This window comes from Oncorhynchus mykiss, chromosome 25, assembly GCF_057628025.1.
Source record: "Oncorhynchus mykiss isolate SJ-2025 chromosome 25, ASM5762802v1, whole genome shotgun sequence".
In the NCBI taxonomy this organism is placed as follows: Eukaryota; Metazoa; Chordata; class Actinopteri; order Salmoniformes; family Salmonidae; genus Oncorhynchus; species Oncorhynchus mykiss.
The window spans coordinates 55,391,356-55,535,534 of NC_143046.1; the positions used below are offsets into that span (position 1 = coordinate 55,391,356).

Genomic DNA, 144,179 nt, shown 5'->3' on the forward strand with positions numbered 1-144,179 from the left:
AACCCACACTTAACTCAAAGGTTCTTTATCGGGGAAGAGTTCTCCAAGGAACCTTCAGAGCTGAGGAAGAACCATTTAAGAATCATCATTTTTTTCCAGTGTAGTAACACATAAGTGGCTAATAACTTCACCAACTTCTAAAAACCTTGGGCTCTGCTTTTCCTTCTCAGGTAATTGTACACACTCACACACCAATCTGATTCCCCTTTCTCTTTCTCTAACACAACAATGAACCATCCCAGCCTGATATAGTAGTACAGCTCCTATAATATAAACATGATGCTGCATTATGCATTATTTCACAGTAAGATTAATCAGTGGGCTTGGCATGGGATAGCTCTGCCAGGAGACATCAGACAAACCCTGCCTGCCTGACTGGCATTATACCCTGGAGAGCCAGCCGGTGATCGAGGAAACGACTTGCCTCTGGTACACAATCTCCCACCGGAATCCATATTGATTACACCTGCCACGGGCGCGTGCAGTATCTCTGTAACTCTGACAGGGCACTGGTGAGGCGATGTGGATAAACGCTCTATCACTGATGTTAGAGGATGTTTGGAAGGCAAGTTGGGGAGTTTTTTTTTTATTTTTTACGGGTGAACACTGTAGCAGGTGTTATTGAAGTCCATGTGTTGGCTGTTGCATGAAAAGCTACTGTGTTTATGAGATTTACAGTGTAATACCAGGTTGATAGCTCTTGTTTGTTATTCTAGGTTGTTTTGGGCTACAGGCTTATCTGAGAAATTAATGTATTGACAGGACTCATCGCAATGCACAGAGGGAGTTAGAGTCGGGGAGGTATATTTTTCGAGAACACCTAGAACACCTCTACGAGCTGTTCACTTCTTGACTGTTGCTTCTGAAAACCCGATGACTTGTGAGTCAGGAAGAGTAGGGGGAAACTGATTATTTTGACGAAGCTCCCAGATGTAAAGGCTAGCGGGTACATAGAGCTGTTGATTATTGAGATTAACCACTATCAACTCAATATTTTTATAGCAAAGGTGAGAGGACTCTGAAGTAGGAAAACAGCTGCTTTCTTGCGCCGGAGAGCCACAGAGCAGTGGTGTGAAGTACTTAGATGAAAATAGTCGTTTTTTGGGGTATATGTACTTTACTATTTGTACTTTAGTATTTACTATTTATATTTTTTTCAACTTTTACTCCACTACATTCCGAAAGAAAAGAATGTACTTTTTACTCCATACATTTACCCTGACACCCAAAAGTACTTGTTACATTTTAAATGCTCAGGCATAACAGGAAATGTTCCAATACAAGTGTTACATTGATAGGTGCGTGTATTGGAACATTTCCTGTTATGCCTGAGCATTTAAAATGTAACGAGTACTTGTGGGTGTCAGGGGAAATGTATGGAGTAAAAAGTACATTATTTTCTTTCGGAATGTAGTGGAGTTGTGAAAAATGTAACTCGTTATATTGTGTACCTATCAATACAACGTGTAGTCATTCCTACTGCCTCTGATCTGGCAGACTCACTAAACAAAAATACTGCGTTTGTAAATTGTGAATTGTGTCTGAGTGTGGGAGTGTGTCCCTATCTGTCCGTAATTTAAAAAAAATAATAATACAAATTGTGGCATCTGGTTTGCTTAAAGCAGCAATTTATAACTTTTGGGGTGACACGACCAAATTCACATAGAAATGTGTTTTCGATCTGTCATTCTCATTAAAAGCAAGTCTAAGATCTAGTAGATCTATTCTATGTGTGCTATTCATCAGCTTCCCGTTCTTAAATGTCATCTTCGCATCTTTTACTTTTGTTTTTGTACACCAGCTTCAAACAGCTGAAAATACAATATTTTTGTTTATAGAAAATATATTTCATAGCGGTTTAGATGGTACAATTATTGTCTACATTGTACTTGCTTGTTTTGTCACATAATCTGAAATTAGGAAATGGCAGAGGGATTTCTGCCTTGTGAATCTGTTGTATATCTGTGATGTATAGCATTTACTTTTACTTTTTTCTTTTACTCTAGTATGACAATTAAGTACTTTTTTCACTCTCTGCCAGGCGGTACTTAAGTACCTTTCAAACCAGATACTTTTAGACTTTTCAAGTAATATTCTACTGGGTGACTTTCACTTTTACTTGTCCTTTTCTGTTAAGGTAATCCCCTTTTGAATACTTTTTCCACCACTGCCACAGAGCGAGCCAGTCAAATGGGTGTAGTGGATTCATATGGGTTAGTTAGGTTAAGGAACTAGGATCTAGCAGTCAAGTTTTTCTTCACTCCACAACCCTGGGGCTTCTCTCTCTCTCTCTCTCTCTCTCTCTCTCTCTCTCTCTCTCCCTCCCTCCCTCCCTCCCTCCCTCCGTCCCTCCCTCCCTCTCAATTCAATTAAATTCAAGGAGCTTTACTGGCATGGGAAACATGTGTTAACATTGCCAAAGCAAGTGAGGTATATAATATACAAAAGTGAAATAAACAATAAAAATGAACAGTAAACATTACACATACAGAAGTTTCACAACAATAAAGACATTACAAATGTCATATATATATATATACAGTGTTGTAACAATGTACAAATGGTTAAAGTACACAAGGGAAAATAAATAAGCATAAATATGGGTTGTATTTACAATGGTGTTTGTTCTTCACTCGTTGCCCTTTTCTTGTGGCAACAGGTCACAAATCTTGCTGCTGTGATGGCACACTGTGGAATTTCACCCAGTAGATATGGGAGTTTATCAAAATTGGATTTGTTTTCAAATTCTTTGTGGATCTGTGTAATCTGAGGGAAATATGTCTCTCTAATATGGTCATACATTAGGCAGGAGGTTAGGAAGTGCAGCTCAGTTTCCACCTCATTTTGTGGGCAGTGAGCACATAGCCTGTCTTCTCTTGAGAGCCATGTCTGCCTACAGCGGCCTTTCTCAATAGCAAGGCTATGCTCACTAAGTCTGTACATAGTCAAAGCTTTCCTTAAGTTTGGGTCAGTCACAGTGGTCAGGTATTCTGTACTGTGCACTCTCTGTTTAAGGCCAAATAGCATTCTAGTTTGCTCTGTTTTTTTGTTAATTCTTTCCAATGTGTCAAGTTATTATCTTGTTGTTTTCTCATGATTTGGTTGGGTCTAATTGTGCTGTTGTCCTGGACCAGCTTGCTTAGGGGACTCTTCTCCAGGTTCATCTCTCTGTAGGTGATGGCTTTGTTATGGAAGGTTTGGGAATCCCTTCCTTTTAAGTGGTTGTAGAATTTAAAGGCTCTTTTCTGGATTTTGATAATTAGTGGGTATCGGCCTAATTCTGCTCTGCATGCATTATTTGGTGTTCTACGTTGTACACAGAGGATATTTTTGCAGAATTCTGCATGCAGAGTCTCAATTTGGTGTTTGTCCCATTTTGTGAAGTCTTGGTTGGTGAGCGGACCCCAGACCTCACAACCATAAAGGGCAATGGGCTCTATGACTGATTCAAGTATTTTTAGCCAGATCCTAATTGGTATGTTGAAATTTATGTTCCTTTTGATGGCATAGAATGCCCTTCTTGCCTTGTCTCTCAGATTGTTCACAGCTTTGTGGAAGTTACCTGTGGCGCTGATGTTTGTAACTCATTCAAGGTAATTGGAGAATCCAGTGGGTTCTGGTAGTCTTTAATAGTTGATTCTAAGATTTGTATTTGATCATGTATATGTTTTTGCTCTTTATTCTTTGTTATAGAGCCAAAAAGATTGGAGAAGTGGTTTACTCATACATCTCCATTTTGGATAGATAATTCTTCGTGTTGTTGTTTGTTTAGTGTTTTCCAATTTTCCCAGAAGTGGTTAGTCTATGGATTCTTCAATTACATTGAGCTGATTTCTGACGTGCTGTTCCTTCTTCTTTCTGTATTGTTTTAGTGATTCACCATAGTGAAGGCGTAGACTCAGGTTTTCCGGGTCTCTATGTTTTTGGTTGGACAGGTTTCTAAATTTCTTTCTTAGATTTTTGCATTCTTCATCAAACCATTTGTCATTGTTGTTCATTTTCTTCAGTTTTCTATTTGAGACTCTCGCGCTCACTCTCTCTCTCTCTCTCTCTCTCTCTCTCTCTCTCTCTCTTGTGCTCACTCTCTCTCTCTCTCGCAGTTTCCACATTCCACAAATAAAGGTGGTGAGAGAGCGAGATGGAAATGTGATCTATACGCACAATCCCAGGTCATTTGGAATGAGGAATTGTACTCATGAAACATTGACACGCAGCTCAGCACCTCGGCAGCCAGTAAACATGCTGCCTCACCGTATGGAAGTAACAGTGTAATAATTAAGATGAGTTTGATTATGTAGTGAAGTTTTGCTGTGTGGTCTTCGTGAAGTCGAGCAAACATTAGCTCTAGTCAATGATTCATATTCTGCACTATTCTCTGGATCTTTGACACACTGTGCATTCTAATTTCTTCTCCTCTCTTCCTGAAATCAGAGTCTGGCCCCCCTACCACTGTGGTAGTATCAGCGTCTCTCTTTGGTAGTGTTCATCAAAGACAAGTCTCTCCCCTGACACTGTTACACGAATATGGGATGAAGTTGCTCAACTTTTATTTGTGTAGCAATGGATGTTTAAATATTTTCGCTATCTGAGACCTTAGTTTGTTTTGACCTCGCCATCAGTTCTGTGACAGGGAGCACGAAACTAAAAGCAGCGTGGCTTGTCTCACAGACACACACAGAGAGAGAGAGAGAGAGAGAGAGAGAGAGAAGTGGAAAAGAAACCTCTCTTTTTTTTTTTTTTTTTTTAAGAGAATGAAAAGGATGAACACTATCCAAACAAGTAGCGAGCTCCTCTGCTTCCTGGTGACGGGTGACACTGATGAAGTTGCCTAAGCATTAATGGCACTGAAACAAAAATAAACCATCTCCAAGTATAAATCGAGACACACACACACACACAGCTGCGGAGGAAAGAAGTCAGCAGCGTTGTCTTTGATTTATCCCTCAGGGACAGGCAGTATGGTATGCATGTGTGGAAAGGAGAAAAAAAAAGTCCACAGCACACAAGGAACATTCTAAGCTCACCACAGGAAATCAATTTATTTGAGAGGGCAGCCCGGAATAAAAATAGGGAGTCCCTAACTATACACAGAATTAATTGCCCAGATTTTGTAGAGAGAGTGAGAGAAGACCCCAGAGAGCCAAAGTTTGTTCTACCGTCTTGTTTTTGTGTCGGTGTTATGGAAATATTAGTCTAGTCGGCCTGTCATGTTTTGGGCTTGTGTTTTTCTTATTGTCTGCCACTGTCAGAGCTCCGCTGAAGCTCAATCATCTCGCAGATATGATGACGAACAGTTGAAGACTGCCTTATTTGACAGGAAATGAGGATTTATCACGAGCAAGAGACGGCAATAGGCAATAAGTGTTTTGTCACACTCCACTGAGTTATGACTGGGTTTCAGTGTGTGTTTGTGTGTGTGTGTGCACGTGTGTGTGCGGGTGTGTGTCTATGTCTGTGTGTTTGGGTGTTTATGTCTTCCTGTCTATCTGTGTGTGTGTGTATGTGTGTGAGCCGTGTGTGCATGTCTATATTTATTTTATATATTTTTATTGAACCTTTATTGAACTAGGCACTAGGATGCATGTATATGTGTGTGTGTGAGGGAACGCTGTGTGTGTCGGGCTTAACGTGGGCCGTTGTGCCGCTTTTAATGAGATCTCACAGCGTGTTTAAATATTTAACAATGCCTGGTGTAGCCTTTCTGACAGCCGCCAGGGAAGCCAACCGGGGAGGTTTCATTCCATCACCCCGCATCATCCATCCCCCCCGAAATATCAAAACTAGACTAGACTACGTCTGGAAATGAGATTGGTATTTATCATATGCACCAACCCTCTACCTGAGAAATGATATGTACACAGAGCTTTAAGTAAAGTGATGAATTATGCATTCAGAAATATCAAATTAGCTTTTTAAATTGAAAGGTATTCAAATGTTGATGAAGAGGGGTTTAATAAATGCATTCTACAGAAGATAATGGTATAGGAAACCTACAAAATAACAGCAAGAACCCCATCTGCAGTTTAGAAAATGCTGTCATAATGCTGTGCTGATAAACATTTACAATACATGTTTAGTGGCCTACTTAATGTCCTACTCTTCACAGAAGATGTCCCTAAAAACTATCTACAGTGTCATAAAGATTCTGTATTGTAAAGTTCACTGAATATTCCCCCTTAGTAGACTGTAAAGATTTGGCCCGGGTCCAAAAGGCTTCTTCACAGCTTCTACTCCTGAACAGCTAATCAAATGGCTACCCCACCCCTCCCCCCACGCACACACATTTTTACGCTGCTGCTACTCTCTGTTTATTATCTATTCATAGTCACTTTACCTCTCTCTACCTATATGTACATATTACCTCAATTACCTTAACTAGCCTGTGCATTAACTAGCCACATTGACTCTGTATATACTGTAGCCTCGCTACTGTTATTTTATTGTTGCTCTTTAGTTATGTCATTTTTCTATTTTCTTATTTTCTATTTTATTTTTTAATTATTTTATTTCTGTTTATTTTAGTAAATACCTTCCTAACACTTATTTTTCTTAAAACTGTTTTGTTGGTTAAGGGCTTGTAAGTAAGCATTTCACTGTAAGGTACCTGTTGTATTCGGTGCATGTGACAAATACAATTTGATTTGATTTGAAAAGGACAGTTCACTGAATATTACCCTAAATATTGACTATCTACAGTGTTAGTACAATGTCATAAAGAGTCTATGAATGTAAAGTGTGACCAGAATCTAGAAAATCAAGATAATTCTGTCATTTACAGTACAATATCAAGACGCACTTATTTTAATCCTTCTATCCCCTGTATACATCAATGTCAAAACACTGTCCCTTGATCAAATTAAACCCGTTCCTCACTGTTGTCTTCTCCAGATCGAAAACTGAAGTTTCTCCCCCACTAATCCTCCTCCGAGATGATGATGGTGCTGGGCCAGTGGGGGGCTGCTGCCACCCTCCCACTGTGTCTAGAGGGCAGAGCGGAGGAGGAAGGGGGAGGCAGGGCCTACCTGCCAGCTGGAGGATTCTGAGGAGGGCTGAAGGATTGTGCAGCCACTGAAGGGCCATGATGGGGCCCAAGGAATCTCCCCCTCCTTGTCCCAGCCTCCCCTTACCCAGACAGACAGAACCCATCCCTGCCTGTCTGCACGGGCCAACTCGGCCCCACCACCACCACCAAATGAGTCAGTCCCCATACTGCTATATCTGGCAGCCAAGCCCGGTGGAAGGGTCCATGCCAGGGCACCAGACTCCCCCCTCTCCCTCCCCTACTACCATCCCCACCCCCACCCCCCATGCCCTCACCACTCCCCTCACATCACGGTCCCCATCCCTCCTCTCCACACCACGCTCATTATTCATGTTCTGAGGGACAGCTTTCATTTGATCTATTACTTATAACGGGACCGGGGTTGCTTTGCTGCTGCCTGGATCTTTCGTCATTTGAATGGAGTTTTTTTCTACGGCTGGGTCTCTGTTGTGCTGATGAGATGTTGACGGGAGTAGTGTAGTGGAAAGGGTCCCCATTGCTGGACTATACCTGTTCTTCTCAGACAGACCACTCCTTCCTTTATCCAGCAGGGCACTGGGTTTGACTCTTTTTTTCCCCTGAACCTTCAGTGTGCTACACTCTTGGAAGTAAGGGTACGGTGTCGTCCCCTGGGGTACAAAATAATCACAATGCACAAAGTACACTCAGAGGTACAACGTAATACACTCACATGGCACTATCTTTTAGGGTACATGTGTGGATAAAGAGAATGATCCTAGATCTTTGCACTCCATATTTTTAATATATACTGTAAGGGAAAGGAAAGGGAAGGTGGACACCTAGTCAGTTGTCCAACTGAATGCGTTCAACTGAAATGTGTCTTGCGCATTTAACCCAGCCCGTCTGAGTCAGAGAGGTGCAGGGGGGGGGGGCCTGCCTTAATCGACATCCACGTCCGTAGGTACAATCATCACACTCTCACTCTCAAGAAAAGGGGTACAATGTGAAGGTATATTTCTGTTTCCCAGGGTACCAATGCATTTAGTGTATCCTCAATATCCTTAATTTCAACAATTATTCATATTTGTCACCTAAAACGAATGGCTTCATCACTGGGGCGGTACCCTAAAAAGGCAAATTTGTACCATAATTATTATCATCATCATCATATTTCCCAGTATCCTCTAACAGGTAGATTTTTTTTTGTTGTTGAGTTTTTAATATGTGTTTTTTGCATGTAGACCTACTGTCACGATCGTCGTAAGAAGCGGACCAAAATGCAGTGTGGTATGTGTTCATGATGATATTTTAATTAAAGAAAGCACTGAACACTGAATACAAAACAATAAACGACCGTGACGCCATAAGAACTGTGCTGACACAAGCAACTAACACAGACATAGATAATCACCCACCAAGTACCCACAGAATATGGCTGCCTAAATATGGTTCCCAATCAGAGACAACGATAGACAGCTGCCTCTAATTGAGAACCAATCTAGGCAACCGTAGACATACAGTTTACCTAGAACGGAAACAGCCCCATAAACATACAAAACCCCTAGATAAGACAAAAAACACATACATCACCCTTGTCACACCCTGACCTAACCAAAATAACAAGGAAAACAAAGAATACTAAGGTCAGGGTGTGACACCTACATTGATTGATTGATTTATCTTATGCTACACAAAGATAAATAACATACGTTTTTCTAAACAAATACCAATTGGTTAGTTAGATTTTTTTGTACCCATTATGGAAATGGTTGTTCCACTTTAAATGGCTTAGGTAGTCTCCACACAATGTTTCTAGCCCTGACAGTCATTATGAATGCAGGTTGCGGTTGAATAAAAATTCAGACTGTTGGATATGCTAACTCTGGCTGTATTCCAATAGGAATTACAAATCACTTAGCAAGCCAGCATAATGTGACTTGCAGTTAGTTTTTTTTTCTCCCATCTTTATTTAACCAGGTAGGCTAGTTGAGAACAAGTTCTCATTTACAACTGCGACCTGGCCAAGATAAAGCATAGCAGTGCGACAAAAACAACAACACAGTGTTACACATGGGATAAACAAACGTACAGTCAATAACACAATAGAAAAATCTGTATACAGTGTGTGCAAATTAAGTAAGGAGGTAAGGCAATAAAATAGGCCATAGTGGCGAAGTAATTACAATTTAGCAATTACCACTGGAGTGATAGATGTGCGGATGAGGATGTGCAAGTAGAAATACTGGTGTGCAAAAGAGCAGAAAAACAAAAACAAATATGGGGATGAGGTAGGTAGTTGGTTGGATGGGCTATTTACAGATGGGCTGTGTACACCTGCAGCGATCAGTAAGCTGCTCTGATGCTTGAAGTTAGTCGGGGAGATACAAGTCTCCAACTTCAGTGATTTTGGCATTTCGTTCCAGTCATTGGCAGCACAGACCTGGTTAGGGTTAGGGTTGTTAGGGTTGTTTTGCAAGCCTAAGCAGTAAGGGTTGCAAAATCCTAGTTGGGAAATTCCTGGAAACGGGAGGGGTAAGCAGTGTTTTACCAATTTAAGTGGTCCACGGTAGATGTTTGCCACTTACAAGGAACAAATGGCTTTGTTACTGTGGTGGTACTATATAAAAGCAAAAATTATGCTTTTGTACCTGTGGAGAAAGGTACTATCTGAGGTATGACCTGGGGTACAATCATGTACCTATAACTAAAAGTAAAAAGAAGGACCTTACAGTGTAGCACGCTAATGACAAGCAGTTGTACCCCGTTTTGGAACAAAACTAAACCTATATTTCCAAAAGTGTACGTTTATGGACTGAAATGTTCCCTTGAATTTAGTTATTCGCTTTTTTTTCTTCACGAAAACAAAAGTTGGATCTTTGTGTGATAGCGCCATCTTGTTTGGATGTAACGTACATTGCTCAGGACTACATTAAGCCTTGGGGTGGAACATTCAGTAACATCACTGTTGAATGTTCTGCAGCCAAGAATGACGAGAAATGAACAACATCTACGAAATGTGTTCGACATCATGCTACTACCACATAACTATACAGTTCTGCCTTGAGCCTATGACACACGACGCCAAAGTCGATTGGCCTGTGGCATTACTGGCTCCAGCTGTTCTGCTCTCCCACCGCAGAACTTTAGTGAACTCTTGAGACAGAAGCTGTGCTACTCAGTTTTACATTTTAGATTTGAAAGGAATATCTATAAACATGAGCAGAGCTTTTTCTCTGAGTAACTGCTGAAATCCAATACATTTTTAGTCAGACTTGCAGTAAACAATTGGAAACGCCGCCCTGGAAACGTATAAAATGCCTGGAGGCTGATACAATTTTCACTCCTTGTAACACCAATTGTTTCGGACTATACTGCACAGACTTGCCCTACCTGAATAATTTCAACAAACATAATATAATTCCCAGGAATATATGTTACAAAAATAATTCTGGATGTTAGTATTCAAAATGATAGCATCTCTCCGGCCATTGAAAACACTGAGCGCGGTAATTGGAAGAAGAGGTTGCCTCTGCTGATGCATCACTGTAAAAGAGATGGGTCACTCTGTCTTCTCCGGCCCACAGTCTTGCCAAGATCATATGAACTAAAACCTCTTAATTAATCTTCCCATCACTGACCAAATACAGCTTCCTACAGCATAAATTAGTTACTGTATATGTTCAAGTGTGGGTGTGTGTGTGCATTGGTGATAGAGGGAAGGGAGAGATACAGAGAGCGAAGAGGGAGAGGAGAGAAAGAGTGTTTGTGTGCATATGTTTTTGTGTACATTGTGTGTGTGTGTGCACGTGTGTGTATGTGCATGAGTGCACAGTTTGCATTTTCATAAGCACATAATGTACACTGCTTTCACTGCCTCATATGCAGTCATTCTCAGTGGCGCAATACATGGCATCTGTCACAGAGGTGAGGTGTGCTTTTCAAATGCACAGCTCACTCACTTACATTGTAGTTGACAACGACCTGCATCAAAGCATCAGAGTACCTGTGCATAAAGAAAACACTGACATTGCACTGTATAATACTCCTTATATAAGACACTCGGACAAGAACAGCTCAGAGCCAGATGCCTGGTATATTCAATATGTTTCCTTTAATTTGAAATAGTACTCAAACAAATGAGCAGTGTTATTGTAATGTGAAATGTATCATATTGCTCTGTGTGTGCGTTTTAATCCCTGGGTCCATATAGCTACTTCAAAAGGAAAATGTAGAGTTAGCTGCTGGCCCATACGTTTCAATGAAATAGAAGTGACTGATGGCTATACAAACCCTCCCTTTCATTTCCTGAATCTCAGGCCTAATAAAAATGGTTGTCACCGCGGGCTGTCTGGCTGCATATCCCTAAGTATCACTACTGACAGAACACAATGGCATTCATAATAACGTTTCTCCTCATCTCACTGATGGCAGTCATACAGAATAGGGCATGTTGTGACATGCACTGGTCGGGGTCTTGGTTCTATCTGTGTGCGTGTGTGTGTGAAGGAGAGAGACTGTGTGCTACTGTGTGCAGGCATGATTGTGTGTGTGTGAGTGTGTAGTACTGGCCCTTTGCCATATGAGGCTTATCCACAGTCCAGATCCTCTACTACACCCTGCCCTCTTCTCACTAGCCCTGCCTCTGTCAAATCAATGGCACTCTACTACCACCTAGTGGACCACAACAGAATATTAGCCATCTGGGGCAAGACTGGGAGAGGAGGAGAGGAGCTGTTTACAAGTGGCATTTTTCCCTAATTAAAAGTAGCACTTGTTGGAGCACTTGGTCTGGAGAAGGACTGGCATCCACAGTGATGCAGGCCGGGCCCTCAATCCGCTGGTAAGCCTCCTCCACTCTGCAGACAAAGAGAATAAGTAATTATGTCCCACAAATTAACAAAGCACTTAAAATCTGGGTCAGCAGTACCTTTGAGATGGTATACCAAATTAATTGCTTTTCCTGATCACATGAACTAACCAGGAAAAAGCTAAGGGCCATAAGGATGAGTAAAGCTATAAAATAATGATCACAATGGTTTTTGATAGTTGTATGTCAATTTTAGACTGCAAATTGCTATGCCTTTGCCTGGTTCATCCATATACCGTAATATATTTCACATAATAAGTACCAAAACATATGGCCATAGTGGACATTGAGCAATAGTAAGAACAATGTTCTAGAAGATTATAAAACAACAACTGACAGCACACAATCATCATGCCAGAGGTTTGGACAGGTGATGGACTGAGAGCCAGAGTCCAGACTGTCAACAGTGATCAACAGCTGTCTTCCTTGAGGATAATGACTGCTCATTGAATATCTGGTGAGTCCATGTGAAAAGCATTCATCCCAAATGGCACCCTATTCCCTATATGGGGCACTACTTTTGACCAGAGCCCAAAAGGCCGAGGTCAAAGGTAGTGCACTATGTAGGGAATAGGGTGCCATTTGGGACAAAGCCCAGGATGTCAGCGGGTAGAATGAACGAAAGTTGCCATCGACCAGTCTGACTACTAGCAGTGCGTAATGGAGCAGACCAACTCAGCAACAAATCACTTGTTCTTTCCTCATCAGATGGTTCCCCTCGGGATGGGAACTGATTGTTAAGTGTTTGATGGGTCAGACTAAGACGGAGTAGGACCTGATGTCCACTCAATTAGGTACAGTAGTGTGTGTGTGTGTGTGTGTGTGTGTGTGTGTGTCTGTGTGTGTGTATAGGGTGTGTATAGGGTGTGGACATGTTTAACTAAACTTGTGGGAACCAGAATAGTAAACAAACCAAAATTTAACCAACTGGGGACATTTTGTCAGTCCCCACAAGGAAAAGGGTTCATTCTAGGGGGTTTATGGTTAGAATTAGAAGTTAGGTTCAGGAAAGTAGGATTTTCAATGGGAATCAATTGTATGTGCCCCCTAGGTTGGTTAAACAAGACTGTGTGTGTGTGTGTGTGCGTGCAGATCACAGTTAGTGATGCTCATCTGACCACTTCAATTCAGCAGTGTGTAAGGTCTGTTAATAAACCGCTGCAAAGTGTGTGCGTTCCCCACATCTTTATACATACACCGAAACAGTAGGTGCTGTCAATATGTTGGAGTAGAACATGTAATATGTACTACTATATATCTACTCACTTCAGTATTGTGAGCTGTATCACATTCTAATACAGTGGTAAACTTGAAGTATAGTTTCGTCTGAATTTCAGTCATCTTACTTTTTTGGTTAAAGTAGAGGGGGGATAGATGAAGGGGAGACACTGTAGGAAGGTTGGACACAGAGATCAAACCTCGGCCTCTGCGGTCGACATGTGCGCTTGAGACAGGTGTGTTCCCACTAGACCACAGGCTCTGCACAAGAAATCTTACTTCTGTCTGAACAGGTGATTGGCCTCCAGCTCCTCCTCCTCCATGGTCTTGTCCTGACCTCTGACCTGTAGCCTCCTCATCCTCTCCTGTGAGCTGAGGCTGAGCATCAGCACCAGGCTGGGCCTCAGGAGGTCCCCTGGCCAGCCATACACCTCACTGCCAGCCTGGGGCAGGTTACCCAGCTTACCACCCACCGCCGTGGCAATGGCGTAGGCTGCTGTGCTGTGCCAGTACCTGGGAGGAATGGAGAGTATAGGGAGATAGTGGGTTGTTGTGAGCCTCAAAGACCAGAGACTATGTCTGGTCTACTGGTGTTGTTTGGTGGTTCATTCACAGCTATGTTGAAAATTGGAACCTTTGCTGTGCTTTTTTTTTTATGACATTAAAGTGGCATAGCCTACTAAGGCAGTTACACATACGATTTTCACCATACAATGCCGTGTCCGAATACCTCTACTTGCTTTCTAAACAGTAGGCTGTTTGGGTATGTGAAAATAGAACGTTTTATAGCATGGGATATTTATTTTGGACCGAAGCTTGTCGCCTGCCTCCCCGTCTTTGGGACAACGACTCCCATTGTTAGGGCGGAGGCGTGCATCTCATCATTATATACAGATCTCTGGTGTAAGCATACGGTAAACGCTCATAAAAATGAAAAATAACAATTATGAACTTTCATTCGTAGGCTAGGTTGCAGTCCCCTCATGATTGGTATAGGGAGAAGTTGAGTATCATGTAGCAGCCTAAACCTATGGATGTTACAGTGAGCTGGGTGAATGGAATATGAATCATCCAATATGCTGTAATAAAAACAAGTTCATGCTCCTAAAAAAAATACGATTTTCCTCCCTCATCTTAAACGGCACCGACAGCCACTGAGGGTTAGTACACGATGTGTCGTTTTAGTAAGAAGTAGGCAAAACAGATTTCAGACACAGCCATACATTCAGAAGAGATGACATATCCCAACTCATCAAACTTGCTACAACACCAAAGCTATTTCATCCTGCCCTTACCTGTCTACAATGACAGGTGCTTGTCTGGCCTCCTGGCCTATCTGTCCTGCTGTCAGGTAATTCCCAAGGGCGTAGAAGGCCCTGCGGATGAGGGGGGGCTCAGTGTCGAAGCGGGCCCTCCATGGGGACAGACACTGCGGAGGGGACTTCAGGAGAGTGGCCCCCAGTGCCTCCGTCAGGGACTCAGTCAGAGTGGTTTTCCCTGAGCAGTAGTGGGAATAGAGAGAAATTAGAGAAGGAAAAAAAGCATTGTAACTGACTGAAAGAGCATTCAGTTTTGTATGACCTGAGTTTTTCCTGATCGAAAGGAAAGGAAAACTCCTGGCCGTATACAATCGGCCACATTGAATTGGCAAGGACAATAGTGAAGTAGTAATGGTGTTAACCTGTAGCATCCAATCCCTCTATGACAATAACAGGAAAGTCCGTTTTCTCCTTAGACTCGAGTCGCTGGTCCACAAGCTCCAGCACTGCCTTGGACTCCGGGATGATGTCAACACACTACAGATGAGGAGCAAAGTAGATGGAGATGAGATAAGGTTGTAGTTGGCCTGTGTGAATATCATGTTATTCCTTTCTCCACCACTGGAGTGTGACATTGCTAGGTTTTTATTTTGTCCCTGACTGCACACAGTATTACGCAGGCTTATATAGTTTACCACAGCATGAGTCATAATACCCATACTCAAACACGGAAATGGTTCCAATAGTTTTTCCACCATTCATTTTATCCATTGTGGATTTTAGAAACACTTCAAATAAGCTGTGTTTCGTGTAGGTTTACCCTGGCGCGACATTTTGATAACCGTGTAAATCCATCTCGGACAAGGTGACATTTTGATAACCGTGTAAATCCCTCTCGGACAAGGTGACAAGACATTTTGATAACCGTGTAAATCCCTCTCGGACAAGGTGACATTTTGATAACCGTGTAAATCCCTCTCAGACAAGGTGACATTTTGATAACCGTGTAAATCCCTCTCGGACAAGGTGACATTTTGATAACCGTGTAAATCCCTCTCGGACAAGGTGACATTTTGATAACCGTGTAAATCCATCTCGGACAAGGTGACATTTTGATAACCGTGTAAATCCCTCTCGGACAAGGTGACAAGACATTTTGATAACCGTGTAAATCCCTCTCGGACAAGGTGACATTTTGATAACCGTGTAAATCCCTCTCAGACAAGGTGACATTTTGATAACCGTGTAAATCCCTCTCGGACAAGGTGACATTTTGATAACCGTGTAAATCCCTCTCGGACAAGGTGACATTTTGATAACCGTGTAAATCCCTCTCAGACAAGGTGACATTTTGATTACCGTGTAAATCCCTATCGGACAAGGTGACATTTTTACCCCCTTTTTCGTGATAATGATCTTGTCTCGTCGCTGGAACTCCACCACGGGCTGCCGAGAGGAGAAGGTCGAGTCATGCCTCCTCCGAAACATGACCCGCCAAGCCACGCTCCTTAACACCCGCTTGCTTAACCTGGAAGCCAGCCGCACCAATGTGTCGGAGGATACACCGTTTAACTAACAACCGATGTCAGCCTGCAGGCCACTCTAGGCGGGCCACGAAATAAATAAATGCTGAAACTAATGTTGGACAATCAAATTCGAGATGTAAACAAACAAAATGAGTTAAGCCTGGGTCAATAACACAGGCCTTATTTAACACTGCTCCAATGAAACGAGGCCCGCCACGCATTTATCAAAGCTCAAATGATCTCACTCTTTTTACAGTTCTACAGGAATATTAAACTATACGTTGAATAAAAGTGTTATTTTTATTGTAATTGTAACAATTGTGGGATGGTACCATGTGTGATAGATAACAGCTGGCATATTATTAGTAAGAAACTCTGTTTCCTACTATAGGCAGCTGGCTGCATAGTTATTGCAACATTGTAACTCTCCACTGCAGATGTTAAAGTAAAATTTCCCTTCTGCCCGGTAAGGGACCTCCTATATGTGCACGCGCGCACCCACATTTTCTACCAGGCTAATCATAGAATTACATAGATAATTGGAGCCTATGTCTTTCTATTAAAAAAAATACGTGGTGGGCCTACCTTTTTAACAGACACAGTTATGATATCCATAGATGTCGGTATAGCCAAATCCTCCAATACTGTCACATGCAATCCTTAAAAACCAGGGCTCGAATTGAGTGAGGGTATCCCATACCCTTTGTTAAGGAAAAGAGCAAAAAGGATATCTATTGTTTGCTTTATATTTTGAAATAAATACATAAAAAGTATCCAGATTAAATAAAGCGTTCTATAACAATGCTTAACTCGATGATGCCTTATGGTAGAAACGAGTTTTAAAATGGCCGCGAAGGACGTGACTCCGATGCAAAAAGGGATATATTGATGACTCTCTATGACATTCTGAGGCTGAGCTGCAGCTTATAATATTCGAGGAGATTTTTTGTTTTAAATGACTTTGCTATTCTGTCCCTATTAATTGAGCTTTTCACTTTCTGAAAAGAGAAGATGTTTGCTTAAACCCAGGAAGCTTTTAGGGAAGCACTTCTGTTGCTGGGTTATGCAATAGACAAGTAGCCAGCAGTTGAAGCTTCCATTTTTCTGCATCGATAGAGCCTCTGTCTGGGTGGAGAGGTAACTTTTGAAAGTGCCATGCTTAGATTCATAAGGATGTCTAAGAATTAATTATTTGAAAAACAGCATTGCAAACAAGACACTCTGGTTTGACATGGGAAATATATGGTAAGAATGCCTATTTCTCTGTCCGTTCTTCCCCATTTTCACTATCCACCTTTCTTTTGAGACTTTTTCAGCGCAGCATTTTCTCTTGATTGCAAGCAGGTTTTTCCCTAATCAACACACAAAGAAATATACAAAATGATTTTAATAGAGTCATTGGTGATTTCATCAACGTAATCTATATTAGGCTATGTCATTGACATTTAACTGGTTACATAGCCTATTAATCAGATGTGTTAAAAATCTTATTTAATTTGCAGCATACGCCTATGAATTGGGACGCTATTATGCTCAGTTCCTGAGACTTTCAGCTGAGAAAAAAGTTGGGCCAAAGCAAAACCTATTGCCGACCCCTGCTGTACACAGTTTAGCTGGGATAGGAGAGGGGGCTGCAGTGCGGCAGAATGTCCAGTGCTGGCCCTGTCTGTAAATTCAGAGCGTTGTCAGATTGTCAGTTCATAAATTCAGAGCATTTCTCTCTTGGAGCCTTCAGAGCACACACTGGACTCTGGTCGAGGAGTAGGGTTGATCCGAGCGTTCTGACCTCACAACAGCAGTCAAGCACCAAAGCTAACTGGTTAAAGTTGGCAAGCTTGCTAGTTACTTCCAGACACAAATGAGAGAAAACCTCACTCTGACTATTTTACTCACTCTGACTATTTTACTCAAACTAGCAGAGCTGGTTAAGACTGTTTTCATAGTAGCGTGTTAGTGACTGTAACTGTGCTGCTAGTGTAACTAGTGATGTACTGACATTAAACTTTTGGCCAATACTGATATCTGATATTCAACATTTTTGCTGCCTTTTTAGCATTCTAGTACAGTTAAATAGTTAACATGCACACATGGATGCAGCAGTCTAAGGCACTGCATCTCAGTGCAAGAGGCGTCACTATAGTCCCTGATTCGAATCCAGGCTGTATCACCTCCGGCCGTGATTGGGAGTCCCATAGGGCGGCGCACAATTGGCCCAGCGTCGTCCGGGCCGTCATTGTAAATAAGAATTTGTTCTTAACTGACTTGCTTAGTTAAATAAAGGTTACACACACACACACACACTGACCCAAAAAATATTTTGGTGGCATTTACGTATGTCCCCATTACCAGTAAAACATAATCAAAACCTATTTCTTTCACTTACTTGCTGTGCTGTTTCATTGTTCATTTCAGTCGTTTCCTTCTCAACCAGGATTTCTATTAGAGGTCGACCGATTATGATTTTTCAATGCCGATACTGATACCGATTATTGGAGTACCAAAAAAATCTGATACCGATTAATCAGCCGATTTTTATACATATATTTGTAATAATGACAATTACAACAATACTGAATGAACACTTTTATTTTAACTTAATATAAAACATAAATAAAATCTATTTAGTTGCAAATAAATAATGAACATGGTCAATTTGGTTTAAATAATGCAAAAACACAGTGTTGGAGAAGAAAGTAAAAGTGCAATACGTGCCATGTAAAAAAGCTAACGTTTAAGTTCCTTGCTCAGAACATGAGCAACATGAGTCTTCAATATTCCCAGTTAAGAAGTTTTAGGTTGTAGTTATTATAGGAATTATAGGACTATTTCTCTCTACATCATTTGTATTTCATATACCTTTGACCATTGGATGTTCTTATAGGCACTATAGTATTGCCAGCCTAATCTCAGGAGTTGATAGGCTTGAAGTCATAAACAACGCAATGCTTGAAGTACAGCGAAGAGCTGCTGGCAAACGCAGGTGGCAAAAGTGCTGTTTGAATGAATGCTTACGAGCCTGCTGCTGCCTACCACCACTCAGTCAGACTGCTCTATCAAATATGAAATCAAAGACTTAATTATAGTATAATAAACACACATAAATACGAGGAAACTATCTGGAAACTATAATTTAGAAAACAAAACGTTTATTCTTTCAGTGAAATACATTGCTAAGAATAAGGAAAATGACTAAAGTTTCAACTGGTTATTGTTTTCAGGCTGGTTGTATTGGTGCTAGCTAGGTAGCAAGCTAAAGCTAGTTACCCCAGAAGTTGCGGTCGAATAAATTATGCTTTATTACCAATGCAGTATTGTAAACATACCATTCGTGGCCGGTGTTTGCTTGTTTGCAGACGTTTTTGTACAGCTTTGACAGTGCTACTATATATTTTTTGACATGCAAAGACCCAATTGGCGTTCCATAGTATGTATGTCTTGAAGCTAATTGCAGTGATGGTATTACTGTGTAACTCCAGTAGTAACTCCAGTAGGGCAACATCTGAAAAATAACGGACTTGGTAGTGTTAACCGGTGCTCGACCAGTCGGCGAAAGCCAACATCACCAACAACAGAGAATGATTGATTGTCAAGGGCAATGAATTCCAGTATCTTCACTTTGATTGATTTTGCCTTTAAGTTGACTCTCTGAAATGTTCTTACTCTTTCAAATGACTGCTCGACCTGTTGACTGCTCGATCCACACAGCAGACATTGTGTGGGCTAGGTTAGAAATGCTGTGTTGCACGTCTAGCGCAACATTTTACATGGCGTTATTATGTCATGTACCTACGTTATATAGGTATGCACGGTAGCTTTGACATCGGTTTTTGACATCGGCTTTAAACTAGACATCCGATATGTTCACGGATATATAAGTGTAACAGTGTTGCTTCCGTCCCTCTTCTCGCCCCTTCCCGGGCTTGAACCAGGGACCCTCTGCACACATCGACAACAGTCACCCTCGAAGCACCATTATCCACCGCTCCACAAAAAAAGCGGCCTTGCAGAGCTAGGGAAACAACTACTTCAAGGTCTCAGAGCGAGTGACGTCACCGATTGAAACGCTATTAGTACACACCCCGCTAACTAGCTAGCCATTTCACAAGGGTTACGCATGTAACTCAACCCCCTTTTGACCTCCTTTTCTGCAGCAACCAGTGATCCGGGTCACGGCACCAATGTAACAGTGTTGCTTCAATCTCTCTCCTCGCCCCTACCCGGGCTCAAACCAGGGACCCTCTGCATACATCGACAACAGTCATCCTCGAAGCACCGTTACCCATTGCTGCACAAAAAACACGGCCCTTGCAGAGCAAGAGAAACAACTACTTCAAGGTCTCAGTGCGAGTAACGTCGCAGATTGAAACGCTATTAGTGCGCACCCCACTAACTAGCTAGCCATTTCACACCGGTTACACTAGCAACAACTGAATTATTTTATTTTGTTGTCAACCTTTACTGACACCTGTCATATTCAACGGGTGTTGCACATTCATTCATTAATCAGTTATTCTGAGCTCCGGCACACTCAAACGAGAGACTGCTCTGAAACTGGTACATAGCCAAACTGAATTTACTTTTGTAAATTCACTCTGGTGTTTTTTTGGAGATGTTTACTGACACAGTTCGTTGTGCGTTCGTATAGTCATCAGTTATTCTGTGCTCTGGCACACTCATTCGAGAGTGCTCTGAAATCGGAGTAGATACCCAGAGAGAATTTACGAAAGCACATATTTTCAGCATTTATCCCAAAACTAGGGATGCACGATATATCGGTGAACATATCGGAATTGGACGATATTAGCTAAAAATGCCACCATCGGTATGTCTAGGTTAATGCAGATGTGCAAAACCCGATGTCAAAGCTGACGGGCGTACCTATATAACGTAGATACATGCCGTAATGACGCCACGTATAATTTTGAGCTACACGTGCAACACAACATTCATAGCCCAGCCCACAATGTCTGCTGTATGGATCAAGCAGTCAACAAGTCGAGCAGTCATTTGAAAGAGTAAGAAAATTTCAGCGAGACAACTCAAAATACAAAATCCATTAAAGCCGAGATAATGGGATTCACTGCCCAATCGTTCTCTGTCATGGGTGATGTTGGCTTTGTCCAACTGGTCGGCACCGGTACATACTACCAAATGTGCAATTTTTCAGATGTTACCCTACCGAAGTTACACAGTAATAGCGTCACTGCTATTAGCTTCAAGACATACATACTATGGAACGCCATTTGGATCTTCGCATGTCAAAAAGATACAGTAGAAAGCTGTACAAAAAGCTGTACAAAAAAGTGTGCAAACAAGCAAACACCGGCCACGAACGATGTGTTTACAATACTGCATTGGTAATAAAGCCTAATTTGCTCAACAGCAACTTCTGGGGTAGCTAGCTTTAGCTTGGTACCTAGCTAGAACCAATACAACCAGCCTGTAAACAAAGACCAGTAGAAACTGCAGTCATTATTCTTAGGAATCCTTGTGAGTAAGTATTAGCTAGGTTGCCACTTGTTGTTCGCCTATTGAAATTGAGCTTCAGTTCATGAAAATAAATAGCTAGCCAGCTACTTAACCCTGTTGCCCAAAGCTAACGTTATGAACAGCCAGCTAGCTTCATCTGGCTAATGAGGCTCGACCGGAGTTGGTTATGTGTTGTGAAGCTAGCCACAATAAAGATTAGGCACAATAGTAGAATTTGGAGTTTGCCTTCAAAATAAAAGTGTCATTGACAGCGATGCAATTTAATACAATTAGTATAATTATGCCATACTTAAAAAAAAAAAAGACTAACCGTTAAGTCCACTATTGTGGCTAATCCTTATTGTGGCTAGCTTCACATAGATGGGTCCGACCCCCATCATTCAAATACAAACTGTTTTATAAATTAGGGTTATTTTAGATGACACCTAGCTATATAGTTAGCTAGCTAACTATAGCTACTGAAACAGCACTGTAGGTGAGCAAGACAACTTTACCAGCATCATAGCATTCGTATCGATGAATCGTAGTGTAATCAATGTGTAATAACTATGTAAAAAATTTATGAATGCGTTAAATTATTATGTGACGTGCAGTCATATTCAGGTCCTGATTGGTCAACAAGCTTATTTGACATGTCAAATAGTGTTATCGCCTGGTCATTGTTTTATTTTTGACACGCAAAGACCTAAACAGAGTTCCTTAGCAAAGACCCAAACGGCATCCCATAGAAATCCTGGTTGAGAAAAAAAAAGACTGAATACGAAACAGGGACTGTAGTGACGCCTCTTGCACTGAGATGCAGTGCCTTAGACTGCTGCGTCCATGTGTGTGTGTTAACTATTTAACTGTACTAGAATGCTTAAAAAGCCGCTAAAATTGTAAATACCGGTTATTGGTGTCTATTTTTATACAAGGAAAATAACGGATAACAGTATTGGCCAAAAATGTCAAATTGGTGCATCACTACCCAAAATCCTACGCAAACCAGATGTAACTAATTTCGAGGGTTTTAGGATTACAAACCGGCCAGCTCTATACACATAATGACAACTGCACAAATACACGGCAACATGTGTCAACTGATTTGACACATAAAAGTGTCACTATTCAAACCTGTTGCAGAACTTTGTAGGCATCCTCAAAACTATAGAATACGTCATAGTTGATAATGTTGAGAGTTGAAGGATGATGCACTGGCTTTTCAGCAGGTACCACGCAGTATTTCTCCAACACCTCCACCCAACCGTCTTCTGTATTGGACCACAGGTGTTGCGACCACTGTCTGTCCTCTCCCCCGCACAAGTAGGAGCATACATAGACTGGGTCATTGCGAAGCAACTCGCCTAATACTCGTTCAGTCGCTGAGGACTTAGATGCGTCTTTTAGAAAATATCCTTTGATGACAGAATCTTTGACATTGGGCTGAAATATGGACATTTCCAAAATCGTACATTCTGGAGGTAACTCTTTTGAAAGTTTTTTTTTCAGTCCTCCATAAAACTTTGCTCTTTCAATTTTGTCATCGCTCTGCACATGGAGCGAGTAGCACATTTCATCAGCGAGGACATCTCTGAACACTTGTGGCCGCTCGCTCTGCTTGCTTGCTAGGGCGAAGTAGATTGGGTCAGAGTTCGTATCGAAGTCCACTGCAAAAACAGAAGAAGACCACTGGCCCAACCGGGACATCATGCGTCTTGCCATCTTGTATCAAACCACGAACGAAATGCACTTTCAGCTGAATCACAACTGACAGGCACGCATGATTTGGGAAACGAAACTTATGGCGCTTGACAAGCAAATCGAAACTCGAGCCACTTGATAATACCAAAAACGAAAGTGATAAGGTGTGCCTATCATAATATGGCTGTTACTTACTGTCCCATGGCCTCACCTAAATGACACAAATGAGTCAGCAAATTTGCTTAGCACTATTACGGTATGAAGGCCTATTCAAAGCGCAGGCTTTTTATTATAAGCACTAACGAATGTTGGCATGTAATAGGACTGCATTTGAATAAATACATTATTGTTCATTTTATTTTCAAGTTTTTAGAGCGCTGCAGTGGTGGTCATTTAGCCGAGTGCACCACTACTCATACAGTAGGTAGCCCACTGGGCACAGACGTCAGTCAACGTCTAGTTTTGATTTAACCTACATTTGGTTGAGTCGTCAAAGGTGAATTAAAAGTGAAATCGACAACAAAAAATGACCATGACATTGGATTTAGGTTCAAAGCAATTTTTGAAAATCCAACCAGTTATCCACGTTGATTCAACATGATCACATTTAATTGTTTGGTTGAAATGGCGTGGATTCAACCCGTTTTTGTGGGAGGCCTATTCAATTTTGGAATAGAAACTGCTCAGGTGACGTTATGAAGATCAGTTACATTACAACGCTAGGAGACGCTTCATTTATTGCGGAGTTGTGTTAGCCCTACATCAGAAGTTTCTACAGGACAGGACAGCTTGAAGACTAGTAATATTGTTCTCTACTCAAGTCGTGTTTGTGAAGATGTTCCTACTGTTCTGCATAAGTTTCCTCCAGTGCATCTTTGCAATTGTCCTGGCCTGGCATGGATCAATGTGCGAGGACAGCAGGTGCACGTCGTATCACAGTTCTCTTCTACAGGGAAAATCAACCCAAGTGTCAATTATATTTGGTCCTACTCATTGAGGAAGCAAAGATAGTTTTACAGCTTCTCAATGAATCTGGTAAATTTGCCCCAAGATTATATTTATGCATTTTAAAATTCCCTATTTCAATTCACATTATATGTTATTAGATTAGTATTACAGCCTATTTCTATCTAATTGAATATTATATTCAGTGTTTATTAATGTCATACACGATAGAGATGATTTCTTGGGGAAATTAGTCCAATAGTGCAAACATGAACTCCAGCTCCCAAGTGTCAGTATTGTCAGCAATGGCAGCATGATCACAAAGAAGTGGTTCCAAACGATGGTTTTCATTTTAGGTTCTGTGTTAAAATAAAACATGGTAGGCCAACCAACGTTACCCCGGTGATCTTCATTATATCATAAAGCACCCATCATAAACAAACAAACCACGTTATCCTCAGGGAAAAAAACAAGTTAATGTTATTTACACTAGATGTCAGCACTGGGTTAGTTTTGATATGAGGTCACAAAAAGCGAACTCAGAGAAGCATTTCACACTTTTTATTTGAAAGGCCTCGCAGTTGACCATCAAAGTGTTTTTAAAAACGACTTGTTGATATTTTCACTTCAATAAATATAAACAATCACATGGATGTCTGGATATGAATACATTTTGAATTCATTGGTGTTTCAAAATAACATTCTTTGAGAGATGATGTCAGTTTTATCACCAAAACTCTCCTTGGCGAATACCAGGACATTCTGGCCAATTCCTGTGACAGCTTTGACAAGGACACCATCCAGACATTTGGCAGAGCCCAGGGCAGGAAGAGCCACCTGGACAACCTCTTCAAGGTCTGTGAGTGGTGCCAGAAGTACAAAGTGGCGTTGAAAATCAACTCTGTGATCAACACCTTCAATGTGGATGAAGACATGAGAGAAAACATCACAGAACTCAACCCTGTAAGCTGGAAGGTTAGGGTGTTCCAATGCATTAACATTACACACCAGTAATGCTGTATCTGTGAATAGAGGTGTCTTCTCATACCATAGATGTAACAAATGAGTTGTATGGCCTTGACTTCACTGTGTGTGCTGTATAGGTGTTCCAGTGTCTGCTGATCGATGGCAAGAACAGTCTGAGGGAAGCAGAGAGGTTTCTCATCAGCGACCAGCATTTTCAGGTCTTCCTGGAAAGGCACAGCAGCATTAGCTGCCTGGTACCAGAGGCCAATCAGAAGGTATGGGACTGGACTTAAGACAATATTATATTTTTTTATTGTCATTTATTGATATTATGATGGTTCAACAACTACTACTCCATTAAATTTGTTTCCAAATGCTACTAAGGTTTAAAGTACACTATTAGAAAAAAGGGTTCCAAAAGGGTTCTTCTGCTGTCCCTATAGGAGAACCATTTTTGGTTCCAGGTAGAACCTTCTTTAGGTTGCATGTAGTACCCTCAATGGACAACATTGTAATACAACATAGTTGTGACATTAAAACGTTTCCTTTTTGTCCTGTCTTGTCAGATGAGAGCTTCCTACCTCATTCTGGATGAATATGTCAGGCCTTTTTATTAATCTGTTATTTTACATGATACTCACTCTACATTCAGTCTTAGCATGCCCTTTAAAGGAGACAGTCCTCGTCCATCAGAACTATTGAACAGCTGTCTAAATGCTTTGAGTTGTATAGACATGTACCTTGATCAGAGTGGATTTACAGGCTCTAAGAAGGGTGAAATAAGATGCCGTTTTGCATATATTTTATATTTATGTATTAGGTATGAGGTTTTATAGCAGTGATATTTTGATAATGGACTAGATTGTCAAGAAGCTCTTCTATGACCAGTTGGTGACCCTTTATAATAACTTTCAGGATTAAGCCTTTCTAAATGCTTATACAATTCTTTATAAATGATTCTTCATGTTCTAAATGCTTATGCGTTTCCTGGATTGCCGAGAGGGGAGGAAAGATCCATCCAAGTCCATCCTTGATGTTGGCGTGGAAGAGGCCTTTCAGTTCAGTGGCTTTGACGAGAAGATGTTCCTAAAGAGAGGAGGGAAATATGTGTGGAGCAAAGCTGACATGCGGCTCGAGTGGTGATCCACACATTATAATCAGTTATTGCTACACTTCTGTATGTATTTTCTGTATGTTTTTTTTATTAAAAAAATAGTTTCCGCCTGTATAACTGCACTTTACACTTAAATATTTATGATATTGTAAAAGTTATGTTGGAATCTTTTACTGCTATAGTGGCGCAAAAAAGTATTTAGTCATCCACCAATTGTGCAAGTTCTCCCACTTAAAAAGATGAGAGAGGCCTGTAATTTTCATCATAGGTACACTTCAACTATGACAGACAAAATGTGGAAAAAGTATTTGGTCAATAACAAAAGTTTATCTCAATACTTTGTTATATACCCTTTGTTGGCAATGACAGAGGTCAAACGTTTTCTGTTAGTCTTCACAAGGTTTTCACACACTATTGCTGGTATTTTGGCCCATTCCTCCATGCAGATCTCCTCTAGAGCAGTGATGTTTTCGGGCTGTTGCTGGGCAACACAGACTTTCAACTCCCTCCAAAGATTTTCTATAGGGTTGAGATCTGGAGACTGGCTAGGCCACTCCAGGACCTTGAAATGCTTCTTATGAAGCCACTCCTTCGTTGCCCGGGCGGTGTGTTTGGGATCATTGTCATGCTGAAAGACCCAGCCACGTTTCATCTTCAATTCCATTGCTGATAGAAGGAGGTTTTCACTCAAAATCTCACGATACATGGCCCCATTCATTTTTTCCTTTACACGGATCAGTCTTCCTGGTCCCTTTGCAGAAAAACAGCCCCAAAGCATGATGTTTCCACCCCCATGCTTCACAGTAGGTATGATGTTCTTTGGATGCAACTCAGCATTCTTTGTCCTCAAGTTGACAAGTTGAGTTTTTACCAAAACGTTCTATTTTAGTTTCATCTGACCATATGACATTCTCCCAATCTTCTTCTCGATCATCCAAATGCTCTCCAGCAAACTTCAGACGGGCCTGGACATGTACTGGCTTAAGCAGGGGGACATGTCTGGCACTGCAGGATTTGAGTCCCTGGCGGCAAGGTGTGTTACTGATGGTAGGCTTTGTTACTTTGGTCCCAGCTCTCAGCAGGTCATTCACTAGGTCCCCCTGTGTGGTTCTGGGATTTTTGCTCACCGTTCTTGTGATCATTTTGACCCCACGGGGTGAGATCTTGCGTGGAGCCCCAGATCGAGAGAGATTATCAGTGGTCTTGTATGTCTTCCATTTCCTAATAATTGCTCCCACAGTTGATTTCTTCAAACCAAGCTGCTTACCTATTGCAGATTCAGTCTTCCCAGCCTGGTGCAGGTCCACAATTTTATTTCTGGTGTCCTTTGACAGCTCTTTGGTCTTGGCCATAGTGGAGTTTGGAGTGTGACTGTTTGAGGTTGTGGACAGGTGTATTTTATACTGATAACAAGTTCAAACAGGTGCCATTAATACAGGTAACGAGTGGAGGACAGAGGAGCCTCTTAAAGAAGAATTTACAGGTCTGTGAGAGCCAGAAATCCTGCTTGTTTGTAGGTGACCAAATACTTATTTTCCACCATAATTTGCAAATAAATTCATAAAAAAATCCTACAATGTGATTTTCTGGATTTTTTTTACTCATTTTGTCTGTCATAGTTGAAGTGTACCTATGATGAAAATTACAGGCCTCTCTCATCTTTTTAAGTGGGGGAACTTTCACAATTCGTGGCTGACTAAATACTTTTTTCCCCACTGTATACCTTGAGGCGTTTGTGTACTGTACCTTTAATTAGTAGTAAAATTACACAACACAGCTACTCTACAGGGACAACTATTTAATCACTCACCGGATAATAATAACTTGCTTTTTGTATGTCCAGATTTGTTAGTTTTTCCTTATATGTCCTGTTATCCAATTTTTTACATGTTCTGTTCACCATCCAAGAGGCTTATTTGCACTTTCGTGTAGTATTTGGAATTTAGCACTTTGAGTGAAATGTGGGGAATTTATGAATACAGTTACTACTATTTGCAGTGTGTTACATCTGTCTCTGTATGTAATGTATCGCAAAAAAAAAAAAAAAAATAAAGATGACATTGCATGATAAAGAATGATATTTGTTAATCACAATCAATTTACAGGAAGCACATTTATTCAGTATCTGGATCAGGTTTGTTGCCATACAACCATTCCAATTTTAAGACGCAACTACTGTAGCTTAAAGTTATATGCTATTGTTCTCCATCCATTTCAGTGGTTGTAGTTCTACTGTAGCCTAAATGTGCAGTACATGTCTATTGGGATAACTCAAATCCCCACCCCTGATAAGATTGCTCACTGGATCACTATGAGGATGGGTTCCCTTGGGACTGACATAATGTCTCTGTTTACTACAGTATGTTGTAATCAGGTCTTGATCTTTGTCTCATCATATCTGGAGATTCTTAATGGGACAATAGTCAGTGCCCCTTATATTAATAAGCAGGCCTATAAGCCTTCATCTATTGCTACTGAAGCTGAATACATGCATCAAGTAAAGCTTCATTTTCTTTCCTTGTTTTCCTTCATGTTCTTCTGTCTGTTCTAACCCTGAGATATTTCCTTCCTGTAAGAACCAACGCTGATGATGAGAAGCAGGTAAGGAGAGTGAACATTTAATCTTGCACAGACATGGAGCAGGACAGGAAAAGCGTCAGAACCGGGGGAACAAAACGAGATACGACAACCAATGCGGAAGCGGGGAACAGAGCTGGGGAACAGACAGATATAGGGGAAGTAATGACACAGGTGATTAAGTCCAGGTGAGTGCAATGACTCACAGATGCACGGGACGAGGGAAGCAGGTGTGCGCAATGATGGTGGCAGGAGTGCGTAGTACTGGGCAGCCAGGGAGGGTGAGTGGGAGCAGGCATGACAGTCCCCCCCCCCTCTAGGGGTGCCACCTGGCATCCCACTTGGACGAGCATGACGGGCCGGCCGAGGCAGGGCGCTGGACCAGCTGGCTGAAAGCATAGAAGTGTGGCAGCCTGACGATCTGGTTGAGGTGTGACAGCCTGATGATCCCGCTGGGACGTGGGAGCCTGATGAACCAGCTGAGAAGTGGGAGCCTGATGATTCGGCGGAGGCCTGACGTGGGATGGGTGCCTGCCGAGCCAACCGGGCAAGAAAACCTCTCGAGCCAGCTAGGGTGTGGAAGCCCAACGAGCCAACTAAGGCACCGAAAAGCCAACACTCCCCGATGCTTCATTTGGTGGCTTCCGCATTCTGTAAGAACCGACGCTGATGATGAGAAGCAAGTACGGAGAGTGAACATTTTAATCTTGCACAGGACAGGAATAGTTCCAGAACCGGGGGAACAAAACGACATACGACAATCAATGCGGAAGTGCGGAACAGAGATGGGGAACAGACAAATATAGGGGAGGTAATGACACAGGTGTTGAAGTCCAGGTGAGTGCAACGAATCGCTGAGAAAAAAGAAAGAAAACAAAAGTCTGAAATGAATCTCCTGACCACAATGGAATTAGACATCAAAATGTAATTTGCTTCAAAATGTAATAGGCCAATCACTAGGAAATGTAATTCAGAAATTGCATTATACAATAAGTTAATTTCCGACCAGGCCGATGACGAGTGAACATTTGATAGTGAAATTTGCTCAGTTGGGTAATCCTCTCCATAATGCACCATCGACATTGAAAGCAAAATGCCAGTGACGCCTTTCGTCATTTAGATAAAGTTAAACACAGTAGCTATTGATAAACTGGGTAGTTTGGGTCCTGGATGCTGGTTGGCTGAAAGTTGTGGTGTATCAGACACGCGGATATGATGCAACATTACTTGTTTACTGTTTCAATTGCATTGATAACCAGTTTTCTTTAAGTGAAAATGCCCGCAAAGTCGGAGTTTGGAGGATATATTGGCACGGGTGTTTGAGGGCTGGCAAACCGTTCCAATATATCCTCCAAACATCGGCTTTGAGGGCATTATCACTTTTATACAACGGGTCACCAACATATTCAAATAACGATTGACACATTTTCATAAAAAAACATTATTTTGTTGAATTTATTCATACTATTTCATCCTTTCATGAGATATAGACCCAACACAAATCTAAGGGTGCTACCCAAACTGGCTGGTCGTTCGTTCTATCAGTTTGATTGCCAGAGACGCGACCTAGTCATTAGGTATTTTTGTTCAGTATCAGCTTTTCATTCTAAATGTTCCATTGCCCATGCTGGCTGGCAACGTTCTTATCCCTTGCTTGCTAACTAGCCAACTACAGCTAACATACAGTTACGTCAAACAGTGCAGCCAGAATAACAGCAAATTAGCTGCATTTGCGTTTGTTTAAGCTGTTTTCTATTGACATTTCTTTATGTATATCCATAAAAATGATGCCAGCTGATTCATGATTTCGACTGGCTGAGAAAAGTTGTCTGCCTGCCTGTATTGTCCCGACACGTTCATTACTATGGGACAGCTGGAGATCGAATTTCCATATTGAAACGATGTTACAAATATCGGAGAGACAGGCAGAAAGGTTAAATACAAATCTCCGCTGTTGAAAACCAAATGCAAGTAAAAAAGAAATGGGAAATAATGTCTAGATGCTTTTTATAGTGGAGATCAAGTTCATACATTGGATTGAGCAGTTAGATGGAACAGAGTAAATAGGCATGTCAATGTCATAGTTTGTGGAATAGAGACTGGCTGGAATGCAGTTTTAACCAATCAGCATCCAGGATTAGACCCAACCATTATATTAAATAGCAATAAGGCACCTCTGGGGTTTGTTGTATATAGCCAATATACCACTGCTAAGGGCTGTATCCAGGGACTTCATGTTGCGTTGTGCATAAGGACAACCCTTAGCCTTGGTATATTGGCGATATACCACAACTCCTTGGGCCTTATTGCTTAAATATAATCAAATTAAGTTAGACCTATACACTTGGTGTCCAAACTTTTAACTGTCACTGAATATATATATATATTATACTGTATATATATATATATATATATATATATATAAGGGGAGCCTACACCCTAAAAGTAGTGGGATGAGGTGGTGGGTTTTGGGAAATAATGTATAGGTGCAGGGTTAGATGGTGCAATTTAAGTTTTTCACATTCCCCTTGTCCCTTTTTTCGGTGGGTCCCAAAATGTGCAATTCGCATGATCTGCGAAAGGCAGCAATACGCCACACAGTGTCTAGTCTGCCGGAAAGACACATGAAGAAGAAGTAGAAGAAGTCAACAGAGGCTGCATTTCAAAGTCATAAAAAACACACCCTCGTCTTCTTACCCTTGCAGTATGTCCTTGGGGGAATCCCCGCAGTCATATTTGTCGTCGGTCCAAATGATTAGCCAAGCAACGTAAGCCCCTCAGTCCTCGTTTTTAATGGAGTTTGCAAGTGTACAGTTATGTTCAGTTCGGAGCCTGAAACGCCCCATAATTCAATTAGCAATGATTGTGCATCCGCTAAGAAAAGTCTGCCAAAACTTCAAACCTCAACATCAATATGGATAAGTCAACATACAAGTGTAAGTAAAAACAACTGTAAAAAGATTAGAAATTGTGCTTCTAACGCAAATGACAGCACAAACACGTCTCATAAAAGTAATGTTTTTGTTTGGTTAGCTTTTGGAAATTGTAGAAATAAAAAAAAATATTTATTCAGAAGTTCCAGCTAGGCAGGCTAACGTTAATTAGCTAATTAATTTGCTAGCTATCAGACAGTAGGCATATATTAATAATATATATATATTATATAGTTAATATAAGTATATATGCAATCATAATTGACTGTAGAGCATATAAGGCACAAGCTACCGGTGGCTGAAAACACAATCATCGAGGGATGAACGAGTGACGAATTTCCGGGCAAGGGCAGTCCATTTAAAAATCATTCCTTCCTCTGTCGCCCCTTGTCCTGCAAGTGTATACTCGTCAGACGTCATGATACGTCATCAGAAGTGTCCACTTAATTTGAGGGCTGAGGGGATAAGGTGTGTATTTTAAGTGTTTGGAAAGCAGCCAGAGACATTCACCGACAAATTAGGTCATTCCAATGTGTCACTGCGTATTTTATTAGGATCGCTTTTAGTCCTCATTTGGACTAATCTTCCAAGAGTCCTTAAACATTAAAATACAATTTATAACAATTAGCTTTTTGGTCAGAATGTAAATAAAATAGGCATAAGGTTAGCAGTGTGGTTCAATGTAGGTTTAAAATCACAAAATAGCACGCCTGATTTGGGAAACTGAGGAGAAAACGAAACTTATGGCGCACTTGACAAGCAAACCAAAACTTTAGCCATATTACCAAAAACGAAAGTGATGCAATGTGCACCTGACTGTCTGAGATAAGGGCTGCGTTTCAATCTCTATAAGACACACCCTCGTCCCCTTACCCTCGCCTTATGCCCTTGGGGGAATCCCTGTCACCATCTTGGACATCGGTCCAAACGATTAGCCAAACAAGGGAAGTTCGCAATGTAAGCTCCTCAGCCCTCGTTTTTGATTGAGTTTGCGAGTGTACAATTATGTTAACTTCGGGCCTGAAACAGCACATAATTCAACTCATGATGATTGTACATCTACTAAGAAAAGTCAGCCGAAACATAAAACCTTAACATCAATATGTATAAGTCAATATGCAAGTGTAAGTAAAAATAACGACCGTAAAAAGTTTAGAAATTGTGCTACTAATGCAAACGATGGCACAAACAGTCTTGTAAAAGTAATTATGTTTTTGTTTGGTTAGCTTTTGGAAATTGTAGAAATAAAAATGTTCCTTCTTCAGAAGTTCCAGCCAGACAGGCTAACGTTAGGTAGCTAATTAATTTGCTAGCTATCACACAGTAGGCGTATATTAATCATTATATAGTTAATATAAGTAGACATGCAATCATAATTGACTGTAGCGCATATAAAGCACGCACAAGCTACCTGTGGCTGAAAACACAATCATCGCGGGATGAATAAGTGACGAATTTCCATGCAAGGGCGGTCCATTTCACAATATTTACTTCCTTCCTCCCTCGCCCTGCAAGTGTACTGTATTCTCGTCAGACGTCATGAGACGTCATGAGACGTCATCAGAAGTGTTCACTTAATTTGAGGGCTGCGGGGATAGGGTGTCTTTTAAGCGTTTGGAATGCAGAAGGTGGGCCTATCATAATATGGCTGTTACTACCTGTCCCATGTCCTCACCTAAATTACGCCAGCTAATTTGCATGGCACTATTAGGGTATGAAGGCCTATTCAAAGCGCTTAAGCATGTAGGCGTGTAATAGGACTGCATTTGAATCAAGGCATACTTTTATTTTCAAGTTTTTAGAGCACTGCAATGATGGCCATTAAGCGTAATTGCACCACTACTCATACCATTGCCATCATAGCCATTGGGCACAGATGTCAGTTCAATGTTTAGTTTGGTTTAGCCTACATTTGGTTGAGTTGTCAACAAACGTGAATTACATGTGAAATCGACAACAACAAAAAACGTTTTACAAATCCAATCAGTTATCCACGTTGATTCAACATAATCACGTTACATTTCGGGGGGTTGAAACAACGTTGATTCAACCTGTTTTCGATCTGTTCAAATGTGGACATTTCGGTTTCCTTATTAGCAAATAGAAACCCAGATGATGTTTTGATGAAACGTAAGTTACTTTACAACGCCAGGCGACGCGTCGTGTATCGCGGTATACATAGAGTCAAGTGAGCCCTGCATCAGACGTTTCAACTCGACAGGCCAGGTGAAGACTAGTAATATTGTTCTCTACCCAAATCGTGTTTGTGAAGATGTTCCTACAGCGCTGCATGAGTTTCCTCCAGCGCATCTTTGCAGCTGTTCTGGCCTGGATCGGTGTGCGAGGACAGCAGGTGCACGGCGCATCACAGTTCTCTTCTACAGGAAAAGTCAATCCAGCTACAATCAAGGTGGTGAACAATGTTATTTCTCAAGCTTCGGCAACTCCAAGCAGTGTCAATTATCATTTTACCCGACAGTGCAATTATAAGTGCGGTTTTTGTTTCCACACTGCAAAAACGTCTTTTGTCCTACCTATTGAGGAAGCAAAGAGAGGTTTACAGCTTCTGAAGGAATCAGGTAAGTTTGCCCAAATATTATATTTATGCTATTTCAAATCCATATTTAAATTCACATGGTATGTTATGACAGTATTATTATAGCCTATTGCTATGTCATTTAATGTTATATTCAGTGTTTACAATTCAGAATTTCATTATTTTTTGCAGGACTGGAAAAAATAAACTTTTCTGGCGGAGAGCCTTTCATACACGACAGAGGAGATTTCTTGGGGAAATTAGTCCAATACTGCAAACACGACCTCCAGCTCCCAAGTGTCAGTATTGTCAGCAATGGCAGCATGATCAGAGAAAAGTGGTTCCAAACATATGGTAAGATGGTTTTCATTTTCATTTCTGTGTTAAAATAAAATAAAGCACCCATCATAAACAAACAATCCTCATTATTCTCAATGCGGTCAGAAAAAAAAGGTCATTTGATTGACACTAGATGTCAGCACTGAGTAAGTTTTTGATATAAGGTCACAAAATGTAAACTCAGAGAAGCATTTCACACGTTTTATTTGAAAAGCTTCACAGTTGACTCCTTACAAAATGTAGGACTCATCATAAAAGGCATCCTTTGATCATCAAATTGTTTAAAAAAAGACTTGTTGATATTTTATCTCAATAAATCTAAACTGTCACGTGAATGTGTGGATACATTTACAATACATTGGGGTTTCAAAATACAATTGTTTGAGATGATGTCAAAAACTCTCCTTGTCCTCACAGGCGAATACCTGGACATTCTGGCCATTTCTTGTGACAGCTTTGACGAGGACACCAACCAGACTATTGGCAGAGCCCAGGGCATGAAGAGCCACCTGGACAACCTCTTCAAGGTCCGTGACTGGTGCCGGAAGTACAAAGTGGCGTTCAAAATCAACTCTGTGATCAACACCTTCAATGTGGATGAAGACATGAGAGAAAACATCACAGAACTCAACCCTGTACGCTGGAAGGTTAGGGTGTTCCAAAGCATTAACATTACACACCAGTAATGCTGTATCTGTGAATAGAGGTGTCTTCTCATACCATAGATGTAACAAATGAGTTGTATGGCCTTGACTTCACTGTGTGTGCTGTATAGGTGTTCCAGTGTCTGCTGATCGATGGCGAGAACGCTGGGGAGAACAGTCTGAGGGAGGCAGAGAGGTTTCTCATCAGTGATCAGCAGTTTCAGGACTTCCTGGAAAGGCACAGCAGCATCAGCTGCCTGGTACCAGAGTCCAATCAGAAGGTATGGGACTGGACTTAAGACAAAGAGAACACAATATTATATTTTTTATTGTCCGTTATATACAGTATATTATGATGATTCAACAACTACTACTCTATTTAAGTTGTTTCCAAATGCTACTAAGGTTTAAAGTACACTATTAGAAAAAAGGGTTCCAAAAGGGTTCTTCTGCTGTCCCTATAGGAGAAGCCATTTTGGTTCCAGGTAGAACAATATTTTGGGTTGCATGTAGAACCCTCTGTGGACAATATTGTAATACAAAATAGTTTTGACATTAACATGTTTCCTTGTTGTCTTCTCTTGTCAGATGAGAGATTCCTACCTCATTCTTGATGAATATGTAAGACCTTTTTTTCAATCCGTTATTTTACATGATACTCACTCTACATTCCAAGTCTTAGCATGCCCTTTAAAGGAGACAGTCCTCATCCATCAGAACTATTGAACAGCTGTCTAAATGCTTCTCATCGATTGAGATTTATAGACATGTACCTTCACATAGTAAGTCCCAGAGTAATGTGTGGCTTCAATCTTGATCAGAGGGGATTTACAGGCTTTGAGAAGGATGAAATGAGATGCTGTTTTGTCGATATTTTATTTTTATTAGAATTAGGTATGAGGTTTCATAGCATTGATATTTCGATAATGGACTAGATTGTCAAAAGGCTCTTCTATGACCAGTTGTGACCAACTTTCATGATTAAGCCTTTATAAATGCTTATACAATTCTTTATAAATGATTCCTCGTGTTCTAAATGCTTATGAATTAGATTTTTTTTTTAATGCTTTTTTAGATGCGTTTCCTGGATTGCCGAGAGGGGAGGAAAGATCCATCCAAGTCCATCCTTGATGTTGGCGTGGAAGAGGCCATTCAGTTCAGTGGCTTTGACGAGAAGATGTTCCTAAAGAGAGGAGGGAAATATGTGTGGAGCAAAGCTGACATGCGGCTCGATTGGTGATCCACACATTATAATCAGTTATTGCTACACTTCTGTATGTATTTTCTGTATGTTTTTTTATAAAAAAATTGTTTCCGCCTGTATAACTGCACTTTACACTTAAATATTTATGATATTGTAAAAGTTATGTTGGACTCTTTTACTGCCATACCTTGAGGCGTTTGTGTACTGTACCTTTAATTAGTAGTAAAATTACACAACACAGCTACTCTACACGGACAACTATTTAATCACTCACTATCCCACAAGATAATAACTTTGTGTGCCCCGTTTTTGTTTGAATTTTCTTATATACCCTGTTATCCAAATTTGTTTCTATTTTCTATTCACCAACCAAGAGGCTTATTTGCACTTTCATGTAGCATTTGGAATTTAGCACTTTGATTGAAGTGTAGGAAATGTATGAATTGCAGTGTGTTACATCTCTCTGTGTTTGTAATGTATCTCAAATAAATACAAAACGATGACTTTGTATGATACAGAATGATGTTTGTTAATCACAATCTATTTACAGGAAGCACATTTATTCAGTATCTGGATCAGGTTTGTTGTCATTCAACCATTCCAATTTTAAGAGGCAACTACTGTAGCTTAAAGTTATATGCTATTGTTCTCCATGCATTTCAGTTTGCTGTAAATGTTATTTTTGGAGGGTTTTACCCTTATTTAACTAGGCAAGTCAGTTAAGAACAAATTCTTATTTACAATGACGGCCTAGAAACAGTGGCCTTGTTCAGAATTACAGAATTTTACCTTGTCAGCTCGGGGATTCAATCTAGCAACCTTTCGGTTACTGGCCCAATGCTCTAACCACTAGGCTACCTGCTGCCCCAGTGGTTGTAGTTCTACTGTAGCCTAAATGTGCAGTAAATGTGTATTGGGATAACTCAAATCCCCACCCCTGATAAGATTGCTCACTGGATCACTATGAGGATGGGTTCCCTTGGGACTGACATGATGTCTCTGTTTACTACAGTATGTTGCAATCATTTATTGATTTTTGTCTCATCAGATCTGGAGACTCTTAATGGGACAATAGTTAGTCCCTTGATAAAAACCTATTATATTAAGCAGACCTATAGGCTTACCTCTGTTGCTACTGAAGCTGAATACCTGCATCAAGTAAAGCTTCATTTTCTTTCCTTGTTTTCCTTTCTTCATATTCTTCTTTCTGTTCTAAAACATTAGATATTTCCTTCCTTACGAGTGCTATGCTGATCAATGTTAGTGCTCTCCTACAATAAACACATTTTTTTTTCCATTTATTGATATTGGTCCATAATATAGCAAAACAAAATAAAAATACAATTCTGAAATAAATCGCCTGACCAGAATGGAATTTGACACAGTCACTGATTCAATTTTATAATAGGCCAATCAATATGAACTGTAATTCAGAAATTGCAATATAAAATGATTTAATCTCCAACCAGGCAGTTGATGAGTGAACATTTTACAGTGAAATGTACTCAGTTGGGTAATCCTACGTATTCATAATGCGCCATCGACACTGAAAGCAAAATTCCATCCGTCATTTAAAAACAATTTAAACACAGTAGCTATTGATTAACCAGGGCGTTTGGGTCCTGGATGCTGGTTGGCTGAAAGCTGTGGTATATCAGACAATATAACACGGGTATGATGCAAAATTACTTGTTTACTGTTTTAATTGCGTTGAAAACCAGTTTATTTAAGTGATATTGCCCTAGAAGCCGGTGTTTGGAGGATATATTGGTACGGGTTATGTTAGGCCCGAGACAAAACTGAGGGCTGGCAAACCGTGCCAATACTTCCTCCAAACACCGGCTTCAAGTGCATTATCACATTTATACAATGGGTTACCAACATGTATAAATGATGATTGACATTATTTTCATAAAAAATAATTTATTCATAATTTATTTAATCCTTTCACGAGATATAGTCCCAACACAAATCTAAGGTTGTTACGCAAGCCGGCTGGTCGTTCGTTCTATCGAGACGCAACCCAGTCATTAAGTATTTTTGGTTCTACACAGTATGCATGACCGCGACCCAGTTGTTCGTTCTAAATGTTCAATTGCCAAATCGGCTGGGAACATTCTTATCTCCTCCTTGCTAGCTAGCCAACTTACAGTTACGTCAAACAGTGCAGCCAGAATAACATCAAAGCTGCCGCATTTGCATTTGGTTAAGCTGTTTTCTAGTGACATTTATTTGGATACATCCATAACAATGCGCTAACGATGCACATTTTTTTGCCTGGCATAGAAATTCTGCTCACTGTTTTTCAGAGAAGCTAGCCATTAATACAGCTAACACAATAGCTTCAAACTGAAGCTGGAAAGACTGCAAACTATCGGCATTTTGTTTGACCTGTTTTCTATTGAAATGTCATTCTATACAGTTGAAGTCGGAAGTTTACATACACCTTAGCCAAATACATTTCAACTTCGTTTTTTCACAATTCCTTACATTTAATCCCAGTAAAAATTCTTTGTTTTAGGTCAGTTAGGATCATCACTTTATTTTAAGAATGTGAAATGTCAGAATAATAGTAGAGAGAATTATTTATTTCAGCTTTAATATATTTCATCACATTCCCAATGGATCAGAAGTTTACATACACTCAATTAGTATTTGGTAGCATTGCCTTTACATTTTTTTTTACCTTGGGTCAAACATTTCGGGTAACCTTCGACAAGCGTCCCACAATAAGTTGGGTGAATTTTGGCCCATTCCTCCTGACAGAGCTGGTGTAACTGAGTCAGGTTTGTAGGCCACCAAGACTGTTAAAAAAGCATTCCAGGGAAAGCTGGTTGAGAGAATGCCAACAGAGTACAAAGGGGTCATCAAGGCAAAGGGTGGCTACATTGAAGAATCTCAAATATAAAATATATTTTGATTTGTTTATCACTTTTTTGGTTACTACATGATTCCATATGTGTTGTTTCCGAAACGTGCAATGCGCACGATCTGTGAAAGGATGCAAGCAACACGCAACACAGCGTCTAGTCTGCCGGAAAGACACACGAAGAAGAAGTCAACAGAACCGTCACATTCACAGTCATTCCAGTGCGTCGGCCGCGAAAATCACGAAGACAACAATGATGTTTTTGGCCATAATTTAATACAGTTTAGTGATAGGTATGAGGTTAGCAGTGTGGTTATGGTTAGGTTCAAAATCACATTTTTAGAATATAAATTGTAGAATTGGGCGGGGTTTATGGCTTTGGTAACGATTTGTGTAGTGCTGCAGGGCATTTTCAAGGTAGGCACATCACCTTGTGACATTCACAATATTATGTGCAGAGATAGGCTCGGTTTGTGTTATGTGAGCAAACGGTTTCGAGGCGGGTAAAGAGGACGTACTGGACGTTGCAAGTGAGTCCTCAGTATTTTCCCCATGCAGCTACTATACTGTAGCTGTCAGTCGATAGTGCTTGTCAGCTGTGGTGCCGCTTTCGTTACCCACATAACGGTACTCGTTGGTTGCATTGAATATCATATTCGTTTCTTTCCAGGTGATACACGGTCGAATCTTTCAGATACATTCATGGATTTATTTAGAATGTCAGTCACCACCAAAAACGATACTCTGTAACCTGCCTTTCAAGCCACCGACATCTTTCCAGGAGATAACCATTGAAGTTCTGCTTTCATCGCTCCTGAAGTAATTTCCTAACCAAGAAGACTGTGCTGTCACAAAAGGCCAGGTAATATTGGTTTATTTCCAACATGTGCACCGATATGTAATGTTCACACGACAGTTCTGCCTGCGCGGTGTTTCTCGTACAGGCGAGGCTACACTGTTTTCGTAACATTATCTTGTAGTAAGCCGAGGGACAATTTTGAACGAATTTGCTTAGCAAATATAGGCTTACATTGTCATCGCAATTCCAGCTGAAATACCCCTCACCTTTTACACTGTACAGGTAGATTACAGTAGCATCCCACTGGGTAAAAACTGCTTGAATCAACGTTGTTTCCAGGCCATTTCATTGATGACGTTGAATCAACGTGGAAAACTGATTGGATTTACAAAAAGTCATCAACAACTTCAATGACATGGTACATTTTTGTTGTTGTTGAATTCACACTAGTTGACAACAAAACTAGACGTTGAATTGACATATGTGCCCAGTGGGATACTCTTGGTGCAGTAAAATAGTGTTGCAGCCTATTGTAGGCCTTTTTGTTATAAAATTAGGCCTATTGAAAATGAACTGAGAGGGTGCCAACATTAGGATTGGCTTTTGTTCTGCAATTACCTGTTGTTTAGGAAGCTCTTTTGCATTTGGCATTTGCTTGTCTTGTCTATACTCCGAGCTCTCCAATTCATTTAGCCAAGACTCCATTTGTTGATCCACTCAGGTGGTGACAACTGTTATGATTTTATGAGCTGCTGCTCTCTGTTGTTGACACTGCAGCCACATTATCATTATCCAAGCACAGCGCTCCTCAGCAACCATGAGACCGATACAGTGCTGATATCCGATAGGCTGCTGGGTTATTGTTCTAGTGAGTGTCATCACCCAGAATAAGGTAACATTAAATGCTATATAGTGATACTATAAAAATGAATATCAAAGATTCTAGATAAAGTTAATCCGTGATATTCTTCAAGGTAAACATATTGAAACACAAAAGATAATTGATGACACAGTAACACCTCAGAGGTTCATTTCAATATTAATCTCAACCTGTGTTGTTTAGACTGGTTGACTGCTCTTTGTGGGCACCAAAATGTCAGATTGTGCCTTGCCATGGCATTTCCATTCAAATGTACAATATCTAACTTTTTGGACTACCTGACCAAATTCACATAGAAATATGAGTTATAGATCTTTCATTCCTGTTGAAAGCAAGTCTAAGAAGAGGTAGATCTGTTTTGTGTGTCATTTCTATGCTTCCTGTTTAGAAGTTACATTTTTGCATATTTTTCTTTTGGTTTTGTACACCAGCTTCAAGCAGCTGAATATACATCATTTTTGTTTATGGAAAATATATTTTACAGTGGTTTAGTTTAGATGGTACAATGGTACTGCTTATTTTGTCACATAAACTGAAATTAGGCAAACTATTAGAATTTTAGCAACCGTGAAATAGTGGTGTGATTTATGCATAGTGCATCTTTAAATCGGCTAGATAACCTCAGTGGTCAAGATTAGGCTTAGAAATCCTGCTACTGAACAAAGAGCATGTCTGCACAGTCACAGTCGAGGCTGAGAACACATTGTTATACTGTTATACATGCATGCCCATTTCTCTCTCACCGTCACTGCTCTTATCTGGCCCAATGCTCTACAATTGATTCTGTTTCCCTTAAATGATTCTGCGTTGTATCAAACACTTCAAAGGCTAAGTAAATACAGCCTCGCAGACAGGCGTGCAAGGTGATGGAGTTTCCATTTTTCTTATTCCTAGTCGAAGGAGGCAGGCATTCCCATTAGGGAACAAAACACATCCAACTCCAAGGCCAAAGGTTTTTCTCATTAAGAAAAATGATTGTTCTGAGAAGAATGGTTGTATTGAAATGCATTCACCGAGTGACAAGCCACTCTCAGGGGGGTGTGTGTCGGGGGGATTTGCATGAGAGGAAGATGGATGTGTTTTTCAATGGATGCGATATGCTGGTTATGAGAGGCAGGCTGAGAACCCACTGTACCTGCCAGACTCTTGGGAACACAGTCAACATTGCACTCCCCAATCCCTCAGAACAGTGAGTCCTGCCTCGAGCATCCACCTTTACCAGCAGAAAGCCCAGGTGAATGAAACTGACTGACTGCAGCCTTGTGTATTCCTTTTCATTTAAACAGGCACTGCATGTGTACCTGGGTGTGGGAGGGTGTGTGTTATGTTGGCTTCAAACAGCACAAGCCTCCTTTTCAGTAGTACAGTACATGGGCATTTCGCAATGTGCGTCCAAGCATTTCATGGCCGTTGACCTTGGCTTGGCGTGTAACGTGAACAGCTGTCGTTTTTAGAAGACTTGTGAATTGATGACGTAAATTTCCATGTGAAAGGACCCATGAGCACCAACATGAAGTTTTAAAGGAACATATCACAGTTAGTGTCAAATGAAAGCTAAGAGTCTATCTGTGGGTGAAATTAAGGCATAGATCTGTTTTTCAACCAATTGTCATCGTAAACATTTTGAATAAGCAGCTTTGATTTCTTGTCACACAGACGGAAAAGGGGTCTTTTAAAAAAAACATCTACTAGAAAACGTCTAAAAAGGTGTAGGAAATCAAAACGCAATCAGTCATGTTTAAGTAAAGCCCCCTGCCAACTAATATCAACATTATTTGCCTTCTGTAAATGTAACAAATATTTCACTAACTGTTTTGTAGTCTTATGGCTTGGGCGTAGAAGCTGTTCAGAGTCCTGTTGCTTCCAGACTTGCTCCATTGTTGCCGCTTGCCGTACGGTAGCAGAGAGAACGGTCTATGGCTTTGGTGGCTGGAGTCTAATAGTATTTAGGGCCTTCCTCGGACACCGCCTGGTGTAGAGGTCCTGGATGGCAGGGAGCTCGGCCTCAGTGATGTACTGGGCCGTACGCACTACCCTCTGTAGCGCCTTGCGGTCGGATGCCAAGCTGTTGCCATACCAAGCAGTGGCGCAGCACGTCAAGATGCTCTCCATGGTGCCGCTGTAGACCTTTTTTAGGACCTGAGGGCCAATAGCAATATTATTTTCTGCCACCTGTGGGGGAAGAGGCGTTTTCATGCCTTCTTCACGACTCTGGTGTGTGTGAGTACCATGATAATTCCTTAGTGATGCGGACACCGAAGAACTTGAGGCTCTCGTCCCGATCCACTACAGGCCCGTCGGCGTGGATGGAGGCGTGCTCAGCCCTCTGTTTCCTGTAGTCCACGATCAGCTCCTTTGTCTTGCTGACATTGAGGGAGAGGTTAGCACCACACTGCCAGGTCACTGACCTCCTCTCTGTAGGCTGTCTCATCGTCATCGGTGGTCAGGCCAACCACCGTCGTGTCGTCGGCAAACTTAATGATGGTGTTACAGTCGTGCGCGGCCATGCAGTCATGGGTGGCCCCCGTGTTGAGGGTTAGTGTGGCGAATGGGTTGTTTTCCTACTCTCACCACCTGGGGTGGTCCAGGATCTAGTTGCAGATGTAGGTGTTCAGTCCCAGGGGTCCCGATTGAGTCAGTTGAACACTGAGCTATAGTCAATGAACAGCATTCTCACGTAGGTGTTCCTCTTGTCCAGGTGGGAGAGGGCTGTATGGAGTTGAATAGAGATTGCGTCGTTTGTAGATCTGTTGGGGCGGTATGTGAATTGGGAGTTTTTGGAAAACGCGGTCGACCTAAAAGAACTGCCCGAGATTTTTCTGTCTTTCTGTTACCAAACTTTATCTGTTGTGTTGCTACACAAGGTGGGATACAATGTTAGGATGTGTATTTCTTTATGCATTACCAGACATGAAACACGAAACAAAATGGAAGACATTGCTACTGCAGCAATTATTTTGCTCATAATCACAACTTGCACGTGACTGCTTATACTTGAGTTTTGACAGTTTAAAAAAAAAATGAAATGTTTGCACTGTAGAGCTCTGACTGACCACCCTGCAACATGGCTGGTGAATTAGACATGCTTACATTCATGCTAACCTCTCACCATTACCTATAACAGGAGGTTAGCATCTTTTGAGCAGGGCCTAATTTTAGGCCATTATCTTGTAAATGCTTTTAGGCCGGCTGGGAGAGAAAGTTAGAGGCATAAATATCATACCCCCCCAAAAATGCTAACCTTATTAGCATTTTTGTTATTGGTAATGGTGAGAGGTTAGCATGTTTTGGGGGTATTATCTTTGCCTCTGTATCTTTCTCACTCATCACTATTCACAATTCATTCATGATTATTCGTAATCATTGTAGGATCCACATTTAATGTGGAAGTGTTAAACATATTCTGTTCTTATCTACAATGAAAGTTACTCCAAAATGACCCTAAATTATTTACCATTCATTTCTATTGGGCACAACATAATCTGAAACACAACCAAAACAAACCACAAATATATCCAACAAGTTTGTAGAGTCACAAGCTAGATGTAGTCAGTCACATGCTAGATGTAGTCATTCTGTGCTAGGAATATACGACCAAAAACTTTTGACTAATTTAATACACCAGAAGTAAATTTGTCCAAATATTTATGACACCTTCAATGGGGGACTAGATTCATAAAGTGCTTTCATTTCAAACGGTAAAACAGATATGTATGAAAATACCTTAAAATAAAAGGTGACATTCTGTACTGTCACCTCACTTGACACATTGGATCTCAAATCCAAAATACTGGGGTATAAACCCAAATCAAAAGATCTAGCTTTAGTGTCCAAATAAACACGTAGTGGAGTGTACACTTACACTGCTGCGGTGGAGTTTAAAGTAGTAGTACACCCTTACAATGGATACACACTTCACACATTTTCAGGAGAACTACAAACCTGAACCTTTCGAACATGATGCCCGTATGCCTGGGCTTTGATTTGTGTGCGATGTTTAAAGGAAAAGGCAATAGGCTTGCTCGGTAGGCTACGACAAAGGACCGTTAAAGTGAGCAGTATATATCGTACGCTTATGTAATTCCACTGGAGAAAATGGGGAATGCTTTGATCAGGTAAATGAATGCGTTAGTCGTAACCGCGCTTAGAGCCCACACTCCCTCCCTATTAAGTCAGTCACCATGGTGTTTTGTCTCTCCCTTTTTTGATATGGTAAGTCGGAGACCTTGCTCTTTTGAGTGTTCCTTCCTTGAAGCTCTGTTCTGTCTATCTACAGGCTCAATTTTGTTTCCTTAGGTACTTTTCACTTCCTCTCCTTCTCTAGCCCTCCTTGTTTGTCAGTTTTTGTCTTCAGTTTGGTGCCTAATGATTATGACCCAGGCCGTTAAGTCAGTCTGCGGTCGACACCAGAGAGGGCCCCGCAGAACTAGTCTGGGCAAAGGGGGAGATGAGAAGTACAATGTGCTGGTTCATCATTTTTTTCCGGACTTGGATTCTGAAATAGGGTGTGGGGAGATGTGAGCCAAAATGCTGCGTAAGGCTGTCTAGCCCCATAGGGAGAGAGTTAAGGAGAAGTACATTTTTATCAATGTCAGACCACAGCAAATGTGTTTCCACAGACTAGGGGAGCATGTTTAGCAGCATTGTATTTACCAGTATGTCATAAGGCCTTTCAGTATGTACAACATTATCAGTAGAGCGAGCATCCGTTTTAAAAGACAATAGTATACAAATAGAGATTGAATTCCATCTGAAAGACCTTTTACTCTGCTGTTGCGTTTACTGTTTTGTGAACTGCTAGGTTGTTGGGATGGCCCAGTGTGGCCTTGCTGGAGCTCATTCAAGCCACGTGGAAGGGTTATAGCAGGATGGATTGGGGGGTGGCGGCTCAGTGAGACTCAGTGCCCACTCAGTCAGTCTTCCCACTTGATTATCCGTGAAGTGCTGTGTTGCGAGAATCAGAAAGTGCCTTCAACGTGTCAGTCCCGTGGTACGGCTGCCGGGATGACACAAAGGACGTCTTTTATCTGTGACTTTGTCCTTTTGTTAAAGAGAGCTTTCACTGTCACTGCATTTTTTTTTTACGGTTAGAAGTTTTGAAATTCCTGTCAATTTACCAAACTGCATTACGCATGAGAAAATAACCGTGTGCCATGTCCTTTGGATTAAACTGTCTCTCTCTCCCCCTCCCCCCCTGTCTCTCCCCCTCTGTGTGTCATTCAATTTAAGGGTTTTATTGGCATGGGAAACATATGTTAACATTGCCAAAGCAAGTGAAGTAGATAATTAACACAATAATCTCTCTCTGTTTCTCTCTCTATATCTGTGTCTCTCTCCCTCTGTTTCTGTCTCTTTTTCTCTCTCTCCCTCTTTCTGTATCTTTTTCTCTCTCTCTCTCTCACTGTTTGTCTGTCTCTCTCACACACACTCACTTTCTCTCTTTGTCTCTGTCTCTCTCTGTTTCTCTTTGTCTCTGTTTTTGTCTCTGTGTGTATCTATATCTATGTCTCTCTCTCTTATTCCCACTTTATCTGCACCTCTCTCTCTCTCTGTCTCTGTCTGTCTCTCTCTGTCTCTGTCTCTCTCTCTGTCTCCCCCCTATATACAGTGCCTTGCGAAAGTATTCGGCCCCCTTGAACTTTGCGACCTTTTGCCACATTTCAGGCTTCAAACATAAAGATATAAAACTGTATTTTTTTGTGAAGAATCAACAACAAGTGGGACACAATCATGAAGTGGAACGACATTTATTGGATATTTCAAACTTTTTTAACAAATCAAAAACTGAAAAATTGGGCGTGCAAAATTATTCAGCCCCCTTAAGTTAATACTTTGTAGCGCCACCTTTTGCTGCGATTACAGCTGTAAGTCGCTTGGGGTATGTCTCTATCAGTTTTGCACATCGAGAGACTGACATTTTTTGCCATTCCTCCTTGCAAAACAGCTTGAGCTCAGTGAGGTTGGATGGAGAGCATTTGTGAACAGCAGTTTTCAGTTCTTTCCGCAGATTCTCGATTGGATTCAGGTCTGGACTTTGACTTGGCCATTCTAACACCTGGATATGTTTATTTTTGAACCATTCCATTGTAGATTTTGCTTTATGTTTTGGATCATTGTCTTGTTGGAAGTCAAATCTCCGTCCCAGTCTCAGGTCTTTTGCAGACTCCATCAGGTTTTCTTCCAGAATGGTCCTGTATTTGGCTCCATCCATCTTCCCATCAATTTGAACCATCTTCCCTGTCCCTGCTGAAGAAAAGCAGGCCCAAACCATGATGCTGCCACCACCATGTTTGACAGTGGGGATGGTGTGTTCAGGGTGATGAGCTGTGTTGCTTTTACGCCAAACATAACGTCTTGCATTGTTGCCAAAAAGTTCAATTTTGGTTTCATCTGACCAGAGCACCTTCTTCCACATGTTTGGTGTGTCTCCCAGGTGGCTTGTGGCAAACTTTAAACGACACTTTTTATGGATATCTTTAAGAAATGGCTTTCTTCTTGCCACTCTTCCATAAAGGCCAGATTTGTGCAATATATGACTGATTGTTGTCCTATGGACAGTCTCCCACCTCAGCTGTAGATCTCTGCAGTTCATCCAGAGTGATCATGGGCCTCTTGGCTGCATCTCTGATCAGTCTTCTCCTTGTATGAGCTGAAAGTTTAGAGGGACGGCCAGGTCTTGGTAGATTTGCAGTGGTCTGATACTCCTTCCATTTCAATATTATCGCTTGCACAGTGCTCCTTGGGATGTTTAAAGCTTGGGAAATCTTTTTGTATCCAACTCCGGCTTTAAACTTCTTCACAACAGTATCTCGGACCTTTCTGGTGTGTTCCTTGTTCTTCATGATGCTCTCTGCACTTTTGACGGACCTCTGAGACTATCACAGTGCAGGTGCATTTATACGGAGACTTGATTACACACAGGTGGATTGTATTTATCATCATTAGTCATTTAGGTCAACATTGGATCATTCAGAGATCCTCACTGAACTTCTGGAGAGAGTTTGCTGCACTGAAAGTAAAGGGGCTGAATAATTTTGCACGCTAATTTTTTTCAGTTTTTGATTTGTTAAAAAAGTTTGAAATATCCAATAAATGTCGTTCCACTTCATGATTGTGTCCCACTTGTTGTTGATTCTTCACAAAAAAATACAGTTTTATATCTTTATGTTTGAAGCCTGAAATGTGGCAAAAGGTCGCAAAGTTCAAGGGGGCCAAATACTTTCGCAAGGCACTGTATCTCTCTCTGTGGTAAAATGGCATGGTGTCCCGCCTGCCCAGGCACTTGTGGAATGCAGGTGATGATGATGTAACCGTCTCGGTCTCTGAGCCCAGTTAGGATGAGAGCCTCCCTCTTAGGAGCCCCTGAAAGGAAATATTCAACAATTTTGAATGTTATATTGGTTTTTTTTATTTTGTCTATCGCTCAGAGATTCATGTTTTTCATATTTTCATGTGTATCTGAGCTATTCACCGTTCAAGCAGGCAGAAATGGTATGACGAGTTTTACAGAATGACGGCACAAACAGCATTAACTGTCATTCTGTTACCCAACTTTGCATCTGCACTGTTCTTCAAGTAAATGTGTTTCTGTCAAATGTTCAGTGGAAATTGTTAATAGTAGTTATTGTGCATAGATGTGTATGGTTTGTTTTACTTGGCAATCATTTGCCTTTTGTTTGAAATACATTTTAAAGTGAAAAGAACAAGGGTGTCATGTCTGGCAAAACAGTAAGGGTGTGACAATCTTCTGTACCATTTATGCCCTGGGTTTTTTGGTGCAATGGGAGAGAATGCACACAATCGGCTTTAGTGTTGAAATTGGTGTTAGAATGAGTTAGATTTGACCTCCACTTTCATCTCAAATATGGAGGTTCTGATTAGCTGGACCAAGTATGCTTAGGTTTTACATTTCCATTCTATATTTCAGTACATTTTGTTTTCAAAAGGTATGTTATCTTGAATCATGCTTTTATGTATTTTGACCCTTGTAGATCCGGTCTCATCCAGCTCTTGTCCGTAGCGTCAACATGTGGCCTAGCGTAGCTGTAGTGTATTGGCTCTTCCAGCCTCTGTGTGTGTGTGCGTGCGTGCGTGCGTGCGTGCGTCCGTCCCAGGGCTCTAGGAGAGTGTGAATCGGCTGACGTCTGTGAGGGCGTTGAGGACACGGAGTCTGGAGGCAAAGGGGAAGCAAGGCCAGTCACACGCTGGATGCTCTGGTCCGTGGAGTGTGTGTCGTACTGTGAGTGAGCTTCTGTGTGTCAGAGCATCGAGCGCTGTGTGTGAACATACTATGTGCTAGCCGGTGTGGGTGATGACCGACAAGGCACGCACAAGTCAACACAACAGGGGTGAGTAGGCAATCGGGGCAGAAGCATTGTGACTGTGCCCACAGGGTTAAATGTGCATTAAGAACGAGTTAACAGTTATGGCAGGCTCTTTGAGTCATGTAATGGAAAACAACATCTGTTTACAGAAGGTCCCCCAAAAGAAAGGAAGTGAACCTATTTTGTATACATGTACTTAGAATGTATCCTTGTGGAGTGTTTTTGAAAGGATTTGAAAATGCGGGCACAATCCCAGAACAACAGCAAAGGACCTTGTGAAGATGGGATGGGAGTAAACAGTTACAAAAGTATCTATTTCCACAGTAAAACGAGTCCCATATCGACTTAACCTGAAAGGCCTCTCGGCAAGGAAGAAGCCACTGCTCCAAAACAGCCATAAAAAAGCCAGATGACAGTTTGCAACTGCAGATTTACTTTTTAGAGAAATGTCCTCCAGTCTGATGAAACAAAAATAGAACTGTTTGGCCATAATGACCATCGTTATGTTTGGAGGAAAAGGGGTGATGCTTGCAAGCCGAAGAACACCATCCCAACCGTGAAGCATGGGGGTAGCAGCATCATGTTGTGGGGGTGCTTTGCTCCTGGAGGGACTGGTCCACTTCATAAAATAGATGGCATCATGAGGAGGGAAAAGTATGTGGATATAGTGAAGCAACATCTTAAGACATTATTCAGGAAGTTAGAGCCTGGTCGCAAATTGGTCTTCCAAATGGCCATCACAAAGTCCTGACCTCAATCCTATAGAAAATTTGTGGGCAGAACTGAAAAAGCATGTGCAAGCAAGGAGGCCTACAAACCTGACTCAGTTACACCAGCTCTGTCAGGAGGAATGGGCCAAAATTCACCCAACTTATTGTCGGAAGCTTGTGGACGGCTACCTGACGCGTTTGACCCAAGTTACACAATTTAAAGGCAATGCTACCAAATACTCATTGAGTGTATGTAAACTTCTGACCCACTGGGAATGTGATGAAAGAAATAAAAGCTGAAATAAATCATTCTCTCTACTATTATTCTGACATTTCACATTCTTAAAATAAAGTGCTGATCCTAACTGACCTAAGACGGGGAATTTTTACTAGGATGAAATGTCAGGAATTGTGAAAACTGAGTTTAAATGTATTTGACTAAGGTGTATGTAAACTTCTGACGTCAACTGTGTTCTATCTACCTACCTATAATATTTTGAACCGGAATTACACTATAAAGCACTTTCTCTGTCTGATGATGACTGTAAATATATTGTGATGTGACTTGAGCCGTTATAAGAAGTCGAGCACAGAGAGGCGTGAGAGACAACAGATTGTGGACACATTCAACCCTGGGCCTTTGCTCTCTGCGTCTGTCAATAAGAATATGCACGTTGGAGCGCACACGTCGTCTCCTCTTAGCTTTTCAGACATTCATATTTGCCAAGAGGCTTTTTGGGGGGGAGAGGACGTCTCCTCTAGCTGCTCTGCGCTCCGTTTTTTTTAAGATTGTGGCAAGACTGATTTTATTTATCCTGATGCAGTTTACCAAGACACAAATGTTGCCATCTCTTGTTTGTTTCTAAGATCTCATTATTCACTGTGGCAGTTTGTCCTCTGTGGAAAGACGGCACAGCAAATGCTTTCTTCTCTCTCGCGCTCTCTCTCTCTCTCTGTATGTGTGTGCAAGGCTCAAGTCATGCCCCCTTGAGATTACACCTCTGTTCAGTTGTCATTTGGCTGTGTTTGAGAAGTGGATAATCTATTTGTCTACTAATTGTCATGTCACCGATTTGCTTTCAAAACAGAAACTGACAATGTTCATACGGTTAACTGTGCAAACCACATTTTCTCCTTAACTTTGCTATTGGGGAACAGTCTCAGAAGGATTGGAGTTTCGTGGGAAATTGTAGACATGGGACAAACAGTTTTGACCCACGTGTTTATCAAAATTGATATATCGATGGGGATAAAACGGTAACACTTTACTTGACACCCATGTTATGACATGGTCATGACCATGAATGTCATAACCGCTGACATAAGCTGTTGTAATAATGTCATAACACTATCATGACACATACAGTATATTTACACCTGTTGCATTACTTTATGGCTGGTTATGTCACCTACTGTACATAAGTGTTAAAACCCACAAAACCTACTACACAAGGCAAAACATTCCATTACACCATAGCAGAGGTCGACCGGCTATGATTTTTCAACGCCGATACTGATACCGATTATTGGAGGACCAATAAAGCCGATACCGATTTTAATCGGCCGATTTAAACAATAAATAAAAAACCATATACAGTGCCTTGCGAAAGAATTCGGCCCCCTTGAACTTTGCGACCTTTTGCCACATTTCAGGCTTCAAACATATAGATATAAAACTGTATTTTTTTGTGAAGAATCAACAACAAGTGGGACACAATCATGAAGTGGAACGACATTTATTGGATATTTCAAACTTTTTTAACAAAACAAAAACTGAAAAATTGTGCGTGCAAAATTATTCAGCCCCTTTACTTTCAGTGCAGCAAACTCTCTCCAGAAGTTCAGTGAGGATCTCTGAATGATCCAATGTTGACCTAAATGACTAATGATGATAAATACAATCCACCTGTGTGTAATCAAGTCTCCGTATAAATGCACCTGCACTGTGATAGTCTCAGAGGTCCGTTAAAAGCGCAGAGAGCATCATGAAGAACAAGGAACACACCAGGCAGGTCCGAGATACTGTTGTGAAGAAGTTTAAAGCCGGATTTGGATACAAAAATATTTCCCAAGCTTTAAACATCCCAAGGAGCACTGTTCAAGCGATAATATTGAAATGGAAGGAGTATCAGACCACTGCAAATCTACCAAGACCTGGCCGTCCCTCTAAACTTTCAGCTCATACAAGGAGAAGACTGATCAGAGATGCAGCCAAGAGGCCCATGATCACTCTGGATGAACTGCAGAGATCTACAGCTGAGGTGGGAGACTCTGTCCATAGGACAACAATCAGTCGTATATTGCACAAATCTGGCCTTTATGGAAGAGTGGCAAGAAGAAAGCCATTTCTTAAAGATATCCATAAAAAGTGTTGTTTAAAGTTTGCCACAAGCCACCTGGGAGACACACCAAACATGTGGAAGAAGGTGCTCTGGTCAGATGAAACCAAAATTGAACTTTTTGGCAACAATGCGAAACGTTATGTTTGGCGTAAAAGCAACACAGCTGAACACACCATCCCCACTGTCAAACATGGTAGTGGCAGCATCATGGTTTGGGCCTGCTTTTCTTCAGCAGGGACAGGGAAGATGGTTAAAATTGATGGGAAGATGGATGGAGCCAAATACAGGACCATTCTGGAAGAAAACCTGATGGAGTCTGCAAAATACCTGAGACTGGGACAGAGATTTGTCTTCCAACAAGACAATGATCCAAAACATAAAGCAAAATCTACAATGGAATGGTTCAAAAATAAACATATCCAGGTGTTAGAATGGCCAAGTCAAAGTCCAGACCTGAATCCAATCGAGAATCTGTGGAAAGAACTGAAAACTGCTGTTCACAAATGCTCTCCATCCAACTTCACTGAGCTCGAGCTGTTTTGCAAGGAGGAATGGGAAAAAATGTCAGTCTCTCGATGTGCAAAACTGACAGAGACATACCCCAAGCGACTTACAGCTGTAATCGCAGCAAAAGGTGGCGCTACAAAGTATTAACTTAAGGGGGCTGAATAATTTTGCACGCCCAATTTTTCAGTTTTTGATTTGTTAAAAAAGTTTGAAATATCCAATAAATGTCGTTCCACTTCATGATTGTGTCCCACTTGTTGTTGATTCTTCACAAAAAAATACAGTTTTATATCTTTATGTTTGAAGCTTGAAATGTGGCAAAAGGTCGCAAAGTTCAAGGGGGCCGAATACTTTCGCAAGGCACTGTATATATATTTGTAATAATGACAATTACAACAATACTGAATTAGCACTTATTTTAACTTAATATAAACCTCAATAAAATCAATTTAGCCTCAAATAAATAAACATGTTCAATTTGGTTTAAATAATGCAAAAACAAAGTGTTGGAGAAGAAAGTAATATGTGCCATGTAAAATATGTGCCATGTAAAAAAGCTAACGTTTAAGTTCCTTGCTCAGAACATATGAAAGTTGGTGGTTCCTTTTTAACATGAGACTTCAATATTCCAAGGTAAGAGGTTTTAGGTTGTAGTTAATATATTATTTATAGGACAATTTCTCTCTATACCATTTGTATTTCATATACCTTTGACTATTGGATGTTCTTATAGGCACTCTAGTATTGCCAGTGTAACAGTATAGCTTCCGTCCCCCTCCTTGCCCCTACCTGGGCTCGAACCAGGAACACATAGACAACAGCCACACTCGAAGCATCGTTACCCATCGCTCCACAAAAGTCGCGGCCCTTGCAGCGCAAGGGGAATAACTACTCCAAATCTAAAAGCGAGTGACGTTTGAAACAGTATTAGCGCACACCCAGCTAACTAGCTAGCCATTTCACATGTTTCATTTCAGTGAAATACGGAACCGTTCGGTATTTATCTAACGGGTGGCATCCCTAAGTCTAAATATTCTTGTTACATTGCACAACCTTCAATGTGTGTCCTAATTATGTAAAATTCTGGCAAATTAGTTCGCAATGAGCCAGGCATCCCAAACTGTTGCATATACCCTGACTCTGCAATGAACGCAAATGGTTAATATTGCCTGCTTAACTGGATAAGTAGTTATAACTAGTGATTATGATTGATTGTTTTTTATAAGATAAGTTTAATACTAGCTAGCAATTTACCTTGGTTTCTACTACATTCGCGTAATAGGCAGGCTACTCGTGGACTGCAATGGTTAGAGCATTGGACTAGTTAACTGTGCGGTTGCAAGATTGGAACCCCTGAGCTGACAAGGTGAAAATCTGTCGTTCTGCCCCTGAACAAAGCAGTTAACCCACAGTTCCTAGGTGAAAATAAGAATGTGTTCTTAACTGACCTGCCTAGTTAAATAAAAGGTATACATTTTTTAAATTTTTATAATCGGAAATCGGCGCCCAAAAATACTGATTTCCGATTGTAATGAAAACGTGAAATCGGCCCTAATTAATCGGCTATTCCGATTAATCGGTCGACCTCTACACCATAGCCTACATGTCAACAGTATGCTTGTATGTGCAGTTGACGTCGGAAGTTTACATACACCTTAGCCAAATACATTTAAACTCAGTTTTTCACAATTCCTGACATTTAATCTTAGTAAAAATTCCCTGTCTTAGGTCAGTTAGGATCACCACTTTATTTTAAGAATGTGAAATGTCAGAATAAGGCCCGTCTGCTCCCATTGAGCACATCTGTAACCTGTTGGATCGGCGGGTGAGGGCTAGGGCCATTCCCCCCAGAAATGTCCGGGAACTTGCAGGTGCCTTGGTGGAAGAGTGGGGTAACATCTCACAGAAAGAACTGGCAAGTCTGGTTCAGCCCATGAGGTGGAGATGCACTGCAGTGCTTTAACGCAGCTGGTGGCCACACCAGATACTGACTGTATACTTTTGACCCCCCACCCCTGTTCAGGGACACATTATTCAATTTCTGTTCGTCACATGTCTGTGGAACTTGTTCAGTTTATGTCTGGTGAATCTTGTTATGTTCATTCAAATGGTTACATGCTAAGTTTGCTGAAAATAAACGCAGTTGACAGTGAGAGGACGAGAGTGAGAGGAGTGACACAGGATGGTCATAATGCTTCTTGACGATGTTATTTAACATATGAAAAAAAGATGACTAAATAATTTTTTATAACAATTTACTTAAGAAACAAACTTTCAAAAGAAAGGACATTTCCTGGCAGGGAAATAACTCCTTTGTATAAAAGTGGGTTTTGACACTTATGTAGATGTTTTAACCTGCCATAAAATAATGCAATTATTATGTCACAACCAGTGTAAATATATGGGTCAGTATTTTGACGTGGTTATTCCCGTGTCAAGTAAATTGTTACAGATTTTTAAACGCACTGACATGTCAACTACATGATTTTCCTTTTTTATTTATTTAAATAGGCAAGTCCGTTACTAATGCTGTTGTGCAAATGGAATAGACAACAGGTGGAAATTATAAGCAATTAGCAAGACACCCCCAATAAAGGAGTGGTTCTGCAGGTGATAACCACAGACCACTTCTCAGTTCCTATGCTTCCTGGCTGATGTTTTGGTCACTTTTGAATGCTGGCGGTGCTTTCACTCTAGTGGTAGTATGAGACGGAGTCTACAACCCACACAAGTGGCTCAGGTAGTGCAGCTCATCCAGGATAGCACATCAATGCGAGCTGTGGCAAGAAGGTTTGCTGTGTCTGTCAGCGTAGTGTCCAGAGCATGGAGGCGCTACCAGGAGACAGGCCAGTACATCAGGAGACGTGGAGGCGGCCGTAGGAGGGCAACAACCCAGCAGCAGGACCGCTACCTCCGCCTTTGTGCAAGGAGGAGCAGGAGGAGCACTGTCAGAGCCCTGCAAATTGACCTCCAGCAGGCCACAAATGTGCATGTGTCTGCTCAAACGGTCAGAAACAGACTCCATGAGGGTGGTACGAGGGCCCGACGTCCCAAGGTCGGGATTGTGCTTACAGCCCAACACCGTGCAGGACACCAAGATTGGCAACTTCGCCACTGGCGCCCTGTGCTCTTCACAAATGAAAGCAGGTTCACACTGAGCACATGTGACAGACGTGACAGTCTGGAGACGCCGTGGAGAACGTTCTGCTGCCTGCAACATCCTCCAGCATGACCGGTTTGGCGGTGGGTCAGTCATGGTGTGGGGTGACATTTCTTTGGGGGGCCACACAGCCCTCCATGTGCTCGCCAGAGGTAGCCTGACTGCCATTAGGTACCGAGATGAGATCCTCAGACCCCTTGTGAGACCATATGCTGGTGCGGTTAGCCCTGGGTTCCTCCTAATGCAAGATAATGCTAGACCTCATGTGGCTGGAGTGTGTCAGCAGTTCCTGGAAGAGGAAGGCATTGATGCATTGATGCATTGTTGTCAGCACATTCAACTATGTAAAGAAAAAAGTATTTAATAAGAATATTTCATTCATTCAGATCTAGGATGTGTTATTTTAATGTTCCCTTTATTTTTTTGAGCAGTGTATATCAATGTTCACAACAGGTCTATGCTAATTTGGTACGGAACATTTCCACCTCGTGTTTTATATTCCAGATGACATCAATCATGAATAAGTAATGCCGCAGGTGTTTGAGTAAAAGCCATGGTGAAAGTTGACTGGAGATTGTGAGGGGGCAATTGTGAGAACAAATTTTGATCAATCATGGAAATAAAAGTGCTGTAAACAAATTGGCTCCCTATTTAAAAGAAGAATGCTGGAGTTTTGTTGCAGGTACAGCCAACTAGCGCAAAAATACTATTGCGATATTGTCAATACGATGTATCGTCAAAAATAATATCTCTATGTAACTATTGATGTTTTCCCTCATCACTTGGCGGTACCTTAGAAAGAGCTGGTTGGATAGAATAATTTGTGTCTCATGGTTTGTGCTATAGTATGCAGTATATTTGGTCGATTAAAAATTCTAAAAGAGTTGAGTATATTACTCCATTATCCAGCTGTTACATTTATCTGAACTCTATTTTGTACTTTTTTTTTTGTTAATCCATTTTCATGACCATTGCTACTCAGTGTGGACCAATGTCAGTGTGTTACTGTGTTTGGGTCGACACAATGAAGAAACTGTAGTAAGCCAGATCACTTTTTTTCTTTCAAGCCAATTCGTCATTGTGGCTCTTCAAACGTTGCTTTGGAATGAGTCATCTCGTCTTAGGGTGACCTCGTCCTACTCAAAATCAAAACAACCCAGGCTTTTGTTTAGTCTGTGGTTGTCATTCTCTTTCGGGCTGTGTGAAGCCATTTAGAATTCTTTATGTCCAATGCTGTATGTGTACAGCATTCAAAATGCCTCTGTTGCAACAACACTGTTGTCAAGCTGACTGTTGTTGACATAGTAGTATGGATGAGTTCAAGACTAGCACTGACGGTAACAGTGCCTTCTAGTTTGTGTGTGTGCGCTTAGTAAGGGGGGGGGGGATGCGTTTTGAGCCACAATTGCACACTGCCAACCAAAACCAAGAGGGATTTCAATCAGACACAGCAGATGAAAGATGGGTCTTGTCCCTGCCTCTGTGTTTTTGGGGATCGGAAAGGAATAAATGGAGCTCCACTTAAAGCAGCACAAAATCTCATGAATATTTACGCTGATTCATTAAGCTCTACCTAAACCCTGGGTCGTTTGGCTAATGGCACATTAGGAGACTTATCAAGGTGTAGAAAGTGGACTGGGGCCTACGGCAGCATTCATTACCGCCACCCCTTTTCCTCCTGCCATCCCTCCCTCCTCTCCTCAGAATTAGAGAAAGCAGCACAAGGCCTGCACTGGGATGGTGATGTGCCCAATAGGCATGAGAATGGTTGTGTCCTAGTTACCAGGGCATGGCCACTGTCTGTCCATTGGCCTGTCTGAATGATTACCTCAATCCCAAACAGTACAACACTGTATATACCCTTCCATCAAATCTACAACTCTGATGTGTACCTAACTCCTCCAGCTATGGAATAAATAGACCTCTACTGTCACACTCAACTAAGTTGGTTCAGTCCCCCCACCTCATCAAGGACAGAAAGCCAATTGTTCAATGTCTGGGCCCGCCCGGTACTATACTACACTCTGCATGCATGTCATGTCAACTCCGAGATCCTCATTAAGGGAAAAAAAAGAAACCAAAATAAAGGACCACTGGATCCCTCTGGGTAATACATTTGGGTCAGTTGGCTGGGGCTGGAGGGTGGTGGAAAGGGGCGAAGTGTGTGTGTGTGTGTGTGTGTGTGTGTGAGAGACATTAAGTATGCGGCTTGAAACATTTCAGTCACAGCATTTTCTTACGATAATGGCCAGGCCCAGCACATTCAAATGTATTATGCTGAATTCATATATCGCTATAGCAAAAACAGTGTTCTATTCTTTGAATTCTCTTATTGTTTTCATAATGTTCTGTGTTGAATAATGTGTGCCATTTGTGTGTGCCTTGAGCCTATGTTTAGGGGAGGGTGAGATGGGTCGAGGGATTGACTTACAACCACAGCACCTATTTTCCTCAATTCGCAAATCAATGACCGCTTCAGGAATAATGAGAACGTCTATCTAAAGCCCAGCTGCATTTAGAACCGAAACTGTCACAGCGGTGTTACTGTCGCACATTGCAACGTGCACCTGCTCCTACCCACAGTCTTCCACTCCTTCTGAAACGATGAAAGCATGACTTCCATGGCAACCAGAAGTTAATGAGTCGTCGTGTTCTTGGCACAGGGCCAGGGGTGACCTTTTTACAGAGACGGACAAATTAGGAGCAGGTTGACTCCACACCGAGTCCACCATATCGGCGGCCCTCAGACCAGCCTGACACACACACACACACACACACACACACAGCCAAACATGCAGGCTGGATGGGAATAAGGCCTCTATGTTGTGGTGCATTTGATTGAATGCTCTCCGGATTTGAGTTCATCTTTATCTGCTTGTACTGGTGAACGAGTTAAGATAGCATGGAGCACGGTAAGCACAAGTGGGATGCACCAGATCACCATCTGGAAATATACTGTGTCCTTTCTTTTGTTTGTGGTGCAACTTGTGGTTCCTGTCAAAATGTATTGCGGTTGATGTAGTTGAGCGAAGATTCCATATTTTCTTTTGGAGTACAACCAGGCTTGAAATGAAGAGACAAGTTTCTCATGTTCCATTGGGATTATGCTTTAAATCCCCGATCTCTGCATATAATACAACCCTTGGCAAAGACAATGAAATAGCATTGACTTGTCCTTTGTCTGGCTTGCAACATCAAGGATGTCGTACTCCGACTGCCTCTCAGAGACGGCGTCGTTCCACTTCAACATGTCAACGCTGTTGTCATCTTGTTCTCTTTTATGATTCCAAGAGATTGCAGTGACTTGTTGTATCCTTTCCCTATTCCAATACCTCTATACAATACAATATGTCATTTATGGCAATTTCGTTTTTTATAAACAACAGGAAAACTCTCAGGAAATGTTCACAGCCACACGTTGAAGTACATGCAGGCTTCAAATCCTCTGTTGGTTTAATTAATTTGTACATAGATACACTGTCTGACTTCATAACTAGATAGACCCCCCTCCCCTTGCTTGAAGGGCTTGACCGCAAACAGAGGTATGTCTGTGCTCGTGTTGTACAACGTATGCCCAGTGAGAGCTACACAGCAAGGTGTCCCGGGAAAACAGGCAACGCTGCCGAAAACCAGGTGACCCGGGAGACTGAGGGTATTGGCAGATGGCCAGGACTAGACATAAAAACTGGACGCTAAGGATGAATTCTTAAAATGTTATTTAACCAGGAAAGAGTCAATTAAGAACAAATTTGTATTTACAATGACGGGAAGAGACAAAATGAAAGGTCCTTTTTCCATGCTCCGTTTTAATTTTCAGGACTCGTAGCATAAAACAACCTTGAGATCTGAGCGTGTATATGTTTTCATTTTGAGCTAGAAGAGAAGATGGATATAAAATGCCAGTTTTCCTAAAAATGGCTTTATAAATAACGCTGTACCAGTGTTTGAGCCTGCGTGTTGCTAGGGATATCTACCTGACAGCACTGTGGAGATAAATGGTCGGTTACACATCTGATTGGTGACAAAACGAAGGGCTGCGTGATGTAGAGACAAGAACCTTCAATGTAGAGCTTGTCGCTTGCACATACTGTATGTAGTATCACTATAGTCCAATAGAGATAAGTACAATGAATGAACTATTTTCTGGCGGCAAAGAAAAAACGAGCTTTGTGCCGGTAATAAAACCCAATACGCAGGCTTGCGTTTCTTGATAAGGTTCTCTACACGGGTGGTGAAGCTCAACTTGTCATCCACCCAAACTCCAAGATATATTTGTACATTTTCCAATGTACTAATTACATGGTTTTCAGAGTGTTTTAAGATTGGAAAAGACCATGCATTTTGTTTTTAGAGGAATTCTGAACAGGCTTCAAATCATACAGATTCTGTTGAATGACATTAAAATGTACATAAAAATGTACATCAGCTGTCTCACTCTTGTCTCCCAATGTTGTTGATATAGATAATAATCAACAGGGGGCATAAAATGTATCCTCGAGGCACCCAGCTGCTTTAACACACTACGTTCGATTTGACAGGTAATTCACACAGGTAATTCACACAAACCACCCCAGAGCATGACCAGTATTCCCAACACACTTCAATCTCTGCACCAAGACCGTGTCAAACGCCTTTGACGTGTCCATGAAAACAGATACACGATGCAGCTTCCTGTCCAGGGCTCAGTCAACATCATTCAAAACCTTTTTAAAGTTGCTGTGACAGTGCTGACCTGAAACCTAATTGTATACCACTCAAAATATTGTTTTCCTGGAGGTAGGCCCTGCTTATTGACTAGGGACTCCAATGCCTTTGCCAGGATAGACCACTTAGTTTGGCCGATTTTAGTTATTCAGTAGAGTACTTCCTTTCAAAAGGGGTATAGTAGGGCAAATGATGATTTCTACCACATGGGGATCTCATTTGATTCTATGGTAAGGTTAAAGATGTTCAGAATAGAGGTTTCTCAGTTGCCACCTGAAGTCAACCCACAGTTGTTTAGGGAGCTGTGCATATGTTTTGGGCTCTACGTGTGGGTTTACTTGCCAAAATGTTGAAGGATTATTCAGATTATCAGCAGAAGATTCGAGGTCTGGTACTGGTACTCCCTGTATTAAAGCTCCGTTCTTGTGTATTTTATTGTATTCCTCTTGTGTTAGTTACTATTTTGTGTTATTTTTAACGGCATTGTTGGGAAAGGTTTGTGTGCAAGCGTTTCACTGTAAAGTGTACACCTGTTGTATTCGGCGCATGTGATACATACAATTTGATTTGAGGTAGTGGTCTGCTTTCGGGTCATAGCCACACCATGATTCCATCCAATCACCAGCTGAGTCAGACCTTGCTGCTTTAGCCCACGTAGCATTCTGTTTCCTTATGACTTCAGCTAGTTCATCTGAGAATGACGTGCTGATCACACAGCTTGCGTTGCTAAATACATTGACAAATGTTATTCAATCATTTAATCTAAACTGCTCTCGTGGGTCAACGAGCGTCTGTATAGCCAGGCACTAAAGTAAAACATAGTTGTATTTTGAATGCTTGGCGTGTTGCAAGTCCCGACTCTCCCATCTCATTGGTTTTTATGAGCATATACCCATGTGGGTGATTGAAAGATGAACTGAGGTCCACACTCCAGTCCAGTTCGTAGTGGTAATGCACCTTAAAATTGGTTGCCAACCGACATATAAAGTCTACAGAAGAAGACGACGACTACTACTGAAGGAGAGATTACAGTACTAGAAACTAACTAAGCTCCCCCTGTTATCTGTGGATTAAATGTCAGAGTAGAGAACAAAATTCCTCCAAGATCCAGAAAGAAATGACCTTGTGCAGTTCAGCTAAAAATAACAACCCAATGTTTTATATCCCAGGACAAATTAGCTAGCAACAGCAAGCTAGCTAAATGTCCATGAATGTTTCATGTGTTTTGACCTGTCCCCAAATGTAATATAGTTGGTTCAGAGTTCGTTTTGATATTTCAACCTGCGTGTCTGTCTTGCATTGCCTTCTGGTGTGGATGTACAAAAATCAACATGCACGTGTCCAGTCTAGACAGCATGTTAAGTGTTGTCGCTGCCCTTAACTCTGTGTTGTTTGAAAGGGGCATGCTTGTGCATATATCCTGGAATGCTTTATGGAAGTAAGAAAATGCTAATTCAACATCAGGGATGAATTCAACTCCATTCAAGGAAATGAATATCAAAGTGCCTCCAGTTTCTCTTCATGATGGTACGTGGAGGTAGTTTAGGAATTGTACCATCCCTTACACAAGAAACTGCATAGTGATCACTTGTATAATTAGCAAAACCAACAGAAGCATTAAAACGACGTGGGAGTGTTGATTTAAAATAAGGTCAATCAAAGATGATTTTAGAGGACAATTTGACACACATGAGCACCACAGTTTCTCCTTATCTGTCTAGAGCAGGAATGGGCAACTTTGATGGGGTGGGGGCCACAAAAATCTGAACTCCTCATTAGGGGCTGCAGTGGCTCGTGGGTCTGCATACCCACATCCATAAGCACACATGCAGTTAGAGCCAGCCCTAGTTCTTTTGGGGCCATAAGTGGGGGCCATACCTTGCGAGACAAAAAATGTTAGTGGCCCACCCCGTCTTGAAAGCAGACTGATTTTATTGTAAATTTCCTGCAATTCTACACATTTTGCCATGGAGCGTAGAGAACATTTTGCAGTTTTAAAGCAAGTTTGCTGCAATTCTACTCATTTTGCCATTGGACGGAGAAAGAAATACTCAGGTTTTACAGCAGATTTTGCCAGACAAAATGTTTGCAGTTTTTTATATGATACACTACATGGCATGTTCGTCAAATGTCTGCCCTGCTAGAGCTGCCCCGGTCAATTGAAAGTGCTGTTATTGTGAAGTGTGAACATCTAGGAGCAGAAAAGTCATAGGCCACACAAGCTCAGCATGAGCAATGCCAAGCATCGGCTGGAGTGGTGTAAAGCTCGCCGCCGTTGGACTTGAGCAGTGGAAATGCCTTCTCTGGAGTGATGAATCACGTTCCACCAGCTGGCAGTCCGACAGACTAATCTGTGTTTGCCAGGAGAACGCTACCTGCGTAGTTCCAATTATAACATTTGGTGGGGGAGGAATAAGGGTCTGGGACTGTTCAGGCTGGGACTGTTCTCATGTTTTGGGCTATGGCCCCTTAGTTCCGGTGAAGGGAAGTCTTAACGCTACAGTATACAATGACATTCTAGATGATTCTGTGCTTCCAACTTTGTGGCAACAGTTTGGAGAATAACCTTTCCTGTTTCAACATGACAATGCCCCTGTGCACAAAGCGAGGTCCATACAGAAATGGTTTGTCGAGATCGGTGTATGAAAGAACTTGACTGGCCTGCACAGAGCCTTAACCTCAACCCCATGGAACACCTTTGGATGAATTGGAACGCAGACTGCGACCTGGCCTAATTGCCCAACATCAGTACCCGCAACAATTTCCCAACATCTCTCATGGAAAGCCTTTCCAGAAGAGTGGAGGCTGTTATAGCAGAAAAGGTGGGACCCATCTCCATATTAATGCTCATGATTTTGGAGTGAGATATTCATCTAGCAGGTGTCCACGTACTTCCGGCCATGTAGTGTATTGGTGAGAGTGACTGACTAACAAAATCAATCTGGCCCCCCCAGTTTTAAATTCGACCATGATTACTACAATTTTAGAGTCTAGCCAGCTAACTTACCAATCTAAAAATACTTAGCTGACGTTGGCTCGTTGACTGACTGACATAACAAGAGTAATATCTCTACTGCTAAACCAAATTTCGAAATTGCATCTTGTATATTCTAACACAGTATTTAAATACCCAACGGAGTTATTGGGGCGGGGGGGGGGGGGGGTTGGAATTGATCCGGGGACCTACCAAAGGGGGAATTGAATTGAAAGTTATATATCTCACCGGTGACAGCATCCAAGCAAGAGAAACACCGCCACTCTGTCTTTGTATGTGTAGGCCATCTATCTGATGCTGTCTGCTCAAAAATATTGACATTGTTGCCACCCGTAGCATTGAATGTAAGGGGATCCAGCGAGCATTAGACCTCCCTTGATAACAAAAAAAAAGTATAAAGCAATAGCCCATCAGCGTTGCGCTAAACTGAGTGAGCTCATCTGTGATTGGTCCTGGCGCACCTAAATAAAAAAAAGTGTCAAGGGAAGCCAGTTTGGAGTGACGCCAACTCCAATCACTTTGCATCGAGAGCATACATGGTTCTGAACTCTCCGTGGTTCTAAATCAATGGTTGTTTAGTGGTCCGAAAATATCGGAGGCATTAGCCTGCTTGACCATGCTGTAGGTCATGTAACTGGTTGTTACATGCTAAATGCTTTGTGGACTTCACCAGACAGAGGTTGCTCTCAGGTTTTGTGATGAAACAAAGGTGTGATTGAATTTATACTGCCACTCTGTCTTATTGTCTGGGCCTTTAGACCTATATATCACATTGGCAAGGCATATGAACTATCACACACCGGTTTCCCCCTCTGGCTTCCTCAGTGCACCGCTACCGGAGCGGTGTTTGTCAGACCATGAGACATCCTGAAAAATAGCTATTCTCACTAAACGTCTGTAGCGTCCGAACGGTTTGACCTACAAAGCTATTATGACCACTCTATGGAAAGGGGAGATTCTCACAAATGCGTTTTTCTTTACGACCCCCAAAAGTGTCACGGGACCCATCTGAAGGTAACATGTTTCCGGTTTTAAAAATGAATGGAAGTATGAAAATTGTTTTGCGCTTACCCAAAAAAGGGGTTAAATATTTCCTGACCTTTTCTTATATCTCCTAGATAAAGGACAAACACTTTAAAACCTTGTTTCTAATGGTTTCTTTTTTGACTGTTTTTACATTGGATAAAATTATATATCATGCACTGCATTTGAGGAACAATGGGAAAGTAATTCTGCTTTGAAAGTTGATGATAAACTTGTAACACCACTTTGAGAAAATGACCATTGAATGTTTTGGTACACCCACTGGAGAGCTCTTTTGTCCATACCCACATTAGGATATAAAAATTTATGGTAGCGGTAACGAATGTTAGGAGAGAGTTATGTGAGTTATGTGAATGTGCATAGAGGCACTGCAGATAGTGCTGATGACTGAACTTCCCCCAGCTAACATTAGGCTATAATTAGCAATGCAAATGGTTTGCTGTTATAATATAACTACAGGTCATACACATAATGTTAGCTAGCGAGCCAGCCATCTAATGTCAGCTAGCTAGCTAACAGTGTGCTTTAACTTGGTATTTTTGTTTAGACATGTAGCTAGCTCGCTAACAGTAAGAAATGAACATGTAACAATGAACCATAATCCCAATCCATGGAGTACTAGCAAAACAAACTGATTGTCATAGCTAGCTAAAGTTAACCAAATAGGTTCAATGTTAGCTAGCTAACATTAGGCTTTTACTAGCAATGCAAATGACTTTCTGAGACAATATTACTACACAGATCATACACTTAACGCTAATGTTAGCTAGTGAGCCAGCCACTCAACATCAGCTAGCTAGCTAACAGTAAGATTTAACTTGAAATGAAAACAACTTTCTGACAAAATTTGAATTGTATAATATCTGAAACTGTAGCTCGACTCTTACCCGTAGACATGGATGAATGCTTCACGGCAAACCGCAACCCCTTTCATTAAATAAGACGTCCTGTGTTCCATTTTGTTTGTACAGCTTGCTTGGCCCGTTGTGCCAAGTCACTCTGGTTCACACTGATTGTGTGCAATGCCATAAGAATCATAAAATATTTCTCCCTCTCTGTCATGGATGCCATGGTTGCCCATAGTTTGAAGATGTAATCTGGAGACAGGTGTTTTATACAACAGCCTTCTGTGTTCCCTTTTCGAATCCCTCTGCATTTGCAGTCAAATGCCAGAATTGAATTAATCTCCATATTATGCTTCTACCAGACATTCCACTGATTTCCAAACTCTATCAATTTCTTCTGTGACAATGATGTTTATCGCTGTTTCTTCCCCATCACTGTCATCAGAAGACTCTACAATGTCTTCTTCAATTAAAATGTTTTTACCAAAATCAGGGATTTCCTCATTTTCAGAGTCAGAGAGTCAGCATGGTACGATCGTCCTCCTGAAAGTTGTCCATCTGTAGCGTTCTGGGTGTCGTGAGTGGGAAGTCAGGCGCAGGAAACAGAGAGTTCAATATAGTCCTCTTTTAATGCACACATAGTGAACAACGGCCACCCCATGAAACACTGGGTGCTCATAACAAATGCCCCAGACACTGGGGACGAAAACTGTCCAGCAAACTCCACAAACATAAACCAACACGATCGTCTACACCAAACACAAAGGTTACAATAATGAATCCTGCACAAAGAAACGGGCGGGCCGGCTGACTAATAAAGCCCAACTAATTACAACAAACTAAAACAGGTGATACCAATAAACACATAAGGAGGGGGAGGAAATAATCAGTGGCAGCTAGTAGGCCGGCAACGACGACCGCTGAGCGCCACCCGAACGGGAAGGGGAGCCACCTTCGGTCGAAGTCGTGACAGTACCCCCCCCCCCCCCCTCCAGCAGCGCGCCGACACCGGCCTCGAGGTCGACCCGGAGGACGAGGCGCAAGGACGAGGAGACCACTCCTCTCCCATCGGTCCATTCTCGCCATCATTTGATCCATAGCCGATCCGATGGAGGACGGTGGTATGGTGGAGAACCCGTTCCTCCATCGATGGGAGAGGGTTGGCCGCTGCTCCTACTGACTCCATTTACCGGTGCGGGATTCTGTATCATTCTGGGTGTCGTGAGTGGGAAGTCAGGCGCAGGAAACCGAGAGTTCAATATAGTGCTCTTTTGATGCACACATGGTGAACAACGGCCACCCCACGAAACACCGGGTGCTCAAACAAAATGCCCCAGACACAGGGGATGAAAACTGTCCAGCAAACTCCACAAACATAAACCAACACGATCGTCTACACCAAACACAAAGGTTACAATAATGAATCCCGCACAAAGAAACGGGCGTGCCGGCTGACTAATAAAGCCCAACTAATTACAACAAACTAAAACAGGTGATACCAATAAACACATAAGGAGGGGGAGGAAAGAATCAGTGGCAGCTTGTAGGCCGGCGACGACGAGCGCCATTCGAACGGGAAGGGGAGCCCCCTTCGGTCGAAGTCGTGACACCATCACAACTTTTTCCCTACTGACCTTTGTCGATAGCGACTGATGAAACCTTTTTGATACCTAAAGGGGTCCTAAAATTCTACATGAAATTACTAAGTGATCCATAGTATGACCATCTTAAAACAATTCCATATGTCAGTTTAGACTTTTAAGAATGAACCTAGCCTGTTTGTCATTTTAGTTTTGTGGTTTGGACTCTAACGAGTTTAGGACTCTCACTATGATCACGACCTAATATGTGTTTGGTGTTGAGGAACTTCCAGTAAGTGGGAGCTTACAGAGGCTAAATGTTCAATGAGATTAGTGGCAGCTCTTAGTGGCAGCCTCTATGTTCCTATCTGCACTTCATTGATACAGCCATTTGCGAGAGCAAAAAAATACTTTTCATTTCACTGCGTGATAAACCCAGAATCCATTTCCCTGAAGGTTACATCATAAGCATGGTTCCAACCATCTCAACTGCCATTCATTCCCCCTCTGGCAGAATGCACACCAACCTTGTTGTTTCTTTTCACATTCCCTCCGCAGTGGAAGACAATGGATAACTCTCCTCAGAATGACAGCTTTCCTTTTATGCACTGCTCCAGAGTGTTCACTTCAGTAGGAAACGAGCACTTTCAGCAGTAATTGTATCACATCTATATATTTTTTGTAGCTGTCTACCACAACAAACCGATGTTGGCACTAAGACTACACTCAATGAGCTGTAGATCATAAGCAAACTAGAAAATGCTCATCCAGAGGTGGCACTCCTAGTGGCTAGGGTCTTTAATACAGGACAATTTACATCCGTTTGACCTCATTTCTACCAGCATGTCACGTGCAACCAAAGGAAAAAACTGAGACCCGTACAAAGCTCTCCCTCGCCCTCCATTTGGCAAATCTGACCATAATTCTATCCTCCTGATTCCTACTTACAGGCAAAAACTAAAGAAGGAAGTACCAGTGACTCGTTCAATACGGAACTGGGCAGATTCTAAGCTAAGGACTGTTTTGCTAGCACAGACTGGAATATGTTCCTGGATTCATCTGATGGCATTGAGGAGTACACCACATCGGTCACCAGCTTCATCAATAAGTGCATCGATGACGTCGTCCCCAGAGTGTCCGCACATGCATACCCCAACCAGAAGCCATGAATTACAGGCAAAATCGGCATTGAGCTAAAGGGTAGAGCTGCCGCTTTCATGGAGTGGGACACTAACCCGGACGTTTAAGAAATTTCACTATGCCCTCCGATGAACCATCAAACAGGCAAAGCGTCAATACAGGACTAAGATTGAATCCTACTAAACCGGCTCTGATGCTCGTCGGATGTGGCAGGGCTTGCAAACTATTATGGACTAAAAAGGGAAGCCCAGACGCAAGCTGCCCAGTGACACGAGCCTACTAGACGAGCTAAATTACTTCTATACGTGCTTCGAGGCATGCAACACTGAAGCATGCATCAGAGAACCAGCTGTTCCGGACAACTGTGTGATCATACTCTCCGTACCCTATGTGAGTAAGAACATTTAAACAGGTCAACATTCACCAGACGGATTACCAGGACGTGTACGCCAATTCGCATACCGCTCCAACAGATCCACAGATGATGCAATCTTTATTGCACTCCACACTGCCCTTTCCTACCTGGACAAAAGGAACACCTGCGTGAGAATGCTGTTCTTTGACTAAAGCTCAGCGTTCAACACCATAGTGCCCTCAAAGCTCATCACTAAGCTAAGGACCCTGGGACTAAATACCTCCCTCTGCAACGTGATCCTGAACTTCCTGACGGGCTGCCCCCAGCTGGTAAGGGTAGGCAACAACACGTCTGCCAGGCTGATCCTCAACATGGTGGCCTCTCAGGCGTGTGTACTTAGTCCCCTCCTATACTCCTTGTTCACCCACAACTGTGTGACCAAGCACGAATCCAACACCATCAAGTTTGCAGATGACACAACGTTGGTAGTCCTGATCACTGACAACAATGAGACCGCCTATGGGGAGGAGGTCAGAGAGCTGGCAGTGTGTTGCCAGGACAACATCCTCTCCCTCAACGTGATGAAGACAAAAGAGCTGATCGTGGACTACAGGAAAAGGATTGCTGAGCACATCCCCATTCACATTGACGGGGCTGTAGTGGAGCAGGTTGAGAGCTTCAAGTTCCTTGGTGTCCACATCACCATCAAACTATCATACACCAAGACAGTTATGAAGAAGGCACGACAACACCTATTCCCCCTCAGGAGACTGAACATATTTGACATGGGTCCTCAGATCCTCAAAGTTCTTCAACTCCACCATTGAGAGCATACTGACTGGTTGCATCATCTCCTGGTATGGCACCTGCTCGGCCGAAAGGTGCTACAGAGGGTAGGTTGTACGGTCCAGTACATCACTGGGGCCAAGCTTCCTGGACCATCCAGGACCTCTATGCCAAGCAGTGTCAGAGGAAGGCCCTAAATATGGCCACCATATTCAGCCACCTTAGTCATAGACTGTTCTCTCTGCTACCACACGGCAAGCGGTACCAGAGTGTCAAGTCTAGGTCCAAAATGCTCCTTAACAGCTTCTACCCCCAAGCCATAAGCCTGCTGAACTGAACAGGTAATCAAATGGCTACCCAGACTATATAGATTTTTTTTATGCTACTGCTACTCGCATTTTAACATCTATGCATTGTTGCTTTACCTCTACCTACATGTACATATTAACTCAATTACTTAGACTAACCTGTACTCCCTGTATATAGCCTCATTGTGTTACTTATTTGTGATTTTAAAAATATATATATTTTTAACTTTATTTAGTAAATATTTTCCAAACTCTTATTTTTCGTAACTGCATTGTTGGTAAGTAAGCATTTCATATAGGGTCTACACCTGTTGTATTCAGTGCATGTGACAAATAATTTGATTCCATCTCTAAGACATTTTTGCATGTGTTTTTTTTCAATTTTTGTTTTATTTATTTTTGTCCTTCAAATGTTGAATTGACCAGGGGCAGGTCATCAGTTGTTTAACAGCGCTTTGGTCTCTTTGAGAAAGTACCCCTATCCACCATCGAAGCCCCTGCATTTTGCACAAATGCACAACGACGGCTTGTGGCTTGGCCATTTCACAAAAGTGAACCTGCGTTTGGAGTGTGGAACACAGAGTGCATCCGCTCTGGGAGGCTGCAGTCATAAGCATTCTCTCACATTAGCCTAGGTAGAGTATAAATAGACCTTATGCAACCCAGTTTGATATGACATTATGTAATTACAGAGAAAGCTGCTAGGTTCACATGAGAGCCGTTCTTGACCAGTCTCCGTCTGCATCGCGGCCGAGTTGGCGTTTTAATATTGATATTAACGAGCGATGACAGCGCCGTATCGCATCGATTCTAATGCAGAGCTCGGCTATTCCGTGGTCTCAATGGCAGAGGGCAGTGACAGACGGGTTGAGAACGAAAGGAAGGTTCGACGAGGCCTATATGATGAAGTGTCAGGTGTTTCTACATATCATAACTCGGGTCATGGACTATCCATTTTGAAGATGACCCATTTTCCTCTGACGGAAGGTGAATTGTGTAGAGACCGTAGGGATACTGTAGCTCATTATAAACTGTACAGGATACGTCCACTTATAGATGGCCTACTTGGCTCGCTCATCTCAGAAAGGCCCACTGCTCCACTTTCCATACAGCCCTACTCTCTACTGTATACATTCACTATCTAGGCTGCTCACGTAATATGTTATGGAAGAGTTCAACGCTGACAGAGACAGAGATACACATTCTGTGCAGTAATAGTAACAGAATGATAGAACTTCCCTCAAACCCCCCTGGGACACTACAAAATGTAGAGACACACGCACAAAATCACACTCTGTTGTCAGAATTCTGACCACTCCCCCCCCCTTGTGTATTTTTTTGCAGGCGCTAACCCCTGTTGCCAGGGGGCAGATGTGGTTGGAAGCTTAGACTGCTACACCAGACTCTTCACTCCCACTCTGTTTAGTTCATCTATATGATAAGACTGGTAACTTCCTCGTCTAGCAGTGGTTCACCATGTTCACTTACGGCACCCTGCGCATTGATTTGGTGCCGACATGTGACCTGCCAGACATGCGTTTCATAAAGCAGGGGGCCGAGATCATGCATTTGGTGTGTGTGTGTGTGTGTGTGTTTTTCTTCTCACTGAGCGATAATGGACCTCCTTGTAAATAATGCAGCGGTGGGAGTGCTCCCTTTCGCATTGCACCACCTTTTTGTCAAGAAAATTCTGCTCTTTTCCACTCGTCTGGCTCGCCTTAGGAAACGCTCCTTTGTCCTTCTTGACTCTCCTTGTGAACCTAAGCCTAAGCAATACAGAGATGGTGGAGGAAACAAAGGAGGAGGAAACTTTTTATAGTACTGTGATTTATGGTACTGTATTATGGCCGTCCATCTACCTGGTACTACCGTAACAGACCACACAACCTCTTCAGTGAGGCTCTCGCTGTAAAGACTGCCGTATAATGCACGTAGCATTTCGTCAATGATATGGCTATCTATAGTGCTAATGGGATTCCGCTCCCACTTGCTGCCGTCTCAGCTGGCCCTGGCAGGTATTCACTGAGCAGCCAGTGGGTCTTCTCTTGACACCGCCGGTCTGATTCTGTGTAGAGTACTGGCTTTTAGAGCTCCTGGCTAGCCTCGCTGCCTGTCCTGATGAAAGCAGGCCCAGTGTACTACGCTAATGGATAGAGGGGAGGCTCTCCTCAAGCTCTCTTTCCCTCTCACACACTCACACTCTCTCACACACTCACACTCTCTCTCTCTCACACACACGCACACACAACCTGGTTGCCTCCACTGAGCTGAAGGGAAGACCAGAGTCCACAAATCAAGGGGAATCACTTTTTAATTAGGAAGTGTCCATTTCAGTTGCTTGCTATATCATTAGTATAATAATTTATCACATAATGATTCCCACAACTCTTCATCTTGTCTGTGTTGTCTCCATGTTTTTGCCTAGTAGACACAGGGTGGTTTTGGTGACTTCCCATGCAGCGTGTTGACCTTGTTGACACACACCTACAATACCAGCACACTGTTCCTGTGGGCAACTCACACTGGCCAGTGTGTTGTCAGTCAGCCCCTAGCACAGGTCAGGACAAGTTATCTCCCCGCAGCACATGTAGACAGCGTTGGACTGGCTTTACTCATTCCCATCCCCCACAGCAGCCCCTCCCCCTTTCCCTCCTACTCCACCTCCTTCCCCTTTTAGGTTTCTGAGAGGGACACTATTCTGATAGCTTTCACTTGCCTAAGCAGTAACTACTATTTATTTGGTCGGCCCCTCCTAATCTCCCTCGTCTCTCCCCCCAGTTGCCTAGCAGCAATGGGAGAGTTTGACAGTGTTGACGTTGCCTGCATGGGGGCACTTCCTGTAAACACTCAGAGACATTAAGCCACTGTGCTCGCTCTCCCTCTCTTTCTGTGTCTCTCTATCTCGCCGCCTCCGCTCTCATCCACGGTGGAAGAAAGGCAGTGGGAGTCAGAGTTGAGGTGGCCCAAAATAAACCCCTTTCTCCAAATAGAAAGGACATGACTGGAAAGGGAAAGTGTTATTTTAATATGAATGCTTTTATCTTATGGGGGAACAAGACGCTTGCTGCAGGACTGTTTGTTTTGAGATGTATTTATTTAAAGCTCTATAAAATGCTTTTTTTTTTTTTTTACTAATTCCGTTTAGTTTTTCCCAAAATTGTTTTCCCAGGTTTCTGTTTCCTGAAAATCACAATTGTTAATAGAAAATCGATTAAATTGGATGTTCTAAGTCTACAACCAAGCTTAAACCACTTCAGGAGAACACTTTTGAGGTCTGGGAGAACTGAGAAATTTAGATTTTTGGGTGTAGTTACCCTTTAATTCCCTAGCAAGGGGCTGTTGTTTTGATGTTTTGTATGTGATGGTAGACTTTTCAAAACAAAATACCCATTGGATTGAGGCAAATAATCATGATATTATTATGCCAGGTAGGCATAGTCTACTTTTATAGTTAACATTCAATTAAGAAGGTTTTTTGGGAAAGCCTTTCCATCTACCAGAAGAATTTTCATTAGCATCATCGCTAACGGCTACACAAAGTGGTAGATGTGCGCTCTTACATACACTGCCCCTGAGGGGGGATTCTCGTTGCCTCTTCAGAAAGTTGCAGGAAATTTGAATCACTGTTCATATTTTATGATAAACTTGGGCAAATGTAATACATTTTTGTGGAAACACATTTCAGTTGAATGCGTTCAGTTGTACAACTGACTAGGTATCCCTGTTTCCCTACATTTTCAATGCATTTAGTTGATTCCCTACTAAGTTCAATGCTATTGTTGAATTCCGTTTTAATGTCTGGATTCCGTGATTCTGTCCGTGTTCTCCGCATCACACATTTTAAAGGGCCCTAAATGGATTCTCTGTCTGTGAGCAACCAGAACAGAACGGAAATGATAGTTACTCACCAGGGACATTTAGGCAAAGAGCTTGTGTCACTCTGCATTGACCTGGGTCTCTAATGTGTCCTCACTTGGACACAACTCAGTAAGCCTTTTTGGCCAATGCATATTATCACAGCAAAATATGTGCATGCCTTGGATTAGGGACAGATCATGTATACATGCTCATATTGAGCTAGCTTCATTCACACCTCGTGAATATCATGTCCGTGTCCTTTTTGTTGTCTGTGAAACAACAAACATTAGCCAACCTACATCTTTAACTCCCCTCGTTCTCTCTCTCTCTCTCTCTCTCTCTCTCTCTGTCAGCTCTGTGCCAGGCAAGATGACCACAGCCAGGTATCGGCCCACCTGGGACCTGGCACTGGACCCGCTGGTCTCCTGCAAACTCTGCCTTGGAGAGTTCCCGCTGGAGCAGATGACCACCATTACTCAGTGCCAGTGTGTCTTCTGTACACTAGTGAGTGCCCTTTCATCGTCTTTTACCCATCTTGTCAAAATGTCCTCTGTATGCATTAGGTCTGTCTCAGTAATCGTGTAACCGCCGATTTATGGATGAAGACCGTCATCAAAATTAAATAATCGCCAGAACTGTTTTTATGGATTAGAAAATGTCATAAAAAAAAATGTAAAATTCAACAAACGGAGTAAAAAAAGTGAGCCTGGTTTACATCCATCAACCCATATAAGGATGCAGAGTTGCAAAACTAGTCAGTTAACCTGTTTTTGCTTTGTGACTAGTTTTTAGACATTTTTGCAAATGTATTAAAAAGAAAAACTGATCACATTTACACAAGTATTCAGACCCTCTACTCAGTACTTTGTTGAAGCACCTTTGGCAGCAATTACAGCCATAAATCTTCTTTGGTATGATGCTACAAGCTTGGCGCACCTGTATTTAGGGAGTTTATTTGCCGCTGAAAAACATCCCCACAGCATGATACTGCCACCACCATGCTTCACCATAGGGCTGGTGCCAGGTTTCCACCAAATGTGACGCTTGGCATTCAGGCCAAAGAGTTCAATCTTGGTTTCATCAGACCAGAGAATCTTGTTTTCCATGGTTTGAGAGTCCTCTACATGCCTTTTGACAAACTCCAAGCGGGCTGTCGTTTGCCTTTTTACTGAGGAGTGGCTTCTGTCTGGCCGCTCTACCAAGGCCTGATTTGGTGGAGTGCTGCAGAGATGGTTGTCCTTTTGGAAGGTTCTCATCTCCACAGAGGAATTCAGAGTGACCATTGGGTTCTTGGTCACCTCCCTGACCAAGGCCTTTCTCACCCGATTGTTCAGTTTGGCCGGGCAGCCAGCTTTAGGACAAGTTTTGGCGTTTCTAAACTTCTTCCATTTAATAATGATTATTCTTGGGAACAATCATTGTTATTGGGAACCTTCAGTGCTGCATACATTTTTGGTAGCCTTCTGCAGATCTGTGCCTTGACACAATCCTGTTTCAGAGCTCAACGGACAATTCCATCAACCTCATGGCTTGGCTTTTTCTCTGACATGCACTGTCAACTGTGGGACCTTATATAGACAGGTGTGTCTTTCCATGTCATGTCCAATCAATTGAGTTTACCACAGGTGGACTCCAATCATGTTGTAGAAACCTCTCAAGGCTGATCAATGGAAACAGGATGCACCTGAGCTCAATTTCAAGTCTCATAGCAAAGGGTCTGAATACTAGGTATTTCTAAAAACCTGTTTTTGCTTTTTTCATTATGAGGTATTGTGTGTAGATTGAAGGGAAAAAAATCATAATTTTATAAATTTTAGAATAAGGCTGTAACGTGGAAAACATCAAGGGGTCTGAATACTTTCCCAATGCACTGTGTGGGTGGGTGGGTGGGCTGAAGCTTGGCCGCAAGACATTAACTCAAAGCACACATCAAAATCCACAAATAAATGGTTAATTGACCACAAAATCAGTCTCTGGACTTGAACCCCATTGAAAACCTGTTTTTAAAATAAAAAATGTTGAAGAGGGCACTCCATTAACACAGATGAAGGATATCAAGGATCTGGAAAGATTCTGTATAGCAAATTAGTAAGAATATCTCACCCCATGTTCAAGAATGGCTTTTTCCCCTTTATTCAGATTACAACCTCTCACTTTCAGTTATTTGAAAAGGAAATAATCTCCCAAATATCGCTATTTTTAAAACAAGCCATAGACAGTTTGTTGAGATTTCAATTTAATCAACGAGAAAGGACCGAACAAATAATACAATATATATTGTGGTTAAACTCAAATGTACTAATTGAAAAAAAAAAAAAAAAAAAAAAAAAAAAACGGTTTAATCTTCATAATTTATATCATAAATATGACTGGTGGAGTTATGTCCCACATGCAGCTTAGGTTGCACATTTTGGGGAATATTCAGAGGTGTAAACTTTCCATGGAAATATATGCAAATTAATATTAAGTTAGTAAATATTATGTTTTTGCATTAGATATATTTACCATATCATATGGAGACAGAAACATAAACCTTTTTACCTTAAGTAGACATAATTGCAAATGATTAAATCCTTCCAATATATATATTTTTAAACAATTTAGTGACGAATTGAACTTTAATTCAATGAGTTGACTCTTCACATGAGATGATTTCACTGAACAACAAAAGAAAGTGTATATTGAATGATCCCCAAAGATCCGTCGCATCTCCCCAAAACGTTTTCAACATACATCTGTAAAATGATACTTTGGTTGTCTTCCTCTCAGGCTTCCATGTCTTCTCCCTTGACCTCCGCAATGTCCACCTCCTTGAACATCAGACTCTGAGGCCTCATCTTCACTGTCACTTTCCAACCTAGTTGAGGATGGCTCGTTGTCAGGCTCAAAAAGCCATAAATTTGCCCGGATGGCCACCAATTTTTAAACCCTGTTGTCAACCTGTTGCGTGCTTTGGTGTGTGTGTTCCCAAACAAGGACCAGTTGCGCTCTGAGGTGGCTGACGTTGGTGGGATTTGGAGGATGATGGAGGTAACAGGGGAAAGAGCCTCAGATCCACACAGTCCCTTCCATCAGGTGTCTGATGAGATATGTTGGCATGACTGCCATATTACATCTCCATCCCAAAGCCTTTGCTTGGAAGTGTACTTTGCCAGACTGCCAAGAACCTTGCCCTCTTCCAGGCCAAGGTGGCGAGACACGGTAGTAATGACACCATATGCCTTGTTGATCTCTGCACCAGACAGGATGCTCTTGCCTGCATACTTGGGGTCCAACATGTACATTGTGGCTTATATGGGCTTCAGGCAGAAGTCTTCACGCTTTTTGATGTATTTCAGAACTGCAGTTTCCTCTGCTTGGAGCAACAGTGGAGTGGGCAGGGCAGTATGGATTTCTTCTCTTACATCTCCAAGCAGAGTCTGAACATCAGACAGGATAGCATTGTCTCCCTCAGTCCATGCAATGGCTACTGCTATAGGTTTCAGGCTGCTTACCACTCTCCCATAATACATCATCCAGGAGGATCCTCTTGATGGGGCTGTCCATATCGGCAGACTGTTAAATGGCCATTTCTAGGAGAGACTCCTTCCCCTCCAGGAGACTGTCAAACATGATGACGACAACACCATCCCGACGGGTGTTGCTGGGCAGCTTCAATGTGGTGCTCTTATTCTTCTCACTTTGCTTGGTGGGGTAGATTGCTGCTATAACTTGATGACCCTTCACATACCTAACCATTTCCTTGGCTCTCTTGTAGAGTGTAGCCATTGTTTTCAGTACCACGATGTCCAAGAGGAGCAGATTCAATGCATGAACAGCACAGCCAATGGGTGTGATGTGAGGGTAGGACTCTTCCACTTGAGACCAAGCAGCCTTCATGTTCGCAGCATTGTCTGTCACCAGTACAAATACCTTCTGTGGTCCAAGGTCATTGATGACTGCCTTCAGCTCATCTGCAATGTAGAGACTGGTGTGTCTGTTGTCCCTTGTGACTGTGCTCTTGTAGAATACTGGTTGAGGGGTGGAAATTATGTAGTTAATTATTCCTTGCCCACCCATCAGAGATGACTGCAATAGTCTACTTTCTCTATGATTTTCTTGACCTTTACTTGAACTCTGCATCCAGCAAATGAGTAGATAAAGCATGTCTGGTTGGAGGGGTTTATGCTGAGCGAAGAACATTCAGAAATCTCTACCAATACACATTGCCTGTGAGCATCAGAGGTGAACCAGTTGCATACACAGCTCGAGTAAGACATTCATCAGCATTTCTCTGACTGCGTTCCTCCATTGAGTCAAAATAACTTCTGATTCCAGGAGGACCATGAGCTGTTGCTGTCGAAAAGGTGTCTGATTCATCCTTTTCACCTCGAATAGAAGTAGATGGACTTTTGTCAGAGGTTGCTAGTTGTGACCGCTGAGGCAACTTTATGCACTTGGCCAGATGATTCTGCAGCTTTGTTCCATTCTTCATATGATTTGGCACAGTATTTGCAAATGTACAAAGCTTTTCCTTCTACATTAGCTGCAGTGAAATGTCTCCACACATCAGATGGTGCCCGTGGCATTTTCATGTTAAGATTAGAAAAAAAACATTTATGGAAACAGGTCCAATTAACACTCCTCAGTTAGCAGGCTCAAGCAAGCTAAAACCCACATGGTAGCAAAAAATAATTAGCAGACATTGTTAACAAGTTAGAAATGATTTAAACACACTTTGCTGTAGGCTACTATTTACTAGTTAACAAAAATCATGTATGTCATATAAAATATATTCAAGGCTCAGTGTCTTTATCCTCACAGGGTGAGGCTGCTGGAGTATTAGAAACAGGCGATCCAATCATTTTGATAATACTTTTTAACCAATCTCTTTCTCTGAGCAATTGTATTAATATAAAATAATGTGCATACAATACAATGCATCTCAGTATTAGTATTATTTATTTTATGCATTCTTTTTTGCTCATCTTTAACAAAGGATCCAATCATTCCGGACCCCACTGTACCTCACATACTTAGTTAATACTTAGATCTAGGACCTATTGGGAGTGAGCAACTCCTACACACGTAAGTGCATGGTCCGCCTACCAGGGTAAATCTGAAATCTCACTGCAACTTTAAATCCCTTCTCGACTTCCTGATCCTGCTATTTTGTTTGCATTGCATGTACAGAAATATAACTTGTATCTTCCAGTGTTTACATGCCATTAAACTACACTGAACTACCATTTCTCCTGCAGTCAATCTGGACTGATGTCTGGTTGCATGAGTTCAGAGAGGCAAATGGACATTTGACCTGACAAGCAAGCTGGTACCACAGCCATGACTCTGCCAGCATGGGAAATGTCTAAACATGCTTGAAAACTCAGCCCCTCTTATCCTCCGCCTTAATATGAATCATGCTATTTTTCTCGCCACTCAGTTGTTTGGAGAGTGGGAGAAATACAAAACATGAAAAATCATTTTGTTTTCCGAACCATAAAAATAATGAGGCATAAAAAGTCAATAACTCAGTGATAAATATCAGGTGTGCTGTACTTGTTTTACGACAATGGCCTATTTGAACAGTGAAGCATCGCGCCATTAACAAATTCTGATTATACCGTTCCTGTTCACTGGAGCTCAATCATAGCTATGAAAAGAGCAATGGCTTTTAGTTTGGGAGTAAACTAATGTTCACTGCAGTTGCTTATAGGGAATGGACAGGATTTGTACCACAATGCAAGCGTACATCTTGTAGCTGAGAGGAGCCTTTAGTTTAGAAGTCCCTCTATCGTTATCTCATTCATTTAAAAATACTTTCATTAGGATGTTATGTGGTTAGCATGCTTCTCTTCAGCTAAGCAGACACTGTTGTAAATAAAGAAATGGATAGCAGAATGAGTAGTCAATGCCAAAAGCAGAGAACATCTACTACGGGTTTCAGAGAGGGAGAGGCACAGTGGAGTTTGTCATCGCACCACACAATATGCCTACACATTTTCTGATTGACTGCATGGCCATAGAATGAGGTCAATGTTATGCCCCCCCTTTTCCTTTCAGTGCCTGAAGCAGTATGTGGAACTCCTGATCAAAGAGGGCCTTGAAACTGCAATTAGCTGTCCAGACTCTGCCTGTCCAAAACGAGGACACTTGTTGGAAAATGAGGTATTATTTCCAACTATTTGTATTTTACTGTTAATCCTTTGATTTGAGGGGAAAATACAATTATGATATTGATACATTGAACGAGAAACAGTCACGTTATTGTACCCTCACACTTCAGCTGGCGCTTATTTCCAGTGAACAGTTGCTTAATTGTAGTAAAACCTCTCTTACACAGAACACGCACATACACATCTTCATAATTCATGTGAGTGTGATCACAATACACAAAGTTGTGGCAAGTTGGAGGATAATTGCATATGATTTTACTGGACTTGATGCTTGCATTTTACAGCAACAAAACAGAATCCATGCAGAATTGACAGACGTTTCTTTCATAAAATGTGTTCGTATCAAGACGACAACAGGGAGGTTACACAGACACAACACAACAGTCATGATAGAGGATGGGGAAACTAGCCTGAGGGCCAGTCTGGTTTGTGCTATCACATGAACTTCTTGTCATTCATTGTCATGCCATTGATCGGCTTGACATTGAGCAATGGAGTTGGCAAGAACAAACAGATCCGGGACCTGGCTCTGACTAGTTCATAGTGAGGCACAATGCATTGCATGTATACCATCAGATCAAGGAAAACCATGTGACCAAAGCCCCTCAACTTCACCATTCTTTGGTAAAGCCTTAAGGGAACACTAGTCGCCACAGAAGAGGATTTTCTGTGTGTCGTTGTGGCGGATGAAGAACAAAAAGGGGCGGTCGGCTTTGAAGGTTTGTACTTTAGGTTTCCAAAAATAAGAAAATAAGTCATACTATTCAAACAAGCTAGCGGTGATGGCAGCGGGCCTTTCTGCACTGCTCGTTCACGTCTACAAAGGCCTTTTTCACCACTCCAGCCAACTGCAGGTCGTCATCGGGCGACGTGCCTGAGAAGTCGCTAGACCATTCTAAGGTGTCAACTATGCCCGTCTTAGACAAAATGTCATTCAGGTTGTAGGTCTCATCCGACTTACATTGTGGATGTTACGCTCGTGCCTCCATGTACTGGATCCTTACTGGCCCCGTCCGCGTCGCAAAGTTCTCTCATGTGAGCCCGCTTCTCCAGCCCAGTGGTGAAGTCCAGCTTCTCCAGCCCTCGTCAGGGAGCATAATGAGCATTTTCACCTTGGTTCCTTCATAGGGCATCTCCAGAATCTGAAAGTGGACGTTGATTGTCATTTTCATATTTTCCACAAGCAGTTTCTAAATCTTGCTCACTTTGAACCTGATCTTCTCCGTCATTGGACTCCTCAAATGCCTCTCTCCACTTGCCCTTGAAGTAGATTGCAGTCACCAACTCTAGTTTTGTTGAAGTAGTTGAAAGTCCCCTCCCGTCAGGTAATTCATTTTACACTCTTTCTCCACCCAGCTTCATACCTACCCCCTTTGCAGCCTCTGCACTGGGCCTCCAACTCGGCGCCGTAGTACTTCTTGCTTTCACTGAGGAAAGCCTCAGCAAACTGATAAGACTGCTCTCCTTACAGATGGTTGGCCAGGCTCAGTGCGTATGGGGCTCCCCCTTTGTTCAGCACAGACAGATGATCCTCTTCAATCTACAGACAATACCCCATAATGACAAAGCAAAAACTGTTCTTTTAGAAAAAGTCCAATTAAATATCACATTTGCATAAGTACTCAGACCCTTTACTACTACGTTGTTGAAGCACCTTTGGCAGAGATTACAGCCTTGAGTCATCTTGGGTATTACGTTACAAGCTTGGCACACCTGTGTTTGGGGAATTTCTCCCAGTCTTCTCTGCAGATCATCTCAAGCTCTGTCAGGTTGGATGGGGAGCGTCGCTTAACAGTTATTTTCAGGTCTCTCCATAGATGTTCGATCGGGTTCAAGTTCGGGCTCTGACCACTCAAGGACATTCAGAGACTTGTCCCGATTTTAGGTGCCTTTTGGCAAACTCCAAGCGGGCTGTCTTGCCTTTTACTGAGGAGTGGCTTCCGTCTGGCCACTCTACCATAAAGGCCTGATTGGTGGAGTGCTGCAGAGATGGTTCTTCTGGAAGGTTCTCCCATCTCAACAGAGGAACTCTGGAGCTCTGTCTGAGTGACCATTTGGGTTCTTGGTCACTTCCCTGACCAATGCCATTGCTCAGTTTGGCTGGGCGGCCAGCTTTAGTCTTGGTGGTTGCATACTTCTTCTATTTAAGAATGATGGAGGCCACTGTATTCTTGGGGACCTTCATTTCTGCTGACAGCTCTACGGACAATTCCTTCAACCTTGTTTTTTTCCCCTGACATGCACTGTCAACTATGGGACCTTGTATAGGCAGGTGTGTGCCTTTCCAAATCATGTTCAATCAATTGAATTTACCACAGGTGGACTCCAATCATGTTGTAGAAACCTCTCAAGGATGATCAATGGAAACAGGATACACCGGAGCTCAAGTTTCAGTCTCATAGCAAAGAGTTTGAATACCTATGTCAATAAGGTATTTTTTTTTAAATTCTTTTTTTCACTGTCATTATGAGGTATCGTGTGTAGATTGATATTTTTTTTTACATTTGATTTGTTTTAGAATACAGCTGTAACGTTATATAATGGGGGAAAAAGTCAAGGGGTGTGAATACTCTCCGAATGTACTTTAGGTACAAATAATACATATTTAAGTATTTTCTTTTCCTCCATATTTACAGTTAGTACGGTAGTTATTTACACATGTGGGGGAAGTGGAAAGTTCCACTTTAAAGGGATAGTTACAGAAATAGTTAGTCTCCTTACCTTTAAACTTGTATGGGCCAAGATTAATTTAGATTAATCCACTCTTCAGATTTATTTACTAAGCTGCTGCTATCAACTGCTAATATTAGCATTGATGACCAAAACCAATGAATTTCAAGTGGCCGTCGTGGATTTGAAAGACATAAAAAAATATATCAGGGATTAGTGTCTTTCCTGGCCCTATATACTTATTTACTTTTTATTGATATTTAGACCTTTTGAACATGTTCAATGACTATGAACATCTAGATAATGTGACTATGAACATATAGGTAATGTGACTATGAACATATAGGTAATGTGACTATGAACATATAGGTAATGTGCTTTATTTAGATGAAAGAAATCTCCTAACACGGCCTCAAAGACCTCCACATCCATTCCAGAGGCCTCTGAGGCTGCAGAAGGACCGTGTTTTTAATTGGGGTCCCTTGCCAAGCAGACATTAGCCCTCTCTGTGAATATCGCTCTCCGTCTTTTCCAAAACCACCTGCACAAACCAGTCTGGCTTAGCTCCGTCTCAGCTCTGGCCCACCTTCGAGACGTGTCGGCGTGTTTTATACAGAGTGGACGGGCCCCGCTCGTCTGTGTCCGTCCCCGATTTGAGGTCAATCCGAGGTCACTGCGCGTCACCTCTCACTCTCTGTTTCGGAGGCCGGCGACATGGCCGTATGTTTCCAATCAATCAAAGTCACTGGCCTTTTACTGGGACCCGGCTTGTCACACCAGTCAGAGACGAGGCGTCTCTCATCCAGCCGCTGCGACAGATAAGTCTTTGACTCATAATTGACTGTTCTCACACTCAACCCCCCCCCCCCCCCGAATGTTATTTTCATCATTGCATAATGACTACATTTAACCTTTTAGTATATGTAGCCACTATGCAAATATACCTCTCACGGAACATGTGAATAAAACCGGTCGGCTAGTCCTAATTATGCTGAAATTGAGTGGGGTTTTGTAATTGATCATCTTCAGACTGTAGTGTGGCTGAAAGCATCATGTCCTGTATTCGTTTGGTAAGCTATCACAAGGGCATTATGTTCCTAACTCTCCCTCTTCTTTCTCCTGCAGATTGAGTGCATAGTGGCTACAGCGATTATGCAGAGATACAAGAAGCTGCAGTTTGAGAGGGGTAAGTGGGAGAGTAACCGCACTGACTGCATCACTGCTCATAGACGTGTGGGGAGTGTAGGTAATTGAGCTCCCACCTGGCTCCCTTGTCTCCCCACACCATTTAGTATTTATTAGGGATCCCCATTAGCTGCTGCCAGGGCAGAAACTACTCTTCCTGGGGTCCAATATCAATTTGACCTGGAGGACAATGACAGCCCTCTACCTTTTCTTATTGTGTTCTGATTTAGCCTACATTCTGTATCAAAGTTTAACACGGCCACCATCAAAGATGCATGAGGGGAAAGCCTTTTCAGGTACATTTAAAGTGATGTTAATTGGATAGGTAGTGCTATATCATGACCTACACTGTGTCTGGCTGGGGAATGTACAGTATGTCTGTCTAAATGTCCTAATTCAAAGCCTTTAATATTCAGTCCCTGTGTTCAGTTATGAATTCATCATCTGTGGTTGTCTGTCTGTATATTTAATAAGGTCGTAAAAGTCTCACTGAGGAGTGTTAGGGGGTGCCTTTCTGCTGTGAATGGCGCATGGCTGGGCGGTATACCTAAATGTACTGTAGACCGGTATTGATGCACGAACCGGTTTGTGTTTTTACTTTATCTTGTATAACGATATTTCAATGTTTGGTTTGTTAAATGTTTTAACACCCGGCTCTTCGATGGTGAAATAATGTCCGTTTTTGTTGTTTCCTCCGTTTGCTACTTGAGTCGTCTCTTTCCTTCCACACACACCATTCCCCGCCCCCTGTCATTCAAGGAGAGCAGTTTTTGCGCTACCACGAGTCGCAACAACCACTCGCAGTCAGTCTTCATGGTCAATGCTGCAGATCTGGCTAGTCAGCTAGCTAAATGTACTTAGTCAGAGCAATGATACCAGTGCCGTTGTAGACCTACATCAGCATGTTTGCACAATGGTATATTCTAAATAAGAGAGGAATAGGCAAAGCATGGACATTTTAGCTACATCAAAGCAACAGTAAGATACCATTTATTTTATGTAGCATTCATTATGGTCGACTGGGAAACACTGACCAACACTTTGGTTCCTTCCCTGTCCCAATAGCTTTGTTTTTTTTCACTATTCAAAGTGCCTATTATATTCCAACTTTTGTTTGAAGTTTCATTGAACAGTATAAAACAATCAGAATGGACAAAGCCCCATTTAAAAAAACAACAACAACAACACTTAGAATGTATGTGTTGCCACCCTAGGGTAATACGCTACTCATAAAGCACATTTATAACTTTTATTATTAACAAACCTCAAATACCATCAAAAATGTGAATAATATTGTGATTATGATATGTGCTAATCTGTGACATGGGGTTCCCACGCTAACCTCAGCCAGACTTGAACACCCACTCTATATGGCATGTGCCTCGAAGGTACTCCACCCACCCAAAGGCACAAACACAGACACACATTGTGGACACACAGGGATGGAGAGTCGCACAGACAGGGAGGCAGGGGGCTGCCATTTTGGTTCAACAGCAACAGACTGAGGAACATGCGAGAGTCAACAGAACAGAGCCATGTGGTGGCAAGCAGTGTGTGTTAGTCATTGGGACTGGATGGTTGGACTTGTTTTGTAGCCACAGACCAAATATTGAGCGTCTGCCAACTTTGTTTTAGTTTGGTAGAAGCACATTTAAATAGGGTGATTGGAGAAAAATAGATGTTGATTTAGCTGCTGTGTTAGGGAGCACCAACTGATCTGTGTGTGCATATGTCAAATGATACTTGTGCTTGCGAGAGTACAGTGCCTTGCGAAAGTATTCGGCCCCCTTGAACTTTGCGACCTTTTGCCACATTTCAGGCTTCAAACATAAAGATATAAAACTGTATTTTTTTGTGAAGAATCAACAACAAGTGGGACACAATCATGAAGTGGAACGACATTTATTGGATATTTCAAACTTTTTTAACAAATCAAAAACTGAAAAATTGGGCGTGCAAAATTATTCAGCCCCCTTAAGTTAATACTTTGTAGCGCCACCTTTTGCTGCGATTACAGCTGTAAGTCGCTTGGGGTATGTCTCTATCAGTTTTGCACATCGAGACTGAAATTTTTTCCCATTCCTCCTTGCAAAACAGCTCGAGCTCAGTGAGGTTGGATGGAGAGCATTTGTGAACAGCAGTTTTCAGTTCTTTCCACAGATTCTCGATTGGATTCAGGTCTGGACTTGGCCATTCTAACACCTGGATATGTTTATTTTTGAACCATTCCATTGTAGATTTTGCTTTATGTTTTGGATCATTGTCTTGTTGGAAGACAAATCTCCGTCCCAGTCTCAGGTCTTTTGTAGACTCCATCAGGTTTTCTTCCAGAATGGTCCTGTATTTGGCTCCTTCCATCTTCCAATCAATTTTAACCATCTTCCCTGTCCCTGCTGAAGAAAAGCAGGCCCAAATCATGATGCTGCCACCACCATGTTTGACAGTGGGGATGGTGTGTTCAGCTGTGTTGCTTTTACGCCAAACATAAGGTTTTGCATTGTTGCCAAAAAGTTCAATTTTGGTTTCATCTGACCAGAGCACCTTCTTCCACATGTTTGGTGTGTCTCCCAGGTGGCTTGTGGCAAACTTTAAACGACACTTTTTATGGATATCTTTAAGAAATGGCTTTCTTCTTGCCACTCTTCCATAAAGGCCAGATTTGTGCAATATACGACTGATTGTTGTCCTATGGACAGAGTCTCCCACCTCAGCTGTAGATCTCTGCAGTTCATCCAGAGTGATCATGGGCCTCTTGGCTGCATCTCTGATCAGTCTTCTCCTTGTATGAGCTGAAAGTTTAGAGGGACGGCCAGGTATTGGTAGATTTGCAGTGGTCTGATACTCCTTCCATTTCAATATTATCGCTTGCACAGTGCTCCTTGGGATGTTTAAAGCTTGGGAAATATTTTTGTATCCAACTCCGGCTTTAAACTTCTTCACAACAGTATCTCGGACCTGCCTGGTGTGTTCCTTGTTCTTCATGATGCTCTCTGCGCTTTTAACGGACCACTGAAACTATCACAGTGCAGGTGCATTTATACGGAGACTTGATTACACACAGGTGGATTGTATTTATCATCATTAGTCATTTAGGTCAACATTGGATCATTCAGAGATCCTCACTGAACTTCTGGAGAGAGTTTGCTGCTCTGAAAGTAAAGGGGCTGAATAATATTGCACGCCCAATTTTTCAGTTTTTGATTTGTTAAAAAAGTTTGAAATATCCAATAAATGTTGTTCCACTTCATGATTGTGTCCCACTTGTTGTTGATTCTTCACAAAAAAATACAGTTTTATATCTTTATGTTTGAAGCCTGAAATGTGGCAAAAGGTCGCAAAGTTCAAGGGGGCCGAATACTTTCGCAAGGCACTGTGTGTGTACTTGTGCATATGTCAAAAACATGAAATAAAAATATGTTTTATTAATAGACAGGAAACAAGACAACAATCAACAGTAAAGTAGTAAACCACATCTGGCACACCTATGTCTCTGTGTTAACACACATTCACTATTTCTGATTTGGCTTTTTGCACAGATTACAGATGGATATCCATCTGAAAGTGTGTTTGTGAACACAGAGACAATCACCTCGTGACCTCCTGTCTCCTCATGACCTGTCACCATGCTTTGGAAGCAGTCACTGTATGCAGTACTGTTGGTGGTGACACCTGGTTTTGTGCCACCACAGAGGTGCTTATGGACCCGTGCCGGACGTGGTGCCCATCGTCGTCGTGCCAGGCAGTGTGCCAGCTGAAGGAGATGGAGGTGGCGCAGCCCCAGCTGGTGAAGTGTGCCGTGTGCACCCTGGAGTTCTGCTCGGCCTGCAAGGCTAACTGGCACCCCGGGCAGGTCTGCCCACCCCAGGAGAACAACCTGCCCATCACCGCTTTCCTCCCCGGAGAGACCAGGTATGGAACTGAACCGTCTCTTCTTCCTTCATCGTATCAATCACTTCCTCTCCACCTCATCAATATCTTTGATATCCGTAGAGACCAGGTATAGATGGAGCTGGGGTTTTTCCTCTTCTTCCTCCTCTTGTCTTCACCATCTCAATCGCACTCTCCTCCCCATCACCTCCGCGAGCTAGTTGACAGAGGTTAGACTCCGTGACCGTTGAATGACATTTCGTCCCAAGAAGCATAGGTTCTCATTCTATCAGTCATTGTAACTGGCTTTCCGCAATGAGCCACACTGTAAACACGGCGTTGTTGAGACCGTAAAGTCGCACGTTTGACAGGAATAATGTCCTTATCCCGGAAACCCTGGTCCCATTATCCGCACACACGTACACTCACACGCTCGCGCGCCGACACACACACACACACACACACACACACACACACAAACGGCTCGTAGTTGTTTTCTCCTAATGTGGTTGATGATCTGCCCTCACCTGCTCTCACCCCTCTACTGAGGACACTGTGAGGACACAGCCTCTGGTCCCCGTGGGAACCTGTATTTACCACCCTGGATACCAGCCTAGCTACCGCTGTGTTGATGTCTCCATGAAGCCAGCTGCTCTCATGCATAACCATCCAGGCGCTAGTCATCTAGTGCCTTCTAGTGCATATTTAATATGACTGAGTGCATTGGATGGAGCAGGTTGCCTGGTGATAGTGCTGGGACCCATGGGCTCAGATAAGGCTAGCCGGGGTTGACCAAGGTCACAGAGGAAGTCATAATGTGTCAATATAAGGAGCCAATAGAAGTCAAGGCTGCAACTCTTAGCCAACCTGCATTTGGACTATTTGTCTACTTAAAACTCGAATGTGGTGGCCCAGTGGCAAGGATACACTACATGACCAAAAGTATGTGGACATCTGCTCGTTGAACGTCTCATTCATAAATCATGGGCTCTGCTGCTACAACAGCCTCCACTCTTCTGGGAAGACTTTCCACTAGATGTTGAAACATTGCTGCGGGGACTGGCTTCCATTTAGCCACGAGTCAAACCGAGATTTGTCTGTCGACTCCAGAGTCCAATGGCGCCGAGCTTTACACCACTCCAGCAGACGTTTGGCATCGCGCATGGCGATCTTAGGCTAGTGTGCGGCTGCTCGGCCACGGAAACCCATTTCATGAAGCTCCCGATGGACAGTTCTTGTGCTGACGTTGCTTCCAGAGGCAATTTGGAACTCGGTAGTGAGTGTTGCAACCAAGGACAGACTGTTTTTATGCGCCATGCGCTTTAGCACTCCGCAGTCCCGTTCTGTGAATGGCCTACCACTTGGTGGCTGAGCTGTTGTTGCTCCTAGACGTTTCCACTTCACAATAACAGCAGAAGTTTGACAAACTGACTTGTTGGAAAGGTGGCATCCTATGACGGTGCCACGTTGAAAGTCCCTGAGCTCTTCAGTAAGGCCATTCTACTGTCAGTGTTTGTCTATGGAGATTGCATGACTTTGTGCTCGATTTTATACACCTGTCAGCCACGGGTGTGGCTGAAATAGCCAAATCCACTCATTTGAAGGGGTGTACAGATATGTTTGTGTGTGTGTTGTGTGTGTATATATAGTATAACAAAAAATCAAGCGAGAGGGTTGTGGAGTTGTCCACAGATGTCACGAAAGGCCACAGTGGTTTAAAGGGAAGGTTTTGGACTTTACAACTTAATGTTAGATGGTTCCTCACCCTGAAAAAGAAGTCTATGGGCCAGAAGAAACTGTAATCCATAGTTGTTTTCTCTAAACAGCCACAACAAACTTCATCTAACTTGAGCCATGGATTACAGTTTTTCCAGGCCCATAGACTATTTTTAGCTTGCGCAACCATCTAACATCAAGTTGTAAAATCCTGAACTTCCCCTTTAAACTCTGCCGCCTCCTCTCACTCTCTCTACCCCCTGTCAGGACTCCAAGTATGGCTTGTATGGCTCTTACTGTGATTACTGTACATACTGCACTTATCTAAACAATGAGCTCTGGAGTACGTTATTCTCCTCTCTCGCCTTTCAAGAGTGTGGGAAATTAGTGTCCTAATTCGAATGGACTCCACGTACACTATTAGCCCGATCTGCGCCCAGCTGACATATGCAGCAATTACCGCAAAGGGCAAATGTATTACTCTGTGGACCATTCCCATTTTGCCTGGATCTTGCTGCCTTTTGCTGATACCATTTTTTTTTTTCACATTTCTCCCATGACATTCCTCTGACATAACAGCCAGCATTCAGGAGAAAGACACTCTCTCCTTAATCCTCACACTGATCCAGGTATTTTACCTTCCGATCTTTAGCCTGTATTCCATTACATTCAGGAATGGAATCCCGTTCCTTCCAGAGTAAAAGCTAGAATCCGAAAGTCCTGAAGAGTTACAAAATGACTGCCAGGGTGTCAAATGAAGTAGGACATGAAAGGTGTGCATTAATTCACTCTGGCCAGATGCGATCAATAGCCGGAGAATTGGCTCAGAAAAATGAATGTGCTTGTTCCCTGTCCGCCTCTCTGACACTTGAGAGGACAGCCGACAGCATCACCTGCTCTCCTTTCTGGCCTTCAAGAGTCAGCAGCACTCAGGTGGGAAAAGGACACAAAAGACCTGCCTTTAAGATGAATAGAAGAAAGAAAAGCCTGAAAGGAGTGCGGAAAAAAGGCTGTGACGAGCACACTTTACATTCTCTCATTTCGTTTGCATTTCAGGTGTTAGGAGAAAATTCTGTTGATGTTTATTGCAAGCTTAGATCTATTGTACATTAACAAAGGCTGTTCAAGATCTGTGGCATGATAAACTGTATGAGTGGGTAATCTCTCGTGGCATTCTGGATCTCTGATATATCATGGTCTTTGTTCTTTAGCGTCATTCAGCAAAAACAATTGTTTCAACCAACATTTGTTTAAGAAACGTAACACACTGAACATTGCTCTCGCTCTCTCTCTCTCTCGCGCGCTCACCGTGTCTCCTCAGCTCCTTCTACAAGAGTGACGATGACGATGGTCCCATCAAGCGCTGTCCCAAGTGTAAGGTGTACATCGAGAGGGACGAGGGCTGTGCCCAGATGATGTGCAAGAACTGCAAACACGCCTTCTGCTGGTACTGTCTGGAGTCACTGGACGTGAGTAGAGAACCTTGTCGCACGCGAACACACACCCCTTTCTAGTGGTACATTCTGGAGCCCCTGGATATGAGTAGAACCTTGTCCCAATGTTTCCCCAAAACACCTCCCCACATCTGTGCTGCTGCAACATGTTCGCATAGAATAATACACACGTATCTTTGCAAATGAGTTTTAATTTCCCTTTTCAGCATGTTGGTCCTGACTTCAGTACAGCAGTCTGAAATGTGCATAGAATTCACTCTGTGTAGATTTCGCATGTCTGGTGTGAGCAGTGATCCAATGTGTTATCAGGGAATAACAGCACTGCAGGAGGTGTGATAAGGCTGCAGGCGGATGGATTTCCAAATCCAAAACCCGTTTTTATGACGTTTGATACAAGACAATGGAACTGAAACGGAGGGATTTTATCTGGGCTTGTAGGAGGCTTTACTTTGGCAGTGGCTTAAGTCAATTCTAATTGCAGACCACAGGCGATTTTACACGACACTGGTAATTTAAAAGCAATTTTCTCCAAGCAGCTGCCCCTACCTCTCAGTACTAATCATAGATCATTCTTTTCTCCTCTTTCTCTCTCTCTGTCTCTGTCTGTCTGTGTCTGGGTCTGTGTGTGTGTGTGTGTGTGTCCGTGTGTGTGTGACACACAGGATGACTTCCTCCTGATCCACTATGACAAAGGGCCCTGTCGAAACAAACTGGGCCACTCCAGGGCGTCTGTCATCTGGCACAGAACACAGGTGAGTAAAGTTAGTGCGCCCACTTTCCTCCTTTTGTCTCTCTCTGTCTCTCACACACACACACACACTGGACTTCCCCTATGTCTGCAGCATGTGGCAGGGCACATGCAACACACTTTTCCCCTCACACAAACACTTCCACGCGCACACATGTTTAACGTGAATAATCATGGATGGTGCTCTGTGAAAACACTAGTCGGTAGGAGAGCACAGCTTGGTCGTTGTGCTCTGTGTGTTGGCCCGTTGTTGTTTGTGTCAACACGTCTCCAGCATTGCTTTCTTACAGCAGATTTTTTTTCTGCGTATAATATGTGGACATTTGCACGTCACTTATGGGTTAGAGTAATGCTTTTACTCTGGCACAGTCTCTAAAGTAAAAAGCAGGGGCGCAACTTTCACTGCACATTCTGAAATTTCATTTTTTTTTTCTTCATCTTTTATCATTGGAATGTGATCCAAAACGAGGCAACGGTGTGCTTTAGGACCATGCGGACGCCTCCGAGTTGACTGGATAAAGAATGATATTCATGAAAACCAAAGTTGCGTCCCTGGTAAAATGTAACACTGGTTGCTCAATGTTATTTGATGGTACTGTTAAGCTGTTCAGTTGCAACACACATAATGCTTGCCACACGTTATGTAATAAAAGTCAACACATCCTTTTTAGAATTCTGATTCTAATATCGAATGAGAATATTGAGTAGACGTTTTATATTTTCCTGTTCACCCAGTCGACGTTCAGCTCTCGCTATCATCCAGCACATATCTAGTCATAGACGAGCACATTTCCCGGGTTTAACAGAGCGTTGTGAACGCTAGCGTACACACTGACATCTGTTGCCCAGTAGGACAGGCTGAGTCATTTGAGCATGATTACAGCTTGTGGTACTGCACCTCCTTTACCCAGCCCATGCAACCTCACTGCTCCCCAAGCCCAGTCTCTCTCTTTAGCTCCTCATGAACGCGTAACACATACAGAAAGGACACCGGGGCCCTTATTCACAAAGGAAGTGCTGATCTAGGATGAGGTCCTCCCTGTCAATGTCATCTTATTCATTATGGCAAAAACAGATCCTAGATCAGCACTCCTACTCAGACATTTTCCGAATTAAGGCCCTAATATATCCTGCCTTTTGATAAAGAAAGCTCAGCCTCTCTGTTTTCTGTTTTCGCCTCTGTATCTGATTTTCAAATCCGTTTTGAGATTTGAGCTGAGGGGGTTGCATCCGCTAGGGACGCCGTAGAAGGAATGAAGGTCACCTCTCTCGACGCTTACTGTTCTCAGACCAGACATGGTCTATTGTATACGGTAGCTTTGTCAAGGGTTTGGTTGATCTGAGCGAATAGGATATCATGATAACCCCGGTATGCCGGTGTAACTAAAGGTTCATGGGGTGCTCGTCTGGGTAAATAATGTGATTACGGAGACCTCCGAAAAGAGGGAAGTGGACAGAAATACACGAGAAGGGATCGCATCAGCAATGTGTATATACATGCATGGAGCTATTTTATCGAAAGGTCTTTGTCATAGGCTGCCACTCTCTGCTGTCTTGTCCTTCATTGGCCCGCCCTGGGTGATCCTCAAAATGACTCTCCTACTCTGACACCGGCAGAAGTCCATTAGGTTATTCTAAGGCAGGTTTGCGTGTAATTGCTACTTTCGAAGGCCGTTTTGTAGCTGAGGAGATGTTTCTGCTTGTAGCTGATGCCCCCATGTGGTGAGATGGGAGACTTGCACTACAAAGATTGAAAATGACTTGCATGGTGGGTTATGACCACGTCAAACAAGAGAGCAAGTTTTGAGAAGGGAAGTGGAAATTATTTGGTGTGTATTATCTTGTTAAGGGATCTCTCGTACGCTAGTCCTGTTTTTTTTTAAGTATTTTCTATATAGTGCCAATTGTGTCCTTCCTGATATTTTTGCAGTGTAGCTAAACAAACGGTGTCTTATTAGCTGGTGCCTCTGCCTTGTTTGCAGTCTCTTACTTTCTCTCCTCTCTCTCTTTCTCCAAGGTGGTGGGGATCTTCGCTGGCTTCGGCCTTCTCCTGCTGGTGGCCTCTCCCTTTCTCCTCCTGGCCACGCCCTTTGTCCTCTGCTGTAAGTGCAAGTGCAGCAAAGGGGACGACGACCCCCTGCCCACCTAAACCCCGCCTCGCTAAGCAGGCGGCCATATTTATTTTTCGTCCCTTTCTTCCGTTTTCTCCCTCCGCTTCTGGCGGTGCTTCATTTAACGGGTCTGGGGCCAAGCTGCACCGTCTCGGCCCAGCCGCATCCCGATCCATCTCGCTCGCAGTGTCATGGTGGGAGAGGAGGAGTTGTGTTGACCCTGTGCTCCCTGGCCTGGTGGAAGATGGGTTCACAGAGGTCAGACTTTGTGGACGACAACGACGCGCCTCTCTGTGGGCTTGGGGGCCATGTGTCCGTTTACTGTAGCAGGGCCATGCTGAGGCCTTGAGGTGAGCTACAGGCAGTGGTGTAGTACAGAACCGAAGAGGATGTTTTATCAAGAGAAGGGGGATAAAGATGTGATGTCTGAATCCTCTTGTTGGAGACAGTTTCATGCAGGAGCTGCTACTATTGGAGGACCTTCACCTTAACTCGTTTCAAGTCGAGTTTCTTGTTTTTGTTGGTTTGTAAAACACAAAGCTTTCCCCCCACCCCTCTACTCTCGCTTTTTATCTCTCAACATACAGGAAATACCACTGGAGTTGGTGTTTTGTGTTTACTCTGTTTGCACATTAAAGACACTCAGTTTGTCGCTTTAAGTACCAGGGCGGGAGTCGGGAGGTTTTCTGTCTCTCACTCCCCTGTACAGCACGTTCTCTTGGTGATGTCTGTGTTTCTGTCATCTTTTGCTCTGTTCCCACTATCAGCAAGAAGTTATTGTTTTTACAAAATGGATTTGAACTCCTATTTCTGTCTTTAAAAAAAGTATATATATATATATATATTCTTACCCCCTTTTACTCCCCAATTTCATAGTATCCAATTGTTAGTAGTTACTGTCTTGTCTCATCGCTACAACTCCCCGTACGGACTCGGGAGAGACGAAGGTCGAGAGCCATGCGTCCTCCGAAACACAACTCAACCAAGCCGCACTGCTTCTTTAACACAGCGCGCATCCGACCCTGGAAGCCAGCCGCACCAATGTGTCGGAGGAAACACCGTACACCCAGTGACCTGATCAGTGTGCACTGTGCCCGGGCTGCCACAGGAGTCGCTACTGAGACAAGGATATCCCTACCGACCACACCCTACCTAACCCGATGGACCTCCCGGTCGCGGCCTGCTGCGACAGAGCCTGGGCTCGAACCCACAGTCTCTGGTGACCTTAGACCACTGTGTCACCCGGGAGGTCTACGTGTCTTTTTGAGAGGGTGTCCCAAACTCCTTCTCACAGCCCAAAAAGAGGACTCCTGGTCCTGTGTTTACAAAGAGTCTCAGAGACAAAACTGATCCAATATCAGTACTCCTACTTCAAGACACTTTGTGAACATGGGCCCTGAACATTCGTCTCCCCATCCACACAGACGTGAACAAACCGTCTGGAACTGGTTCTGACTTGTGTTGTCGAATGGAATACTTTAATATAGATGTCATGGGGTTCATTCTGAGTTCCTCTCAACTCAAATATGAATCATATTTAGCCACATAGCAACAAATGGCCTTAAATGAATAAGAAACGAAGCCAAAAAAAGCCACCTCCCAGTATTCTGATGAAGGGGGAAAAAAACTGTCTACAAAAACACATGGCCATTGTCCAATTCCGTCCTCGTGAAAGCACACTTAAATAATGAATTTGTTCAATGCGTCAGTCATTCATTAAAACCTGTCTATTTTCAGGTGGAACATAGGAAATGAAATTGTCTCTCTGATACAAAGATGTCCCTTCATATGATCTATGTTACACTGATGTTGGTCATATATCCAACCTCTGTAATGAACAATAATCCTATATAATGTTTTTTTTTTTTAATGGTGTGAGTCCGTGGCAAACTTGCATAATGTTAGTGGTATTGTTGTCAGCGTTTTTGTTGGGAGCCAGTCGAGAGCTCTCACTACATGCAGCTACTGCAACCTTTGCAGGGATATAAAATGTCAAGAACTTCACTGGACTGTTTTAGACACATCTGAAGACTGCTCTACACATGACTGTATCTATGCAAGTTTGTACATTTCCTATCTTAGTACCTTAGTCTTGCTAACAGTGTGGTCATATCAAGTGGTCCAGTATGTTATACCAGATTCCATGTGCCATTATCACGTCACACAGTAGAATTTCACAAAAGGGTGGTTGACTTACATCAGACAGATAGTTTCTTTTTTTTTTTTTTTATATATTTTTTTTTAATCTGTCATTATTTTCCCTTAAGTTGTTCCCTCAGAACTTGTGGTGAGGGGGGCATTTACTGTAGCTACACCATTTCTCACTCTGAAACGCATTTAAACTCAAAGGATCAGTCATTGGCGTTCCGCCATCAATAAGCCACTTTGGAACACATACAGGAAATCCTGGGTGCCAGTCTGTTTCTGCTCTCTTGCCAACTCCGTATGAAATTGTCACGCAAAACTGTCTTGACAATGGATTAGGGGAAAGCACAAACAAATCCGGGACTACTGTAGACTACATACAGAATACTGAGATACTCTTCTCAGAAATCCCTGATTTTTTTAAAAATGTTGCTCTTCCGTATTGGGCTCCACGTAGCATTCAAAGAGTGGGTATGGCAGTTACTGGAACTAGCATTAGCCATTCACCTCTAGCTCATGGTAGCCACCACACACAAAGAAAACATTAGCCTTAACTTGTAAGTACCTCGTACATTTTAGCCCCATCCTTTTCTGCTAACCCTTGATGCATGCAAGTTGTCAAAGACTCGAGTTAAAAAAAAAAAAGTTGAGCTAATTTACCCTCATTTTCTGGCAGTAGGGAATACGAAGGTCCCAACTGAACATGTGGACCACTGAGCTGACCGTGTCTTTGTGTGACAATCATGTCAAGCAAGTCTTGTGGGTGGCGATTAGAGAGTAAGTGACTAGTTTCAAGCATTTTAAGGTTTGTAAAGTAAAAGTGGAGATCTTATGTCTGTATGGCCAGTGCCAGTTGCAGGCATAATCCAATCAGGGTCTCAACTTACTATTGAGAGTAAGAATAGTAGAGTACACCAAGGTGCCATTTTGGAATTTGGTTGTGCATTAGCAGTTTTTCTCTTTGTCACTCACTGACAGTCAATTAGCAATGTCAGTTAACAATTTTCAGAGTGGTAGTTAGTCTAGCCATCTATCTGAACTCCTAGTAATCATGGCCGCATACCGACCGGGCATGCATGGCACGTGCCCAGGGGCCCTGACCTCCAGGGGGCCCCCGTTTTAGATTTTGTTGGTCATTCTCAATCCGATATCATATAAACATGGCATAAGTCATTAGAAAATGTGTAGAATTGCAGTAAATTGGCTGTAAAACTCAAATGTTTTCTCTCCAACTCTTGGCAAAGTATGTAGAATTGAAGGGAAAAAACATGCTTTAAAGGTCCAATGCAGCCATTTTTATCTGAATATCAAATAATTTCTGTGATTTGTTTTAAATTAAAATGGTAAAAAATAAACAAAGATGGCTTAGCTAAGAGCAATTTCTCAGGCAACACTTTTGTTGGGGAGTGGTCTGAGTGGGGAAGGGGAAACTGAAAAGTAGCTGTTATTGGCAAAAAAGGTTTGGAACTCTCTTTCTTGTTGGTCTATTAACTCATTTACCGCATGGTGTTGTCACCATGGAAGGCCAAAACAACATTCCATGAAAACAGGATGACATTTCAGTCAGTCTTTTCAAACAGCTTAAACACTAAAAGGGAATTATCATGTTCACAATTTCACAGTATTATTCTAACCTCCATAGTGTGGAAATTAGGTCTGTCAAACAATGAAAATAATGAATTGTGATTAATCGGCAGTTATATCGAGGTATTCAGTCACAGGCGTTCAGCTTGCTAGCTAACATTAGCATAACTAGAATAACTGTTATCTAAAAGAAAAACGCCTGGGGATGTGTGTATAGTTCAACTTTCTGTACGTTTTCCTTCAATTGTTACTCAAAGCTGCGTGCAGAGAGGATTTTTTTTGTTGACAGCACTGGGCAATTCTACACCCCTTGGAAAAATGTATAGAACTGCAGGAAATTTCCCATCGTCAAGATGGGGGCCACTAAAATGTTTTTTTTTCCGCTAGTTGGATTTGGTCCCTCAACCAAATCTCGCTTAGGGCCCCAAAAGGCTAGAGCCGTCCCTGCCGATGGCAGGGGGATGTTAATGTTGGAAGTTTTTGAATACTGTACAGTATGACGGTGTACTATTGTTTTTTGTTTTCAAGATGCAGTATGCTCATTAAATATTGCCATTCTCTCTAGAAATGTGTAAAGCTGTCACAGACACTTTTTGTTGTCCTTATTAAAGGGGTTCGTTCGCGTATTGTAATTTTAAGAAATATAGCCTCTATTTTCAGGCTTCCTCATAACTGCGAAACTTGTGGAGGATGGCATTGCGTGAGTATAGGGGAATGTACATTCAAGAGAAGTGGAAACAAGTTACCGTCATCCATTTGGCTTAGAGGGGCTTTGAGCTGAGAGAATCTTGAAGGCTTGTCACAAAGTCCTCTGACTCAACTGATTTCTCCAGTATGCCAATCATCTGGTTTCTTTCGGCATTATGCAGCAAAGGGGACACAAAACATTTGAATAAATCCCATTCACCTCGAGGTGAGACCAAAGCCTGTTGCACAATTATATTCTATGGCTTCAAACCTATTTTGCTCTTCGTTCACACTTTTGGGCTTCTAAACTATATTTCAACCTGTTATATCAGATGATGACACTGCTCTTGTTTTTAACATTGCATGTTCTGCTCTCTACCATTTGCTATATATACATATATATATATATATATATATATATATATATATATATATATATATATATATATATATATATATATATATATATATATATTTATTTTTTAAAGAGGTCAAACTCTGCCTCTTTATTTTAGGGAGTCCGAAACAACATTGTGTACACAGAACGTTGGACGGTTTCGGTCATGACGTACCCTTTATCCTGGATTTTAAGTTTGACTGTCACGCCTACCGTACTTGCCTTTGTGTTATACTTGTTCTGTTGGCGTTGATGCCGTAAAGCAAACTGTAATGACTTGTATTTGTGTTACCTGTGGAAGGATTCCTATTTCCAACTTTTCAAAAGATGTAACCTTGTAAATGGGCATGTGTGGACAGCCATTGTGCTTCTCCCATGTATCTACTGTTCCACTGACACTGTGAAATGGAATAAATGTGGTTGTTTTTTTTGTGACTTGCCTCTCCTCTGGACATAAACGCTGCAAGCATATTGACATTAGTTCACGCTATCGGTCGAGCTGAATCGTACCGTGCTGGCGCAGGTTTTCTTTTTGCTTTGTCCTCTCCGGCACGTTTCCCAGCAACTGTGGTGGATGTGTAACCAGACCAGTACAGCTTGGCTCTGTTTTGGCCGTATGGCGTGAATAAGGGAATACATGTCTCACTGGTCCCCGTCATCAGTTCCAAACACATTGGCAGTCTCGTGTTCAAGTGTGCCCTCTGGTGTTGGAAGATGGTATGTTCATATCTCAGCCAACACTTGATGGGACATTGTCTTTCCAGTCAGCGCTCGGGTCATGTAAAGGCCACTGAATATAGATTCGTTTTGAGTAGGTGAGCAAGAGCCATCAATGTACTTGTCTTATTTGAAGGCATGCCTACCAATATGTTTTTTTTGGGGGGGTCTGACGTTTTACAGAAGGGAAATCGCTAAAGTGACATTTTTCCACACTGAATTCTCATAAGTTGCTTCAAATGTTGATTTCCTACATTGTGACAATGACACCATGAGAATAATTCCCAGTGGAGTTATCGGCCGATACCGATGTAGCGTTAAAAGGCCAATATATAGGAAGATCATATCGGTCGGGCTCTAATCAAATGTTGCTACGCTTCTATTTTTGAGAGAGCGAAAGAGAGGGAGACATTCAAGTCTATTCATAGTGTAGCTGATGACCTTTCTTTTCTTCCTGTTATCATCTTTGCACAGAAACAGAATAAGCAAAGACTTACTGAGAATTAAGAATAGTCAACATTCATTTCCTGGTATATTTAATAAATAAATGCAGTACATTCATATAAATGTAATATGTTTGTGTGGTACCATTCAGTGTTGTTTTGGTCTCAAACTATTTTCGCACAGCTTTGGGGTTCAGTACTGTACATACCGAGTTGAAGCCCTTAACCAACAATGCAGTTCAAGAAAGAGTTGAAATATTTTTATTTATTTACTAAATAAACTAAAGTAAAAATAGAAATAACAAGGTTATATACAGGTGGTACTGGTACTGAGTCAATGTGCGGGGGTACTGGTTAGTCAAGTTACAGTATTTTGTACAGGTAGGTAGGGGTAAAGTGAATATATACCGTGAGGGGGAAAAGTATTTGATCCCCTGCTAATTTTGTACGTTTGCCCACTGACAAAGAAATGATCCGTCTATAATTTTAATGGTATTTGAACAGTGAGAGACAGACTAACAAAAACATCCAGAAAAACGCATGTCAAAAATGCTATTAATTGATTTGCATTTTAATCAGGGAAATAAGTATTTGACCCCCTCTCAATCAGAAACATTTCTGGCTCCCATGTGCCTTTTATACAGGTAACGAGCTGAGATTAGGAGCACACTCTTAAAGGGAATGCTCCTAATCTCAGTTTGTTACCTGTATAAAAGAAACCTGTCCACAGAAGCAATCAATCAATCAGATTCCAAACTCTCCAACATGGTCAAGACCAAAGAGCTCTCCAAGGATGTCAGGGACAAGATTGTAGACCTACACAAGGTTGGAATGGGCTACAAGACCATTGCCAGGCAGCTTGGTGAGAAGGTGACAACAGTTGGTGTGATTTATTTGCAAATGAAAGAAACACAAAAGAACCGTCACTCTCCCTCGGCCTGGGCTCCATGCAAGATCTCACCTCGTGGAGTTGCAATGATCATGAGAACGGTGAGGAATCAGCCCAGAACTACACGAGAGGATCTTGTCAATGATCTCAAGGCAGCTGAGACCATCGTCACCAAGAAAACAATTGGTAACACACTACGCCATGAAGGACTGAAATCCTGCAGCGCCCGCAAGGTCCCCCTGCTCAAGAAAGCACATATACATGCCCGTCTGAAGTTTGCCAATGAACATCTGAATGATTCATAGGACAACTGGGTGAAAGTGTTGCGGTCAGATGAGACCAACATGGAGGTCTTTGGCATCAACTCAACTCGCCGTGTTTGGAGGAGGAGGAATGCTGCCTATGAACACCATCCCCAAGGTCAAACATGGAGGTGGAAACATTATGCTTTAAGGGTGTTTTTCTGCTAAGGGGACAGGACAACTTCACCGCATCAAAGGGACGATGGACGGGGCCATGTACCGTCAAATCTTGGGTGAGAACCTCCTTCCCTCAGCCAGGGCATTGAAAATGGGTCGTGATTGGTATTCCAGCATGACAATGACCCAAAACACACAGCCAAGGCATCAAAGGAGTAGCTCAAGAAGAAGCACATTAAGGTCCTGGAGTGGCCTAGCCAGTCTCCAGACCTTAATCCCATAGAAAATCTGTGGAGGGAGCTGAAGGTTCGAGTTGCCAAACATCAGCCTCGAAACCTGAATGACTTGGAGAAGATCTGCAAAGAGGAGTGGGACAAAATCCCTCCTGAGATGTGTGCAAACCTGGTGGCCAACTTCAAGAAACTTCTGACCTCTGATTGCCAACAAGGGCTTTGTCATCAAGTACTAAGTCATGTTTTGCAGAGGGGTCAAATACTTATTTCCCTCATTAAAATGCAAATCAATTTATAACATTTTTGACATTAGTTTTTCTGGATTTTTTTGTTATTCTGTCTCTCACTTCAAATAAACCTACCATTAAAATTATAGACTGTTAATTTCTTTGTCAGTGGGCAAATGTACAAAATCAGCGCATTTGATTAATTGTTCAACAGTTTTATGGCTTGGGGGTAGAAGCTGTTAAGGAGTCTTTTGGTCCTAGACTTGGTGCTCCGGTACCACTTCCAGTGTGGTAGCAGAGAGAACAGTCTATGACTTGGGTGACTGGAGTCTTTGACAATGTTTTGGGCCTTCCTCTGACACCGCCTAGTATATAGGTCCTGGATGGTAGGAAGCTTGGCCCCAGTGATGTACTGGGCCGTACGCATCACCCTCTGTAGCGCCTTCTGGTCAGATGCCGAGCAGTTGCCATACCAGGCGGTAATGCAACCGTTCAGGTTGCTCTCTGGTGCAGCTCTAGTAATTTTTGAGCATCAAGAAGCTATAGAATACATGCTCACTAAAGCTATTGAAAAGCCTTCTGCGAGCAACCTCCATTTCTCCTCATACATTGTAGTCCTGTGTGGCCCTGTCAAACCAACACCTGCTCTTCAGCCCTTTGTTAATCACTCTCTCTTTTCTCTCCCTCTTTCTTTCATTGTGCTTCTATTTCCTGCCAGATGTGGGTCTGGAAGTGTCAAGCAGACGAGCCTGAAATGCAATTGCTAACGCCAAATAACAACTCCGTGATATATCATCCCCCAGCAGCTGTTCTCTGTTTGGAAGGCCCCCACCAATCGCAGGGCCCGGCCGCAGAAAGCGCCATCTGTGGGCGCCATGGCGACAGGGTTGCGGGTGCTGAGGCTGATGGGTTATCTGGAGCGAATTAAGCAAGGAGAGTGGATAGGAAGCCAGCACCAGGCCCTCACACCTGCACTGTAGGGTACACAAAGTCCTGAAATCACACGTGTGTGGGTGCCCGGCCGCAGGGCTGGGTTTACCCACTGCTCTGCCAAATCCTTCCTTTGCTCTCTCGTGTACTTTACCCATTGGGGTAAAGAGTGTACTTTATACTTTGGTTACTTCTTTCTCCTTGTGTCTTCCAGGGTGTATTTCTGTGAAATGTTACACACACTAATTGCTGTACTGTCTCTAGAGTGGACCTGCATAGTAATTGGATTGTGCAAATATACAGGTTCATGAGTAGGTCATCATTTCTTTTAGGTTGATCTTTCATGTACACACAAGATTTAGTTCTATCTGTACTTACCCAAACACACCCTCTTCATACGCATGATATACACACAGTACCAGTCAAAAGTTTGGACACACCTACTCATTCAAGGGTTTTTCTTTATTTTGTAGTATTTTCTACAATGTACAATAATAGTGAAGACATTAAAACTATGAAAAATACGGAATCATGTATTAAACAAAAAAGTGTTAAACATCAAAATATATTTTAGTTTCTTCAAAGTAGCCACCCTTTGCCTTGGTGACAGTTTTGCACACTCTTGACATTCTCTCAACCAGCTTCATGAGGAATGCTTTTCCAACAGTCTTGAAGGAGTTTCCATATATGCTGAGCATTTGTTGTCTGCTTTTCCTTCACTCTACGTTCCAACTCATCCCAAACCGTCTCAATTGTGTTGAGGTTGAGGTTGAGGTGTTGAGGAGGCCAGGTCATCTGATACAGCACTCCATTACTCTCCTTCTTGGTCAAATAGCCCTTACACAGCCTGGAGGTGTGCTTTGGGGTCATTGTCCTGTTGAAAAACAAATCATAGTCTCATTAAGTGCAAACCAGATGGGATGGAGTATCACTGCAGAATGCTGTGGTAACCATGCTGGTTAAGTGTGCCTTGAATTCTAAATAAATCAGTGTCACCAGCAAAGCACCATCACACCTCTTCCTCCATGCTTCACGTGAGAACCACACATGTAGAGATTATCCGTTCACCTACTCTTTGTCTCACAAAGACACAGTGGTTAGAACCAAAAATCTCAAATTTGGACTCATTAGACCAGAGGACAGATTTCCACCAGCCTAATGTCTATTGCTCGTGTTTCTTGGCCCAAGCAAGTCTCTTATTATCATTGGTGTCCTTTAGTCGTGGTTTCTTTGCAGCAATTCGACCCTGAAGGCCTGCTTCACGTTGTCTCCTCTGAACAGTTGATGTTGAGATGTGTCTGTTACTTGAACTCTGTGAAGCATTTATTTGGGCTGCAATCTGAGGTGCAGAGGATAATGAACTTATCCTCTGCAGCAGAGGTCTGGGTCTTCCTTTCCTGTGGCGGTCCTCATGAGAGCCAGTTTCATCATAGCGCTTGATGGTTTTTGCGACTGCCCTTGACGAAACTTTCAAAGTTCTTGATATTTTCCGTATTGACTGACCTTCATGTCTTAAAGTAATGATGGACTGTCATTTCGCTTTGATTATTTGAGCTGTTCTTGCCATAATATGGACTTGGTCTCTTACCAAATAGGGCTATCTTCTGTATACCAACCCTACCTTGTCACAACACAAGTGATTGGCTCAAATGCTTTATTGAAGGAAAGAAATTCCTGTTAATTGAAATGCATTCCAGTGTGCAAAGCTGTCATCAAGGCAAAGGGTGGCTACTTTGAAGAATATAAAATATATTTGAATTTGTTGATCACTTTTTTGGTTACATGATACCATGGGTTATCTCATAGTTTTGATGTCTTCAGTATTATTCTACAATGTAGAAAATCGTTTTTTTTTTTTTTTTTAATGAAGAAAAACCCTGAAATGAGTAGGTGTGTCCAAACTTTAGACTGGTACTGTATATAAAATGTCACAATTATATATTACCTTAGATAGGACTCTGCTCTGTTCTATATCTGCAGACCCTGCCTGTTCTTTCAGAGGTCCTCTTCCTGTCTCTGTGGTTTGTAACAAGCTGCTAGGAGCAGGGAGGCAGCTGTAAACTTGGCTGTGGAGAGACTGGGCTGGACTGGACTGGTGATGGTATGTGGTTGGAATTTCTCATCATCTCTAAGTGGCAACTTGATGGATAGCCCATAAATTGTCTCAAAGCGATTTGGTACTGTAAAATAGGCCCCAGGTGCGGCCCAGCCGGTATTGGACCGATCCTATCCACATAACACAATAATTTGGATAGCCACGCACCTTTTCCCTCATGTGGGTGCTAGCGAGATAGCAAGCAGGCTAGGAAGGGCTCTGTATCAACAGCTAATCCAGTGAGCTATAGTGAGCTTCGACTGGTCAGTAGCGTCGCGATATTGCTGTGTACTTGCATAAAGTTCAGTTTTCCCCAAGTTTGGTCGTCGTCCCCCCCGTCCCCCGTCCCCCGTCCCCCCCGCCCACTTCACTCCCCTCCATTGAAAATGAGCGGGGCTTCGTTGATTCGCGTTATGGGAAAATGCACATATTTGCTTTGATAATGCTGCAAGCGAAGAGCTCCTTTTGGTCCATCAGTGGGGGAGTTGTGTTGGAACTTGAGATAAGGGTGTGGCATTGATATTGACAAATGCCAGTTCACCCCAGTGTCACACAATGTATTTCAGTGATGAGTGGCACAGACCACAGTTTATTGGTTCATTACTTACTCATGCCTTAACTTCATGTAATGGTTTCAGTGTCAGTAAAGCTCGACTTAACCTTTTGCAATGTAAGTAGTTAATCATTTCACACACCTCATATACACGGCACATATGGTTAGATGAATTAGCCCATATTGAAAAGTTCGAACTTTTTAAGGTGTCGGTGGTGATCCATTTTTGGCTCTTAATTTTTGTTAATTGTCAATAATGTGTGTTGAATTGAGATGATAATATGATTAACACGTAGCAAGCGGTTATTTTGGTCCTTCCTACTTTTACTTAAAAACATGTAAGGAGTGCAGCACTGTGGCAATTAAAAGTCCTTTTAGTTAAAGTATTCAACTTTGAATAGTATCATTATCACTAACTAATTCGCTTCAGTTAGCATGTATCTGTTCTTCTTTCCACCACCACCTACAACACATTAGATTCACAGCAGGAATTTGTAAGGAATGCATACAACATGAATAGAATATGATTATCACTTCCTGTTGATCAACTGTGTCGCGCAATCATCTGGAAAATGTATGGTGTTGAATTTCACAATTTTACTGGCCCAGTGACCTGGTTGTTTTTATCTACCTGGATTTAAATGTGCGATATTAATCTCCTGTTATTTCCTTTAACTCACTGGTCCTCATAAATGTGCTAGGATGTTAACTTTGCTTCTATGATCTTTGGGGGCTTAATTCAAGGGATATGAGCAATGTAAGGGATGCCATGTAGAATGCCAAGGTGAATGCTATAGATCAGTTTGCCAGAAGAGGGAACTAGAGTGCTAACATCTACAACACAGACGGCATGCCCCCCCCCCCCCCCCCCCCCCCCACACACACACACACACACATTATGTGACTGATAACCTGAATATAGAGCTAACCTAACCTAGAGTATGTCACCTTCTGGCCACAACATGATGACAAGTTGTGCTTCAAGTGAATTATTTAGTAGAGTTTAACAACATGTAGTGTTGCATGTGGACCAGGAACGTATAGGTTGCATGACAGAGGGCTGTCTTTTCTATACCATATTCCTCTTTTTCTTAAACATTATGTAACGCTTCAACCTTCCTGAATGTAGCCCATATATTGCATCATATCCATAGCTGACAGTGTTGATTGTTGTGAGGTCAGTGAAGGCACACATGCCTGCTATGATCTGTTGACAGGGGTTGTTTGTTTCCCACACACAGATGAATGGAGTAAACACAGGTTGCCATTGGGCACGCCCCCAAAAGGTCAAAGGTTAATAATGAGCAGGGTGATGTGACTCAAGCTGTGACCGGAGGCCATGTGACTGCCATCAGATGACATGTTGATCAGTTTTCTCCCAGCATGCTACAGTGCTGCTCTTTGTCCATGTCACCCATGACACCTATTAACTTCCCGTGGTTCGGCGTGGCCTTGGTCCTCTCGCGCTGTGTGACATTAGCAGAAGAAGAAAAGGCTTGTTGGCCTCCGACCAACAAAGGATTCCCTTATTGGTGGCTTTCCAAAGGTCTTCTCGCGCCTTTGACAAGATTTTCTGCCCATGATGTCACACACATATGGGAGGCAATAAAATCCATTCTGAAATCAATGAATAGCATAAGGCAAATTACCATCATACTCCTATGGAAGTAATTCTGACAGATGGAAGTAATTCTAAACTCACCATATTCCTGACGGCACAGCCAGAAGAGGACTGGTCACCCCTCATAGCCTGGTTCCTCTCTAGGTTTCTTCCTAGGTTCTGGCCTTTCTAAGTAGATTTTCCTAGCCACTGTGCTTCTACACCTGCATTGCTTGCTGTTTGGGGTTTTAGGCTGAGTTTCTTTTACAGCGCTTTGTGACATCAGCTGATGTGAGAAGGGCTTTATAAATCCATTTGATTGATTGATTGATGACCATAAACATTCGGATGCCCGGGCAGAATACATTTCATTCCAAGTCATTGCTTTATGTACACTCTGTCCCCATAGGAGAACCCTTTGAATAACTCCTTTTGGTTCCACATAGAACTCTTTTGGGTTCAATATAGAACCCTTTCCATAGAGGGAACCCAAAAGAGCTGGAAACAAAAAGGGTTCTACCTGACTCCGAAAAGGGTTCTCAGCCGCATAACCCTTTTGGAACCCTTTTTGCTAAACCCAAATAACCTCATATCAACATACAGTAAGTATTGTTCTACAGTGTGTTTATTGATGAACCATTCCAGTGAATGGTATGATACCAAAGGTAGGACCTACAGTACAGTAGAAGCTGTTATGTAACAACTGCCAATAGTGTTGACATGTCTCATGGCTCCACCCTCCTCCTCTCCCTCTGAGGCCGCCTGCAGTCATTCACCTGAGACTTCTCAGCCGTTCTCTCTCTTTGACATATCTGCCGGCTTCCGTGGAAATGTTGTTCCCTGCCGCACGGGCAAAAAACCCTGTTTCTCTGTGTCTGTTCTGACACGCCCTCAGATCTGAGCATGCCAGAGGAATTTGTTGGTGGTGAATGCAGGCAAATGCAGATGCACAAACATGTTTGAAATGGAGATCACCGAGTCAATCTGCAAATGCCCGTATCTATGTCTTGGGAAGATTGATTATATAAGAACACAGGACACGAGACGGGATGTGTCATAAGGGAAATGACTGAAATTATGAGAATTTTGTGTGACTTAAGTTCTCATTCTTTGTATAGTTTTCCTTATAGGTGTCAAATGACAGTTTAGAGCTCAATTACATATTGAGGTTCATAGACACAAAAAAGCTAATTGGATTTATCTGCCTTTCACTTTCCCTGAACTCCACAATACCCCACCCCTGGTTATGGATCTAAGTAGATTGGCCTCCAGTTTGCCAAGAATTTGCCAGTGTTCAAAGTGTACATTTTGTCTTTAGACTTCAAACTGCTGCACAGCCTTGGGCAGTAGAGAGAACCTGGATTCACATGAGTTTGGCACGTTGTTTTGAAACCACCAGGGCTAGACTTGGCAGATTTTGCACCGCACCAGTCTTTAAGTTGTGTCACTCAGTCATCTCTCTGCAGTTGTAGGATCACCCTGTTGCAGGAGAATTTCTCGTGGAATGCAGGAAATATGAAACTTGTGGTTTATTTGAGGTTTGAAAAGGCTTCTAAAGTTTGTCATTCCCACTTTGAAATGTCTTGATTTTCCCGTTACGAAAAATGTATCAACCCCTACAAAAATGTCCAATAATTATAACCCACATGATAATTCACATTTCCTGTTGCTGCGATGATTATTTTCCTGCTGTAGCGAGCTGGCTCAAAGTAAGATCCTACATCTGTATCACTTCTTCTCTTTTATGTGTGTTTGATTAGTGTGATTGGATGTGGCAGTAATCAGAAGAGATGTGTAGCACAGCTCTCCGATGGATGTTCAGTTATACCAGCGCTCCCAGCCATGCACCTGTTCCTTCCTCCTGCTCTCGTGTTGCTTGTGGATTTGGCTTGGCGCTTCTCATTAAAAACTCTGACGAAAGTTGACCGAAATAGTTCCCGACGAGTGACGCTTCCCACAAAGACTCTCAAACTGACAGACAGATGACATCCAGCAGCTTGTTGTTGGTAGCTGGTGCCTTATTGTGAAAACACCGGTGTCTCAGGCTAGGGACAAAACCCAGATGTAAATTGACAATGCTGATAGTCACTGACTGTTTTTCTGGAATCAGGGTAGATGTCAATCTAATGGCAACGCGTGGGAGATGTATGAAGGAAACCATGATGAACTCTTGTTGTCATGTCATGGTGACACTAGGTTGTTGGCTTTGGGTGAGGACTTTGTTCTGTTCAAGCAAATTAGATACTTATACTTGTAAGCATTTTACTCAAAATTAATATCCACCTTTTTAAGAAATAACATGTTTTCTCTTCAGCCTTCCTATTTCCCTATGAGTAATTTCACGTTTCTCAGAGCAGTCTACTGTATTATAGCCACCACAGTAATTCCATGTTTTTACGAGCTCCTTAGCTCTGGCTTTAATAATGCTTGAGTGTACACTCTTTTTTTCGACGGCGTACCCTCTGTCGCCAGTAAACTTTTTGAAAAGCAAGTTTAACAGGCCGTGAAAGAGCAGCACAGATGGCTACATCCTAGGTGGTAATTATCAACCACTTCCTTCCAAAAACAAGTGAAGGTGTTGCCATCAGGTCAGGTGGTTGACACATTTCACTAGTCAACTCCAATCGATGTCGGCCTTCTGCCGCGCGGAGATGGTCGAGCGAATGGTGTCACAGGTCATGCGCGTCGGTAAGAGGATGATTTCTAGCTTCACTGCGCATCACTTCCTTCCCCAGTGGAAGTCTATATTAAGGGCTGACTGTAATAGCTTGGAAAATATAGAATGGGATTATACTGTACTGTAGGCATTAGTTGACAAGTGTTGTCTACGGGACTTTGAAGGAGTACTCTGAATGCATTTTAGAGGTAGGTTTTCCCATGTACAGTAGACGGGCACATTGCTAAGACGCAATTAGTGCAAACCTTCCCGTCTCCACGAGCTGTTGGTAATAGGGGCGTTTACGCCACATTAAACGAGCAGGGGTTGTTTTTGAAGAGCTTAACCGTTTATTTTGGCGCCAATCTATTAAAATTGAAGGTGACAGCTAATTTGAATCATCTTTTAATTTGGGTGCAATTGAATACTCTACAAGGTGATAGCAGCTCCCCACGTACAAGCGTGCGCATGCAAAAATATGTAAATGCTGCCCATATTAGAATCTTTGTCTGCTTGTCATTCTCACATGGGGCACATCAAAGCCATATGACCTGATTTTTGCACCTGCTGTTTAATTAAATTTACAAGACAGACACAGTCTCCACTCCTGGTGATGTACAAATCTGGTTTTATTACCCGGGCCCTGTAATTTACAAGGCAATTGACTGCTGAGTGGTAATGGTGCCTGCCAAAGAGGCTCTCCTCCGAAAACATGTTACAAACCCAAGAAACACTGGGGTTTGTCTTCTGCTCCTATTCAGAAGAATGCTTTGAATCTACAGCATCATAGCTGGAGTGTCCTCATCCTGGACATAAGAGGTATCACTTCTGGCGTTTTTCTTACCTGGGACCTACTTTTCGACTTATTTTTCCATCGTGAAGGTACACCCAGTACAAAGACCACCATCACACAGGCGCACACACAGAGTATCTGCTCGTGTGCACGGGTTCGCGTCACGCTATTCACAGCGTTGTAGCCAGGTCACCAAAACGGAGAAGTTGAGCCTCGCCGTAATTGACGCACTCTGCCGTTTTTACTTTCCGCCTATCGCTAAGTCTACCATGAACTTTCTCCTGATATTAGGCTCGGAAATGGCGTTCATGTGAAATTGGCATTGTGTTGTAAGTGATCTGTGTTGGGAATTTGTGGTTTCATTATGATTGTTATTTTTTCAATATGATACACTCCAATTGACATTTGTGATTCAATATCCATTATGATTATAATGGTAGAATTTCATCACAGTTTAATACCCTGTCATTTCTTTTTGATTGGCAATCCACTTATCCATCATAATATAGTCCACTTCCTTTATAAAACAACACGATATGAAATGCAATACAATAAAATGCATTATTTTGTTCCAAAAAGGTTTGGTGTCTGCGTGAAGTATGCAAATTTGAGATTGCATGTGATTCAGAAACATGGCCCCCGGTCGCAGAGGAGTGTGCTTCTCAGGCAATCCATAATAGATGATGGAATTTGGCAAGCGGTCCAGCCTTATGGTCCATTCTTCCTCCTGCAGCTGCTTGTTTTCCCAGAACTCATCTGTGCTGACCAAGTTGTGTGTGTGTGTGTACGTGCCTGTGCCCGTATGTCACTGGCTCTGCCCACAAGTACTCCACAAGCAACTTTTCATTATTCAATATGTCAGAATATGTAACGTCCAACTTTCCTCAGAGCTCAACCTCCGTGTGCGCATATGGGCGGGAGTTGATCTAGAAAGGCCATGTGCTTTGGAGGAAAATAGGTAGGAGTTGAAAGTAGGAGACAAGCTGTTGCGTTTTGACTTGAGTCTGAATGTTTGTCTGATGAGGTTGGATGAAGTTGCCTTGAGACACTGATCTTAGGTCAGTTTAGGGTATTTTTCACCTAATGGTTGTGGTTGGGATATGGGGAAGGACGGCTGATCCTAGATTCGGTGATCTGGGATGATGGGAAGAGACACACCTGCCTGACACCTGTTCAGATGAGACTGTTATGACGACTATGCACTGTCCTTCCGCCACTACCTCTACACTACCTCTCATCAAGTTTGCAGACGACACAGCAGTAGTAGACTTCAATACCAACGATGACGAGACAGCATACAGGGTGGAGGTGAGGGCTCTGGGAGTGTGGTGCCTGGAAAACAACCACTCACTCAACGTCAACAAAACAAAGGAGATGATCGTGGACTTCGGGAAACAGCAGAGGGTGCACCCGTCTATCTACATCGACGGGACCGAAGTGAAGAAGATGGAAAGCTTCAAGTTCCCGTGGCGTACAAATCACTGACAAACTGAAATGGACCACCCACACAGACAGTGTGGTGAAGAAGGCACAACAGAGCCTCTTCAACCTCAGGAGGCTAAAGAAATTTGGCCTGTCACCTGAACCCGTCACACATTTTTACAGATGCACAATTAAAAGCATCCTGTCCGGCTGTATCACCGCCTGGTATAGCAACTGCACCGCCCGCAACCGCGAGGCTCTCCAGAGGGTGGTCCGGTCTGCACAACGCATTACAGGGGGCAAACTACCCACCCTACAGGATACCTACAGCACCTACCGCCAAAAAGAACATCAAGGACATCAAGCACCCAAGCAGGGACCGAGAGACTGAAAAACAGCTTCTATCTCAAGGCCATCAGACTGTTAAACAGCCATCACTAGCACATTAGAGGCTGCTGCCTATAGGCATAGACTAGGCATCACTAGCCACTTTAAGGAATGGAAGACTAGTCACTTACATTTGTTTTGTCCTTTATTTAACTGGACCAGTCAGTTAAGAACAATTTCTTATTTACAATGACAAACTAGGAACTGTGGGTTAACTGCCTTGTTCAGGGGCAGAATGACAGATTTTTACCTTGTCAGCTCGGGGATTCAATCTAGCAACCTTTTGGTTACTGGCTCAATACTCGAACCACTAGGCTACCTGCCACCCCATTTTAATAATGTTTACATATCTTGCATTACTCATCTCGTATGTACAGTTGAAGTCAGAAGTTTACATACAATTGGGTTGGAGTCATTAACTCGTTTATCAACCACTCGACACATTTCTTGTTAGTCGGTTAAGACATCTACTTTGTGCATGACAAGGAATTTTTCCAACAATTGTTTACAGAGATTATTTCACTTTTAATTCACTGTATCACAATTCCAGTGGGTTAGAAGTTTACATGCACTAAGTTGACTGTGCCTTTAAACAGCTTGGAAAATTCCCGAAAATTATGTAATGGCTTTAGAAGCTTCTGATAAGCTAATTGACATAATTTGAGTCAATTGGAGGTGTACCTGTGGATGTATTTCAAGGACTTCAAGTCTCCAGACCTCCACAAGTCTGGTTCATCCTTGGGAGTAATTTCCAAACACCTGAAGGTACCATGTTCATCTGTACAAACAATAGTACACAAGTATAAACACCATGGGACCACGCAGTCATCATACCGCTCAGGAAGGAGACACGTTCTGTCTCCTAGAGATGAACGTACTTTGGTGCGAAAAGTGCAAATCAATCCCAGAACAACAGCAAAGGACATTGTGAAGAGGCTGGAGGAAACGGGTACAAAAGTATCTATATCCACAGTAAAAATGAGTCTTATATCACCCACTTAGCAAGAAACAAGCCACTGCTCCAAAACCGCCATAAAAAAGTCAGACTATGGTTTGCAACTGCACATGGGGACAAAGATCGTACTTTTTGGAGAAATGTCCTCTGGTCTGATGAAACAAAAATATAACTGTTTGGCCATAATGACCATCGTTATGTTTGGAGGAAAAAGGGGGAGGCTTGCAAGCCAAAGAATTACCATCCCAACCGTGAAGCACGGGGGTGGCATCATCATGTTGTGGGGGTGTTTTGCTGCAGGAGGGACTGGTGCACTTCACAAAATAGATGGCATCATGAGGGGGGAATATCATGTGGATATATTGAAGCAACATCTCAAGACATCAGTTGGGAAGTTAAAGCTTGGCCCAAATGAACAATGACCCCAAGCATACTTCCAAAGTTATGGCAAAATGGCTTAAGGACAACAAAGTCAAGGTATTGGAGTGGCCATCACAAAGCCCTGACCTCAATCCTATAGAAAATGTGTGAGCAGAACTGAAAAGCGTGTGCGAGCAAGGAGGCCTACAAACCTGACTCAGTTACACCAGTTCTGTCAGGAGGAATGTGCCAATATTCACCCAAGTTATTGTGGGTATTGTGGAAGGCTTCCCAAAACGTTTGACCCAAGTTAAACAATTGTAAGGCAATGCTACGAAATACTAATTCAGTGTATGCAAACTTCTGACCCACTGGGAATGGGTCAGAATGACCCACTGGGAATGTGAAATAAATAATTCTCTCTACTATTATTCTGACATTTCACATTCTTAAAATAAAGTGGTGATCCTAACTGACCTAAAACAGGGAATTTTCATTAGGGTTAAATGTCAGGAAATGTGAAAACTGAGTTTAAATGTATTTGGCTAAGGTGTATGTAAACTTCCGACATCAACTGTTTATACTGTATTCTATACTATTCTACGGTATCTTAGTCACTTAATGTTTACATATCTGGCATTACTCCTCTCATGTGTATGTACTCTTTTCTATACTATTTTACAGTATCTCATTCACTTTATAATGCTTACATATCTTGCGTTACTCATATCATATGTATATACTGTTTTTCTATACTATTCTACTGTATCTTAGTCCGTTCCGCTCTGACATCACTCGTCCATAAGTATATAGTCTTAATTCATTCCTACTTAGATTTGTGTGTTTTGGGTATATGTTGTGTAATTTGTTGGATATTACTTGTTAGATATTACTGCACTGTCGGAGCTAGGAGCACAAGCATTTCGCTACACCTGCAAGAACATCTGCTAATCATGTGTATGTGACCAGTAAAATTAGATTTGAAATCACCGGGGAAGCAAGGGCCAGAAAAATAAGCCATATTACAATCTACCATACTGTATTTGTTTTGATAATTACTTTGTTTGCTCCATAACCTGTTAGTTCATACTGTGATATCTGTATAGGCCTAAGGCCGAGACAGTAAGTAGACGGTGGCAGAATAAATTCAACCACTCCTTTTGTTTCATTACAAAACAGGAGAGCAACATCCGTCCGGTGAAGTCCACAAAACATATTGCATGTAACAAACAGTTGCATGACCTACAGCATGGTCAAACATGGAAATGTTTCCAATATCTCCGGACCACTAAACAACTATTGCGTTTGAACCACATCCCTCCACTCTTCCAGCACCATTTCATCTTAAAACAGTCAACATCACCAAATCACCTAGGATTAGTCTAATACGGTTACAACGAAACGATACCAAAAATGTATTTAGTCCAATCAACGTAAACTAAGTGTGATGTGGCTGTCCATGGTACTGATGTGTGTGTGTGTGTGTGTGTGTGTGTGTGTGTGTGTGTGCGCGCAAGTAGAAAAAAACATGTTGAATCATACCGCTTGTAGAGAAACACCAATGCCATCCTCCTCTTTTTTTCACGTTACCTAAATGGCCTAGGACTCTGTCATACAGTACAGTTTTTGTTGTCCTAGGCTACCTGGTAAAATGCTTGCTCGCTAGCCTAACTTCCTTTCATGGGCAATGATGTACCAGGCCAGCTAGTTAACATTAGCTTACGACATCTGGCTACACATTGAAATTCCACCCTCTCAGGCCAGGGGCATTGGCCTGTGCGTTGAAGTAAAACCACAAGTCCGAATCACCATCCATGACTAATTTAGAAAAGGGACAATTTTAGCTAGCTAGCTAGCCACCGGAGGATAGCGACACACAATTGAAGATTATTTCTGTATGATGTTTTGCTTCTGATGTGATTGGTGTGAAGAAAATTGACACTTTTTTGGGGGGTGTGACAGGACACAGTTGAGCTCACTCAGTTTAGCTCAATGCTGATTGGCTATTATTGTATAAAACAATTATTATCAAGGGAGGCCAAATGCTCGCTGGCTTCCCTGGCATTCAATGCTATGGGCGGCAACAATGTCATACTCTTTCTGACCAGACAGCATCAGATTGATGGGCTACACATACTGAGACAGAGGGGCGCTGTTTCGCTTACTCGGACAATTATGAAACACAAATGATGAAACAACTATGAAACACATATCTATGTTTTTTCTTGCAATTTTTTTTTGGGGGGGGAAGCCTGGCTTCTCTTGGCATACGTGAATACACATCACTATACAGGAATTAACTTGGACCAAGTTATGACTTTGGCAAGTTCAAGGTTGATATTATCATCAAATTATGCTTTTATTTTCCTGACATTCCATTTCACACATTCTATTTTCATACAACTGTGAGATGTACTGTATGATAATCATCAAAAATCAAACTTCTCCCATCTTTCCATATTATGAGGAACACAAAATGAGCAAACTGCAAAATGTGGTTTGAATGTGCTGCAGGTGGGGGGAAAAAAACATGGAAAAAGCTGACACGTTAATACAGGATCCAAAAGGAGAGCGCAACCTGGCAGTCACTCAAATTCTGCACCTGCACCTATCCAAAACAAGCTCTCCTGTGTGATTCTCTGGCTCCCTTTCCCATTTCCATTCGCTTCCGTGTTCGGAGGCTAGGGAAATTGTCATATTTTTTGTGTGTTTTTTTGGGGGCGTTGCACTCCATGTGTGTTAATTGTGCCCTCCCTTATGAAGAGGACATGTTCGAGAGCAGTCGTGCCAGGTTCTATCGATGACACAGCATGGAGCTACAGACACCTGGTCTGCCTGAAGGGCAAGCGGAAGACTTCCTCCCTCTCCTCTCCTGCTCTCTATTCTCTCTCTTTCTCACTCCTGCTCTCTTTCACTCTTTTCGCTTGGAGAAAACAGCTGCTGTTCAGCCGCTCACACACAGCTATACCACCATACCAGCCTAACCCATCCCATCAATCACCACACCGCTGTGTAGAATGGGTGTGTGTGAGAGAGAGTATGTGTACCCCGCACTTTGTGTCAGATCAAATAAAACTTGGGTGAAAAGTCAATGCATTAACTAATATACAGAGAACTATTCCAGTACATTCAATTATTTTTGTGATTGAAGTTGAAAAGCCATGAGCAGATAGGTACAGTGATGAGTATTCATGGATGCCAAGGGAATCCAGGCTACCCCCAAAAATTGACCAAGAAAAAAAAAAACATACTAAATTTGTCATCTCTCTGTGTTTCATTCATTCAGCCTTTTGCGCACTCAAGGAAATGTATCTCTTGTATATTGCCTCATTATTGTTATGTTATTGTGTTACTATTTTCCTTTAGTTTATTGAGCACATTTGTATTACTTTTTGAAACTCTTCATTGTTGGCTATGGGCTCTTAAGTAAGCATTTCACAGTAAGGTTTACACCTGTTGTATTCGGTGCACGTGACAAATCAAATGTGATTTTATTTGATTGATTTGATCTCACCGGAGAAAGTATCCAAGAGAACTAAACAGCGCCCCTCTGTCTCAGAATGTGCGGTGTATCTATCTGATGCTATCTGGTCAAAAAGCACATGACATTGTTTTTGCCCGTAGCATTGAATGCAAGGGAAGCCAGCCAGCCACTTCCCAACAATGCAGAGAGAAAAAAGAGAAACAATCTGAAGGGGGTGCTGTGACGTTGTGAATAAATACCCATTGGGCATAAACTGGTTAAATCAACCACAGGGTTATGTCCTCATTGTAACCTATTTTCAACATAGACAGACCTTGACTATTTTTATTTTTGTACTTTTTTTTTTTACAATTTGTACCTTTTTTAACCTGTTAGAGCTCTAGGGGCGCTATTTCATTTTTGGATAAAAAACGTTCCCGTTTTAAGCGCGATATTTTGTCACGAAAAGATGCTCGACTATGCATATTCTTGACAGTTTTGGAAAGAAAACACTCTGAAGTTTCAGAATCTGCAAAGATTTTGTCTGTAAGTGCCCCAGAACTCATTCTACAGGCGAAACCAAGATGATGCATCACCCAGGAATTAGCAGAATTTCTGAAGCTCTGTTTTCCATTCTCTCCTTATATGGCTGTGATTGCGCAACGAATGAGCCTACACTTTCTGTCGTTCGCCCAAGGTCTTAGCAGCATTGTGACGTATTTGTAGGCATATCATTGGAAGATTGACCATAAGAGACTACATTTTCCAAGTGTCCGCCTGGTGTCCTGCGTCGAATTCGGTGCGCAATTGCCAGCTGCTTCTACTTTACCATTTGATTCAGGGGAGAAAGCATGTGTCCAAGAACGATGTATCAATGAAGAGATATGTGAAAAACACCTTGATGATTGATTCTAAACAACGTTTGCCATGTTTTCAGTCGATATTATGGAGTTAATTTGGAAAAAAGTTCGCGTTTTGAGGACTGAATTTTCGGATTTTTTTTGGTAGCCAAATGTGATGTATAAAACGGAGCTATTTCTAATACACAAGGAATCTTTTTGGAAAAACTGAGCATCTGCTATCTAACTGAGAGTATCCTCATTGAAAACATCAGAAGTTCTTCAAAGGTAAATGATTTTATTTGAAGGCTTTTATGTTTTTGTTAATGTTGCGTGCTGGATGCTAACGCTAATGCTACCGCTAAATGCTAACGCGAAATGCTAACGCTAGCTAGCTACTTTTACACAAATGATTGTTTTCCTATGGTTGAGAAGCATATTTTGAAAATCTGAGATGACAGTGTTGTTTACAAAAGGCTAAGCTTGAGAGATGGCATATTTATTTCATTTCATTTGCGATTTTCATAAATAGTTAACGTTGTGTTATGCTAATGAGCTTGCTGATAGATTTACACAATCCTGGATACAGGGGTTTTTTCATAGCTAAACGTGACGCAGAAAACGGAGCGATTTGTCCTAAACAAATAATCTTTCAGGAAAAACTGAACATTTGCTATCTGAGAGTCTCCTCATTGAAAACATCTGAAGTTCTTCAAAGGTAAATGATTTTATTTGAATGCTTTTCTGTTTTTTTGTGTAAATGTTGCCAGCTGAATGCTAATGCTAAATGCTACGTTAGCCATCAATACTGTTACACAAATGCTTGTTTTGCAATGGTTGAGAAGCATATTTTGAAAATCTGAGATGACAGTGTTGTTAACAAAAGGCTAAGCTTGAGAGCTAGCATATTTATTTCATTTCATTTGCGATTTTCATGAATAGTTAACGTTGCGTTATGGTAATGAGCTTGAGTCTGTATTCACGATCCCGGATCCGGGATGGGGAGATCAGAAAGGTTAAACAACGTCAGATCTTCAACGATATATCAACTATCAAAAAAACAACAATGGGATATGCAACACTTTCTACTGGAGATTGGATCCATCTACAGCTCTTCATTTGGTCTCCCTGTCATGTATTGTCATGTTGTGTCTTGTTTCTGTCCTTTCTCTTCACCCTGTCTCCCCCTGCTGGTCGTTTTAGGTTACCTTTTCTCCCCCTCTCTCCCCCAGCTGTTCCTTGTCTCCTCCTAACTACCTCGTCACCCCTTTTCCCACCTGTTCCCTTTTTCCCTCTGATTAGTCCTCTATATCTCTCTCTGTTTTTGTTCCTGTCCTTGTCGGATTCTTGTTTGTGTTTCATGCCTGAACCAGACTATCGTCATGTTTGCTGCAACCTTGTCCTGTCCTGTCGGAATCTGCCGGTCCATCTGAGCCTACGTTTGTTTTGTTATTAAAGAAGCTCTGTTTACGTTAATTCGCTTTTGGGTCCTCATTCACGCACCTTAACAGAAGAATCCGACCAAGAATGGACCCAGCGACTTCGGATCCTCTCCACTCAGCCGTCGAGATCCAGGGAGCGATGCTAGGCAGACACGAGCAGGAATTGTCTGCTGCTCGACATGCCGTTGAGACCCTGGCCACCCAAGTCTCCAACCTCACAGAACAGGTTCACCATCTCCGCCTCGATCCACCGGCCACTTCCAGGGCTTTCGAATCTCCGGAGCCCAGAATCAATAACCCGCCGTGTTACTCTGGGGAGCCCACTGAATGCCGCTCGTTCCTCACCCAGTGTGATATTGTGTTTTCTCTCCAGCCCAACACTTACGCCAGGAGCACTGCTCGTGTCGCCTACGTCATATCTCTCCTTACTGGACGGGCTCGTGAGTGGGGCACGGCAATCTGGGAGGCAAGGGCTGAGTGTACTAACCAGTATCAGGACTTTAAGGAGGAGATGATACGGGTTTTTGATCGATCTGTTTTTGGGGAGGAGGCTTCCAGGGCCCTGTCTTCCCTATGTCAAGGTAATCGATCCATAACAGACTACTCTATTGAGTTTCGCACTCTTGCTGCCTCCAGTGGCTGGAACGAGCCGGCTTTGCTCGCTCGTTTTCTGGAGGGTCTCCGCGCAGAGGTAAAGGATGAGATTCTCTCCCGGGAGGTTCCTTCCAGCGTGGATTCCTTGATTGAACTCGCTATTCGCATTGAGCGACGGGTTGATCTTCGTCACCGAGCTCGTGGAAAGGAGCTCGCGTTCTCCGTTGCCCCCCTCTCCGCATCACTACCATCTTCCTCTGCCGGCTCGGGAGCTGAGCCAATGCAGCTGGGAGGTATCCGCATCTCGACTAAGGAGAGGGAACGGAGAATCACCAACCGCCTCTGTCTCTATTGCGGTTCTGCTGGTCATTTTGTCACTTCATGTCCAGTAAAAGCCAGAGCTCATCAGTAAGCGGAGGGCTACTGGTGAGCGCTACTACTCCTGTCTCTCCTTCAAGATCCTGCACTACCTTGTCGGTCCATCTACGCTGGACCGGTTCGTCAGCTTCCTGCAGTGCCTTAATAGACTCTGGGGCGGAGGGCTGTTTTATGGACGAGACCTGGGCTCGGGAACATGACATTCCTCTCAGACAGTTAAGGGAGTCCACGGCCTTGTTCGCCCTGGATGGTAGTCCTCTCCCCAGGATTCAGCGTGAGACGCTACCTTTAACCCTCACTGTTTCTGGTAATCATAGCGAAACCATTTCTTTTTTAATTTTTCGTTCACCTTTTACACCTGTTGTTTTGGGCCATCCCTGGCTAGTTTGTCATAATCCTTCCATTAATTGGTCTAGTAATTCTATCCTCTCCTGGAACGTCTCTTGTCATGTGAAATGTTTAATGTCTGCTATCCCTCCTGTTTCCTCTGTCTCTTCTTCACAGGAGGAGCCTGGTGATTTGACAGGGGTGCCGGAGGAATATCACGATCTGCGCACGGTGTTCAGTCGGTCCAGGGCCACCTCTCTTCCTCCACACCGGTCGTATGATTGTAGTATTGATCTCCTTCCGGGAACCACTCCCCCCCGGGGTAGACTATACTCTCTGTCGGCTCCCGAACGTAAGGCTCTCGAAGATTATTTGTCTGTAGCTCTTGACGCCGGTACCATAGTCCCCTCCTCCTCTCCCGCCGGAGCGGGGTTTTTTTTTGTCAAGAAGAAGGACGGGTCTCTGCGCCCCTGCATAGATTATCGAGGGCTGAATGACATAACAGTGAAGAATCGTTATCCGCTTCCTCTTATGTCTTCAGCCTTCGAGATCCTGCAGGGAGCCAGGTTTTTCACTAAGTTGGACCTTCGTAACGCTTACCATCTCGTGCGCATCAGGGAGGGGGACGAGTGGAAGACGGCGTTTAACACTCCGTTAGGGCACTTTGAATACCGGGTTCTTCCTTTCGGCCTCGCTAACGCTCCAGCTGTCTTTCAGGCATTAGTCAATGATGTCCTGAGAGACATGCTGAACATCTTTGTTTTCGTTTACCTTGACGATATCCTGATTTTTTCACCGTCACTCCAGATTCATGTTCAGCACGTTCGACGTGTCCTCCAGCGCCTTTTAGAGAATTGTCTTTTTGTGAAGGCTGAGAAGTGCACTTTTCATGCCTCCTCCGTCACATTTCTCGGTTCTGTTATTTCCGCTGAAGGCATTAAGATGGATCCCGCTAAGGTCCAAGCTGTCATTGATTGGCCCGCCCCTAAGTCTCGCGTCGAGCTGCAGCGCTTTCTCGGCTTCGCGAACTTCTATCGTCGTTTCATCCGTAATTTCGGTCAGGTGGCAGCTCCTCTCACAGCCCTTACTTCTGTCAAGACGTGCTTTAAGTGGTCCGTTTCCGCCCAGGGAGCTTTTGATCTCCTCAAGAATCGTTTTACATCCGCTCCTATCCTTGTTACACCTGACGTCTCTAGACAGTTCGTTGTCGAGGTTGACGCGTCAGAGGTGGGCGTGGGAGCCATACTTTCTCAGCGCTCCCTCTCTGACGACAAGGTCCACCCATGCGCGTATTTTTCTCATCGCCTGTCGCCGTCGGAACGTAACTATGATGTGGGAAACCGCGAACTGCTCGCCATCCGGTTAGCCCTAGGCGAATGGCGACAGTGGTTGGAGGGGGCGACCGTTCCTTTTGTCGTTTGGACTGACCATAGGAACCTTGAGTACATCCGTTCTGCCAAACGACTTAATGCGCGTCAGGCGCGTTGGGCGCTGTTTTTCGCTCGTTTCGAGTTCGTGATTTCTTATCGTCCGGGCTCTAAGAACACCAAGCCTGATGCTTTGTCTCGTCTCTTCAGTTCTTCAGTAGCCTCCACTGACCCCGAGGGGATTCTCCCTGAGGGGCGTGTTGTCGGGTTGACTGTCTGGGGAATTGAGAGGCAGGTAAAGCAAGCGCTCACTCACACTCCGTCGCCGCGCGCTTGTCCTAGGAACCTTCTTTTCGTTCCCGTTCCTACTCGTCTGGTCGTTCTTCAGTGGGCTCACTCTGCCAAGTTAGCCGGCCACCCTGGCGTTCGGGGTACGCTTGCTTCCATTCGCCAGCGTTTTTGGTGGCCCACCCGGGAGCATGACACGCGTCGTTTCGTGGCTGCTTGTTCGGTCTGCGCGCAGACTAAGTCCGGTAACTCCCCTCCTGCCGGCCGTCTCAGGCCGCTTCCCATTCCCTCTCGACCGTGGTCTCACATCGCCTTAGATTTTGTCACCGGACTGCCTTCGTCAGCGGGGAAGACTGTTATTCTTACGGTTGTCGATAGGTTCTCTAAGGCGGCTCATTTCATTCCCCTTGCTAAGCTTCCTTCTGCTAAAGAGACGGCACAAATCATCATCGAGAATGTTTTCAGAATTCATGGCCTTCCGTCAGACGTCGTTTCGGACAGAGGTCCGCAATTCACGTCTCAATTTTGGAGGGAGTTTTGCCGTTTGATTGGGGCTTCCGTCAGTCTCTCTTCCGGCTTTCACCCCCAGTCTAACGGTCAAGCAGAACGGGCCAATCAGACTATTGGTCGCATCTTACGCAGTCTTTCTTTTCGCAACCCTGCGTCTTGGTCAGAACAGCTCCCCTGGGCAGAATACGCCCACAACTCGCTTCCTTCGTCTGCGACCGGGCTATCTCCTTTTCAGAGTAGCCTCGGGTACCAGCCTCCGCTGTTCTCATCTCAGTTCGCCGAGTCCAGCGTCCCCTCCGCTCAGGCTTTTGTCCAACGTTGCGAGCGCACCTGGAAGAGGGTCAGGTCTGCACTTTGCCGTTATAGGACGCAGACTGTGAGGGCTGCTAATAAGCGTAGAACTAAGAGTCCTAGATATTGTCGCGGTCAGAGAGTTTGGCTCTCCACTCAGAACCTTCCCCTTAAGACGGCTTCTCGCAAGTTGACCCCGCGGTTCATTGGTCCGTTCCGTATTTCTCGGGTCATTAATCCTGTCGCAGTTCGACTTCTTCTCCCGCGATACCTTCGTCGCGTCCACCCGGTCTTCCATGTCTCCTGTATCAAGCCCGTTCTTCGCGCCCCCGCTCGTCTTCCCCCCCCCCCCCCCCATCCTTGTCGAGGGCGCACCCATCTACAGGGTCCGTAGGATTTTGGACATGCGTCCTCGGGGCCGTGGTCACCAGTACCTCGTAGATTGGGAGGGGTACGGTCCTGAGGAGAGGAGTTGGGTTCCCTCTCGGGACGTGCTGGACCGTGCGCTGATCGAGGATTTCCTCCGTTGCCGCCAGGTTTCCTCCTCGAGTGCGCCAGGAGGCGCTCGGTGAGTGGGGGGGTACTGTCATGTATTGTCATGTTGTGTCTTGTTTCTGTCCTTTCTCTTCACCCTGTCTCCCCCTGCTGGTCGTTTTAGGTTACCTTTTCTCCCCCTCTCTCCCCCAGCTGTTCCTTGTCTCCTCCTAACTACCTCGTCACCCCTTTTCCCACCTGTTCCCTTTTTCCCTCTGATTAGTCCTCTATATCTCTCTCTGTTTTTGTTCCTGTCCTTGTCGGATTCTTGTTTGTGTTTCATGCCTGAACCAGACTATCGTCATGTTTGCTGCAACCTTGTCCTGTCCTGTCGGAATCTGCCGGTCCATCTGAGCCTACGTTTGTTTTGTTATTAAAGAAGCTCTGTTTACGTTAATTCGCTTTTGGGTCCTCATTCACGCACCTTAACAGAAGAATCCGACCAAGAATGGACCCAGCGACTTCGGATCCTCTCCACTCAGCCGTCGAGATCCAGGGAGCGATGCTAGGCAGACACGAGCAGGAATTGTCTGCTGCTCGACATGCCGTTGAGACCCTGGCCACCCAAGTCTCCAACCTCACAGAACAGGTTCACCATCTCCGCCTCGATCCACCGGCCACTTCCAGGGCTTTCGAATCTCCGGAGCCCAGAATCAATAACCCGCCGTGTTACTCTGGGGAGCCCACTGAATGCCGCTCGTTCCTCACCCAGTGTGATATTGTGTTTTCTCTCCAGCCCAACACTTACGCCAGGAGCACTGCTCGTGTCGCCTACGTCATATCTCTCCTTACTGGACGGGCTCGTGAGTGGGGCACGGCAATCTGGGAGGCAAGGGCTGAGTGTACTAACCAGTATCAGGACTTTAAGGAGGAGATGATACGGGTTTTTGATCGATCTGTTTTTGGGGAGGAGGCTTCCAGGGCCCTGTCTTCCCTATGTCAAGGTAATCGATCCATAACAGACTACTCTATTGAGTTTCGCACTCTTGCTGCCTCCAGTGGCTGGAACGAGCCGGCTTTGCTCGCTCGTTTTCTGGAGGGTCTCCGCGCAGAGGTAAAGGATGAGATTCTCTCCCGGGAGGTTCCTTCCAGCGTGGATTCCTTGATTGAACTCGCTATTCGCATTGAGCGACGGGTTGATCTTCGTCACCGAGCTCGTGGAAAGGAGCTCGCGTTCTCCGTTGCCCCCCTCTCCGCATCACTACCATCTTCCTCTGCCGGCTCGGGAGCTGAGCCAATGCAGCTGGGAGGTATCCGCATCTCGACTAAGGAGAGGGAACGGAGAATCACCAACCGCCTCTGTCTCTATTGCGGTTCTGCTGGTCATTTTGTCACTTCATGTCCAGTAAAAGCCAGAGCTCATCAGTAAGCGGAGGGCTACTGGTGAGCGCTACTACTCCTGTCTCTCCTTCAAGATCCTGCACTACCTTGTCGGTCCATCTACGCTGGACCGGTTCGTCAGCTTCCTGCAGTGCCTTAATAGACTCTGGGGCGGAGGGCTGTTTTATGGACGAGACCTGGGCTCGGGAACATGACATTCCTCTCAGACAGTTAAGGGAGTCCACGGCCTTGTTCGCCCTGGATGGTAGTCCTCTCCCCAGGATTCAGCGTGAGACGCTACCTTTAACCCTCACTGTTTCTGGTAATCATAGCGAAACCATTTCTTTTTTAATTTTTCGTTCACCTTTTACACCTGTTGTTTTGGGCCATCCCTGGCTAGTTTGTCATAATCCTTCCATTAATTGGTCTAGTAATTCTATCCTCTCCTGGAACGTCTCTTGTCATGTGAAATGTTTAATGTCTGCTATCCCTCCTGTTTCCTCTGTCTCTTCTTCACAGGAGGAGCCTGGTGATTTGACAGGGGTGCCGGAGGAATATCACGATCTGCGCACGGTGTTCAGTCGGTCCAGGGCCACCTCTCTTCCTCCACACCGGTCGTATGATTGTAGTATTGATCTCCTTCCGGGAACCACTCCCCCCCGGGGTAGACTATACTCTCTGTCGGCTCCCGAACGTAAGGCTCTCGAAGATTATTTGTCTGTAGCTCTTGACGCCGGTACCATAGTCCCCTCCTCCTCTCCCGCCGGAGCGGGGGTTTTTTTTGTCAAGAAGAAGGACGGGTCTCTGCGCCCCTGCATAGATTATCGAGGGCTGAATGACATAACAGTGAAGAATCGTTATCCGCTTCCTCTTATGTCTTCAGCCTTCGAGATCCTGCAGGGAGCCAGGTTTTTCACTAAGTTGGACCTTCGTAACGCTTACCATCTCGTGCGCATCAGGGAGGGGGACGAGTGGAAGACGGCGTTTAACACTCCGTTAGGGCACTTTGAATACCGGGTTCTTCCTTTCGGCCTCGCTAACGCTCCAGCTGTCTTTCAGGCATTAGTCAATGATGTCCTGAGAGACATGCTGAACATCTTTGTTTTCGTTTACCTTGACGATATCCTGATTTTTTCACCGTCACTCCAGATTCATGTTCAGCACGTTCGACGTGTCCTCCAGCGCCTTTTAGAGAATTGTCTTTTTGTGAAGGCTGAGAAGTGCACTTTTCATGCCTCCTCCGTCACATTTCTCGGTTCTGTTATTTCCGCTGAAGGCATTAAGATGGATCCCGCTAAGGTCCAAGCTGTCATTGATTGGCCCGCCCCTAAGTCTCGCGTCGAGCTGCAGCGCTTTCTCGGCTTCGCGAACTTCTATCGTCGTTTCATCCGTAATTTCGGTCAGGTGGCAGCTCCTCTCACAGCCCTTACTTCTGTCAAGACGTGCTTTAAGTGGTCCGTTTCCGCCCAGGGAGCTTTTGATCTCCTCAAGAATCGTTTTACATCCGCTCCTATCCTTGTTACACCTGACGTCTCTAGACAGTTCGTTGTCGAGGTTGACGCGTCAGAGGTGGGCGTGGGAGCCATTCTTTCTCAGCGCTCCCTCTCTGACGACAAGGTCCACCCATGCGCGTATTTTTCTCATCGCCTGTCGCCGTCGGAACGTAACTATGATGTGGGAAACCGCGAACTGCTCGCCATCCGGTTAGCCCTAGGCGAATGGCGACAGTGGTTGGAGGGGGCGACCGTTCCTTTTGTCGTTTGGACTGACCATAGGAACCTTGAGTACATCCGTTCTGCCAAACGACTTAATGCGCGTCAGGCGCGTTGGCCGCTGTTTTTCGCTCGTTTCGAGTTCGTGATTTCTTATCGTCCGGGCTCTAAGAACACCAAGCCTGATGCTTTGTCTCGTCTCTTCAGTTCTTCAGTAGCCTCCACTGACCCCGAGGGGATTCTCCCTGAGGGGCGTGTTGTCGGGTTGACTGTCTGGGGAATTGAGAGGCAGGTAAAGCAAGCGCTCACTCACACTCCGTCGCCGCGCGCTTGTCCTAGGAACCTTCTTTTCGTTCCCGTTCCTACTCGTCTGGTCGTTCTTCAGTGGGCTCACTCTGCCAAGTTAGCCGGCCACCCTGGCGTTCGGGGTACGCTTGCTTCCATTCGCCAGCGTTTTTGGTGGCCCACCCGGGAGCATGACACGCGTCGTTTCGTGGCTGCTTGTTCGGTCTGCGCGCAGACTAAGTCCGGTAACTCCCCTCCTGCCGGCCGTCTCAGGCTCCGTTGTCGATAGGTTCTCTAAGGCGGCTCATTTCATTCCCCTTGCTAAGCTTCCTTCTGCTAAAGAGACGGCACAAATCATCATCGAGAATGTTTTCAGAATTCATGGCCTTCCGTCAGACGTCGTTTCGGACAGAGGTCCGCAATTCACGTCTCAATTTTGGAGGGAGTTTTGCCGTTTGATTGGGGCTTCCGTCAGTCTCTCTTCCGGCTTTCACCCCCAGTCTAACGGTCAAGCAGAACGGGCCAATCAGACTATTGGTCGCATCTTACGCAGTCTTTCTTTTCGCAACCCTGCGTCTTGGTCAGAACAGCTCCCCTGGGCAGAATACGCCCACAACTCGCTTCCTTCGTCTGCGACCGGGCTATCTCCTTTTCAGAGTAGCCTCGGGTACCAGCCTCCGCTGTTCTCATCTCAGTTCGCCGAGTCCAGCGTCCCCTCCGCTCAGGCTTTTGTCCAACGTTGCGAGCGCACCTGGAAGAGGGTCAGGTCTGCACTTTGCCGTTATAGGACGCAGACTGTGAGGGCTGCTAATAAGCGTAGAACTAAGAGTCCTAGATATTGTCGCGGTCAGAGAGTTTGGCTCTCCACTCAGAACCTTCCCCTTAAGACGGCTTCTCGCAAGTTGACCCCGCGGTTCATTGGTCCGTTCCGTATTTCTCGGGTCATTAATCCTGTCGCAGTTCGACTTCTTCTCCCGCGATACCTTCGTCGCGTCCACCCGGTCTTCCATGTCTCCTGTATCAAGCCCGTTCTTCGCGCCCCCGCTCGTCTTCCCCCCCCCCCCCCCCATCCTTGTCGAGGGCGCACCCATCTACAGGGTCCGTAGGATTTTGGACATGCGTCCTCGGGGCCGTGGTCACCAGTACCTCGTAGATTGGGAGGGGTACGGTCCTGAGGAGAGGAGTTGGGTTCCCTCTCGGGACGTGCTGGACCGTGCGCTGATCGAGGATTTCCTCCGTTGCCGCCAGGTTTCCTCCTCGAGTGCGCCAGGAGGCGCTCGGTGAGTGGGGGGGTACTGTCATGTATTGTCATGTTGTGTCTTGTTTCTGTCCTTTCTCTTCACCCTGTCTCCCCCTGCTGGTCGTTTTAGGTTACCTTTTCTCCCCCTCTCTCCCCCAGCTGTTCCTTGTCTCCTCCTAACTACCTCGTCACCCCTTTTCCCACCTGTTCCCTTTTTCCCTCTGATTAGTCCTCTATATCTCTCTCTGTTTTTGTTCCTGTCCTTGTCGGATTCTTGTTTGTGTTTCATGCCTGAACCAGACTATCGTCATGTTTGCTGCAACCTTGTCCTGTCCTGTCGGAATCTGCCGGTCCATCTGAGCCTACGTTTGTTTTGTTATTAAAGAAGCTCTGTTTACGTTAATTCGCTTTTGGGTCCTCATTCACGCACCTTAACAGAAGAATCCGACCAAGAATGGACCCAGCGACTTCGGATCCTCTCCACTCAGCCGTCGAGATCCAGGGAGCGATGCTAGGCAGACACGAGCAGGAATTGTCTGCTGCTCGACATGCCGTTGAGACCCTGGCCACCCAAGTCTCCAACCTCACAGAACAGGTTCACCATCTCCGCCTCGATCCACCGGCCACTTCCAGGGCTTTCGAATCTCCGGAGCCCAGAATCAATAACCCGCCGTGTTACTCTGGGGAGCCCACTGAATGCCGCTCGTTCCTCACCCAGTGTGATATTGTGTTTTCTCTCCAGCCCAACACTTACGCCAGGAGCACTGCTCGTGTCGCCTACGTCATATCTCTCCTTACTGGACGGGCTCGTGAGTGGGGCACGGCAATCTGGGAGGCAAGGGCTGAGTGTACTAACCAGTATCAGGACTTTAAGGAGGAGATGATACGGGTTTTTGATCGATCTGTTTTTGGGGAGGAGGCTTCCAGGGCCCTGTCTTCCCTATGTCAAGGTAATCGATCCATAACAGACTACTCTATTGAGTTTCGCACTCTTGCTGCCTCCAGTGGCTGGAACGAGCCGGCTTTGCTCGCTCGTTTTCTGGAGGGTCTCCGCGCAGAGGTAAAGGATGAGATTCTCTCCCGGGAGGTTCCTTCCAGCGTGGATTCCTTGATTGAACTCGCTATTCGCATTGAGCGACGGGTTGATCTTCGTCACCGAGCTCGTGGAAAGGAGCTCGCGTTCTCCGTTGCCCCCCTCTCCGCATCACTACCATCTTCCTCTGCCGGCTCGGGAGCTGAGCCAATGCAGCTGGGAGGTATCCGCATCTCGACTAAGGAGAGGGAACGGAGAATCACCAACCGCCTCTGTCTCTATTGCGGTTCTGCTGGTCATTTTGTCACTTCATGTCCAGTAAAAGCCAGAGCTCATCAGTAAGCGGAGGGCTACTGGTGAGCGCTACTACTCCTGTCTCTCCTTCAAGATCCTGCACTACCTTGTCGGTCCATCTACGCTGGACCGGTTCGTCAGCTTCCTGCAGTGCCTTAATAGACTCTGGGGCGGAGGGCTGTTTTATGGACGAGACCTGGGCTCGGGAACATGACATTCCTCTCAGACAGTTAAGGGAGTCCACGGCCTTGTTCGCCCTGGATGGTAGTCCTCTCCCCAGGATTCAGCGTGAGACGCTACCTTTAACCCTCACTGTTTCTGGTAATCATAGCGAAACCATTTCTTTTTTAATTTTTCGTTCACCTTTTACACCTGTTGTTTTGGGCCATCCCTGGCTAGTTTGTCATAATCCTTCCATTAATTGGTCTAGTAATTCTATCCTCTCCTGGAACGTCTCTTGTCATGTGAAATGTTTAATGTCTGCTATCCCTCCTGTTTCCTCTGTCTCTTCTTCACAGGAGGAGCCTGGTGATTTGACAGGGGTGCCGGAGGAATATCACGATCTGCGCACGGTGTTCAGTCGGTCCAGGGCCACCTCTCTTCCTCCACACCGGTCGTATGATTGTAGTATTGATCTCCTTCCGGGAACCACTCCCCCCCGGGGTAGACTATACTCTCTGTCGGCTCCCGAACGTAAGGCTCTCGAAGATTATTTGTCTGTAGCTCTTGACGCCGGTACCATAGTCCCCTCCTCCTCTCCCGCCGGAGCGGGGTTTTTTTTTGTCAAGAAGAAGGACGGGTCTCTGCGCCCCTGCATAGATTATCGAGGGCTGAATGACATAACAGTGAAGAATCGTTATCCGCTTCCTCTTATGTCTTCAGCCTTCGAGATCCTGCAGGGAGCCAGGTTTTTCACTAAGTTGGACCTTCGTAACGCTTACCATCTCGTGCGCATCAGGGAGGGGGACGAGTGGAAGACGGCGTTTAACACTCCGTTAGGGCACTTTGAATACCGGGTTCTTCCTTTCGGCCTCGCTAACGCTCCAGCTGTCTTTCAGGCATTAGTCAATGATGTCCTGAGAGACATGCTGAACATCTTTGTTTTCGTTTACCTTGACGATATCCTGATTTTTTCACCGTCACTCCAGATTCATGTTCAGCACGTTCGACGTGTCCTCCAGCGCCTTTTAGAGAATTGTCTTTTTGTGAAGGCTGAGAAGTGCACTTTTCATGCCTCCTCCGTCACATTTCTCGGTTCTGTTATTTCCGCTGAAGGCATTAAGATGGATCCCGCTAAGGTCCAAGCTGTCATTGATTGGCCCGCCCCTAAGTCTCGCGTCGAGCTGCAGCGCTTTCTCGGCTTCGCGAACTTCTATCGTCGTTTCATCCGTAATTTCGGTCAGGTGGCAGCTCCTCTCACAGCCCTTACTTCTGTCAAGACGTGCTTTAAGTGGTCCGTTTCCGCCCAGGGAGCTTTTGATCTCCTCAAGAATCGTTTTACATCCGCTCCTATCCTTGTTACACCTGACGTCTCTAGACAGTTCGTTGTCGAGGTTGACGCGTCAGAGGTGGGCGTGGGAGCCATTCTTTCTCAGCGCTCCCTCTCTGACGACAAGGTCCACCCATGCGCGTATTTTTCTCATCGCCTGTCGCCGTCGGAACGTAACTATGATGTGGGAAACCGCGAACTGCTCGCCATCCGGTTAGCCCTAGGCGAATGGCGACAGTGGTTGGAGGGGGCGACCGTTCCTTTTGTCGTTTGGACTGACCATAGGAACCTTGAGTACATCCGTTCTGCCAAACGACTTAATGCGCGTCAGGCGCGTTGGGCGCTGTTTTTCGCTCGTTTCGAGTTCGTGATTTCTTATCGTCCGGGCTCTAAGAACACCAAGCCTGATGCTTTGTCTCGTCTCTTCAGTTCTTCAGTAGCCTCCACTGACCCCGAGGGGATTCTCCCTGAGGGGCGTGTTGTCGGGTTGACTGTCTGGGGAATTGAGAGGCAGGTAAAGCAAGCGCTCACTCACACTCCGTCGCCGCGCGCTTGTCCTAGGAACCTTCTTTTCGTTCCCGTTCCTACTCGTCTGGTCGTTCTTCAGTGGGCTCACTCTGCCAAGTTAGCCGGCCACCCTGGCGTTCGGGGTACGCTTGCTTCCATTCGCCAGCGTTTTTGGTGGCCCACCCGGGAGCATGACACGCGTCGTTTCGTGGCTGCTTGTTCGGTCTGCGCGCAGACTAAGTCCGGTAACTCCCCTCCTGCCGGCCGTCTCAGGCCGCTTCCCATTCCCTCTCGACCGTGGTCTCACATCGCCTTAGATTTTGTCACCGGACTGCCTTCGTCAGCGGGGAAGACTGTTATTCTTACGGTTGTCGATAGGTTCTCTAAGGCGGCTCATTTCATTCCCCTTGCTAAGCTTCCTTCTGCTAAAGAGACGGCACAAATCATCATCGAGAATGTTTTCAGAATTCATGGCCTTCCGTCAGACGTCGTTTCGGACAGAGGTCCGCAATTCACGTCTCAATTTTGGAGGGAGTTTTGCCGTTTGATTGGGGCTTCCGTCAGTCTCTCTTCCGGCTTTCACCCCCAGTCTAACGGTCAAGCAGAACGGGCCAATCAGACTATTGGTCGCATCTTACGCAGTCTTTCTTTTCGCAACCCTGCGTCTTGGTCAGAACAGCTCCCCTGGGCAGAATACGCCCACAACTCGCTTCCTTCGTCTGCGACCGGGCTATCTCCTTTTCAGAGTAGCCTCGGGTACCAGCCTCCGCTGTTCTCATCTCAGTTCGCCGAGTCCAGCGTCCCCTCCGCTCAGGCTTTTGTCCAACGTTGCGAGCGCACCTGGAAGAGGGTCAGGTCTGCACTTTGCCGTTATAGGACGCAGACTGTGAGGGCTGCTAATAAGCGTAGAACTAAGAGTCCTAGATATTGTCGCGGTCAGAGAGTTTGGCTCTCCACTCAGAACCTTCCCCTTAAGACGGCTTCTCGCAAGTTGACCCCGCGGTTCATTGGTCCGTTCCGTATTTCTCGGGTCATTAATCCTGTCGCAGTTCGACTTCTTCTCCCGCGATACCTTCGTCGCGTCCACCCGGTCTTCCATGTCTCCTGTATCAAGCCCGTTCTTCGCGCCCCCGCTCGTCTTCCCCCCCCCCCCCCCCATCCTTGTCGAGGGCGCACCCATCTACAGGGTCCGTAGGATTTTGGACATGCGTCCTCGGGGCCGTGGTCACCAGTACCTCGTAGATTGGGAGGGGTACGGTCCTGAGGAGAGGAGTTGGGTTCCCTCTCGGGACGTGCTGGACCGTGCGCTGATCGAGGATTTCCTCCGTTGCCGCCAGGTTTCCTCCTCGAGTGCGCCAGGAGGCGCTCGGTGAGTGGGGGGGTACTGTCATGTATTGTCATGTTGTGTCTTGTTTCTGTCCTTTCTCTTCACCCTGTCTCCCCCTGCTGGTCGTTTTAGGTTACCTTTTCTCCCCCTCTCTCCCCCAGCTGTTCCTTGTCTCCTCCTAACTACCTCGTCACCCCTTTTCCCACCTGTTCCCTTTTTCCCTCTGATTAGTCCTCTATCTCTCTCTCTGTTTTTGTTCCTGTCCTTGTCGGATTCTTGTTTGTGTTTCATGCCTGAACCAGACTATCGTCATGTTTGCTGCAACCTTGTCCTGTCCTGTCGGAATCTGCCGGTCCATCTGAGCCTACGTTTGTTTTGTTATTAAAGAAGCTCTGTTTACGTTAATTCGCTTTTGGGTCCTCATTCACGCACCTTAACACTCCCGTCCAGGGTTTTTAACCAAGCCCAGCCCTGCTTAGCTTTGTCATGGTCTACTGTGGTGAGGAAGATTTATTGAGAGATCTCTTAATAACTAAATATATTTACAGTTGCTATCAAAGTCATTCCAAAGGGTAGGTTTAACAGAGCAAATGAAATGTATCCACACTTTCGAAGTCATGTATCATCACTGAGAGTATTTAGGCCTGTATATTTGCAAAGTCATCAACAGATATTGATTCAATTCAACTCAGGGTTCAACTGAAACTAGACCATACATAAAGGCCTAGGGTTTCAAGCTCTGGTTGATTTTTCAAATGTAATCGTCAAGTTAATCATTAAATATGTTGGATTCACATCACCATCTCAACCAAAAATCTAAGTGAAGGAGTAGGACTAAATCAAATCAAACTTTATTTAAAGTGCGTTTAAAGTGCATTTAGTTCTATTCTTGAACTAGTATTTTGGTTGAGATGGTGATGTGAATCCAATGTAATCAACCATTCATTTGTAGAAAAACTGGAATTAAAGCGAGATGGTGGCACAAAGGTTACATGTCCTTCAAATGTTGATATTTGGTTGTGTTGACAACCAAACACCATTCAATCCCACTGGGCACAGACGTCAATCCAACATCTATTCCACAATGTTGATTCTATCAGTGTGTGCCCAGTGGGATATCACTTTTGAAATACAGCAAATAGCCTATTAACCTGTCGACAATTTCAATTATATGTTGGATTCACGTCTTAACCAAAAATAAAAGTTAAAGAATAGAATTAAACAAGTCGATCAGATGAAAACAAAATAGCCTAAAGTTAAGGCTATCAAACTAATGTAGCAGTATTTATTCAACCTTAAAATGAGTAACACATCCATGACTACATTGTGAGGTGACTGTAACTATAAATGTCTTCTTATGTAATGATAGAAAGCGTGCATGTTCAAGATGGCCTGCAAAGGTCGCAGGTCTGTGGAGATCTTCACCATTGCTATAGTAATCTGGGCAGATTAAACGGCATTGATCACTAATCTCAACTGTAATCCAGGTCATTTGGTTGTGCAATTAGATGAAGCACAGTGATAACACATTAAATTGTAATAAATACAAAATATCGGACATTGTAATCCCATTTGACCGTTGTTATTGTTCAAAATGGTTGCAAACTCAGTGATAACACATTTAGATTACAACTAAACCAAAAATCAGACATTCATTTTGCATTGGAATTTAGATGACTGGACCTCTGGCTGTCTTTTTGAGTGGGTGATTGAAGGTTCAAGTCGAATTGATCAACTTCTCTACCAAATGTTATCAAAATGTCCCACGCTGTTTGTACGTCAACATTTTCAGAGGTTCAATGTAGTCCAGGAATATGGTAAAGATATGGCTGTGAAAATGACCTATAGTCTATTGACACCATCATTGGTGCAGAATACATTACTTCCCATATGCACTAATATAACCTGTTTTCATCCTCACAGATGACCAGCCAGCTGGATGTATACAGACGTGTACAGTCACCTCAGCATGGGCCTATAAAACATATTGAGCCCAACATCATACACAAACCCACACACTGTATTGGTGTATTTAGAGGCCCCTCCCATCCCCATTGCCTGCCACTCGACTCCGCTGCCATAACAACCTCAATCCTTATCTGTTTAATTAAGCTTTTATGCCATTGTTTGTGTTTATTTTTTTTAGTCCTGACAGATGTTTGTCTTTGCAAGGAGAGCTATTCTTAATTGTGGAGACAGATGCTTCTCACCAAAACACACAAAGCAAGCAGGCCTTTAGTTTAAACCCACTGAAAGTGAGGCACACGTGTTCCTATACCCACTGTGTTTTTGTAGTAGTATTTTGAAAATAGTCTCTATTTGGCATGGAATGTTCTTTCTAATGACATTTCAGAAGTACCAGTGTGGTGTTGAGTGTTGAGTGGGAACAATAATCAAATTGAAGTTCAACTACTTCCTACCTGTTAGGAGTACATTGAGTACACTGCAAGATACATCAAGGAATCCAACAAACCATAGGGTCAGCACACAACCAAAACTTGGATGGGAAAAAAGTTCCTGAAACCCCAATATGTGTCTGATCGCTCTGATCTTTGCATGTTTGATAAAGCCAGTTGGTGAGGACAATTTATGGACCACGCTCAAGTCTAAATTAAACAAATGGCGGGAGTTGGATGACAGCTTTAGAGGGGCAGGGCACAACTATTCTCGTGTGTGTGTGTGTGTGTGAGAGAGAGAGAGCAAATGTAGCACAGCAAACATTGGCACAAACCGAACCCAGCTCGGAGGCAACGGAAGAAAAATAACTTCTGTCGTAGGAAAACAACAAAGGAGAGACACACGGCATGCCTACCACTTTGGTCCTCATTATTTTAAGATTTCGTAACCAAGAGGATAGGATCTGATCTACAAACCATGGACAGCTGGTTCATTTCCACCGCCGAGCCTGCTGGGACTTGTAGTTCTTTCTCTACGACATATGCAAATCCCAATTGTCCCTCCCCTCGCTCCCTATAAGTGTCGACTTTTGAGAGACAGAAGGAGGCTCTGTGTGTGTGTGTTTTTGTGTTTATGCATGTGTGTGCTCGAAAGGTCCTACGTTATTTCCAGTAGATAAATAAAGTGCGACGCTTCTTCAGGGCCGGGCAGGTTAGAGATACAGAGGGGATTGTTGAGGAAATCTGGGCCGTGGCTCTGCATCGATTCTCCGTTGGATCCACGGGTGCTGCATTGTGGGTCACAGATTGCGTCGCCCGCATGGGCGTCCCTCAAGTGAGCTGTAAAAAGCGAAGCTCCCATCTGCCGAGCAGATTTTCTACAGCCCCATGAAAGCCTTGTCAGCCGGGGAGGATGATGGGAGGAGGACAGAATGACACACACACAGCACGCCACGCCACTCAAATCAACTCCGCTGTCACCAGAGAAGTGGAGCTAGTGCGAATCTCTAACCTTGCTGACGACTTGCTACAAACTTTACTGTGCATAACTGCCTGAGAGCTCTTAAGCCTGTCAGTACTGTAGGTTTCACAGAATAGCATAGGCATACATGGCCATGGTACAACACAACAGCCTGCAGCATGGTAAATTATGGTAATAACATGCAAGTCATCTGCTTGGTGGCATTTGACTTGATACATCTCTGAAACACTCCACTTCAGAGTGGGAAACAAAGAGGCCATTTCAGATCGAGGTGGACTGTGGTGTTTGTACAAGAACCCTTGTTCCTGTTCTCTCCCACGTAAAATCATAGAGGAAGTTTGTTTTACAGGTGGTGTAATAATCTGTATCACTTGATGGTGAAGTGACCAGGGGTTTGATTTTGAGACCTGATCATAGTGATGTGACGTGTAGTTTTCAGGGCAAGGCCGGAAACAAGGCCTGTTTAATCTCCATAGTCAAACATTGGCAGTAGAATGGCCTTACTGAAGAGCTCAGTGACTTTAAATGTGGCAACGTCATAGGATGCCACCTTTCCAACAAGTCAATTCATAAAATGTCTGCCCTGCTAGACCTACCCCGGTCAACTTTAAGTGTTGTTATTGTGAAGTGGAAACGTCTAGGAGCAACAACGGCTCAGCCGCGAAGTGGTAGGCCACACAAACTCAAAGAACGGAACCGGCGAGTACTGAGGCGCGTTGCACTTAAAAATTGCCTGTCCTCGGTTGCAACACTCACTACTGAGTTCTAAACTGCCTCTGGAAGCAATGTCAGCACCAGAACTGTTCCCCGGGAGCATAAGGAAAAGGGTTTCCATGGCCGAGCAGCCGCACACAAGCCTAAGATCACCACACACAATGCCAAGTGTCTGCTGGAGTGGTGTAAAGCTTGCCGCCATTGGACTCTGGAGCAGTGGAAACACGTTCTCTGGAGTGATGAATAATGCTTCACCATCTGGCAGTAAGACGGACTAATCTAGGTTTGGCAGATGCCAGGAGAATACTACCTGCCCGAATGCATAGTGCTAACTGTAAAGTTTGGTGGAGGAGGAATAATGATGTGGGGCTGTTTTTGATGGTTCAGACTAGGCCCCTGAGGTCCAGGGAAGAGAAGTCTTAACACTACAGCATACAATTACATTCTAGCCGATTCTGTGCTTCCAACTTTGTGGCAACAGTTTGGGGAAGGCCCTTTCCTGTTTCAGCATGACAATGCCGCCATGCACAAAGTGAGGTCCATACAGAAATGGTTTGTAAAGATAGGTGTGGAAGAACTTGACTGGCCTTCACAGAGCCCTGATCTCAACCCCATCAAACACTTTTGGGATGAATTGGAACGCCGACTGTGAGCCAGGCCTAATCGACCAACATCAGTGCCTGACCTCACTAATGCTCTTGTGGCTAAATGGAAGCACGTCCCCGCAGCAATGTTCCAACATCTGGTGGAAAGCCTTCCCAGAAGAGTGGAGGCTATTATAGCAGCAAAGGGGGGACCAACTCCATATTAATGCCCATGATTTTGTATCTCTCCCTGTCTAGGTGGAAGCTGGGCTTCAGAAGTGCGGTGGGTGTGTCTTTCAGTTTAGCATTCCAACCTTCCTGTTCAAGGAAGGTTGTGTGTGTGTGTGTGTGTGTGTGTGTGTGTGTGTGTGTGTGTGTGTGTGTGTGGCGACACACCACACTGCAGAGCAACCACCGCCCCGTACACAGCTGTTGCTGGGCTCATGTGCAGGTGCGGTTCTCACTTCAAACACCAATTTAGGATGAGAAACAGATACAAGGCGCAGTGTCATAAGAATTCCACAGAGGTTTACCGCCGAGGTTATCCTCACGCCTGCTCTTTTCTGATGGCATAATTATTCAACGTGGTAAAGTTGGAACTTTTTTTCTACCCATACTAATTTGTTCTCTTAAGTGTTTTTGTAGGTAGCAGGGTTTCAGGTTGCAAGGTTGTGGTCTCAGTAAATCCCTCATTTGCAGGCTTTCGTCAGTACTCTACTACTGTTTATCATACCAAAGACTCATTGGTGCTAAAATTGCAATAGGCTCTTAAGTCTGTTTCTACACAGTCCAGCTGGGGCTACAGTAAGCAGGGTCTTGCTTGGTCGGTTCTTGATTGCGGGGCCTCTTGGGAGGAGCAAGGTGCTGCAGACAACATACTGTACATCTGCTGATTAAACCATAGATTATTGTCATAAATCTTCAACATTTGATTTAATAGGCCTTATGTACAATATTTCAACATTTGTTGATATTGATCATGTATTTGGAGATACTGTTACTATAACTATTTATATTCTTTTTAAGACCAAAATGCATTAAAATTACACTCATGGTCCCTTCGTATATGGTCATTTCGAGACCTCCTCTCATGGTGTCTATAGAGGTCACATGACTTGGTCTGTTAATGTCTACTTTGACATCTGAGAGGACTAAGGTGAAGTGACATGCTCTCTCCCTCTGATGTCATTAACAATGGCAGGGGATATAGTTGAAATGGTATTCAATCAAATCGACCCTTTTCCTGGGGTTTCAAATCAACTGCAATATTGACACCAGACTAAAGTAATTTTCTCACGAGCTATTTCAAGACGGCTCACAGATTCCTTCACTCGTTCTCTAAATGTCTAAGTGTGTTTCAGAGACGACAAGAAAGACATAGCCATCAGCAATACATGATCTTGTTTTGAGGCTGCCTCGCTCTTTCTCTGCCTCCCCCTATTTCTCCTTCCCTCCTCCCTCCCTTTGCCCGTCTCTAGCCTCTCGATTGAAGCTCTCGACAGAACCATTATAATTATACAAACCTGCGATCAATAGAAAACATGTCATGCCGAAAGTTTCTCCTGCTTAAGTGAGTTATCTGGATCTATATAAAGAATGTAATTCAATCACAAGATGGGAGACTTCAAAGACCTTAACCTTGTACTGAGATGTCCAGACAGGCAGTATGCAATGAATGTTCTGGTTCAACAGTTTCCTTCCACACATACACAATCCATGTCTCAATTCTCGAGGCTTAAAAATCCGTCTTTAACCTAACTCATCCCCTTCATCTACACTGATTTTTAAGTGGATTTAACAAATTACATCAATAAGATGTATTCACGGATTCACCTGCTCAGTCTACATGTCATGGTAAGAGCAGGTGTTCTTAATGTGTTGTACAGTCAGTGTATCAGCGACAGTCGGTTGTAATGAGAAATTGCATAAAATCATCAACTCTTTATATAGATATCTAATTTCTGAAATGACATTTGCGTTCACATACGTTCTCTAACACGGGACCCAAACCGGCTGCGCACGTGCGCCATCGTGCATACATTTATTTTGTAACCCTACACTAAACGCGATCACGACACGCAGGTTAAAATATCAAAGCAAACTCTGAACCAATGACATTCATTTGGGGACAGGTCGAAAAGCATTAAACATGTATGGCAATTTAGCTAGTTAGCTTGCACTTGCTAGCTAATTTGTCCTATTTAGCTAGCTTGCTGTTGCTAGCTAATTTGTCCTGGGATATAAACATTGAGTTGTCATTTTACCTGAAATGCACAAGGTCCTGTACTCCGACAATTAATCCACACATAAAACGGCCAACCCAATCGTTTCTAGTCATCTCTCCTCCTTCCAGGCTTTTTCATCTTTGAACTTATACGATGATCGGCATCTAAACTTTCATTGTATTACCACGACTACCGGCAAAACAGTTCGTCTTTCAATCACCCAATAAGGAGATGGCACGTGGGTACCTGCTTCTATAAACCAATGAGGAGATGGGAGAGGCAGGACTTGCAGCGCGATCTGCGTCAGAAATAGAAAGGAGTTCTATTTTTCTTTTTGCCCTTGGCATCGCAGACGCTCGTTGGCGCAATAATTGAATAACATGGATTTCTACATTTATTTTGCGACGCTCGCACACGCGTCATGTCTGGTCAGCATGTTAGGCATTACTAATCAAGCTCCGCACAAACAGACATCAATGTAGCACACAGATGATCGTATCATCCCATTCACATTAATTACTAGAATATTACTTGTGGTTCTGTATTAATATCAGTAACGTTGTAGTAAAAAAAAATAAGCTTGTAATGGGTAAACTATGAACTCCAGTAGGCGATCAAGATAAGACGAGTGAACAACCGCCGACAGAAACGAATACGTACGCCATTTTTTGAACTGTATTGTTTGCATGGTGATGTAGGCCTATAGGGAAGACATGTGGAGATGTTCATACTGAAACGTGTCTTCATTTGATTTACTTCCTAACTTGTTTGATAAGATTAGTGCATATTTTCTCAGGGGACCCCACATGGGGCCCCGACCCTAAGTGTGGGAACCACAGTACGAACCTCTCTCTCCGCTTGCTTCCTCGCTCTCTCTCTCTATGTACCCACTCTGCTTCCTCCTGCGTGCATTGCAACCAGCTTTAACCTCACCACTGAGCACCACATCACGGTCCGTCTCAGTAGCCTACTCTCTGAAAAGCATTATTATGAGAATTTAGTAGCATAATTTTTTTTTGCTCCTGCTGAGGTAGGCTCTGTTTTAAAATTAGCTTCTTACTTCATCCTTCTAGCTGGCTAATAGCCAGAGCCCTTCAACGTTACTGCACATATCTATAAGCGACTATTTACGAGTTGTGCACTCATTCACAGAGAGTTGTTTTTTGTTTGTTTGGGGGGGATGTCTGTAGTCTCGGGACGGTTTCAAAATGGCCTTTTGTCCGGAGTCTTGCAAGCACACTGTCAGCAGTTGCCTACTTGAGAAGACTCGGAGGCGAACATAACAAACAAACCACTGTTCATGATTCCGCTCATTCGCAAAGAGCCAGGCGCGATTAGAACTCTGTCAGATCAAGTGTTCTGAGCTTTGATCAACGCTGGGAGCAATATTTAGATGTAAACCCACCCCAAAAATAAATACATGTACTCATACAATATGTACACTGAACAAAAATCTACATGCAACATGCTCAAAGATTTTACTGAGTTATGGTTCATATAGGCCCTAATCCAGGGTTTCCCAAACTCTGTCCTCGGGAACACATGTGGTGCACGTTTTGGTTTTTGCCCTAGCACTACACAGCTGATTCAAAGAATCAACTAATCCTCAAGCTTTGATCATTTGAATCAGCTGTGTTGTGTTAGGGCAAAAACCAAAACGTGCACCCCTTCGGGTCCCCAGAACTGAGTCTGGGAAATTCTGCGCCTAATCTATGGATTTCACATGACTGGTTATACAGATATGCACCTGTTGGTCAGAGATACCTTTTTAAAAAAAGTAGGGGTGTGGATCAGAAAACCAGTCAGTATCTGGTGTGATCACCATTTACCTCATGCAACTTAAAACATCTCCTTCGCATAGAGTTGATCAGGCTGTCTTCAATGGTCTGCTCTTAAATGCAAGTAAAATTAAATGCATGCTCTTCAAATGATCGCTGCCCGCACCCGCCCGCCCGTCTAGCATCACTACTCTGGACGGTTCTGACTTAGAATATGTGGACAACTACAAATACCTAGGAGTCTGGATAGACTGTAAACTCTCCTTCCAGACTCACATTAAGCATCTCCAATCCAAAATTAAATCAAGAATCGCCTTCCTATTTTGCAACAGAGCCTCCTTCACTCATGCTGCCAAACATGCCCTCGTAAAACTGACTATCCTACCGATCCATGACTTTGGCGATGTCATTTACAAAATAGCCTCCAACACTCTACTCAGCAAACTGGATGCAGTCTATCACAGTGTCATCCGTTTTGTCACCAAAGCCTCCATATACTACTCAGCACTGCGGCCTGTATGCTCTCGTTGGCTGGCCCTCGCTTCATACCCGTCGCCAAACCCACTGGCTCCAGGTCATCTATAAGTCTCTGCTAGGTAAAGCCCCACCTTATCTCCGCTCACTGGTCACCATAGCAGCACCCACCTGTAGCGCGCCCTCCAGCAGGTACATTTCACTGGTCATCCCCAAAGCCAACTACTCCTCCCCAGATAAGCTTTTTGTGCGTATGGAACATTTCTGTGATCTTTTATTTCAGCTCGTGAAACATGGGACCAACACTTTACATGTTGTTTGTATTTTTTCTTCAGTGTGTGTATGGCTCCGGCCACATCAATATCTAGGAATGTCATTCAAACAGAGATACGTTTAAATCAATACTCAGTCAAAAGTATATGCTTTTCTGAAGGCTGTGCTTCATTTCTACAATTGATGATAATTGTATATTGTATATCTTATTAGTACATATTGAATATCAGTATTTTTAAGTGGATCATCTTGTGGATTCTGCACTAGAAAACCCCAATATCTCATTCATGCTATTGCTTGTTTAGAAGAGAATATATATTTTTTAGACTGACTATCTTATCCGACATGTTTCCACATTGTCCTTTAAACAAAGAAACGGAGAAGTTGCCTAGACAGCAACACACAAAAGTAACCAACACAGAGCTCAAAACTTATCAAACAAAAAAAATACCCCCACCCCCCACCCCCTACCCCCACTGCCTCCTCCTCATCTGTCCATATCTCATTTTCCCTATTTTTTTTCTCATTGTGAGGAACAGAGAGAGGAGAAAATGGGAATTTCGCCCTGAAATTAAACATCCTATCTGTTCTCTGCAGGGCAGCCTACTGAGCTCCAGACACACACACACACACACAAACACACACACGGTTGGTTATTGAAAAGTAATAAAACTACAGTAACAGTGTAGCACAGTGTGTGTGTGTGTGTGTGTGAGGCTGGATACAGGACCTAACTGTGGCTGGGGCTCGGTGCAGGAGATAAATGTCACTTCCACCCTATCCGCAGTCCTGCAGCACAGACACAGCCGCCCGCTCTTCCTCTTATCATTAGCCGGCACACACACTGCTCCCTCTCTCTAGAACAATTAGCTTTATGCCGGCGCAGAGCCTGTGAAATGTCATTCTGTGGAGTAAACGGGTTATTATATCACAAAGGCTGCAGCTGAGTCAATTATTCAGTATAGGGGAGAAGGGTGAGGGGGCAGAAGAGGGAGAGAAAGGACCAAAGGAATAGAAGGGGCTGGCCACCTGGGCAATGAATTCTTGATTTCATCAAAGGAGCCTCCATTGGGGGCAGAGGTGGCCTGGGTCACCGGTGCATTGAGGATGGACGGAAAGAGGGGAGGAGAGAGAGAGAGAGAGAGAGAGAGAGAGAGAGAGAGAGAGAGAGAGAGAGAGAGAGAGAGAGAGAGAGAGAGAGAGAGAGAGAGAGAGAGAGAGAGAGAGAGAGAGAGAGAGAGAGAGAGAGAGAGAGAGAGAGAGAGAGAGAGAGAGAGAGAGAGAGAGAGAGAGAGAGAGAGAGAGAGAGAGAGAGAGAGATCTTTAATCAAATAGGACCTCAGGCATGCTAATCTGCCATTTACTTATGTGGGGATTGGGGTAAACCCAAACAAACTGTGTCCTGAAACCTATGATTCAAATATGTAGGCTTGAAGGGGATTATTTGTGAAATGGTACCACCATCATATTGCATTTATCAGCTGTTTTCATACATGGCCACAGCATTAAGGGGTGGCATGTATTATGGTTTTATGATAGAGTACACTGTCAAACATGTTTTAAAGGTGCACATGATGATGGTGTAATGGTGAGTGTGTCTTGCATTGTGAGTGTGACAGAGAGAGAGCGTGAGAGAGAACGAAAAAGAGAAACAGTCAAAAGTAGAAAATCAAGAGAGAGACACTTATTTTTTGAGCGAATGCCATGTCGCTGCCATTCTCCACTGCAGAGTGGCCAGATGGAGACTCCGTGCTCAGGGCACGCAAAGGTGGCCCCTGGGGACCCCCCATCCCCCCCATCACCCTGCCTCGCCCCTGGTCTGGGGCTGCCACGGCTGGGGAGAGAGAACCTGCTCTGTGGCACCGGCCTGCTGTGGAGGTTGTGGAGGCCCGGTCCCTTCCACTCCCTCCTGCTGCGGACGAAAGCCCAAATGCCAGCACGTCCCACCTGGACCCAGCCAAGCCTGTCCCCACTGATGGGTGAAGGGGGGAGCATGCGTGACACGCCGGGCCCAAGGCAGTCACCCCTGACGGGAACACAATGGCCCAGGGACTGCCAGGCTGACTCGGGCAGGTACAGATAATACTGTTAATCGTGCAGAATGGAGAACAGCTCCCCAGAACAATGAGAAGTCGGCGGAGCGGTGATTGGAAAATATCCCCCCCCCCCTTTTCCCATTTTAAGCACAGAAAATTTCATTTGGGTCTGTGCTACCTCTGAGCCCCTATCTGCCAAGGTGTTCCAGCCTGATATAACAGCAGAGAGATTTCTGCCATTTTACGGAGGTGTGTAAATCGCCAAAAATCCTCCCCTCTCTTTTTTTTTTAATCTAAATTGGGAAACAATAAACGCACATTGCTACAAACCTTGTTTTGCCTGGCTTTCTTTTCCCACCGCCTGGATGTTCAAAGATATTCTCAAGCAAAGCCTTTATAAAGGAAGATAAACATGTAATTCTTCAATATGTTAAAATTCCCAAGCATTTTTAATAAGAAAAGTATTCCCCTTTGGGTATGCAAACTATCATCTACTTCTACTTAATTTTTTTCTCTGTGTTGCAGGCAACTCATTTACATATTGTGAGTGTGAGGCTTCACCATCCAATATA

The 144,179-nt window shown here is 43.5% G+C and overlaps 4 protein-coding genes and 2 long non-coding RNA genes across 8 annotated transcripts; 3 read left to right on the forward strand and 3 right to left on the reverse strand.

Moving 5' to 3' along the window:
* Positions 1-11,090: 11,090 nt before the first annotated feature.
* cmpk2 (cytidine/uridine monophosphate kinase 2) lies at positions 11,091-23,263 on the reverse strand. Of its 2 annotated transcripts, none has more exons than XM_021584478.3 (5): positions 22,477-23,263; positions 14,770-14,884; positions 14,384-14,585; positions 13,368-13,601; positions 11,091-11,859 (listed from the first exon to the last, which is right to left on the reverse strand). In XM_021584478.3, the coding sequence occupies exons 1-5, from the start codon at positions 23,062-23,064 to the stop codon at positions 11,739-11,741; spliced, it is 1,260 nt and encodes a 419-aa protein (XP_021440153.3). In that variant the 5' UTR covers positions 23,065-23,263; the 3' UTR covers positions 11,091-11,738. The 2 variants fall into 2 exon arrangements, with proteins under 2 accessions (XP_021440153.3, XP_090076697.1); XM_090220571.1 differs by lacking the exon at positions 22,477-23,263 and adding an exon at positions 16,459-16,890.
* Positions 16,937-28,140, forward strand: LOC110504183 (S-adenosylmethionine-dependent nucleotide dehydratase RSAD2). The gene is made up of 4 exons (XM_036962308.2): positions 16,937-17,118; positions 24,745-24,963; positions 25,092-25,229; positions 25,521-28,140. The coding sequence occupies exons 1-4, from the start codon at positions 17,116-17,118 to the stop codon at positions 25,569-25,571; spliced, it is 411 nt and encodes a 136-aa protein (XP_036818203.2). The 5' UTR covers positions 16,937-17,115; the 3' UTR covers positions 25,572-28,140.
* A 26-nt stretch (positions 28,141-28,166) lies between these two features.
* Positions 28,167-31,477, reverse strand: LOC149972049 (uncharacterized). Its single transcript, XR_016491885.1, has 2 exons — positions 31,343-31,477; positions 28,167-29,499 (listed from the first exon to the last, which is right to left on the reverse strand). It is a non-coding gene; the product is annotated as an uncharacterized LOC149972049 (long non-coding RNA).
* On the forward strand, positions 31,347-36,818 carry rsad2 (radical S-adenosyl methionine domain containing 2). 2 transcript variants are annotated; one of them, XM_021582972.3, is made up of 7 exons: positions 31,347-31,581; positions 33,851-34,157; positions 34,307-34,468; positions 34,871-35,100; positions 35,229-35,378; positions 35,686-35,718; positions 36,173-36,804. In XM_021582972.3, exons 1-7 carry the CDS (start codon positions 31,462-31,464, stop codon positions 36,335-36,337), a joined length of 1,167 nt encoding a protein of 388 aa, XP_021438647.3. In that variant the 5' UTR covers positions 31,347-31,461; the 3' UTR covers positions 36,338-36,804.
* Positions 36,819-39,283: 2,465 nt separating this feature from the next.
* On the forward strand, positions 39,284-96,105 carry rnf144aa (ring finger protein 144aa). The gene is made up of 9 exons (XM_090220572.1): positions 39,284-39,700; positions 39,841-40,032; positions 73,861-74,011; positions 79,550-79,654; positions 83,458-83,518; positions 87,207-87,426; positions 90,422-90,569; positions 91,217-91,306; positions 93,320-96,105. The coding sequence occupies exons 3-9, from the start codon at positions 73,877-73,879 to the stop codon at positions 93,449-93,451; spliced, it is 891 nt and encodes a 296-aa protein (XP_090076698.1). The 5' UTR covers positions 39,284-39,700; positions 39,841-40,032; positions 73,861-73,876; the 3' UTR covers positions 93,452-96,105.
* Positions 96,106-102,527: 6,422 nt separating this feature from the next.
* On the reverse strand, positions 102,528-104,480 carry LOC149972050 (uncharacterized). The gene is made up of 2 exons (XR_016491886.1): positions 104,030-104,480; positions 102,528-102,958 (listed from the first exon to the last, which is right to left on the reverse strand). It is a non-coding gene; the product is annotated as an uncharacterized LOC149972050 (long non-coding RNA).
* Between the last annotated feature and the right edge of the window lie 39,699 nt (positions 104,481-144,179).

What these genes read in the sequence shown, in the direction of transcription:
- LOC110504183 (XM_036962308.2), top strand. An exon ending in TCAACCCTGTAAGCTGGAAG is followed by an intron (nt 24,964 to 25,091) that starts GTTAGGGTGTTC and finishes TGTGCTGTATAG; the next exon opens with GTGTTCCAGTGTCTGCTGAT. An exon ending in TACCAGAGGCCAATCAGAAG is followed by an intron (nt 25,230 to 25,520) that starts GTATGGGACTGG and finishes CTGTCTTGTCAG; the next exon opens with ATGAGAGCTTCCTACCTCAT.
- cmpk2 (XM_021584478.3), bottom strand. Translation starts at nt 23,064, where the DNA reads ATGGCAAGACGCATGATGTCCCGGTTGGGCCAGTGGTCTTCTTCTGTT. An exon ending in AGAGGGATTGGATGCTACAG is followed by an intron (nt 14,586 to 14,769) that starts GTTAACACCATT and finishes ACTACTGCTCAG; the next exon opens with GGAAAACCACTCTGACTGAG. An exon ending in AATCACCTGTTCAGACAGAA is followed by an intron (nt 11,860 to 13,367) that starts GTAAGATTTCTT and finishes CTTTGTCTGCAG; the next exon opens with AGTGGAGGAGGCTTACCAGC.
- rsad2 (XM_021582972.3), top strand. Translation starts at nt 31,462, where the DNA reads ATGTTCAGTTCGGAGCCTGAAACGCCCCATAATTCAATTAGCAATGAT. An exon ending in GGATAAGTCAACATACAAGT is followed by an intron (nt 31,582 to 33,850) that starts GTAAGTAAAAAC and finishes GTGTTTGTGAAG; the next exon opens with ATGTTCCTACAGCGCTGCAT. An exon ending in TACCAGAGTCCAATCAGAAG is followed by an intron (nt 35,379 to 35,685) that starts GTATGGGACTGG and finishes TTCTCTTGTCAG; the next exon opens with ATGAGAGATTCCTACCTCAT.
- rnf144aa (XM_090220572.1), top strand. Translation starts at nt 73,877, where the DNA reads ATGACCACAGCCAGGTATCGGCCCACCTGGGACCTGGCACTGGACCCG. An exon ending in ACTGTCTGGAGTCACTGGAC is followed by an intron (nt 90,570 to 91,216) that starts GTGAGTAGAGAA and finishes TGTGACACACAG; the next exon opens with GATGACTTCCTCCTGATCCA. An exon ending in TCATCTGGCACAGAACACAG is followed by an intron (nt 91,307 to 93,319) that starts GTGAGTAAAGTT and finishes TCTTTCTCCAAG; the next exon opens with GTGGTGGGGATCTTCGCTGG.